This window comes from Balaenoptera ricei, chromosome X (genome assembly GCF_028023285.1).
Source record: "Balaenoptera ricei isolate mBalRic1 chromosome X, mBalRic1.hap2, whole genome shotgun sequence".
Lineage (NCBI taxonomy): Eukaryota > Metazoa > Chordata > Mammalia > Artiodactyla > Balaenopteridae > Balaenoptera > Balaenoptera ricei.
The window spans coordinates 98,648,370-98,792,548 of record NC_082660.1 but is presented as its reverse complement, the minus strand read 5'-3'; the positions used below and the strand labels follow the sequence as shown (position 1 = coordinate 98,792,548).

The 144,179-nt window shown below is 40.7% G+C and overlaps 2 protein-coding genes across 5 annotated transcripts; one reads left to right on the top strand and one right to left on the bottom strand.

Annotated features, from left to right (window-relative positions):
- Nucleotides 1-28,829: 28,829 nt before the first annotated feature.
- NXT2 (nuclear transport factor 2 like export factor 2) lies at nt 28,830-35,236 on the bottom strand. 4 transcript variants are annotated; one of them, XM_059910073.1, is made up of 5 exons: nt 34,989-35,236; nt 34,782-34,866; nt 33,724-33,810; nt 31,973-32,117; nt 28,830-31,078 (listed from the first exon to the last, which is right to left on the bottom strand). In XM_059910073.1, exons 2-5 carry the CDS (start codon nt 34,794-34,796, stop codon nt 30,897-30,899), a joined length of 429 nt encoding a protein of 142 aa, XP_059766056.1. In that variant the 5' UTR covers nt 34,797-34,866; nt 34,989-35,236; the 3' UTR covers nt 28,830-30,896. The 4 variants fall into 4 exon arrangements, with proteins under 4 accessions (XP_059766056.1, XP_059766054.1, XP_059766057.1 ...); XM_059910071.1 differs by lacking the exon at nt 34,989-35,236 and having other exon boundaries at nt 34,782-34,949; XM_059910074.1 differs by lacking the exons at nt 34,782-34,866; nt 34,989-35,236 and adding an exon at nt 34,564-34,648.
- Nucleotides 35,237-59,898: 24,662 nt separating this feature from the next.
- On the top strand, nt 59,899-138,529 carry GUCY2F (guanylate cyclase 2F, retinal). Its single transcript, XM_059910455.1, has 19 exons — nt 59,899-59,964; nt 60,146-60,896; nt 70,213-70,514; nt 82,195-82,549; nt 83,933-84,017; nt 87,842-87,938; nt 91,943-92,074; nt 97,329-97,418; nt 108,286-108,462; nt 110,785-110,941; nt 115,889-116,038; nt 119,501-119,649; nt 121,863-122,026; nt 122,826-123,018; nt 126,245-126,419; nt 129,776-129,874; nt 132,919-133,013; nt 138,264-138,352; nt 138,442-138,529. Exons 1-19 carry the CDS (start codon nt 59,899-59,901, stop codon nt 138,527-138,529), a joined length of 3,414 nt encoding a protein of 1,137 aa, XP_059766438.1.
- Nucleotides 138,530-144,179: the final 5,650 nt, after the last annotated feature.

Genomic DNA, 144,179 nt, shown 5'->3' with positions numbered 1-144,179 from the left:
TCACAATCTTGTGGCAGAAATGAAGCATTTTGGTTTGATAGACAAGGGCACGTTTCCCATACAAATGTTCAGTTGTAGCTTGAACTGCATTGGGTCGAATTCAGAGGCGTTCAGCTCAATGCCCAGGGATATATGGCCCCTTCCCCCACCTACTGTAAAATAAAAATTGCATCTTACTATGCTCCATACTCTGCATCTTTTAAAAAAAACAATAACAATGTATAATGAACAGCTCTCCTGGCCGACAGATACAAAGCTAGCACTCATGCGTGATTTCAGCTTTTCAATATTCCTATAACTTACTCAACCATTATGCTTTTGATGGACCTTCAGATTGTTTTCCTTTATTTTGCCACTACCAACTGTAGTGAACATCCTTGGGCATAGGTCTCTGGTCACTTGTAAAAATAACATATTAAGTTACATTTCTGTATGAGGTATTACCAGATCAAAGGTTTGCACATTTACAATTTTTGAGAGTTGCTCTCTGATTACCTTCTAAAACGGTTGTAGCAACACCTTCTTCTACTAAAGATAGGTGTAAGAGAGTTGCTGTTTGCCCATATTCTTGCCAGTACTGAATACCATCAATATTTTAAAATGGTGTCAGTCAGAAGGGTAAAAAAAATGCTATCCCATCATTTATAATATTTTATATCCGTGACAACCTATGAGGTTGGAAACTTCTCATGCTGGGTATCTGTATTTCTACTTCTGTGATTTTGCTTCTTCACAACATTTGCCACAATTTTTAGGTTGTTAGCTTTTTCAATAGAACATTTTAGGGTTATATTATAGGGTTTATATTTATATTATAGTGTTTATGTTTATATTGTAGGGTTATAAATCTGTTCCTTTTATATTATAAGGTTATGAGTATGTTTTCTTTTATTTAATTGCACATATTTTCTCTCAGTGGACATTTTACTGCGTCTTTTGCCCCACAGCAAGTTTTAAATTATGTTGTCAAAATTGTCAATCTTTATGGCTTCTAAGTTTCCTATCTTGCACAAGAAGGCCTCTCCCACCCTGTGGTTCTAAATATATTCTTTTTAATTTTCTTCTAAGGTTTTCGTTTGAAAATTTAAATATTTAATCCATTTGGAATTTATTTTATGAGTGGCACAAGGTAACAGTCTAACAATTTGATCCCAGCTATCTAGCCAAAGGACATTCTTTCTCAGTGAAAAACACTGTCTGCTACTCTTATGTTCAGTTCTAGCCATGTAGGCCTGAGGCAAGTCACAAATGGCCAAAGCTGGGGGCAGTTCCACACAGTTACCACGACAAACACAACATTTCCCATTTATCTTAACTCTTCTGTTTCAATTCTGTGGGAGACCGAGGTCATTCTCACACAGGCTTGGAACAGCCTAGGCTTGATGCTACCTTTTCTACTAAAAGTATTTCTTACAGTATTCACTGGAGTTTGCTAAACAGTCTATCAGATTGAGGTGGTTTCTTTCTAAGTTTGTTTTTTTAAAGGTTTTATTATTATCCATGCCTGCTGAGTTATATCAAATACTTCTTCATTACCTTTTGAAACAATTATATAACGCTCATCTCCTTTAATTTGTGTATGTAATGAATTATATTGATAGATTGCTTAATTTAACCATATTTGCATTCCTCGTATAAACCCTGCTTCATCAGAGTGAACTAGGTTTTTACTACCACTCTGGAATCTATTTGCTAATATTTTATTAAAACATTTTGCATCTATATTCATAAGTAAAAGTGGTCTATAGTTTTTGTTGTATCCTTTCATCACATTTTAAAAAGGTTATGTGGGGGCTTCCCTGGTGGCGCAGTGGTTGAGAATCTGCCTGCCAATGCAGGGGACACAGGTTCGAGCCCTGGTCTGGGAAGATCCCACGTGCCGTGGAGCAACTGGGCCCGTGAGCCACAACTACTGAGCCTGTGCGTCTGGAGCCTGTGCTCCGCAACAAGAGAAGCCCGTGCACTGCGATGAAGAGTGGCCCCCTCTTGCCGCAACTAGAGACAGCCCTCGCACAGAAACGAAGACCCAACACAGCCATAAAATAAATAAATTAATTAATTAAAAAAAAAGGTTATGTGTAGAATACATTGGGGTGCTCTTTATAAATCTGGGTCAGTTTGAGTAACAGAAATGTTTTCTGAAGGTTAGCTAGAACTCAGAAATTTCCTACTTTTTTCCCCTATGATTACTGGTCTGTTCAGATCTCCTGCCACTTCTTGAGTTAATTATGATATTCTATATCTTGCTAGAAATTTGTTCATTTGCTTTAGATTTTCATTGTTGACAAAATTGCTTATAATTTTGTCTTATAAATATGTCAATGTTTTATTTAAGTGGTTATATCTCATTTTTCATTCCTAATAGTACATTTTTTTTAAAGTAAATTTATTTATTTATTGATTGATTTTTGGTTGTGTTGGGTCTTCGTTTCTGTGCAAGGGCTTTCTCTAGTTGTGGCGAGCGGGGGCCACTCTTCATCGCGGTGCGCGGGCCTCTCACTATTGCGGCCTCTCTTGTTGCGGAGCACAGGCTCCAGACGCGCAGGCTCAGCAGTTGTGGCTCACGGGCCCAGCCGCTCCGCGGCATGCGGGATCCTCCCAGACCAGGGCTCAAACCCGTGTCCCCTGCATTGGCAGGCGGATTCTCAACCACTGCACCACCAGGGAAGCCCCCTAATAGTACATTTTAATCTTTACCTTTTTTCTTTTTTAAATTAGGTTGCTAAAGGAAGTGGTTTATTTTATAGGTCTGTTGATTTGGCTTTATTTATCCATTCTCCTTTGTGTCTGTTGGGGATGGATGGGGCTGTGTAGTGGTAGTAGTTTCTACTTCTTTAATTTTAGCTTCTGCCTTGATTAATTCTCTCTTTCCACATTCTTTAAGTTAATGTTATTATTTTTTCTTTAATTTGTAAGTTAAATTCTTCATTTATTTTCATGCTTATTTTTTAATAACAAAAATATTTGAGGCTATAAGTTTTCCTCAAAGTTTAACTCTAGCCACATCTTACAGATTTCCTTTTATGAAGTGTTCTTCTTTAAATAATTTCTAGATAACTTGTAACTTCAATTTTTAAAAAATAATTAATTAATTAATTAATTAATTTAGTTTTGGTTGTGTTGGGTCTTCGTTTCTGTGCGAGGGCTTTCTCTAGTTGCGGCAAGTGGGGGCCACTCTTCATCGCGGTGCGCGGGCCTCTCACTATCGTGGCCTCTCTTGTTGCAGAGCAAAGGCTCCAGATGCGCAGGCTCAGTAGTTGTGGCTCACAGGCTTACTTGCTCCGTGGCATGTGGGATCTTCCCAGACCAGGGCTCGAACCCGTGTCCCCTGCATTAGCAGGCAGATTCTCAACCACTGCGCCACCAGGGAAGCCCCCTGTAACTTCAATTTTGATTTCCAGTTTGATCCAGTGATTGTTCAGAAGAGGATTTCTTCATCTCCAAATATTAAATTTTGGAGTTATCTTTTTTGTGAATTTCTTGTTTTATTTTATTTTAGTCAGAGAATGCAGCATATACATTTCTCCCTTTTGAAATATATTAGACTTTCTTTGTAGCCAAGCACATGACTGATTTTTAGAAATGTTCTATGGATATATATTAAGAATGTGTATTCTTTGTAAGGTTCGATTTTATATTAAATTGAACTGTTGATTGTCTTACTCAGATTCTATATATTCTTGCTTATTTTTTGTCTAATTTATTTGTTAAATATTTAAAGAAGTATATAGATTTTCTCACTATAACTATGGCTTTCTATTAAGTTGTCCTTGTGTTTCCAGTTTTTCTCCTTATGTATTCACTGCTACATTGTTTAGTGCATGAAGTTTATGACATAAATTCTCTGTGTGTCTTTTATCATTAAATGAACATATTCTTGTTCTGTTTAATTCTTTTGGCTTCGAATTTCACTTTATCTGATTTTAATATTGCTTTATTTTTGCTTGCACTCATCTCATACAGTCTTCCTCTTGCTTTATATTTAGTATTTCTTTGTTATTTTTTTTCAGGAGTATTCATTATAAATACCATATCATTGCTTTTTTTAAAAAAAACAAAAACTGAGAGTCCTTTTTATTTTTTTGAGGAAAGAATAATTTAAGTCATCCTCACTTATTGCGATAACAAATATATTTGATCTATTTCTTCTCTCATGGTTTGTATTTATACTTGTTGTTTCTTCATTTCTTCTTTCCTTACTTTAGCTAGATTTATCAAGTTAAAAAAATCTTTCTTTACCCTTTCCCTTTCCCCAAGGAATTTAGAAATTCTCTAAATATAACTCTATTTTGCTAGTGGTTACATTCTTATTTTAACAATCATATTTAAGCTATTTTTCCCTTTAGATATATCAACATTTAATAATAAACATGTTCTCCTCACTCTGCCACACATTTTACAAAGATCAATGGCTACTGCAAGATGAATTGATTAGAGAGAATTCAACAGGAAGTGAGGAGACCAATTAGGCAGTAATTGCTATAGTTCAGATAAGAAATTTTTCCTTGGAGTGTGTGTGTGTGTGTGTGTGCACGGTATTTTTCATTTCAAGTACTCTTACTTAACACGTACTACACTGTCATATTATCATCATCTTTTATACTTAGCTGTAAGTATTATAACCACTGTTTCTTAGACATTAAATCCCTAAATCTTTACTTATCTTGAAATCTTTGTTTTGATTTCATTCTAATTTGATTAGAGGAATTTCTTCAGTAATTTTTTGTCTTTGAGTGTCTGAGAATGTCTTTTGCCCACACAGATGAACAATATCTTGAATGAGTATAAAATTACTGAACGATAGTCCTCTTCTCTCAGTTGTCTATAGATATTATTCCATCATTTTTTTTTTTTTTTTGCTTTCACTGAGGAAGGTGAGAGCTCTGATTATAGACTGCTTCTTTCCTTGGTAAATACAAAATCAAATGAAAAGAAACCTCTTTGTCTGAAAGCTTGTAAGATTTTTCTTTTTATCTGTGGAATTTGTAAGTGCAGGGATGTTTTCTTCTATCATTTTCTTGATTATCATTTTTATACCTGTTCATTTTTTATATAAGAGGTTTTCTGGATATGTTTCTATCTCTATCTCTATCTCTCTCTTATATTTTCAGTCATAATTTCAATTTTCCTGTGCTTTTGCTCTAATATTGTGGGTTATTTCTCCAGTTCATCCTCTGGAAAACTAATTTTGTTTTCAGCAGCGATCATGTCTCTACTGAAGTTTAAAGTTGGCAATAATTTAATCTTCAGTTACTTTTTTAAATGTCCTCTATTTAAATCTAGTACATATAAATTGTATTTATCATTAGCTTTATAATAAAATCCAATAAAGTTATTAAGACTATAAAGAAAAAATGAAGTGATATTTAGAGAGAGGGACAGAATGAAAAAATAAAGATGCTGACTATTAAATGCAGACTGCAAGTACAAAAGAACTTCCAGTGGGCAGGGAAAAAGAAGTTCTACGCCATAAACTGGAAGGCAAGAAGGATGTGGAACTGGTATCTGTCTCAACCTTGAACCTTTAAGCCAACATGTCATTTTCATGCTTCTGCCATCCTATAGAATGAGCCATGAATGTCCAACAATTTTCCTGGCAAATATTCCACCACTCCCCTTGCTCCAAGATATTCTTTCATTTTTTTTCTGACCTGCTGTTTATTTACAACATGTAACAATCCAGTTAAGAAAATCAATGTCTTATTTATGACCCTGCTCTAGTCCTTGGAACTGGATGTTTGTGTCTTGTCTCACTAGTTCTTAACATTTTTTCTCCCTTTCAAAGACTTGGGCTTGGATTGGACCTACTACTCTCTCTCTCTCTCCTCCTGATATGGGCAACCTGGAAGAGTATACCTGCCTTTGTGACCCCTGGGAACCCAACCTCGGACTCTGGTCTGCCAGCTAGTACCCAAGCCAGTCTACCTTATGAGTGTGAGGAATTCAGGCAGGTTGGACATGATGGGTCTTTAAAGATGGATAGGATATGAGAAGAACAGAAAGATCAAAGAGCTCACCTTAGGATGAGAGTGGTGTGTGCAAGTGTGTGTGTGTGGGCTGCTCAGTGAGTAGCCAGATTTACTGGAATAGAAGGTTTAATATAGAGACAATGTCCAAGAAGGTCCTCTAATGGGAAAGGAGTGGGAGATGGAGGATGAGTCATATGGCTGGAAGGATTCCTTAGGACCAATGCTGGTGGAACAAACTTTCCCCAAGTTGTTGGAGAGTGATGTTGAAGTCAGAGCAGTACACAGAACCAAGGGTCAAGTAGGGAGCTGAGTCTAGTAAGGCAGAGAGGAGATTTGGACCAATTCATCAAAACCAAGGAGCTGAAAGAAGACACTGAGAAAGGGTCAGGGACTGGAGATGCAGGGAGATAAGAGGCTGCTGATTAAGAAAAACCAGGAATAGTCCAGAGAGATTGCTTGTCATAGTCATGGCTAACGTTTAGGTGCCTGCTACAATATGGCACCTACAATATGGACATGCTCACTAAATGAGGGAATGGTGGGTGGGAAGAAAAAAGCCAGATTGTACTGGGTCTTACCGTGCTGGCTTTTTTTTTTTTTTTTGGCTACACCGCACCACTCAGCATGTGGGATCTTAGTTCCCCGACCAAGGATCTAACCCGTGCCCCTTGTGTTGGAAGCACAGAGTCTTAACCACTGAACCACTAGGGAAGTCCCTGTGCTGGATCTTAAAACCATACAAAGAAATTTAGATTTGCAACAGTGAATAATAGGAAGCTATCAATAGATTTTTGAACAGGGAGGTAGTATGATGCAAACAATATTATTATGAACAGTAGTTTGGTAGGATTGAAGGAAGGGAGACTGAAAATGGTTTTGAAGGTCTTTAGGAGGTTCAATTGGGAGATGTTGAGAATTTAGACTTGGGTAGGGGAAAGGAATAGAGAATGACATATCCAGGAGACATTGTGAAGAACCATTAAATAGATGTTTGAATGGATTGGGTGAGAAGAGAGAAGAAGGAGCCATCAAAGGTAAACATGAGATTTTTTAGTTTGGAGAGGCTACCATGGAGAGTGGGGAAGGTTAGGCATGTTGAATTTGAAGCAGTGACTAGATAATTCACTTGGTGGAAAATACTGTTTAGTATTAGACTGTAGGTATTTGGTCATAGAGGACTTAGATGTCAAGCTGCATCAACATAGAAACGATCATTGAAATCATAACTGTGGATGAAGGGAGAAGAATGGAGAAGGAGGGATGTAACAGCAGATGGCTGAGCATTGGACATACATTCACATTTTGTGAAAGAGAAGAGGAAAAAGAGACATTGAAGGAGAAATAAAAGACAGGAGCAATCAGAAAAACTGAAGGATGAGATATTTAAGCAAAAGGAGGTGGTTGATGGTTTCCATTATTACAGGGGGTATGGAGATCAATGGTCAGCCAAGGAGAGTGATAATATTTAAAGACTTTGAATTTGGCTAGAGCAGTGATTCTCAAACTTGAGCATGCAGCAGAATCACCTGGAGGTTTTGTTAAAGAGATTGCTGGGTCCCACCCCAGGGTTTCCGATTCAGTATGGTCTGCAGTGGGGCCCAATAATTTGCATTTCTACCTAGTTCCCAGGTGATGCCAATGCTGCTGGCCTGGGAATCAAACTTTGAGAACTGTAGGGCTAGAAGAGCGATTCTCACCTTTTCGTTTATTCATTTCTGTCCTGACACATCTGAGTGTTATGACATAATCCTATGATAGCAATGGCTCACAAAGGCAGGGATTCTCACCTAGGGCTGGGAACCAGTGTATCTGGTTTTAAAAAGCACTCCCCCATGCTCTCAGATAATCTGAACCCCCTTCACTTGGGGAGAATTGTTGAGCTGATACATGGCATTAATAATTTCCAAAAACAAAAAACAACATTGGAACCATACCCAAACAGATCATTCTTTCATTGATGATGCAGAAGGCCCTTAAGAATCTGGTCTGCTTCGGGATACAGCTGCATGTGGGTGGTGGTTCCTTCTGTTTTCTGGCCCTCAAGCTGAGTCTCTAGGTACCACCGGTGGGGGGAGTAGGGGAAATGGACCTTACTGTCTCTCCAGCTGGATCGCCATCCACAGGTGGATAATCCTTGAAACCCTGTCGCCCACAGTCGTTTGCAGGTAGGTACTCCTTGCTACCCCACAGTCCACAGTGAGGGTGCTGTCAATATCCATGGAGGGGAGTAAGCAGCTATTTCCCTCTTTGGCTCCCTCTTCTGCTGCCACATTTGCCTTTCTCTAAAGTATACCATATACCTTGAACCCTGAAGGAGGTTTAAGCAGTTCTCAGAGCTCAGGTGATTGATCCAAAGTCATAACAAGTTGAGGATGAGGGCAGGCATTATGCCCTTAGCCTAGCTACCTCAATCCTTTACAAAGGTACAAGGCCTCACTGCCTTGGTCCTTGGCGGCATCACATGCAGAAGCTCCCCAGGCCTCCAGAGGATGGCCTTCCTTCACTGATTTACCCCTTTCTTCATCCCCTCCTTAAGTCCTCTCCCTTTTACCCTTTTCTTCCCCCATGTCCCTACCTCCCCTTTTCCGGGAACATGCCCCACCCCTCCCTACAGAAGTGATCATGTCCCATGTCTCTGCTGCCTCCGGTGTTTGTTGCATGTCAACGACTTTCCTCCCTTGCCCAATTTCTGCTGAATTTGCAAAGGGGAGGGGTAAGCTCAAATCTACCAGATTTAATTAAAAAGTTTTTTTCTTCACATGATAGTTGAACAAGTCAAGTGATATAGAGGTGTGTAAAGAAAAATATAGACCTCTTTATCCATCCCCATCACCAATCACACCCCCTAAAGTAGCCAGTGTTAAGAGTTTGGTGTATGTCCTTTCACACCTTTCTCTACATTCTTACAAATGTGTATGTGTGCATGTGTTTGTTTTCCCCACGGTAGGTCAAATATTTAAATGAGATTTTACCCTATACATTGCTCTGCAACTTACCCCTCCAAACAGTATGTCAACTCATTGTCTTTTGATTGTGTGAGTGGTGGGGTTGAATGAACTCTAATGTGTGGGGAGGAAGCCTTCCACTCTAGACTGTGGATTCTACAAGGATGAATTTCCTTCTTGACAACCCATCCCCTAATCTTGTTTGCAAGAGAGATTCATATTTCTCCTTTTAACATAACATAACTTATTTCTTGTGATCCAGTAACCATGGCCTCATAGTGTATTCACCTGACCTCTCCCTTCCAGCTGCCTAATGGTCAGATGATTATTACAATATATCACCTTGACAGCTGCTTCCCCCCATTCCTGGCTGCCCCCAGGCTGGACTTTATATGTTGGCAGTCATCCTTGTTTTTCCCTACCACATACTGTGTGCCCTTCCAATGCTCAGCTATCTTAGACAGACTCAGGATGCCCAGTTTCCGCAGCTGGACCCAATCTCCGGTCCTTGACTCCTGGCATCACACCTGTATATCAAGTGCTTTATTTGTCTTGCTAGGTTATTCTGGGCCACCTTATGCTTCAGCTCCATTGCATATCTGTTAAGCCTGTTTCCTTCTTCACCCTGCCCCCTTTCCCGAAGCTGAGGTCAGTGGACAGCTGGGGCTCCTGTGCAAATATGAGTGAAGGGGGAGTAAAGCTGGTGGAGTCCTTCCTGGTGTCATCCGTGGGCATTGCCAGGAAAGACACATGTTGGATTCATTGCTTCCTTTGCTCAGGGCACAACATCCCCACACGTTTAGTAAAGTTCTGTAACGGTGAGGTCCATTTTCCCCTGATGCAGACTGGATCAAATTCTGCACCCCCCCAACTCCCACACAGGTACAGATTCTTCCTCTCCACTCCATTAGGTGCCCCTAAGGTCCCCTTAGGTCTTAAAGTGGTCCTGGTAGATAGGACATGCACTTTACAGTGTTAGATCGAAGATTTGCAGCAACTCTCTTTACTAACTTTCCCAGTTTCTGGAACTTGCATTCAGTCTTCTTTCTCTGCCTTCTTCTGTTCCGGCCCCTGCCCACTTTATCTTTCAAACTAAACACTCTCTGTCACTTCACATCACCTTTTTATTTTATTTTATTTAACATCTTTATTGGAGTACAATTGCTTTACAATGGTGTGTTAGTTTCTGCTTTATAACAAAGTGAATCAGCTATACATATACATGTATCCCCATATCTCCTCCCTCTTGCGTCTCCCTCCCACCCTCCCTATCCCACCCCTCTAGGTGGTCACAAAGCACCGAGCTGTGCTATGCGGCTGCTTCCCACTAGCTGTCTATTTTACATTTGGTAGTGTATATATGTCCATGCCACTCTCTCACTTCGTCCCAGCTTACCCTTCCCCCTCCCAGTGTCCTCAAGTCCATTCACTACGTCTGCGTCTTTATTCCTGTCCTGCCCCTAGGGAGATGGACCTAGAGTCTGTCATACAGAGTGAAGTAAGTCAGAAAGAGAAAAACAAATACCGTATGCTAACACATATATATGGAATCTAAAAAAAAAAAATGGTTATTCACATCACTTCTTGATGGCCAGGTGTGGAAGCTTCTCTGATGAGCTAATTGGCTTATTCAAGTAAGAGCCCAAGTCACGGAAAAGCTGGTGGTTTCCTACCCTCACCCACTTCCACGAGGGCAGTGGTTCTGGTGATACTGCTCCTCCTAGGGGGCAATTGAGAGATCTGTAGGGGCGTTTTTGGTTCTCACAATGGTTGTGGGACATTATTAGCATTAAATGGATGAGGGCTGAGGATGCTTAACTCTAGTCATGCTCAGCACATTCCCACACAGCAGAGCATTGTCCCATAAGACTTTCAAACGTTCTGCTGGAGAATCAAGTGGGTGCAAAACCTGATTATAATTATCGAGTCCAGAATCTAACACGATGTGAAATACAAACACAAAGGAGCTTTTAAACGCCTTCGATATATACTGAATTTTCCAAGGCTGTTACTACTACACAAATTGAGAGAAAACTGTGCTTTGTTTTCTTTGGAACTTTGTGAAGAATTATTTGCCATTTTGGAAAACCACAACACTGATCAGTTATGATATTTGAGTTGACAATACCATAAATCTTTATCAGTCTGGTGTTGTGGTCATTGTTGCTTCAACATAAAGGTGTAAACAACTGAATACTTCAATATTTCCTCTGTGATATCATAACCAAGTATGTACATACTGAAATAGGAATTATTCCTCACACTTAATTTTCCTCTATCTCTTTAAGTATACTACGTGTGTACTAAAATATACATATATGTGTATTAAAATTCATAACAATATAATAAATACCCATTAATTCACCACCCAACTAAAAATTTAACATTATTAATAATTAATATCTATATATACCATCCCACTCTTTCCCTAGACCCAGAGATAACCAGTATCCTGAATTCTATGTTTTCCTTACTCTTGCTTTAAAGAATAGTTTTATTACATATTTATGCATGCCTAAAGAATTTTTTTAGGTATATAAATCACATCCTCCTGTATATAGTCTTTTTCTTGGACTTTCTTTCGTCCTGAACATAATGCTACTAAGATCCATCTGTATTATTTAGCGTAACTATTTCATTCACTTCTTCCTCAATAATTTGTAGTGCCACCTCTCTCATATATTACACTTCCATTTACGTGTGGGTCTATTTTTGAACCCCCATTTAGTTCCATTGGTCAATTGGAACAGTAGCATATTGTCTTAATTACTATAGCTTTTTAATAAGTCTCAATATTTGTCCAAGCAAATCTCCCCACCTTATTCTGCTTCTCTAGAAGTTGTTTTGGCTATTTTTGGTACTTTGTTATACAAATTTGAGAATCAGTTGCCAAATTCAGTGAAAACTTCTGTTGGAATTTTGATTGGAATTTCATTGAATCTAGAGATTAATTTGGGAGGAATTGTTATCTTTATGATTATTGAGTGTGACTAGTTATGAACGTGGTACATATCTTTGTTTATTTAGAGCTTCTTCCATGTCTTTTTATAAAGTTGTATAATATTCTTGATTAGGTCTTGCAATCTTTTGTTAAACTTAATTCCAAGTGCCTTATAGTTTTCATTGCTATTGTAAATGTTATTTTTTATTAGAAAAATTTCTAACCCTTTGTTGCTAATATAGAGATGCAGATGATTTTTGAATATTGATCTTATAGTAGGTCACTTTGCTAAATCTCTTATCATTTATAATCACTTGTAGATTTGTAAGAAGATGATTGTATTAATCTACAAATAATGATGTCTTAGTTTCTTCCTTTTCAGAAAGGAGGAAAATACACTGTTAATTTTCATACACTGTTAATTCCATACACTGTTAATTTGTTTTTCTTGTTTCACTTCACAGACTTAGTCCTCCAGTGCAGTATTGAATAGAAACAGTGATGGGGGCATCAGGGCCAAGCTCTGTTGGTTGTTAGTAAAAGTCTAACAACTGACTCTTTAAGGGAAGAAAAGCACTGGTTTGTTGCATTTTCCAGGTTTTATGATGTAAATACTCCTGCCATGGTTGATTTCAAGTTACCAAAGTGACATCACTGAACATGGAGTTGGGAGGAGATGAGCACAATTGGCTCTCCTGAGCCAAACTGACGTTATCACTGGATCTAGCTCTTCTCACACTGCTGGGTCCTTGGGCTGACTTGTTGGGACAAGCAATGGGGTTTATGGTAGATGATGCCAGAGGAGGAAAGCTCAGGATTCGTATGAGGGTTTAAAAAGTTTCTGGGGAAGAGGATTGAATTATGGGGAGTAAAAGACAGCCTCTGGCTGCTCAGGGTGGAGAGTGCTGAGAAAGGCATGGTAAGTTCTTGACCCTCTTACAGAGAGAGGAGAAACATGTGATAAGGTTAGAGAACTGTTACCATTTTTCTGTGGAGATTTGGAGAGGGGGACTGTGGGATGGAATCACGTGAGCAGGTGAGGATCAAAACAGTGCCAGGGAACAGAGTACAGCAGGGTCTGCCAGCCAACCTGGGGCTCATGAAGAGGACTTGGAGTACGTGCTTCCCTCCATTTTTCTGTTTTTGTCATCCAACTGGGAAGGTAGAGAGGGATGTGGAGTGTGGGAAGGGGGAACGCTGAAAATTTTGAGAGAAAAAAAAGGTAGGATTGCGAGAACTTTGAGCGCTGCACCCATTCCTCGTAGGCCAGGCAGGACTAATGGTAGAGTGGTACTTTAAGGTGTTGGCAGCTGCATGGAAAAGAAATAGATTCACTAAAAAAATGATGCAGGTGAACTTGTTTACAGAACAGAAACAGACCCACAGACTTAGAGGGTGGGCTTGTGGTTGACAAGGGGGAAAGGTGGGGTGGGGGAGGGATAAATTAGGAGTTTGGGATTAACATATACACATTACTATATGTAAAATAGATAATTAACAAGGACTTACAGTATAGCACAGGGAACTCTACTCAACACTCTGTAATAACCTATATGGGAAAAGAATCTGAAAAAGAATAGATACAGTATATGAATATAACTAAATCACTTTGCTGTACACCTGAAACTAACATAACAGTGTGAATCAACTATGCTCCAATATAAAATAAAAAAATGCAAAAAGAATTAGATTCAGAAAAATCTTCATGAGATTTGGAAAGTCAGGAGGTAATGCCTGGAAGCTCATCATTTTGCCATCTCCCCTGTGCACTGCCCACCCCCCGGCAAAGAAGTAAGGGGATGTATATGTTAGCAAATTGCATGTAGCAGGAGAGGGAATGCTTCCCTAAAGCTGGAAAAATATTAATGAATGTTTAGAGTGGTCTGGGAATAAATAGGCTTGGGGCTCTCAGGCTGGAGCTAGCTGGGTTCCAAGAAATAATCGACTCAATTCTTCTGGTGCAGTCCAACTTCTTCCCACCAGATTTCTCACCTTGCAACTTCAGTCTTTCTCCATAAGGCTAGTGGGACTACAGGTGAAGATGCTTCCTCCAGACCAATTAAATCAGAATCTTCGAGAAGGGGCCTGCCACTGACGTATTTTAAAAGCTCTACGGATGATACTAATGTGCAGCCAGGGTTGAGAACTACTGATGCAGTGAAATGGTGGAAAGTTTATGCCAAGATGAACTCTTATAGAGTGAGTCTCAAATAGCTATTATATTTTGGTTATTTTATGAAGAGTATCTGGCTCATGGTCACTTAGAAGACCAGACAGGGTTAGGTCTTGTAGTCTGGGTGCAGAGTTTCCCATACCTAGCGTAAATTGTGGGGAGCCTGGAGTTCCTGAAGATCAAGGGAGAAGGCAAAGGTGGGGAGTATGGGACACAGGGAGGTGGGGCATCAGTGAAGTGGTGGGTACTGATGTGTTCAGACCCAGCAGGTCTGATTTTAATACACGAGTTCATTGGAACCAACTCTTGTCTCTTTCAGGTATGGACTAGGTATGGTTTAGCAACTGACCAGGGGCAGTATCTTCTAGTCTCTTCACTCCTGCCAAGGGTGCTAAGGCAACCATCACATAGAAAGCAGGACATACCAGGGGAAAGTCTCTGACAAATCTCATCAAAGGCTACGTGGAGAAAGGAGCCCAGGAACAAAGTTGAGAGAATTATAAATGTGGAGATTCCTCTATTGTGCTAAGGACTGAAAAGAGGTTGAAAGGGAAGCAAAGCACTAAGAGGAAAAATTAGTTTGTCATAAGTGGCATATGCGATGTGTGAAAAGAGAGTAGCCCTGGACAACATCCCAGATGATTTGATATTTTAGCGAACATTCTAGGACGATGACCGTCATACATCAGAAACATATTAGAGAACTTTTTATTAATGCTTTATATCTGTATGTATTAATTAGGGATCTCAGCCTCTAGCTATGATGGAACATTTTGTTGCAGAACAACACATGAGAGGAACTTGGAAAAGCCATCTATTTGAAGACATAAAGAGCTGCCAGAAAGGCAGAACTTGAGAATCTGAGATCTTGGAGAGAAGGAGACCACAGGGAGGTAAGCCACTGCTTTAACTCTTAGGGAGTTTGTTGACTCAGTGCGGGCAAGAAATTTAGAATCTGGACCTTGTTCTCTGTCAAAAAGCAGAAAAAGCAGCGGAGATTTCAGAAACCTCATGGAGCTGAGGAGATAAAAATTGATTTGGAGCTGCCAAGGGACCAATATCCCAGACTGAGGTGAAGCACATCTTAGCCTGTCACTCAGTGCTTTTTTGACTCAAGATATTTGCCAAATTCCTGAGCTGCAGAGGCCAAGAAGCTAAGGAATTAAGTAGAAAGCCACTGAAATGTAGACTGGAGTTTTCAGAAGTTCCATGATACTGAAGCGGAAACCATTTAAGTTCAGTATTTGCCAAGGAGGGAGAGCCATAGTAGACCCTTCAAGCTCTAAGTTACTAAAGGGCTACACCATACAAATGAGAGGGAACCAGGGGAAGACTGAGCCTTGCAAACACTGAGACTCAGCCTCAAGTCAGCTTAGTCCCTGATTGAGTTAACATGAGTTATGTCCTCCCACAGCGACTATTAGAGGAGAGGGTGACCCTCTCTAGAGAAAGATAGCATAATTATGTATACAACTTTTCATATACAATTTCCAGGATTTGAATAAGAAATCAGCAGGTATACTGAGAAACAGGACCAAAAGGAAAAAGAAGACAATAGAAACAGACTCAGTGACCCAGACATGGGAGTTGTCTGACATGGACTTTGAAAATAAGTGTGATTACTATGTCTAAGAAAACAGGTGACAATGTGGAGAGCATCACCAGAGAACTAGGATCCACAAAGAAGAATCACATGGCTATTCTAGAACTAAAAAATACAATATATAAAAACAAGAAATCAATTGATGGGTTAATAGCAGATTGGACACAGAGGAGATGAATGAACTTAAGGATCAGATCAGTTGAAATACTCAGGTTGAAATTTGGAAAGCAGAAAGAAAAGGATTGAAAAATATAGAACATGGTGAAGAAGTGTAACACATGTGTAGTTGAAGTCCCAGGAGGGGGTGGGGGGAGAGGAACTGATGCAAAAGCAATATTTGAAGAGATAATGATTGAGAATTTTCCAAAACTGTTTGAAGATATAAAACCACAGACTCAAGAGCACTACAAACACCAAGTATACATAGAAAGCCACACTTAGATACATCATATTCAAATTTCTGAAAATGAAACTAAAGAGAAAATCTTAAAACCAGCCAGAGGGGAAAAAAAGAGACATTATGTTCAAAGGAGCAATAAGTTATTAGCTGACTTCTCAACAGAAATAATGAAAGCCAGAAGACAAAGTGCTGGCTGTAGTACTGAAAGAAAATAACTGCCAATCTTGACTTCTATACATGGTAAAAATATATTCAAAAATGAAGGCAAAATGAAGACTTTTCCAAACAAACAAAACCTGAGAGAACTTGTTGCAAGCAGAGCCACACTAAAAGAAATAAAAGCCATTCTTTGGTAGAAGCAAAATGATCCCAAATGAAACCATAGGAATGCAGGAAGGAATGAATAGCAGTGGAAAGGATAAATCTAAATAAACAGCAACTTATCAAACAATAAAAATAATATCTTGTAGAATTCAAAATAATATGTAGAAATAACTTAAGTACATGATGACAATAACAAAGTCAGAGGAATGGGAAATGGAGGTAAAATGTTCTAATACCCAGCTTCCATCTCATAATCTAAGATGGCTTCTCCAGCTCTTACCATCGTATCCATATGTTCCTTCCCTTTAAAGGTATTTCTCAGAAGCTTACAGTATCACCTCTGCTTTTACTCCAGTCACATGACCTCAACTTAGCTGCAAGGGAAGTTGGGAAATGTAGTTTTCAGCTGGGAAGCCAAGTACCTAGCTAAAACTTGAGGTTTCTATTATTTAAATAAGTGAAGAGTATATATTGGGGATCAACTATCAGTTTCTGCCATGTTACACTGGGGTCTGTGTACAACTGATTTGCAGAGGCGTAAAGATTTCAGGTTGTGGGCAGACTGCAAGCAAGCATATATGATGCCAGTGGACCAACTAGTCAATGACTGATTTAGACTTTTTCGGATTCTAATATGCCCTTTATATTACACGCAGATACTATCTTGGAAAGACTATGATAACAGTGTCAGCCATGAATTAATCCTAAACTGATCATTGTTCCATTGGATGGGGATGGAGGATTGGCACAGAGATCAGTGGGTAGTGTTAGAGCAATAGTCAGTGGTGGGAGGAAAAGAAGGAGCCTTGCTGGTGGGGAAGATATGCGTTTACTCCCCAGACATAAGAGTTCTTCTCGTGGGAATGAGAAGAACTATCACTAATGGATGGTCCATTTGTAGGGTACTATACCATCCCTTAGATGGATAATGGAAGTAGATATTATAGCCTAAGAAAGAAAGCCCCAGAGTGCTGAGGGAAGTGTTTTGGGGGATGGAGAAATGCTAGAACTAATTAAGGGGTTGCTGTTTGAACCAAAATGATCAAGAATATCCAAGAAAAAGTTGACAAGTAGACTGGATGCAATCGGTGGAAAATGTTGCTCACCAAGGAGCCCATTCAGGAGGGATCCAGAGGATCCTAGGCAACACGCTGGTGGAATCCCTACTCCTCATACTAGCAAGAGAGATGACACCAGCTTCACTCACTATTTCTTTACATTCAGGGGGAAGCCCAAATTGCCTTGTTTCAGAAGGAGCTAGATGTGAGGTGAGGGCCTCACGTGTAGGCAGCTACCTTGAAAGGTAGGTTCTAAGTTGCAGATTGCGATGGCCCTGGCAGTCCAACATAACACCGGGAGCCAGAGAAAGCACTCTGACACATCCCTCCTCTGAGTCAAGGAGAACAGGGCCAATTACTTGCTTAAATGAAGAGAGAAGGGAAATAAGGAAAACAGGGAGAAAATAAAAATATAAGTTCCTATCTCAAAAAAAATTTATCCTTCTACAGAGCTTAAAGAGGGAGGTATAAATGGAACTGACCACCCTAAACACAAGAGACAACTTCAGGATGAAATGAGAGGGGAGGTGGTAAAAAATGAAGACAAGTGGGAGATAAAGAGGAGGGACTTCTAGGGGCCATGTGTTGTGAACATGGTGCTGGCCAGAAGGCAGCTTAATGAAAGCACCAAAGTAAAGTATCTCATCATCCTCTGGGATCTGAGGGTATTCAAGCCTCTGAGGAAGAGCAGAATCTTCACAGTCATGAACTGAGCACTCTGGCAGGAGTGTTGTTATGGAGTGCAACAGCAGGGTCACATGAGTTAACACATATGTAACCACAAAGTGTGATATTTCTTATCAAGAAAGAAACAGGGTAGTATGATCGTGAATACTTGGGGGGCATACTTTAGCCAGAGTGGTCAGCGAAGTCCTCTCTGAGGGGGTGCCAATTTTAGCTAAGCTCTGAACTTTGAGAAGTCAACCCATTCAGATTGCGGGCTGAAGGGTTTAAGAAGAGGGTGGAGAAAATGCAAAGGCCCTGAGGAAGGAATGAGCTTGGCATATTCAAGGAAGAGCAATAAGGCCAGCAGCTGTAGCAGAGTAAAAGGGAGAGTGGTAGGAGGATAATTACGGAAAGACAGGTTGGGGCCAGATCTTGCAGGGCCTTGCAGGCCATGGCAAAGAATTTGGATTTTATTATAAGGGCAACAGGAAGTCACCCCCCCCCACCAATGGTTTTGTGGGGGAAGTAATATAATCTGATTTTCTGTTCCAGAAGATCACTCTGGCTGCTGTGTGTAGAGTGGACTCTAGTGAGGCAAGAGTAGAAGCAAGAATACCACTCTAGAAGATACTGAAACGGGTCAGGCAAGAGATGGTGGCATGGTGGCTTGGTCTAGGGTGAAGGCTGTGGAAACTGAGTAAAGTACAGTTGATTCCCATTATTCATAATAGTTATGTTCTACAAAGTTGCTATGAACACTGCATTAATAAAGACTGAACTCTTGCTCCTAAAGGAAATGCAGGGTTAGGTTCCGGCAAGCCTTTGGTCATAACATTTTTGTCAACTGATGAATACATAACTTTGTGTGTGTTTTGTTTAAAGAGACCTCGTTTAACATATATTATATTATTGGTTCATTCACATTGAACTCATGGCCAACAGCACATGAGTTATAGCTCATGGCAGAACAAAGCTTACGTAACACTGTATTTTCTCTGAAAGGCACATCACAGCCTTCGTGCACTTAGCAACACTAGAAAGCACTTCAGCACTACACTTGGGGGCCAGTTCAAACAGAAATTATCAGCAAAAAGCACAGAAATGTGGCACTAAAATAGACCATGAAAAGGACATTTGTCTACAGAATGAGAACTTAAAAAAGGAAGGCAGAGCATTGCCTTGTTTGACCTCAGCTGGGAATGTGCACATTGATTGAACTACAGTTTCACCATTCTATGCTAGTATTTTAAAAAATATTTTATTTATTTTAGTTATTTATTTTTTTGGCTGTGTCGGATCTCAGTTGAGGCATGCAGGGTCTTTCCTTGTGGCACATGCTCTTCGTTGTGGTGCACGGGCTTCTCTCTAGTTGTGGCATGCGGGTTTTCTCTCTCTAGTTGTGGTGAATGGCTTCTGTAGTTTGTGGCACATGGGCTCTCTCATTGAGGCACACGAGCTCAGTAGTTGTGGCGAGCGGGTTTAGTTGCCCTGCGGCATGTGAGATCTTAGCTCCCTGACCAGGGATCGAACTCGTGTCCCCTGCATTGGAAGGCAGATTCTTTACTACTGGACCACCAGGGAAGTCCCCGTTCTATGCTAGTATTAAGTTGGGGGTTACAAATGCATTTTAGCAAGTAGGCAAATCCACAAATATGAAATCTGTGAATAGTGAGGATCAGCTACATATGTTTCTGAGATACATTCTATAGAGCAGCGGTCCCCAACCTTTTTGGTTCCAGGGACCGGTTTTGTGGAAGACAATTTTTCCACAGACCGGAGGCAGGGGATGGTTTTGGAATTATTCAAGCACATTACATCTATTGTGCACTTTATTTCTATTATTATTACATTGTAATATATAATGAAATAATTATACTACTCACCATAATGCAGAATCAGTGGGAGCCCTGAGCTTGTTTTCCTGCAACTAGATGGTCCCATCTGGAGGTGATACGAGACAGTGAGACCTGAAGTGTGTTGCTTATGTCCGGTCTACTCTGTAAGATGCAGCTTAATTGTCACTTGCCACTCACTGATAGGGTTTTGATATGAGTCTGCAAACAACTGATTTATTATGGTCTCTGTGCAAACCTCTCTGCTAATGATGATCGGTATTTGCAGCCACTCCCCAGCGCTAGCATCACCGCCTCAGCTCCACCTCGGATCATCAGGCATTAGATTCTCATAAGGAGCACACAACCTAGATCCCTCACACGTGCAGTTCACAGTAGGGTTCGCGCTCCTATGAGAATCTAATGCCGCCGCTGATCTGACAGGAGGTGGAGCTTAGGTGGTAATGCGAGCGATGGGGAGTGGCTGTAAATACAGATGAAGCTTCGCTCACTCGCCCACCGCTCACCTCCTGCTGTGTGGCCCAGTTCCTAACAGGCCACGGACCGGTATCGGTCTGTGGCCCGGGGGTTGGGGATGCCTGTTATAGAGGGAAACTGATGGGACTTCATGGTGGATTGAATGTAGGAAGTGAGAGTGGTGTCAAGGTGGACTCCTAGGTTTCTGAATGAGCAACTAAGCCAACAGTGGTACCATGCACAGGGGAGGGGCAGGTTTGTAAGGAGATGGTGAGTTTAATTTTGAACATGATAAGTTAGATATCGTGATTATCCACCCAAGAAGGGATGCCAATCAGACAATTCAATATATGAGACTGGAGCTCAGAGGACAGGTGTAAGGGAAAGACAGGTACTTGGGAGTGGATAGCATATATTATGCTAATGAAACATCTGCCCTTCCTCTGTCCAGAGTTGTATTCCAAAGCTTTTCAGCATCGTCGGAGAATGAAGGAAAACTGGTGCCTTTGCTTCCTAATCATTTGGTTTCTAACCTAACTTCAGAAAAAAGTGGTGGTGGGTGAAGATAGCTCACTTCTCCCCAGGGCACAGATTGTCAGGAAGGTCCATTATGGGAATCATGAACTCAGTGCTTGCTGCCCAGTTATGTCTTTGATCCTTACATGCATTCTCCTAAAATAGGAATACAAAAATAGATCTCTACCTTACAGCATATACCTAGTGAAAACAGTTTTAAAAAATCAGATGAATCTAAACTTTATAAAAGCCCAAGGAAAACAGATATCCCCAAACCTATATAAGCACTTGAAGAAAATATGGGAGGCTACATTTATAATTTGGGGGTAGGGAATATTGTCTTAAGTATGAACATCAGAAGTTAAAAAAGAAAAGAGGGGCTTCCCTGGTGGTGCAGTGGTTGAGAATCTGCCTGCCAATGCAGGGGACACGGGTTCGAGCCCTGGTCTGGGAAGATCCCACATGCCGCGGAGCAACTAGGCCCGTGAGCCACAACTGCTGAGCCTGCGCGTCTGGAGCCTGTGCTCCGCAACAGGAGAGGCCGCGATAGTGAGAGGCCCATGCACCGTGATGAAGAGTGGCCCCCACTTGCTGCAACTGGAGAAAGCCCTCGCACAGAAAAGAAGACCCAACACAGCCAAAAATAAATAAATAAATAAATAAATAAATAAATAAATAAATAAATAAATTAATTAATTAAAAAAAAAGAAAAGAGTACCATGTTTGACCAGATAAAGAACATAAAACGTCCGCATGGCCAAAGGTATAAACAAAGTAAAAAGGTAAGTGACAGAAAGGAGAAAACATTTGTCACGCATGTAACAAAGGGTTAATATCCACTTTCTCTAAAGGACTCCTATAAAAATCAACAAGAAAAAGAAAAAAAAACTTCAGTGGAAAAACAGGCAAAGGACATGAAGTGGCAGTTCACAGATCAAGCACTATAAATCGTCATACTCACTAATGCTTAACCTTGACTGTTCATTTATTGAACAACTGTTTAGTGAGAAGCTACTACATGCAAAGCACTGTAATAGCTTCTGGAGATTCAGCAGTGAACAAAATATACAAAGTCTCTGCCTTCTTGGAACTTACGTTCCAATGAGTGGAGTCAAAGAGTAAAAACTGAGATATATAATGTATCAGTGGTGAAAAATGCCCTGAAACAAAATTAAGTGGTGAAGGGTGATAGAGAGTGATGTGGGAAGTGCTTTTTTAGAAAAGATGGTGTGATGGTTAATTTTATATGTCAACTTTACTAGGCCATGTGGTGCCCTTATATTTGGTCAAACATTATTCTGGGTGTGTATGTGAAGGTCTTTTGGATGAGATTAACATTTGAACTGGTAGACTAGTAGACCAGATTGCCCTCCCTACTGTAGGTGGGCATCATCCAATCAGTTGAAGGCCTGAATAAGACAAAAACGTTGAGTGAGAGGGAACTCCTCCTGCCTGACTCTTTGAGCTGGACATTGGCCTTTTCCTGCATTTGAACTCAAACTGAAATGTTGGCTCTTCTAGGGTCTTGAGCCTGCTGGCCTTTGGACTGGAACTTATACCATGAGCTCTCCTGGTTCTCAGACTTTCTGATTTGGACTGGAACGATACCGTTGGCTCTCCTGGGGCTCCAGCTTGCCTACTGCAGACCTTGGGACTTCTCAGCCTCCATAATTGTGTAAGCCAATTCCTTATGTTCTCTCGATAGATAAATAGATAAATGGATAGGTAGATAAATAGATGGATAGATAGATACTAACAATGCTATCTGGGCCATACACTCCCAATCCCCAGCCTTCTCCTCCCCACCCTCTATCTCCCTGCCTCTGCATTCTAGGCCTGGGCAGCCTAAGTATCTCTCCATCTCCTCTTCAACTCCAACCCTCACAAGGCCAAATGTGATTGGCCAGGACCCCAAGCCTTCTGCCCAAGTGGCTACAGAGCCTCTCCCACCACAGGCTGGGTGTGGGGCTTTACAATGAGTCCTCGTCTCCTTCTTTTTCCCCCTTGCCTGTGGAAGTTTCCATGGCAACGGTCAAGCAGGCTACTAGGATATTTGCCTGAGAAGCCACCAGACACTCACTCTCAAGATTGATCAGTGCTTCAGTTCGGCAAAGGAGAGGCAACAAAACTCCCTGGGTCAGATTGGGTTCTCTAAGAAGCAGATGCTGAGAGGGTGTTAGGAATAAAAGAGGTTTATTGGGGGTTAACACTTGTGAAAGATAAAGAGGGAGGAAACAGCGTTGGGCAGGGAAGTCTCCAGACATTGATATGTATCTGACCCTCGTGAGAGGAAAGAAGGAAAAAAGCAGAGTTGGGCAGGCCTGTGATGTGGATCTGAAAGTCTCGGCCAATCTAGGGGAGAGCTGCAGAGGAAAGATAGTCCATTAGAGAAGTTCTGCAAAGGGTTGAAATGGCCAGGCTTTAGCAACCTTGCTGTGTTCGGTCATTGGCTAGAGGCTGCCCCAGAAGAGCATGGCCTCAGCTCAAATACTGCACCAGATACTGCAGGCACTGTAGCTGGGGTCTGTCAGGTAACTGTCTTCCTCACAGCTGAAAGGCAAATTCTCTTTTTTTTTAAAATAAATTTATTTATTATTATTATTATTTTATTTTTGGCCGCGTTGGGTCTTCGTTGCTGCACGTGGGCTTTCTCTAGTAGCAGCAAGCGGGGGCTACTCTTCGTTGCTGTGCGTGGGCTTCTCATTGCAGTGGCTTCTCTTGTTGCAGAGCACTGGCTCTAGGCGCGCGGGCTTCAGTAGTTGTGGCTCACGGGCTCTAGAGCGCAGGCTCAATAGTTGTGGCGCACAGGCTTAGTTGCTCCACGGTATGTGGGATCTTCCCGGGCCAGGGCTCGAACCCACGTGCCCTGCACTGGCAGGCGGATTCTAAACCACTGCGCCACCAGGGAAATCCCGGGAAATTCTTTCTTGAAGGGTGAATTGAGACACGTCCCTAGCTGCCACAACCTCTAACCTTTTCTAACCACCAAGAAAACAGCCAGCATGGTCCTATCTAGGCAGATCAGCCTAGATAATTTGAGGTAACACCTTGTGACACTTCCAAGACAGGGCTTGCAACCTGGACTGGTTTCCTCTACCTTACAAGGAGTGGGGGTGAAAGGGGGTCCCATCTTGTACTGCTGTATTTTCCTCTCCAGATATTAGCCCAAGCTTCACCCTCAATTGAGATATATATAGTGAATATGCTTCTCCATGTTTACCTTTGGCTCTAGGAGCCTTCCATCCAGGAGGTAAGGAATAAGATGTTGACAAGACGTATGATGAGTGGGCCATATATACACCGAGTGTATGGGCAGCTAAGTCTCCCTCAGGCTTGGCTCTAAGAATGTACAACACAGCAATTATAGCAATCGCTACCGTTGGTGAAGTGCCTGTAATTCTGATATCATGATGGTTAAGAATCATAAAGGCCTGGTTTTGAGTCTGTCTTTGCCACTGAGTGGCCTTGGACAAGTGACTATCTCTCCAAGCTTCAATTTCCTCATTTGCGAAATGGTCATGACAATAATACTTATCTCATAAGGCTAATTTGAGGTCAAATGAGATAATAATGCATGTGAGGTGCTCAGCATAGCTGGACACATTTAAGTGCTTAATGATGGTCGGCTATATTATTACTGTGTACCAGGCACAATACAGCTGTATCTAATTCGGGTCTCACAATAACCTTGCAATGTAAGTATTATTATCTCCCTTTTATAGATGAGGAAGCGGAGGCTCTGGTGGAGGATTAGAAACTTGCTGAAGGATCACACAACTAGCAATTGGCAAGTCTGCAATTCACCTCCGGGTCTCTTTGACTCTAGAGTCCAGACCCATTAGCTCACACCAAACTACCTTCTAGAGTTTTCTTTGGCTACTGCCAAAGGGCCTCTGCAGTCTCATAAGCAGCATGGGGCAGAAATGGGGTTTGGGAGTGTTCTCAGCCCACTGACAACTAGGTGAGAGAGCAGTAGTGGAATGAAAACCATTTATCACAGTGAACAGGAGTCAAAAAAACATATAATCAGTAAGCTATTTGGGTGGCTGTATGCGGGGTTAATTTATATTCCATGATAAATGATATATATGAGTTCGACTTCTGCAAAGTATAGTTTGAGGGGCACCAGAAGTCCCTCTGATCTTCAAATCAAACTTCTCCCATCCCTCACACACAAAATATATGTCTGAAGAGTCAAGATTAGTAAGCCATTCCTTTGAGTGATGGTATTGTTCCAGCTGCTTCCAGACAAAATACAACCCCAAGAGACAAAAGCCAAACATCTCCATGGTGCGTTTATGAGTTAACAAACTTAACTTGAAAGCGGAGGGTGGGGACTGTGAGAATGGTTCTTAGGGCAAGTAGTTTGGATGGGATGGGAAGGGGGATTTGAGGGGATGGCAGGATTGGGCCAGAGTTTGAAACTGCGGGGATCTTGGGAAGCATAACAACGTAGGGCCCCAGAAGATTGGGAGAAAGGGGCACATGGAAGAAGGAGGCCCCCCATTACTAGTTTTGCCACTGGTCTCCCAGGGATTTGTAAGTATATATATGTGTGTGTGTGTGTGTGTGTGTGTGTGTGTGCGTGTGTGTGTGTGTGTGTGTGTATACACACACATATACATATGTATATATGTATATTTTAGCTGCAGTTCTCATTCTAAGATGTAAGGGCTTCCTTAACTGCCGTGCAGTGATTATAAATTTCCTATCCAAGGGAGGCTGAATTTTCTGGTTTCTCTCTCCCACTTCCTCCCCTTTTACTGTCAGTTGTTTGGAAGGCAAAATTTATCCAACTGCCCCTCCACCTCCCCCCAGCTAATTTCTCTTCTGGTCCCTTCTCCCGGGCTTGCCTTTTGCACAAGCCACATCCAGAGCCAATGAATGAGGTTGGACCTGGACCACTGGGAGTCTTGGGTGCCACTGATGGACAGATGAGCTTAGTAGAGAAATCGTTCCCAAAGGCACTTTCAGAATTGACACAAAACGGTGGGGAAAAGAGCAGGCTGGCCACGTCAGGCAGCTCGGGGCTCCGAGGCGGACTGCAGCACCTGCACTTGGTAAATGTTGCAGATTCCTCTTGCTGATATCCTGCCCTTGAGTAAGAGAACTGGAATCAATAATGTTCAGGCCCATTTTTTTCCCTTTACAGAAAGACCTCTCAAAAATACATCTGTGAATTGCTATCCTTTTTTTTTTAATACCCTGAATCTCCTTTTACAGTTTTGTTTTTTTTTTATTAAAGCCATCTATATCTGTATCGATCTAATCTTAGGCTTTTTGTGGAGCTGGTTAAGTCCTGCAAAGGCAGTGGCGAGATTTAAAATGAGTGTCTGGTTGTGGACAGCAGTCTGGATCAATTGATTTTAACCTAAAAGAAACAGAATTTCGGGAGAGGGAGAAGCCAATCGCTCAGCAAAAAAAAAAAAAAAAAAAAAAAAATAGAACCATTGTATTTGTGTAGCACTTAGCACTTTTCAAAATATTCTCCCATTTGTTGTCTTATTTGATCCTCACAACCTCCTGGTGGGCCAGATGGGGCAAATCTCCATTCAACAGCAGAAGACAGAGGCCCAGAGTGCGTGACTCACCTAGGGTCACAAAGCAACATCAGGGACACAACAGCCTTAGAATACAGGTCTCCTTTGGGACCAGGACCAGGATTTACACCTTAGAGCCCACCATAGCCTTTTTTTTTTTTTTTTTTTTGGCCACGCTGTGCGGCTTGCTGAAGCTTGGTTCCCCGACCAGGGATTGAACCCATGCCCTCGGCAGTGAAAGCTCGGAGTCTTAACCACTGGACCGCCAGGGGATTCCCTACCGGGAGGGTTGAATACAGATGTTTGGGGTGTCCAAGGAGGGAGGGAAAGAGAAAAAAACATATGAAATTCACTTAAAATAGGCTAAAATACAGTGCACGTGGTATGAAACCATGTTCAAAAATGGTTCTGCTGGAATGCCTTCTCAGTTCTCTGCTTGCACATCTGAAAGAGGGCAGCCTCCTTCCTGTTTCAACTTCATTGCCACACATCCTATTCCCAGATTCTGCCTAAAGACTAGCCTAAACAGTCGCTTTCTTAGCTTTGAACTTCGGGTACAAGATAAGGAATGGGAGGAAAACAGGGCTGCCCTTCATGGTCCTCCACAAATACGACATGCCTGAGAGGAATTTTTTGATCTTTTCTAAGCCAAGGTGACATCACTGACACGACACTACTTTTTAGAAGCTGACCCTACCCGCCCCACCCACTAGAATGTGATGGTGAAAATATTATGCTTCCTCTATTTTCATGCTTTCCAAACTGCTGGTACAATCTATTAGGAAGCTGTAAAAATCAATTCAGCAGGCTATGAACAGCATTTTTAAAAATTAATAAAATGAAGTAGAAAATGGTAGAAACACATTGCAAGTAGTAAGCATGAGTTTTATTTTTGATATATGATTTTTATTAGTTTGTTATAGGTACATGTATTTGTATACTGGGCTGCGACATTTTATGCTTCTTACTGTGGGTTAGAGCAAAACTTTGAAAACCACTGATCTAGAGGGTATATATACTTCAACCCCAGATGTAGTCTGTATCCTAAGACCCTCCATCTGACACATTATTCCAACAATATTCTACAGTTTTTTAGTGCTTCTCTAGGAAGCAAGACTGATGTATAGAGCCCACTGATAGTCACCGAGCAATTTTTTGTACAGAAAGATGCATTTGACAAAGAAGGGCAAATATTTAATAGAATACAGCAGAGTTTGGTAGCAAGTGTTTTGATGAAATATTTTTATTGTAGAGACAACTGTTAAGTAAAAAAGCTAAATATGCCCTACCATCTCCCCCTAAATATGTAAGGTTATGTTAAAGCACATCCATGCTTATCTTTTCTATCCTATATTAAATCATATTATAACAAAAATCAGCAAATGAAGTCCTCTGCTAACAAATTTCCTACATTAGTAATTTCGGGCATGTCAATCCAGCAACATTCCAGAAAAAAGAACTCACGGTACCTTCTTGGCTTTTATTTGACTTCTTGCTCCTTTCCCAAACACTGCATTTACCCTTTAACCTCATTGGGAGTATCTTTTTAGACACACTACATACATTACTAGGAAATTTCCAAAAACTAGGAAAATGCTGATTCCAATTCACCAAAGCACTTACATGCTTAAATAAGGTCTGCAGCTCTTCCAGCCTTATGAGCTAGACATGAAATGCAAATAACTTGGGGACAGAGTTTGTCATGAGTCATTAGCCTCTTAAGCTTACAGTCTTTTACTTCCACTAATGCCTACAAATTTACACGTCAGTAGATTCCTAACCATTTTTATCTAGGCAAAATTCATTACTGTATTTCATCAATCTAAGATGCCATCAATTGTAAGACTCATCAGTATTTTACGTACCACTGAGAAAAGAAAAAAAGGCCAATTAAAGTATGCTTTAGCATCAGTTTAAAATACACCAATTTCAGGGATATTAAATTGTGAAAAATACATGCCTCATTGAAGAGATGAAATACAGGAGCTGATTTTAAAGGCTGTTGCCTCTTCTCACTCCTCAAGTGTCTGTTGACATATTTTTAATGTAGAATTAAAGTTAATGGGACCATTTTTTTTTCTGAAAATGAACTTTTGGTTTCACTGCCTTCTGGATATAGTATTTTGGCTAGTTTTTCAAGGTTAAAATTTCCAACATTTTACCAAAAACGTCGCTGTTACTTCAAACAAACAGGTGATCTCAGAAATGTGAATATTTGGTAGGAAAAGAGGAAGAACGAGGTAGACTAGAGAAAAGACAAAGTCCAAGTTGTCAACCATTGTTTTCAACATTCTAACTTAAAATTTTTCTTAAAACGTTATATTGTAAAAAGGAACAACCAACTGTTCTGGAGCCTTAAAAAAATCAAGAGACCTTAAACCAGGCTTGAGAAAACTCTTACAGGGCAAATTTTATTTTAATTTTTTCAAGTTACAAAAATATGTCCATGTCAAAAATACAGTCTAGTCCATATAACAGTAGTTCCAGCCATTTAAAAGTTATATAGAGTTTGGAAAAAGCAATTAATTTACAAGTCTTAAAACAGTGAATTCATTAACAGTATACAACCACTCAATTCAGTTATTGCTTGTTATACGCAGCTTTTACTTGAAACTGTTCCTCTTAAGGGAAAGGACAACATTTGGGCAATCTGACTGTTGCTGCTAAAGCTGTGGTTTTAAAAAGCCAATACAAAATTAGAATAAACTTACTCTGAGTAGAATATAATGTGTAAGTTTTAGTCAGTACTAAAAGAGGGTAGGAAGGTGTGGTCTAAATTTTAGTTTCATCCCCTTCTCCTACTTAATTCTATTTTGCTAATATACCAGAAATGTAATGTGTAGTTTGAGACAAGAGTAAATGAATCACCAATTTTCAAATTAAATGACAAGGAACATTAACTTTGAGTTGCAATGTAGAAACAAAGCTGGCACACCTAGTGTAAAAACATGAAAACAATAAATTCAAGAAGGGAGAAACATTTAAAGCTTAACCAAAACCCAAAGCTAGATTTCTTTCTCTTTAGATGTTGAGACATAAAATAAATCAATTGGTTCTTTTGAAGTTTATGGGCTTATGAAGATCTGCTGTTCTCTGTTTTCTCTAAAAAGACAAAGTGTTAGACACATAACAGGAACATGTTTTATAACAGATCTATCTGCTCAATGCCATATGAAAGAATAAATCATGAGATTAAATAATTTTAACTTTAAGTAGTTAAAAGACCATGCAGTTGACAGTGTAAACACAGAGAACAAATCACTCACTTTGGGGGTGGGTAGTACATAGGAGACTTTTGGCCTGAAGTTTACATGGAAGACTTAGAAGTTAAGGGTCCCAAAGAGGGAGTAATGGCTTTGTTTCCAACTTTCCTGTCACACCCTGTTGCAGGGTCAGGCTTATTGCTGACATTTTACCCCCATAAATTCTTGAATAAACTGAGACATATACTAGTGATGAGTATGAGGTGAACTGGAAAAACCTTTAAAAATAATTCTTAGAACAAAAGTGGCCTTCATGACCATTTGGTTAGGATACTTATTACTTTAATGACTCAAATCCTAAAATTAGGCTACATTTTTAGGAGGTAGAAAACAAGTACCAAAAGTGTACCATTTGGCCACCCCGCCTTGCTTTTGGCCAACCTCGGATCTCTACACTTCTCACTACTCATTCTCCCATTAAAGCTCTTAGTACTACTACGATTCACTATCTAAAGTTACAGACCTAGAGCTGCCAAGAAAAAGCTTTCTTAAGAAGTTTTGCTTTTAAGCCACTGAGTGTTATCTAACACTCAGGTATCAATCGAGAACATTTTACGCCTCTCTAGTAGATTAATTCACTTAAGAAAACATGGCAACATAAAAAAAAAACACCTACATTACTTAACATAAAAAGACTACTGAACATCTCTACATGCCATTCTAGTATGTCAGAGTAGTTATGTAAACCTAAATTAGTAATGTGTTCACTGAACTGATTTGAAAAAGCCTCATATTTAAACTGCATTACCAGTGTTTACCAAAAATAGGTACATGCTGTACTACAAAATTAACCTAATAACAAAAGAAACACTCCACTTCCTCCCAGAGAGTTACATTATGCTGATATCCCATAGACAGTACTATAAAAGGAGTTCATTTTTGCAATACACTGGGCTCACAGTGAGTATATTAGTACAGAGACCATGGGTTTAATGTTACTGTAAGAATGTCATTAGTGAAACGTATATAAGGCATGTAGAAAACTAACATTAAAGCTCATTAAAGCTCTTAAGGGCAATGATCTAAACTGGCAGCTGCTAGAAAAGGTGCTGCTAGTAATAAAAAATATTAAAGAAATTTAGTTTCAGCACATACTAGTTTTTAGTGCTTCTACAATGCAATGAACTATTTCTTATAAGTTTCTACTGCTGGAACTAATGGACCAGAAGAGAATGGACTTTTGCCCCCTTTAACTACTAGCCCAATCTTGAAAACGGAAGCAGTCGCTTGCAATCTTCCACACGGTATTGTTAGGAGTAGACTGAGCGGTCAGCAGGAAGCTCTGGTTGAAGTAGTGTTGTCTGTTTCCATCAAACTTCACAGTTCCACTGGTCACCACGAGAACTGTAGTCTGGGCCTGAGTAGCTTGCTCTTCACCCACACAAAAAAAGAGAAGAGGTTGGATGCTCTCTCTAAGTAAGCAGATTTTCAGGTTTAAACTACACTGCCTAAAATTTAACACTAAAAAAAGTTTCATAAACTTTCTTTACTTTGCACATTATCTTGAGCATGTGCACCCAAAGCCAGAAAACTCAATAATCATTTCAAAGATACTAACATTATTTTCAGTCCAGAAAGATTTTGGGTGCTCTAAAGTTTAAAAATAAAAAGCTTATATCTAGAATAGGACCATTTGGTTGCTGTATTTATTAATATTTCATTGGGTTTCTAAAAGAGTTTTGTCGTATTTTGCTTCTTAAGCTTTCTTTTCAAGAACCATAAAGGAAAAAAATAATCACACTCAACTACTACTTAAGATGCTTAGGACCCCACCTAGAGGTTAATCTCAGAAACTGCATCAATCTACTACCTTGAATCAAATTCTGCCTTGCCCAAAGTCATCCTTTCACATAACAGAGTGAATTTCTGTGAAATTTTAATAGGTTGTAAGATAATAAAACACATTAATCAGAGATAAGGTATAATTTTTCTCTGGAGACATTTCAAGGTACAGAAGGCAACAATTTACTTAGGGAAAATAGTCGTTCCTCTCCATTAACAAAAATCATATTAAGGCTCAATTTGTCACATGACTTTTACTAAGCCATAATCACTCAATCCACCAAAACCTACTAGTGGTCCTCTGGAGAGAGATACATCTAAAGGAAGACCAAAAGTTTGATTTGACAGCTAAATTCTTCATATTTAATTTGCTCAAAAAAGTAATTATTTCTACCACTGAAAGTCGCTAGCTGCTTTTGGTGTTAAAGTTTACTGCTCACTAAAGGAAAACAAAGGAAGTATCTTAAAAGACCATGATCTTACCATGAACTGGCTGGCAATCTAGCATGTTGACCTGAAACTCACTAGAAGGCAATGTGTCAAAAAAATTAGCTAGGGCTTCCAGCCCTGTTACAACATTTCCATTCCATATTAAAGTGGCCTTGTCCAGATACAGCCTGGTCAGTGCCTAAAAAGAAAGAAAAAAGAAAAAAAAAAGGAAAGTTTTTTGTTTCTGGGTAAGTATTTTATAGAAATGGCTTGAAAGGTTACAGGTAGTATCTAAACATTTTTATTGTTCTTCCTCCATCTCTCCTTCCCTTGCCCCCTTCTCATGGGAAGACAGTGTCAACAAGGTATGTGCCTTATAACGTTGGCCTTAAATAGACATTATCCTGCTTTTAATAAACTAGGCAGCTAGCTAAATACTTTTTTTTCATATTTCACTTTAGCCACACTGAGAAAACTGTATCAAACTGGAAGAGAGTTTTTTTTTTAAGTTTTGCTCTCTGTATTAAAATAAATTAAATGATCACAGGTTTCAAGCCCATGCAGCCCCGAACTAGCTTTAATCTCCCTCCCTTTTCTAATTCTGTGAATTAACAAACTTGTCAATCAGGCCCTACCTGTACACTTCAATCGTAGTGTTTATATACATGTGAGTTACTTAATGTTTGAACCATTTAATGTTGTATGTGTTAGGAAGCATTCGTTCCTTTTACCACTATGGAAATAGCATATTTAGTTCAAAAGAATCAGGAGTACTTGCTAAAGCAGAGTCTTGGATAAGTCAAGTAAGTTAAAGCTCAAATAAGGCAGAATTCAAGAGTTAATGTTTTAGTCCCAGCAGTCAGTCACAGGAATTTAGTGTGTCACAGGACACATTTGCTTAGCTCTAAAATTTAACTTGGATTAAAGGGCCAACACACATCTGGACTCTGGAAATGAACTATGTTTCCTTTTTTTTTGGGGGGGGGCTACTTTGTCTTTGAAGGCACCAAGGCACAATAAACGTCCATTGTTACATCGCTTGCCCCTGTCCCTTGTCATCAAACGTCAGTATCAAGAACTTTTTAATCTTCTACCTCAACAAAATAGTTTTTAGAGATACTAACTTCTGTACCTACAGCGTAGACAAAGTTCTCTAAAACATAATCTTATTCCGATAAGAGACCTAGGCAAGACTCTCGAGCACATACTGAAATAGTTACTTAGAAGATATGGCTCAGGGATAAATCACAATGAAAAAAGCTGATGAAGTCAGAACTTGCTCTGCTGAAGACTAAAAGTATCCAAGCCATGCAGATTCTGTTTGTGAGTGCCAGCTACAGCTGTGTGCTTTAATTGAAAATTATCAATTAATATATGAATTTAAAGGGGCAAATCAGGGAACAGTCCCTGTAATGCAGACCCCCTTCACTAGCATTAATACTATTTTAACCATATTGGTTATACAATGGAAGGAAGAAAATGTAACATATTTCAGTAAATATACGTTGGGTCCCATGATAAGTGCAGTAGTTAAATTAATTCCCATTTACCACCCTAAAAATAAAATGAGGTTAAGAGAGGTTAGCAACTTGCCCAAGGTCACAGAGCTTGGCAAACACAAAGCTGGGGTATGATTCCAGAGTCCACATTTCCATAATGCCATACCAACCCTTCCTTAAGCAATGTGCTTTTAAAGAACAGAGCAATCACTTATGCAAGTCAGATGAATGGCTGGCTCAGGAAAAAAAAAAAAGAAGAAAGAAAGAACTGGTATTTAATAAAGAGTAGTAGTCTATAACACTCACCCGTCTTCTTTTGTCCATTGTCTCATAGTAAATATTGACAAATTCCTCAGCAGCTTTGCATGCCTGATCTACATAAGTTTTAAAATCCTACAAGAAAAATTTCATTAAAGTGTACATTACCACCCCTCCAACCCCTCACAAACACAAAATCACCAACAAAAGCTGATGATTTATTTCAATCACTTTGTAGCTCCATACACAGTCCACATTCTTCCACATAAATTTGGACATTTTTAAGGTTAGGGCTCAAGTTTCCAATTTTCATTATTTTTAAGGACGTTATCTTTAGAACATATTCATCCTTGATTAGTCAATTTCACTTTTTTTCTTACCTTAAATATAAATTTATAATCTTTGCTTGGCAACTGGTACTTTAGGCTTCCAGTATTTTACAAAACATTCACCTTAATAAAAATTATGCGGTCTTAACCTTAAAAAAAAAAAAAAAAGACGGGGCGGGGGGCGGGCGCGGATTGCCATTGAATAAATTAGGAAACAAGCGAGAAGTTATTCGAAAGTAGTTGAATGGGAAAAAAAGTTGGGTAAGTTCAATGAACTTGTTTGAAAAGCTAGGTACTTAGGAAACGTCCTCACATTACGTAAAAATTCACCGGCGTTTGTAAAGGATTTTAAAACCGAAGCAAAGAAATGCTGTTGCGGTTTTCTCCTTCAGGAAGATTAAGTACTTTCTTCCCCAGCCATTTACCAGCCCAGCCTATTACTTGAATTAAGAACTAGTTTCGTTTTCTGTCTCAGGCAACTGCAAGTTATTTAGATCGAGAAAAGATTACAAGCCATAAGCAACAGACCCCAACATTCCGGACTCTCGCTAGTTCCCACCTCAGGGTCCTTTCCAGGCTCGGAAAAGCGACTGCACGGCCCTGGAGGTGGGGGTTCGGGGGGATTGTAGGGGCTGCAGAGAGCGGGCCCCGCCCCCGGCGCCTGGCGGGCCGGACCCTGATTCGCCGCTTGCCCACGTGACCAGCAGCCAGCCCGCCCCAGAACCCCTCCCCTCAGCCGCCCGCGGCCGGGCACCCTGCCGCGGCCGGGGCACTCACCATGGGCATGGCCATCGGGCAGCAGAAAAAAGGCTTTTCCGGCACTGACGACTTCGCTACGCTCTGTCGCGCCCTGCTCCCTTGGCTGCGGGATGATCAAATAGTTAGGAAGACAGAGAAACCCGCCAAACCCACAGAATTCTCTGCCCGCCCATTCTCTCCCGGAAGCAACTCGGTCCGCTGTTAAAAGCACCCCGATGTACCAACCTTAAGTCCAATTCTCTTCAGTTCCGACCGTACCCTCCCATCCGCCTTACGTATTCACTCATTTGATATTCATTAACTTAGTTTGGAAGAAAAAAACACTCCGCTTTTGTAGCTGGACAATTTTAACAAAAGCATCCATTTCTCCAACGTGCCCAAGGACTGCAAAAAAAGACCTATTTAAGGCGTCCAGTGGGGAGACTTCTTTGCTCCAGGAGGTGGGGCCAGCGAGGAACGCTAGGAGACCTGCCTGACCTGTAGCTAACCGGAAAAAAAGGGTGGAGCTTGGGGGAAAGCGTGCAACCGTACTGCGCATGACTGGCAGACAAACGGCTTACAGTCCTGGAAACTTCTGGAAAAATCTTCACCGAATTAAACCCCAGCATCTCAGTAGTAGTCCTAAAATCATTCACTATTTTGATTTGGCACTATTCTGTGGAAAAGGTTCGTTTAGTTCTATTCTGAAAGGTCTTGCAGACCTCAAATGAAGATTAGTCTCTAGGGCCATTCACCACCTTCCACGACGCACCCTCGAAAGATATTTAAAACTTTACCGAGTGGTGACCGCAAGCAAGGTACTTTTCTAAGCATTTGAACCCCGTCCCGTATTCACTTCTTACAATAACGCTATGAGGTAATCATCTCTGTTATACAGTTAAGACACAGAGTGATTAAGTAACCTGCTGAGGGTCACAAACTAACTGGGATTCAAGCTCAAGCAATTTAACTACCGCTACAACCGGACGCCACTCCCCAGCGTCCTTCAAAACCGCTCATCTCAAAGTCCCCAACAAATCCCATATCTCGAGGGCTTTATTACCCGTGGCTGGTGTGTGGCTCCTCAGAAACATGATCACTCCTTTCCTGGAGTCCTCCTCTGTCTTCTTGAGGCTGGTCCCTCATGAATTTTCTCATACTTGAAACTGAAGTTTCTCCGGCCTCTCCTCCGCTTCGTCCGGTTCTAACGGCCGCAACTTCCCAGCATGCCCTACGTGCCGCTCTGCGCCCCTTTTACTTGCGTCACTTCCGGTGGTGTCTCCCGCTTAAAACCTCACTCCTCTGAGGCGGTCTCAGTCGCTACTTGTTTGCTACTGAGTTTCAATACATCGCCGGCACCGCCCTCCACCTCTTCTCTGGGCTCCAATTCAAAGTATTGAATTTCCCTAAGCCTGAACACTGGAACGCACTACAGGCTTCTCAAACTCGGGGAGTCCAAAATTTAAACGCATTATTTCCCCTGCACTTCCAATCTTCTGTATTCTTTCAGCCATCTATGCTTGAATTCTTGGAATATTTTTTTTGGTGTCTTCCCCCCACATCATCATAATTCATTCCTTCATTCAACAAAGATTTATTGAAAGCATACTATGGGCCAGGCATTGTGCAAGGTTCTGGATATACAGTGGTGAGCAAAATAGACAGGATCTATACCCTCATGAAGCTCACAATGTAATTGGGAGTCATAGACAATAAACAAAACAGTGAATTACAGAGGAGTTCCAAGCAACTTGCCCAATTCTGCCCATTCTTTAAAGAAATTCTCTCTCTCACTCCCCTCTTTCTCTCTCTCCTCTATACACAAACTTTGACTTTGATTGCTCTATTCTCATTTTTCCAAAATTCTCCTAATCTTCTAAATACCTATCTTGGTCTGGTCTCAGTTTACCCTTCCAGACTTCTCTCCCATTATTCACCAACACTGGCAAAGTTAATTGCTGTTAAACTACTGTTTACCAAAAGTGACTCATGTTTACTGCTTTATAGGTGATTGCCTTTCTTGATTGAGAGCTTAGAATGTGTCTGGATTTATTATGATTTCATTCAATCCTCACAGCCCCTGGAGAGGGAAATATTATCTACATTTTTAAGAATTTAAACTGAAGTTCACAGAGGTTAAGTAAGTTGGCCAAGATGACGCAGCTAGTGGAGCTGGGATTTTAACTCACAACTGTCTGATCCCGGAATCTTTGTTCTTAGACACTTTGCTATTCATGCATTTGCTTATACTATGCTTATTTTGGAATGTTTATTCCTTCCATTTACAACTGCCTTTCAGGAACCAGGGCAGGTACAGCCTCCTCCATGAAGCCTTCCCTCATTTCATGTCCCCAGAACCCCAGAAGATGTGACCTGTCCTTTGGCTATGAGGAGTGGCTATTGGTGTGGGGCAATAGTGCTGGGGACTAGAGGAGCGTTGGTAGTACTGAAAAGGGACAACTGAGCTAGAGGTAAAGGGAAGGCTTAGAGTTTTGCACTGAATGTTTGCACAGAATTTTGTGCACTTTTATCGATGTGCTACAAGGATGGGAGGTTGGGTAAACTGATAACATGAAACCAAGCAGGACTCTGAGGGGCTTTCCTGGGGACAGAACATCCTATGTCTCCTGCCTCTTGTTTGTAGAAAAGCTTTAGCATCCTAGGCCTTCCCTGAGTTATTTTTTAAAAAATATTTATTTATTTATTTATTTATTTGGCCGCATCAGGTCTTAGTTGCAGCACGTGGGCTTCTCTCTAGTTGTGGCATGTAGGTTTTCTCACTCTAGTTGTGGTGTGTGGGCTCCAGGGCACGTGGGCTCTGTAGTTGTGGTACATGGGCTCCAGAGCGCATGGGCTCTGTAGTCTGCGGCAGGCAGGCTCTCTCGTTGAGGTGTGCGAGCTCACTCTTTGTGGCGCATGGGCTTAGTTGCCCTGCAGCATGTGGGATCTTAGTTCCCCGACCAGGGATCGAATCTGCGTCCCCTGCATTGGAAGGCGGATTCTTTACCACTGGACCACCAGGGAAGTCCCCCTTCCCTGTGTTCTAAAGAGCAAATTTAATCAGAGAAGTAAAGAAACAAAGGAAAACAGTCAAATAAGACAAAATAGTAAGAATGTAGCCATAAAACAAAGTCAAAGACCTTTAGTTCCCCCTTAGGGGCTATAGATAATATCCTGAGTTGTTTTGCAGATACTAAAACCCCCATCAGGTAGAAGAAGTTAACTGCTGACCACCAACATGTAGACCCCAGACCAGTTGGAACCAGAAGTTTGATGATGTTGGTGTTGACTTCCAAAACACCACCGAGTTACCTCACCACCAACCAATCAGAAGAACGTCCATGAGATGATCAGGCACCCTGAGACCCTCTCCCTGACCTTGCCTTTAAAAACCCTTCCCTGAAAGCTATCGGGCAGTTCAGGTCTTTTGAGCATGAGCTACCCATTCCTGCTTGACCCTGCAGTAAACACTGTACTTTCATTCACCACAACCTGGTGTCAGTAGATTGACTTTGCTGCATGTCAGGCAAATGGACCCATGTTTGGTTTGGTAACAAACACAAAACGCACTGTTGGGCTCTGGTTGGTCAGAGCAATGAATTTAAACCATATGAAAACTATGTTTGGGGGGACAAATGGGAACCAGGTGAATAAGACACAGAATTGGTCTTCACTAAATAACTGCACATGTGCAAAAAGTGGGGAGAGTGATTAGGAAAGGTGTGAAAGGGCTTTTCTTGGAACATAGAATGGCATCTTGGTTAAGTAAATTGTTGTTGGCACCAGTTGGGTTTAGATCCTGGCCATGCCACTGAGCAGCTCTGTGACCTTGGCCAAATTACTTAACCTCAGTCTCCCAATCTATAAAATGGAAATAATAATATTAATACATATTTCATAACATTGTTGTGAGAATTAGATGAGTCAGTGCCTGGTGTACAGTCCCTGCTTGAGGAATATTATTTTCCTACCCACGGCAGAGATCATGCAGCCAGCCCCCTATTTGAGAGTACGGAGTTGGGACAGATTAGATACATTTTGGTGTGTTGAGAGGCATCAGTACAGTTCAGGAGATGGTTGGGGGGTCTGGAATAGCAGACTGTAGGAGCAATAAATTGGGTTGATTAGGATGGCTGTGGCTATTCTGTACAGCCATTTCTCCTGGTCAAGTGTAGACCTAATGGAAATAAACCTCTTTGGAGTTACCAATATCCCTATCTCAACCTTCGCCTTGCTCTTGACTTGAGAAGGACTAGTCTAGACCAATCAGGGAAGTGATCTGAGCAGTCAGTCTCTTCTTGTCAGGTCTCTAACTGGCAACCAGACTGTTCACATTAAGTCTCCTGCTCTACCGACTAAGTTAGCCAGGTACCTTTGGCCTGTTCACATTAAATAGTGCTTTTAAAAACAACTTTATCGAGATACAATGCATATCGACCATTTAAGGTGTAGAATTTGGTGGCTTTTAGTATATTCACAGAATTGTACAAGCATTGCCATGAAATTTTAGAACACTTTCAATGCCCTGAAAAGAAATCACTTTCCCATTAGCAGTCATTTCCCATTCCTCTTTCACCCTAGCTCCTGGCACCACCAATGTACTTTTTACTTCAATAGATTTGCCTATTCTGGACATTTCGTATAAATGGAATCATACAATATTTGGTTCTTTGTGTCTCAGCATAATGTTTTCAAAGTTCATCCATGTTGTAGCATGTATCAGTACTCTATTCCTTTTTTTTTTAACATCTTTATTGGAGTATAATTGCTTTACAATGGTGTGTTAGTTTCTGCTTTATAACAAAGTGAATCAGTTATACATATACATATGTTCCCATATCTCTTCCCTCTTGCATCTCCCTCCCTCCCACCCTCCCCATCCCACCCCTCTAGGTGGTCACAAAGCACAAAGCTGATCTCCCTGTGCTATGCGGTTGCTTCTCACTAGCTATCTATTTTACGTTTGGTAGTGTATATCTGTCCATGCCATTCCTTTTAATTGCAGAATAATATTCCACTGTTTGGCTATAACACATTTTATTTATTCATTAATCCGTTAGTGGGCATTTGGGTGGTTTCCATTTTTTGGATATTATGAATAATTCTTCCATAAACATTTTGTGTGGACATGTTTTCAATTCTCTTGGGTATATACCTAGGAGTGGACTTTCTGGATCATATTGTAATTTATATGTTAGAAAACTAAATTCAACTGAGTAAAATTTTGAAGATCTTGCTGTCTTTATTCAATTCATGAATTGTGCAGCATCCAATCTAGCAGATAGAAACAAATTCCGAAGAGCTATATGAAATGAAAGACTTTTATAGTCGGAAGGGAGCAGGAATAAGGAAGTTATACTAGGCCGAAAAACGAGTTGGTTATTGCAAGGTTACTTTCCTTTAGGGGATGGTAGAGGTCTATCAGGCAGATTACCTAACTAGTGATGATCAAGTGATTCTTGATTGATTGGTATAATATTCCATTTTTGGGAGAGCCCAAACTGTAATTAAGTCTTGGTCTGGTGACATGAGGCTTAACATAAGCAACTCCATTTTGGTCCTGTTGTCTCATTTTTAAACATATGTTTAACGTTTTAAGGAACTGCCAGATTGTTTTCCACAGTGGCTGAATCATTTTACAATCCCGCCAGCAACTCATGAGGGTTCCAATTTCTCCACATCCTCACCAACACTTGTTATTGTCTATCTTTTTAATTATAGACATCCTAGTGAGTTCGAAGTGGTATCTCACTGTGGTTTTGATTTGCATCTCCCTGACGCCTAATGATGTTGAGCATCTTTTCATGAGCTTATTGGTCATTAGTATATCTTCTTTGGAATCTGTACATTCAGATCCTTTGTCTATTTTAAAAATTAGGTTATTTGTCTTTTTATTATTGACTTTTAAATATCTTTATGTATTCTAGATACAAGTCCCTGATCATATATACGATTTGCAAGTATTTTTTTCTCATTCTGTGGATTATCTTTTCACTACTGTGGAGCTGTAGAGAGGGGTATGGGAATAGGTGAGTAGGTCAAGTTATAACACTACAAACCCTGCTGTCTTTATGGATGTTCAGCAGGTTTTCTTGAATAAGTATTCCTCAGATATTGCAAGTGTTTGCTTAATTTCTAGAGTTCTGAAAAATTAATTTTGACAATTTTTGCTAGTGTTTTTATTGCTTTTATGGAGGGGTGGACTTACAGAGGTCTTCACTCTGCCATTCCAGAAACCCTGCCTAGATAGCCCTTATGCGTATCTTTTTGAAGACATTAATAATAAATAATAAATAAATAAATAATAAAAAGTCTGCCTTTATTTATATATTTATATTCTTTACAAGATGTTAAGTTCCTGTGGCTAACCTTATGTGTTTTTCATACATTAAACACTCACTCAGGGCTTCCCTGGTGGCACAGTGGTTGAGAGTCTGCCTGCTAATGCAGAGGACGTGGGTTCGAGCCCTGGTCTGGGAAGATCCCACATGCCACGGAGCAACTAGGCCCGTGAGCCACAACTGCTGAGCCTGCGTGTCTGGAGCCTGTTCTCCGCAACAAGAGAGGCCGCGATAGTGAGAGGCCCGTGCACCGCAATGAAGAGTGGCCCCCGCTTGCCACAACTAGAGAAAGCCCTCGCACAGAAACGAAGACCCAACACAGCCAAAATAAATAAATAAATAAATAAATAAACCTTATTAAAAAAAAAAAAACACTCACTCATACCACTGGTATTGAGTAAAAACCTTCCATGTAGTAGGTGGTAAAAAGTGAATGACCAAATGAAATTTCATCCTTTTTTATCCCCATTCTGAATCCATTCTGAAGGAAGTGAAGATGTGACCTAATTTCTTATAAAGGGAACTTTTTCTTCCTGTCATGATAGAAGTGAGAGAATAATCCATTTTCACCTCATTACTTTTCAGTTGCCTCCTTTATGAGATAGTCACAAGTCTTATCTTCAGGAGAGAACAAGTCTTTCAACTCTGCTGAAAACTTCTTTTTCTTCAAGTCATTATTTTCAGAAGCAAAACGTACAATAAGGCTTTTGTATTGGTTGAGCTCTCAGGTTTTGGGAAGTCCCACTATCATTCTGGTTCAATCAGTCTGAAAATTTCTTAGAAAAATGTGAATTATCATTGTCAAGACATCATAATGTAAGCTTCAGACAGGGGCATACGTTTAATTAACAAGATGAGAAACTAAGATCTGCAAGTTTTCTTATCTTACTTGGCTCTATCTGAGAAGTGTCCTTCATACTAAACACCTATGTTTTTTTTCTTACCTTCTCCCTCCCATCTAGTTCCAACATTTTTTCTGCTCCCATGTATTCAGTAAAAATAAACAAAACAAAAAGTTCTCCCCCTGCCGCAGAAAAAAGGAAAGGAAAGAAAATGTTGCTAGGGGCTTAATGTAGTCACTCAATTTTTCTCTATTCTTTTTACCTTAAGTATATGTTTTCCTGATATCAACATAGATCTACAAAAATTTTTGTTAGTATTTGCTTGACAAAACTTTTTCTCATCATTTTCTTTTCAACCTTTTGAGTCCTTATGTTGAGGTGTGTCTTTTGTAAATTGCATATAGCTGGATTTTTTTCTTTTGGCTTGATAATCTGTCTTTTAAAATGATGTATAATTTACCTACAGTAATGTTCATGAAGTTTAAGTGTACTGCTTAATGGATTTTACAAAAGTATCCGCCCATATAACTAACCACTAGCTACATAAAAACAGAATATTTCCAGTGTCCCAGAAGGCTCCTTTCTGTCCCCTCTCAGTCAATATTCCCCAAAGGTAACCACTGTAATGACTTTCATGATTATAGATCATTTTTTCAGTTATTTAACTTCATATAAATTGATTTATATAGCATGTACTCTTTAACATCTGGCTTCTTTCACTCAACATTAATGTGAGAGCATCCAAGTTCTTGCATTTTAGCAGTAGTTCATTCGTTATTTATAACAACTTCAAAATGGAAACAACACAAATGTCAATCAATGGGAGAATGGACAAGTAAACTGATCTGAGGGGAAAAGAGTTCAGTATTTCATCATTAAATAATACGTTAGCTTTTTAAAAATGCCCCTGATTTAGAGAAGTCCCTTTCTATTCCTAGTTTGGTGTGCATGGTTTTTTTTCTTAAAATAATGATCAGGTGTTGAGTTTTATCAAATACCTGTCCTGCAAGTATTGGTAGCTTTCTCCTTTATTCAGTCAATATAATAAATTGCATTGGTTGACTTTCAAATACTTAAGCAAGATTCATTATTGAGATACACCTCACTTAGTCATGATTCATTTCATACATTGCTGGATTCCTTTTGTTAATATTTTGTTTAGGATTTTTGCATCTATCTTCATGACAGATATTGGCCTGCATTTTTCCTTTCTTGTTGTATCCTTGTTAGGTTTTGGTATCAGTGTTCTGCTGGCCTCATTAAATACAACTGCTTTGGCTTTCTCTTTTGGTGTTTGCATTGTATATATTCCCACCCTTTTTACTTTTAACTTTTCTTTATCTGTTATTTAATCTGAGTCTCTTTTAAGCAGCATGTAGTTGCATTTTTTCTATAAAAGAAAAAGCAGTCTGATAATCTTTGTATTTTAATTGAAGTGTTTAGTCTATTTACATTTAAAGTAATTATTGAAGATAGTTGGGCTTATAGCTACCATCATACTATTTGTTTTTTATTTGTCCTATCCTTTTTTTTTTAAATTTAATTTTATTTATTTATTTATTTTTGGCTGTGTTGGGTCTTCGTTTCTGTGCGAGGGCTTTCTCTAGTTGTGGCAAGTGGGGGCCGCTCCTCATCGTGGTGCACGGGCCTCTCACTGTCGCGGCCTCTCTTGTTGCGGAGCACAGGCTCCAGACGAGCAGGCTCAGTAGTTGTGGCTCACGGGCCCAGTTGCTCCGCGGCATGTGGGATCTTCCCAGACCAGGGCTCGAACCCGTGTCCCCTGCACTGGCAGGCAGATTCTCAACCACTGTGCCACCAGGGAAGCCCCTGTTCTATCTATTCTTTATTTAGTTTTTCTTTCTTGCCTTTTTATTATTAAAATATTTTTATTACCCTATTTTATCCTTTATTACTTTTTAGTTGTATATTCTTTTATAATTCCTTTCGTGGTTACCCTGCAGGTTATAATGTGCATCCTTGACTTATTCCAGTCCATCTTAAATTAGTATTTTTACCATCTGCTGAACATGTAAGAACCATATAACAGTTTCACTCCATTTATTGACCTCTCATCCTTTGTGCTATCTTTGTTATATATTTCATTTCTATGTATGTAAAAACCCTATGTGAGTTAATTTTTACGTTATGTATATTTTATCACAATACAAAACTCCCTACAGGACATTATTATCATTGTTTTAAACAGTTCGTGCTCTTTGCACCTTCCTGAAGTTTCATGCTTCCATCTGTGATCATTTTCGTTCCACCTGAAGTGTCTCCTTTCATATTTCTTGTAGTGTGCATCTGCTGGCAAAAAATCAACTTTTATTTGAAAATCTCTCTTTTTTATTGAGGTGAAATTCTTTTAACATAAAATTAACCATTTAAAAGTGAGCAGTATGGTCACTAGTGTTAACAATACTGTATTATATTCTTAAAAGTTGCTATGAGAGGAGAGCTTTAATGTTTTCACCACCAGCACCACCACAACAAAATACTAATTACATGAAGTAAAGGATGTGTTAGCTAACCTTATTGTGGTAAACATTTCACAATATACACCTGTATCGAGTCATCACATTGTACACTGTAAACTTATGCAGTGTAATATGTCAATATATCTCAATAAAGCTGAGGGGAAAAGTGAACAATTCAGTGGCGTTTAGTATATTCACGATGTTGTGCAACCACCACTTCTATCAGATTTCAAAACATTTTCATCACTCCCAAAAGAAACCTTGTACCCATTAAGTAGTTACTCCTAATTTCCCCCTGTTCCCAGCCCCAAGTAACCACCAATCTGCTTTCTGTCTCTATGGATTTACCTATTCTGGATATTTCGTATAAATAAAATCATATAATATTATACAAGACTTTTTGTGTCTGACTTCTTTCACTCAGTATAATGTTTCTGAGGTTCATCCATGTTGTAGCTCTGCTTTTGCTGCATCCCATAAGTTTTGGTATGTTTTGTTTCAACCATATGTGCATCCCGTATTTAAGGAGTGTAGCATATAAGGTCCTGCTTGTATTGTTTGCTTGTCAACATCTCCAAGCACTTTTAAAAATATGTATTTTGTGTAATTTTTATAATTATTTCCATTGGGAAAGTTAGTCTGCTAAAAGCTACTCCCTTACTGCTGTAATTGGAAGTCTTTTTTCCCATCCAGCTTTTGACTTCAACTGAAGAGGTTAGTCTATTATGTTCATTATGGCTACTGATATATTTGGATTTAATTATACATCCTAACCTCTTACCTTGATATTTCTCATTGTCCTGCTACTCTTGTTTCTCTTCCACTACCTTACTTCTTGCTTCCATTTGGATTGATATTTTAAAATGTGTCTGTTTATCTCAACTACTTTTTCTTTTTCTATTTGGAAGTTTTGTGCTATGTTTTTATTCTTTTAGTGGTTACCTAGAAATGTTAACAAGCATATTTAATAAAGTTTAAAGTAAATCAATGTATTTTCCATTCTCCCAAACAATGCAAGGACCACAGAACACTTTAACTCAGATTGCCCTGTTCTGACTTATAGGTATTTATTGACCAGAGTTTTTGTTCTATATTTTGACCCTATAAATTAGACATTATTATTGTTTCATGCATTCAATGTTTATTTTGGCTTACTCATATATTTACCACTTTCTAAATTTATTAGATCAAAGGGAAGGAAATGTAAGTTTGGTCAAGGCAAATACATTGACAGAGGTGTACTCTCCCAGGATTCAGGATTGAATGTGATGGGACTCAAGTACTTGAGACTGACACACAATGGGAGAAAGGAGGACTATTTTTGGAACCCAGATGATTCACTGAGTTTTTATTACACTCCTTTGCCCAATTATATTGGACAAATGGAAACTGAAGCAACCCAATAATATAGATAATACCATAACGAACTCATATCCTATAGACAAAAAGAACTTGGTTTTCCCATGAATTTAAGAACCTGGTCTAGCCTGGATGCTGGCAGAGGGAAAGGGGAATATAGAATGGGTGGTGGAAGAAGGCAGCTTTGATTATTACCTTAAGCAAACTACAAAAAACAGAGATTGCAGCTGCTATGTTTTATGTTACTTTTTTTAACCCTATTTTGATCCCCACTACCTTATGTGAAGAGCAGTAGTGGTGACCATTGTTTTAGGTTTCAGGTGGAAATTTGACTGGATTCACATCACCCTGTGGTCATACAGTAGCTGGTGGGACTTTGTCTGATCCTGTGCTTGTGAAACAAAATCTTCACCTAGATGAAGGATGATGAGTGGATACTGGGGGGCATGAGGAGTGGACTATGTTGGATAGCTTCCACTTGCTCCTCCAGATCCACTCCTCTACTTTTCTTCACTCTGCTCTAATCCCTGGGAGGCTGACCTTTATGGATTACATCAACAGGATCCCTGTCCTTTAGTTAATTTCTAGTTAGATATGTCCATTGGAAGTCCATGGCAGGATACCATAAAGAGATGGAGGAGTGAGGTTAGGCTATTTATTACTCCCAGCTCCTTCATGTAGGATCACCTAGAGCTGGTTCTTTCAATCTACCAAAGGTCACAATTCTTTTCAGAGTGGTCCTTCTACATGAATCTTTTTGAGTTCTGGTAATCACTTCCCTCATTCCTTCCAACCTAGGGGTTTTAACAGCTCCAACATATAATGTTATCCCTTGTGGTTTTGCTACACCCTTGCCTATATCTTTGTAAACAATCCCTTTATTAAACCCTCCTTGAATTTTCCTATTTTGAATGTGTCATCCATTTCGTATTGGGACCCTAATATGTCCCTTCTCCTTGTTTCCTCCCTCTCTCTGTCTTGTCCTTTCCTTCTCCAATTCCCTTAATTGTAGATATTTACTATAATTTCAGCTATTTCCTGTAAGCAGATGACACCCAAATCTACAGCTCAGTGTCATCCAGGCCTCAATCTCAAAGTCATATCTGACTCACAACTCTGTCCCACTCCTACCTCCACTGCTACCAAATCAGTTGCTGTTACATCTATTTTACCTCTTAAATGTTTCTTCCATCCACTCTCCCCTCCCTAGTCTCCTGGCTATTATAGTGTGCAGCATGGTGACGAAGAGCATGGACATTGGCCTCAGTCAGACCTGGGTTTGAATTCTATATCTGCCACTTTCCTGGATGAGTTCATTCCCTCATTCAGTAAATATTTACTTTGTGCCAGGTACTGTTCTAGACCCTAGGGATTCAGCAATGAACAAGACTAACTCCTGCTTTCCTGAAGCTTACATTCCAGTGGGGGAGGCAGATTATAAATACATGAACAAAACAATAAAAAAAAATAATTTCAGATTGTACCCTGATGAAAACAAAACAGGGTAATGGAAAATAAGTGTCATAGGAGGAAGAAATCTTAGAGTCATAAGGGAAGTGTGGCTAGAAAAGAGAAGAGGCTCTTGGACTAAGCTCTGGGGCATGCCAAGATTTGGAGGTTTGCAAAAAGAAGAGCAAATGTGTTTATGGTCTTTACTAAATGCCAGGCATTGTCCTAAGTGCATTATGTACAGTAATCCATTCAATCCTTGCCAGAACCCTAGAGGGTATCATTTTGATCTCACCATCATTTTACTAAAAAGCAAAAAAAAAAAAAGGCCATGAAGAACCTAGTGGCAAGACGGGAATAAAGACACAGACCTACTAGAGAATGGACTTGAGGATATGGGGAGGGGGTGGGGTGAGATGTGACAGGATAAGAGAGTGTCATGGACATATATACACTACCAAATGTAAAATAGATAACTAGTGGGAAGCAGCCGCATAGCACAGGGAGATCAGCTCGGTGCTTTGTGACCACCTAGAGGGGTGGGATGGGGAGGGTGGGAGGGAGGGAGATGCATGAGGGAAGAGAAATGGGAACATATTGTATATGTATAACTGATTCACTTTGTTATAAAGCAGAAGCTAACACACCATTGTAAGGCAATTATACTTCAATAAAGATGTTTAAAAAAAAATTAACTTTTTATTGAGGTATAATTGACGTGCAACTTTCTGTTAGTTTCAGGTGTACAACAAAATGATATGATATTTGTATATATTGAGAAATGATCACCACAATAATTCTAGTTAACATCCATCACCTCATATAGTTACATAATTTTTTTTCTTGTATTGAGAACTTTTAAGCTTTACTCTCCAGAGTGAAGTAAGTCAGAAAGAGAAAAACAAATACCATATGCTAACACATATATATGGAATCTAAAAAAAAAAAGAAAAAAGGTCATGAAGAACCTAGGGGCAAGACGGGAATAAAGACACAGACCTACTAGAGAATGGACTTGAGGATACAGGGAGGGGGAAGGGTAAGCTGGGCGAGAGAGTGGCATGGACATATATACACTACCAAACGTAAAATAGATAGCTAGTGGGAAGCAGCCGCATAGCACAGGGAGATCAGCTAGGTGCTTTGTGACCACCCAGAGGGGTGGGATAGGGAGGGTGGGAGGGAGGGAGATGCAAGAGGGAAGAGATATGGGGACATATGTATATGTATAACTGATTCACTTTGTTATAAAGCAGAAACTAACACACCATTGTAAAGCAATTATACTCCAATAAAGATCTTAAAAAAAAAAAAAAAAGGAGCTTACAAAATTGTGTGTGTGGTTTGATTGTGATTTTTAGAAAAAAATACAGTATTCATTAAAACCAAAATTTTTCTGATTTTTACTGTTCTGCATTTTCTAAAATATGTTTACAAGTCATGCAACACTTTAATTAAAAAAAAAAAAATTGAGGAGTTTGAGAATACTTGTATAATAGTGACATCCTGTGGCTATGTGTGGGTTCATTAGTCTCAGCTTTAATTTCAGTTTGGGACCTGGCTACTAGAGGGCAGCACTGGGCTTCCTTCTGGTCAAGATTTCTGGGCTGAATGTGGCCGAAAACTAGGTCAGGAGTCTACCCTTCCTCTCAAAACTGGAGAAAAATAAACCCATTTATAATGTCATTTTTGGCAATTGTACTTAAATATAGTTTAATGTAATTTTATCATATTTAAAAATATTATTCTGGGAAGGGTCTGTAAGCTTCACAAAATTGCCAGGAGTCCACAGCAAGAAAAAGGTCACTACTGCCTTTATCTGGCATATTCCAGACAGGCCGCTGCACCAGCTGGGTCCTGGAGAGAAGACCACAAGAAGCGGAGCTGCCACTGACTCATAAAGAAACAGATAGATGGATAAATAAATAGATAAATGAAACACCCTCTAATAGCTTCTCTGTATCCTGGAGCAATATAGCAAAGTTATTAAGCTCCCAGCCCTGGAGACATGCTACCTGAATTTGAGGCCTGACTCCACCATTTCCTAGCTATGTGATCTTGGCCAAGTCACATAACTTCTCTGGACTTATCTTTTTCTCCATCTCTGAAGTGAGGATAAGAATTGTCTCCCACATCTTAGGGTTCTGAGAGAAATAAATGAAATAATACACTTATAGTGTTAGTTGGGGGGTGCTTAATAAGTGGTAATTATTATATTGCCTGCTACCCAAAGCTAGCCTTCCTTTAAGAACCAATATGTATCTTGTTGAGCATCATAAGCAGAGAGAACTTTGTTATTGCTACTGAATTCACAAAAGAACTTTCAGTGGGTTAGGGTTTATATGAAACATTTAAAGAGAGGTGGAAAATTGCACTTCAGAGCTTGCACTGGAATCAGGCAGATCTGGCTTTGAATCTGGCTTAAGCCTGCAAGGTACCTGCTCTGTCTAAGCCTGATTTGTCAAAGATGGAGAAAATAATATTACATGCGTCATAGAGTTTTTGTGATGACTGAAACGAGAGAGTGCCTTTCATGCTTGTAGCACAGTGACTGGCATGTAGAGCTCACAGCAATTGTTAAATTTTATTTTCCTCCTCATCTTCAGCAGGGTTATATGTGACATGGCAGCCCTTGTGGCAAAATGTGGACGTTTGTCTAACATCCTTTCTTGTAGTTTTCCTCTCCCACTCTCTGTCATCTTCCCCCACCTCCCTTGTTCCCTAGGTTCTCACGTGACTTCCTGACTGCAAGGAGCTACTTGTCCAAGCCTTGTTCTGGATGATTAACTAGGAACACACCATTCTGGACCTATTTTTATAGCCCAGGCCCCAGCCCCACAGAATTATTCATCCTGTGCCTCAGTCTCAAAAAGAATACATAGATCCCAGGCTAATGTCATGGAAATCCTTTCCCACTTTCCCATGATGTATATAATTGGGGGTTTCCTGTAGTGTTTAGTAGTAAAAAAAAAAAAAAAATTAAATATTAAAGGGCTGTGTTTCTGTCTTTGCAGCTAAAGTTAAGAGGGAACCTGGACACATGTGTCTGGCTTCACAATCAGTCTTGTGGGGAGAGAGGGTGCCATTTTGGATCCTTGTTCCATGGCTCCTTAGGAAGTAAAGATCATCCAGAGATGCTTGAATTCTATAAATTGTTAGGCTTCGATATAGGGAGCATAGAATGGGAACTGATATAAGTTTCAATAAAATCCAGTAGAATCCCACTAATATTCTCCAACAAGACCCCTGAGGGACAATATTTAACCAGACAGTGTAGCTGATGTTTCTGACACAGCGATTCTAATAGGTCCATAGGAATGATCCCTAAGATTGTACTCGTGAATGAACTTAAGGTTTTTGTAAATGTTTAGACTCACAAGGAACCCTAGTGGTTTTGAATCATTATCATTTATCATCTACACTGTCACTGAGGTCTAGAGATCCAATGAGTATTTTTGAGCCTATGGATAAATCCAATGGTCCCACCCTACAATTTCTTTTTTTTTTTAAATTAATTAATTTATTTATTTTTGGCTGAGTTGGGTCTTCATTGCTGCGCGCGGGCCCTCTCTAGTTGTGGCGAGCGGGGGCCACTCCTCGCCGCGGTGCGCGGGCCCCTCACCGCGGTGGCCTCTCCTGCCGCAGAGCACGGACTCCAGGCACACAGGCTTCAGCAGTTGCAGCACTTGGGCCCAGTAGTTGTGGCTCGCGGGCTCTAGAGCACAGGCTTAGTAGTTGTGCATGGGCTTAGTTGCTCCGCAGCATGTGGGATCCTCCCGGAGCAGGGCTCGAACCCGTGTCCCCGGCATTGGCAGGTGGATTCTCAACCACTGCGCCACCAAGGAAGCCCTACAATTTCTTTTAAGAGGCAGTCGTTAAGGACCTTGACTCTAAAGCTAGATCATTTGTTTTCACAATCTGGCTCCACCACATACTAGTTGTGTATCCTTGGGCAAGTTACTTGACCTTTCTCTGCCTCCGTTTCCTCATCTATAAAATGTGGATGATAATAATACAAATCCTATAGGACTATTGTGATGATTCAACGATTTAGTACATGTAAAGCCCACAGAGAAATGACTAACACAGAGTGAACCTTCAATAACTGTTAGCTATAATTATTAACATAGAGAGAGACAAGTGTTTGTGGAACTCAATAAAAAAATATCACTTTAGAAGTTTTATTTATATGTTAATTCCCAGCTACTCCTACCTATAAATTTGGAATCTCATGTCTCTTCAGGATTTTGGAGCATTCCTTGAATGTGGCCCCTTGAGCATCCTAGCCCTTATCAGAACTCTCCTGTGAAGAATCTGCTGTCCCCATAGGTAGAGAAGGCTAGAGGACCCTCACTTGCATGAATATTTCTATCACGTCACCTAACATTCCACAACTGGAGATTGTTTCGTTTGGGTAGTCACCAGGATTTCCTGGACCCCCTGTTAAAATGCAAGCAGCCTTGGACGTATAGCACAAGAGAAACATTAGTGAAATGTGGCAAGGATAAGAATGGGCTTTGTTGGAGCCAAATGACCTTGGGTTTGAATTCTGACTCCACCACTTATTTAGAATCAGACTGTCTGGGCTTAAATTCTGGCTCCACTGATTAGTGGCTGTGTGACTTTGGGTCAGTCACTTTAACCTCTCTTTACTTCTGCAATTCAAACAGTATCCACCTTATGGGATCATTGTGCAGATTAAAGGAGATATAGGGATTCCAAGAATGCCTACCACATCATCAGTACTCAATAAATATTATTATTGCCTAACTTATCTGAGTCTTGGTATCCTCATTTACAAAATGGGGGGAATAATAGCTACTTTCATGGTTGTTGTGAATATAAAATGAGATAATGTACATGTAAAAATGCCTACCATACTAAAAAAAGGCAGCCAAATAATGACCATTGGAAAGAACAGGTGGAGAAACAAGAACTCTCGTATACTGATGGTGGGAATGTAAAATGGTACCGCCTCTTTGGAAAACAGTTTGACAATTCCTCAAAAAACTAAACATAGAGTTATCACATGTCCCAGCAATTCCACGTTTAGGTATATACCCCAAAGAATTGAAAATGTATGTCCACACAAAAACTTGTACACAATGTCCATAGAAGCATTATTCATAATAGCTAAAAAGTGGAAATTACCCAAATGTCTATCCATTCATAAATGAATGAACAAAATGTGATATATGCAATAAAGCAGAAAATTATTCAGCCATAAAAAGGAATGAAGTAGTGATGCATGCTACAAGATACATGACCTTTGAAAACATTGTGCTAAGTCACAGATGACTACGTATTGTACATGGACATTTATATGAAATGTCCAGAATAGGCAAATCCATAGAGACAGAAAGTAGATTGGTGGATGACAAGGGCTGGGAGGAGGGGAAGAATAGGGAAATGACAGCTAAATGGATACAAGATTTCTTTGTGGCAGGTCATAAAAATGCTCTGGAATTGGATAGTAGCGATGGTTATACAACCTTGTGATTACATATATCAAAGCCCACCAAATTGTACACTTTAAAAGAGTGAATTTTATGGTATGTGAATTATGTCTCAATAAAGCTGTTAGCTTTTTAAATGTCTGCCATATGGTAGCCATAATTTAACAGAAATCATTTTTAGCCACCAACCCCTCAGCTCTCACCTTAGGAATACAGAACAGGTCCCTGAATGAATGACGCTCGCGACAAAGAGGATTGCTAAGGGGAAGGGGATAGATTTAAAGTATGGGCGTGTGTGCAGAGTTGGGGGGAGGGAGATGAGGGTCTCTCTTGGAAGGAAAGGCAGTGAAGGCATTTAAGGAGAACAGAAGGAGACAAACTTCACCTACTTCGAATTTTGCAGGGAGTCAGCCTGGATCATCTTTCATATCCTGGACTGGAATCACAACTGATGAATGTTCTGGCATTTAAAGCCGTCCTGGGAAAAGGGTGATGTGTGATTATTGGACAGAAGAGAAAAAGGAAGAACACAGAGGCAAAATCCGAGGGTATGTGAGTCCAACTTTGAAAGGTAGAAGTAGGCAGTAGTCCGTGGAGGATGCATTTATCCAGAGGACTCTTGTTTGTTAATCTCTGGGTCAATGCATTTAGGTCAGCACTAACTCTGCTACAGGTGGGATCAATTTAAAGGATTAGAAGTGTCTCTCTAAATCCTAATCCTGGTCTTGGGCCGGGGATGCTGAAGAATGATTTTAAAAAAGGTTTACTCTCCCTCTCAATTATTTACCCCATTAATGGAATTTATCAACAGACTGGAGTCCTTGGCAGGATTATGAACGCATAGAGGATGCCCTGAAATGGACACACGGGTAGCCATGCCAGAGATTTGCATGCGCAGACGGTAAATTGAAGACATTTGAGCGGTGAATTACACGGTGAGTAGTTGACAGCTCTTGTTTATTAGAAAGATTGTAGTGGGGAAAAAACATAGCCCACTTGGGAGCTCAATCTTCTGACTGAGATATATCAGTTTTACTACAATATGTGGCGGGAAAAAAAGAAACAAAATAAAAAATGAAAGAGAGAAAGAAAGAATGAGAGAAAGGGGGAAAAAAGAGCTTTCAAGGCACTTTAAATAAAGATCTGGGCTCAAAGGCTCTCATCCAAGCTTTCATTTAGTTTCCCTCGTGATTCTTTTTTATTTCATCCTGATGTTGTCTTACACAAGCTGTTAACTTGATTCAGGCTGTAACTGCAAAGATCTATCATCCATAGAAGTCCTCAGCTTGACAAGCTAGGATAAGGAACCATTTTCCTCAGAGCTATTTGTCATAGTCTTTCTTTGTACATGTTTAAAGAACAGTCGTTTCCCTTGTGAAATCAGGCTTCGCATCACATTGTGAAAGCTACCTGAAATAAAATGATGCATCCCTATGCTTCTTTCCATGGAAGCCCGATTCCATGCAGGTGTTCAGACCTGAGTTACCTAGGCAACGGCCCCAGAAGAGCTGTGGGTCAGTAGTATTCTATTTTCAAAATTTCATATCTTCAAACTTTTAGTTATGTCCACATTTCCCATTAATCCCAAAGAAGGCTTCAGCAGGCTTGTTGCGAAGACAGTGTCTTTTACACAAGAGCTTTATAATTTTGTTTTTAAACCCAAATCAGCAGGAAAAAAGAAGGCTTAGGGCATCCTCTCTCCCCCCTCCCTCCCTCCCTCACTCTCCCTTCCTTTTTCCCTTCCTTCTTTCCTCCCTCCCTCCCTTCCTTCCTTCCTTCCTTCCTCCCTTCCTCCCTTCGTCTTCCTCTCTTCTCTGTCTCCTTACTTCTTTTTTCAGACTAAGTTTCCTTCTGCAAAATCCTGGGATCAGGAATCAAGACTACATTTTAGAGCAACACAGAACTTTCTGGTTCTCAAGGGAGTCCTAGCAGAGTTAGAAACACCACCCAATGCATGAAATAGAGCCCAGGAAGAATGGAGAGACAAATCTTCAGCTTGGGAGTTGTTTAACAAAGGGCAACAACAACCTAGACAAATAGCAAGAGGTACTCTCTGACATGTGGCTTGAGGAAGGACCCATGTTGTAAATGTGTAAGCTTGAAAAATGCTACACAAAAGGAGCAAAATTTGAATTTGAATTTTTTATTATGATAAGAACACTTAACATGAGATTTGCCCTCTTAACAAATTTTTAAGTGCAAAATACAATATTGTTAACTATAGGCACTCTGTTGTACAGTAAATCTCTAGATCTTTTTCAGCTTGCTGAACTAAAACTCTATGCTCATTGAACTTGCCATTTCCCTCTCTCCATAGCCCTCAGCAGCCACTATTCTATTCTCTGCTTCAATGCATTTGACTACGTTAGACATCTCATATAAGCAGAATTACACAATATTTGTCCTGGCTTTTTCACTTAGCATAATATCCTCCAGGTTCATCCATGTAATTGCATATGGCAGGATTTTCTTCTTTTCAAAGGCTTAATAATATTCCATTTTATGTATATACCACATTTTCTTTGCCATTCATCCATCGACGGACATTTATGTTGTTTCTATATCTTGGCTATCGTGAATAATGCTGCAATGAACATGGGAGTGCAGATATCTCTTTGAGAGCCTGATTTCAATTCTTTTAGATATGTATATCCAGAAGTTGGATTACTAGATTATATGGTAGTTCTATTCTTAATGTTTCGAGGAATGTCCATACTGTTTTCCATAGCTGCTACACCATTTTACATTCCCGTTAACAGTGTGCAAGGCCTAAAACAAAAGCCTGTTCAAGAACTTAGTAATAAAACCTTTCACTTGTGTTCCATGTCTCCTCTTCACTATTTATTCAACAAACACTTGCTGAGTACCTATTATGTTTCAGGCACTGTGCAGGGCCCTGGAGATACCATGGTGAGCATAAGCAAGCAGGGAACTTACACATTTGACTTTACATATGAGCCATGTAGGTGGATATTATTGCTCTCTTCCTCCTGATGTACATAGTTTCTTTTCCTGGTAAGATTTCTTGGCAAGGCCCTATAGTCCCCCACTTTTTATTTTGTAGCTACAGGCCTAGCACAGACCAGGTTCTCAATGTATCCTTGCTCATAATGATAAGATAGTGAATGGTTGTAGGAATCCAGATTTTCAGTATAGTATAACTACAGCATGGGGGTGGCACTTCACATTGTAGGTACTTGATAGAGGATTCTAGACCAAAATTTAAAATGATCAGGAACTGGATCTGCCACATGGAAGTAAGTGCAAACCACTCCAGCAAAATCTAATTAGAACAGCAGAGCCTACGGAATGTTGAATGAATTCAGAAAGCAGTTTCATAGCACAGAGGTTTAGAAAAGTCACTGCTTGGAAGAAGTACAGAACCCCAGGATCAACGTGCGTCAGAGAAGAAAGGGACTTGAAGATCCTCTAGTTCAGCTGAGGGAGAAAAAAGAGAGACCTAGAAGGGGGAACAATATCTTCAGTGTCACATGGTGAGTCAGTGGCAGATCTGGGTTCAAGATCCAGGCCTTCCCATTCCCAAAGCAGTCCTCTTTCCAAACAGCAAGGAAGAACTAGTATTTACTGAAGGACAACTGCGTGCTCAGCCTTCTATCTTATTTAATCCCTTACCTCAAAAGCGTTAAATTAAATTTACCTCCATCTTGCACATGAAGCAGTTAAGAAGCAGAACTAACGTGCCAAAGGTCGTACTCCCAAGACTTCTGCTCTCAAAGACTAGGATTAGCTTCATATAGAGTACAATGTGATTGGAGGCCCGCACCCCCAGTTGTGCAATACTGCACCCTCAGTGAGGGGTCCCCAGGTTTGGCTGGAACACTGGTGGCAAATTTCTTCTAGTTGGATAATAAATTTCTGTTTGCTCCTCCTAGTTTACTCCATCCCTCCCCCTCATTACTTAATTTATTATTTCATGGGGAACAAAGGGATTTTTAAAAAACCACCAATGAATCATTCAAGCTCTATCTGGGTAGCATAGAAGGTATAATAAGGATGGTCTCAGTGACTTCATAGATTAGGGGCTGTTGGCAGGCAGTGCTTGATCAACTGGGATACAAATCCCCATCCTGCTACTATGTGCCTTCAGGCAAATTACTTACCCTTTCTGAGCCTCAGTTTCATCATCTGTAAATGAGGGTAATAATAGTATCTACCTCAAAGGGCTGCGACGAGTCGATTTTATTTATTTATTTATATTTATTTATTTTACTTAGTTATTACTATCATTAGTTTCTTTTATTTTATTTTTTATTGAAATATAGTTGACTGACAGTGTTGTACCAATGTCTGCTGTACAGCAAAGTGACTCAGTTATACACATATAGATATTCTTTTTTTTATATTCTTTTCCATTATGGTTTACCATAGGAGACTGAATATAGTTCCCTGTGCTATACAGTAGGACCTTGTTGTTTATCCATCCTATATATAATAGCTTTCATCTACTAATCCCAAACTCCCAGTCCTTCCCTCCCCCATCCCCCTCCCCCTCGGCAACCACAAGTCTGTTCTCTATGTCTGTGAGTCTGTTTCTGTTTTGCAGATAGGTTCATTGGTGCCATATTTTAGATTCCACATATAAGTGATATCATATGGTATTTGTCTTTTTCTTTCTGACTTACTTCGCTTAGTATGACAACCTCTAGTTGCATCCATGTTGCTGCAGATGGCATTATTTTGTTCTTTTTTTATGGCTGAGTAGTGCTCCATTTTAACCTGTGTACAAATGATGGGGCATACTATTGTGGTACATCTGGCAGACCCAGCAGATGTGCCCCTGACTGGTTTCTTGAAGAGTCAGGCTTTCTCATAAAATTAGGGGTGAAAGTCAAGGTGATAACCAACAGACCCGGCCCAGACAGAATTATTGCTGGCAAGCCCAGTCACACAAGAGCCAATTATTAACCCTGAAGAGAGCCATGCCATTATTTTGATCTTTGGTTGGAATTAAAAATTCACTAAGGATTTTCCTCATTAATATCTCCCCCAAGCAGTTAATTCTTCTTATTATATCTAGTGAGGTTATTCTTGGCCTTGGAGCAACTTTAGTGTTTTATTAATTCATTTCACAAACATTTATCTGGTACCTACTATGTGTTGGCTAGGCATTAGTGCGATGAAGAAGATCCTTAGGAAACCCCAGTACAGTGGGCTCTGTTCCCCATAGAGAGTTGCCCTCGTTACCTACCCCTTGTAGTTGAAAGTATGAGGTCCTGTAAATACAGAGATAGCAAACAGTTCGGTAGCTTTGTCACAACACAGACCAGAAATAGGGACAGTTTATAAATCAGAGGAACGCCTTTCCTAATGGGTATAAGTATGAGGCACAGGTGGAAAAACAATGAACTCAACCTGGGGGTGTTAATTAAGGCTGCACGGAGGAGGGAACACTTTATTTGGGTCTTGAAGGTAGAGTTCATCAGGAGAATCTGGAAGTGGAGTAGGGGAGGAAGGAGGAGGACATTCCAGGCAGAAGGAACGGCACTTTCCAAATCCTATGCTTGGCAGACTATGTGACATATGTCTATAGAACTGCAAAAAATTTACTATAGCATCAGATGAGAACAGGGAGATGGGGGGTATAGAGAAAGACAAGGGCCAAGTGGAGAAAGGCTTTGCATGCATCATCTTGAAAGAGCCCTCCACATTTACTGACTCCACTTCATTCATCCCCATTCATTTTTGACTCATTGTGGGTCCTTCCACTTGCAGCCTTACTCTCTGAATCCAAATCTAATGGACAGAGACCTTTCTATATTTAGCTCACCTGACTTCTCAAAGGAGTGTGAGATGTGATAAACAATCTTCATCCTCAAAGTGTCATCTTCCTTGTGTTGTAAGATACCACTGTCTCCTGGATTTTGCTGTTTCTCTGGACTTTTCATGGAAGTTTTCATTATAACCTCCTTTCTCTCTGCCTGACCTTTAATTGTTGTGGGTTTTCAGGATTTTGTCCTCTGACTTTTTTCTCTACTTTGCAACTCTCTTTTGTTGATCTTATACACTGCCATGTCTTCAATTACCCTCTATCAATTGATTACATTCAAATTTATATCTCTGGCTCAGCTTTCTGTTACAAGATCCAGTATGTCAAATTGTCAACTGGATCTTGCTACTTGGATATTCTACAGACATCATCAGTTCAACGTGTCTAATAGAATACTTTATATTTCCCACCCCTTCCTTTAGTGTTCCCTATCTCAGAGACATATCATTTTCTAACCAGTTGCCTAGCCCAAAATCATCTTGGAGTCCTCCTTTTTCCCCCTTACCTTCTACATCTTGTCAGTCACTAAGTTATTATTGGCTTTACTTTCTTAATCTCTTTGATGTTTTTAATCTTGGTGGAATTCATCTCCATTCTTCTACGTCTTTACTACCACTCTCTTGGTCTGCCATCATTTCTCATATGGATTACTACAACAGCCTCCAAACTGGCCTCCCTGCCTCCAGTCTTGTCCCCTTTCAACCCATTCTCCACACTGCTACTTGAGTAATCTTTAGAAAATGAAAATCTTATTATATCATTTCTCTGCTTAAAACTATTATCTACAGGATTAAATCTAAAAACTTATGAATGGCATATAGGACTCTTGGTGACCTGGCCCCTGCCTTGGTTGACATCACAGACCCGAGCAAAACAAATGCCTTGGAACTGTGAGAATCTAATATATCCTTTTCCTTTTATAACCTCTGGGCCTTACTGTATATCGTTCCTTCTGCCTAGAAGGCTCTTAGCAACAACCCCCTTGCAACCCCATTCACCTGGCTAACTTTTCTTTCAATACTTAACTCAGAGAGACGTCCCTCCTCCTCCCTCTTCTCCTCCCCTGAAATTTGGGTTTGGGTGATCCTCTCTGTTTTCCTCTGTCTGGGCTACTTCAATCATAGCACTTCTTACTCTGCTTTGCCATTATCTATTTACATCTGTGCCTGTCCCCAAGAGGGCAGTGTGGTGGAGAAAAATGGACATATTTGAAACTATAATAATGATAAAAATATCACAAATATAAAGTTAATGACCTGCCAAACCCTGTTAAAAGTGTTTGCTGTATGTTAATCCATGTAATCCTTACAACACTGTGAGATGAGCAACTATTACTGAAGTTGAATCAACAGTACTTGGTGATGGATTGAATGAGGGACAGAGAAGAAGGAAGAGTCTCAGCTGACTACCAGGTTTCTGACCAGAGCAAGTAGATGAAGGGTAGATGGAGGCGCCGTCTCCTGAGATAAGGATTACAGGAAATAGAGGAAGAGGAGAAGTTTTGGTCAGGGTAGGGGAGAGAAACTTTTAGTTAGGGACTGCCATTCCTTGGCCATTCTTTCATAACTGTTATTTCCAGAAGTTTCAGGAATAATGTGAGTAATATACCTTTTCTTCTGATTGACAGGAATTTGGAAACAACAGTATCCATCTCGGGACAGCTGCCTCACCTTCCAGTATTTCTTCATTAGCCTGCTGGAAGCAGGACGGCTCTGTTCTTGGGACCCTGGCCTTTCTCTCACCTTATGCTCTGGTTTTCGGCTCCCGGAAGACAGCGAGGGCACCATGGCCTTGCATCCTTCAAGCTCCTGTGGTGTTTGTGCCTCCTGGCCCTTACGTCCCTCCCACAGCAGGTATGGGCAACCCCCTACAAGATAGGGGTGGTGGGCCCTTGGACTTGTGATCCGTTGTTCTCAAAGGCCCTGCCAGAGGTTGCCGCTCGGTTAGCCATTGAGCGGATCAACAAGGACCCATCGTTTGACCTGGGTTACTCTTTTGAATACGTGATTCTCAATGAAGACTGCCAGGCTTCCAGGGCTCTATCCAGTTTCATTTCCCACCACCAGATGGCCTCAGGATTTATTGGACCGGCCAACCCTGGCTACTGTGAGGCAGCCTCACTCCTGGGAAACAGCTGGGACAAAGGGATTTTCTCTTGGGCCTGTGTGAATTATGAATTAGACAATAAAAATAGCCACCCGACCTTTTCTCGGACACTCCCTTCTCCCATCCGGGTGCTGGTAACCATCATGAAATATTTCCAGTGGGCTCACGCTGGAGTCATTTCCTCAGATGAAGACATTTGGGTGCATACAGCCCATCGAGTTGCAAGTGCTCTTCGGAGCCGCGGCCTATCTGTAGGGGTCGTCCTGACCACAGGACAAGACAGCCAAAGCATCCAGAAAGCTCTACAGCGGATTCGCCGGGCAGACAGAATTCTCAGTGAGTGCCTTCTCCTGGCTCAGCTTTAGATGTGGCTTCAGTGAAAAGATATGACAATGTCCAAAATTTTCCTATCCTCACACCCTAGGATAGCACATCACTCTCCAGTTCTTCATGCATTTGCGCCCTTTCAATCACACTCGGGCCCCAAGACTATCCTGCTTCAACAGAGCCTATTTTATGAACTGAATAAAAGTACAAAGACCTCTGTGGTTACAATGCCCTTGGGTGCCAGTGCTGGCTCTCAGCACCTGGGGTGGGGGGGAAGATTAGCATCAAGAGCAACTGTGGTCACACACCCTCCATGCCCTTAGGACCCCAGCAGTTTCAGATCAGCCAAGAAGCGGTGTTCTTATAGCTCTATTTTTGTCTGGTCTAGTCACTGAAGGGAGATTTACCTTTGATTCCCTTCTGGGTACTTTCCCTCATAGGTGCCCAGTGCCCTTGTGTCATCACATCTCACTTAGAACCTGTCTTCTCTGGACTCAGAAATGCACACCCACCCCTTCTCACTTTCCACTCCCTGAAAGCAGGGCTTCTCTCTCTGCAGCACACAACGAGCCGATATGGAGGGAACTAGCTGATAAATAAAAGCATATTAAAATGAGAAGCCTGCCTAAGTTGTAACCTTTCCCCTCCCAAGAGAAGTTTTATGTTCAAAGATGATTCTTGCAGAGACCATGAACCAAGTGTAAAGCAAAGGACTGACCCACTGACCCAGGGCGAGTTGGGTGCATTTTGGGAAAGGGGAGGGCTCTTCCTGGCCCTCTTAAATCAGATGGAAGTCTTTTACATATACATACTGCAAGCCTTTGTGACACTTGGTTTTGATTTTTTTTCTATTCTAAGTTTTTAATCTCCACTTTACCTTTTTTCTGGAAAGTAGCAGTGATCTGTGGGAACTACTTGTCAAACTGATTACTTCTAGGATTAGACCTGGTCCCAGTCATTTCCTTAACATAACAATGGACTTGTTAGAGAATGGTCCAGCTTAGGGCTGGCCTATACCCAGAAGCCCATTTTAAGTTTCAAGTGTCTCCAGTATTGGACCTTAATTATGATCATTATGGGAGGATGAGGGCAAGAATTTTTAGTTCCAGGAACTACAGTAGTCTGCTTCCAGCTCCAGTCTACAAGATCCTATAAATGTTAAGCAATCAGTGTGGCTCTGATTACTTCATAATAGAGCTTGATACTTTCAAAGCAGAGCACAGAATTATTTTTAAAGATATAAAACCATTTCCAGGGAGGAATCATGCCAGAAACAGGCTAACATATTTAATATCATAACTTTATAATATGTTACAAATCTTCATGAAGCCCAATGTCTCCTGCAAGTTTACATTCCATGAGTATTTCACATCCCACCCATTCTAAATAGTATACTCTTTGAAATGACATTTTGGCCTCTACCATGAAATGTTAAATAAATCCAGGCCCCGAAGCTCTTTGGGTTGTCAGACTGAGAGAAGTTAGGATTGAGTGTTTACCACCCACAATTCTTTTGAGGCAGGGAGGGAGCAAATGTACAGATTATCGCCGTACTATTAGAGATTCATTCCTTTAGGTCAATGGTTCTTACTCTGGCCGCACACTGGAAATACCTGGACATCTTTTCAAAATGATTGGGGCCAGAGTACCACCTCCAGACATTCTGATGGTCTGTGGTGAGGCCCCAGCAAAGGTATTTTAAAGAGCTTCCCAGGTGCTTGTAAAATGTAGCCAGAGTCAAGAACCACTGCTTCAAGTTCAAGAAAATGTAAATAAATGTTCCCTACTTTAAGTTACCAGACAACTTTTTGTCTTAATATGACTTTGTTTAATCAGATTGCTTTCTGTATAGCAGTGTGGATCAGCTCGCTAAGGGAATGAAAATTTTAAGATGGGGGTGAGGGGGTAGGAGCCTGGAAGCCTAGAGAGGGAGGTATGTGGTTATGCAGCAAAGAAAGACCCTGGGTAGGGAGAAAAGCAGCAGAAAACGCAGTAGGGACTCAGAAAGGGAGATAAAAGGGAGTGAAGACAAAGCTCTCCTCTCCAAGATTTTGCCCCGGGTTTCTGACAAAACATAGCCAGACTCAGGTGAGGCGTGCTGGGACCTCAGCGTCATGAATCAGAACGTGGGTAGGTTGGGGCAGATGCAGGGAAAGTGAGCCATTGGCTGAGCTGCGACCTGAGTGGGACCTCGGGCACCTGAGTGTGCACTGTCCAAAAGCGTGTGTGGTACCCACACTTGGCACAGCTAGTTTTTGGTATCTGAGGGCACTCCAAGAGATGGATGGGATGTGACAGGAGGACTTGCAGAAGGGGAGTGAGTCTTAAAGCAAGATAAGCCTGTTGTCCACTTGATCATCCATTGAGACTAGTGTCCCAACCAATAGGAGCATGAGAAGCAGGATTCAGAGTATGAATTTAAATAAGAGTATCAGGACTTTAGCCGCGAGGCCTAGGGTTCAGGGCACATCTCCAGTCCAATCAGAGAATGGGAGATCTGGTGAGAAACTGAGCTAGAAGTTAATGAGTATGGATTGGGCCAACTGAGCAGTGAGGACGGTTACAATACACCAGATCCGGCATCTACTCGATCAAATCTCTAGCTGATTTTCTAGCCCCTTTCAACTGGTAGGACTGAGCCTGTGAAAGTATTCCTAGCTGTTGACTATTGGGACTGAAAAAGCACTAAGGTTTTTGTGGTGACCTCAGCTGAGAAGGGCTGAGGAAGGCAGTGCCTGGCCTCTTCCTTATTTTGCTGGGTATGAGGCTACTTCTTAACACTGTGGACCCCCAAGTAAACCTTCAGAGAAGGACCTTTTATGATGTACAAAATATAGTGGAAAGGGATCCCTTCCTTTGGAGAGGACTGGCAATATTTGGAAGTAATGGAAATAGCTGGAAGACTGGTTTTGTCTGACCTACTCACGATAACAGTGACCAAAGCCCCATGTGGCAGTGGCAGTGGTGGCGGCAGTGAGAGATAGTGGTGGGGAGGGAGGGTAGAGCTGCTATGCCACTTCTCTTCCTTGTAAATTTATGTTTCCAATTATCACTGGCACATTACTGGAGTCAGAAGGAATGTCTTTCTCAGAAACTGGTCTAGATTTTGCTTACACAACAGCAAGACAATGATAAAATTTAATAGTAAAGATGATCATAACAATAATAATGGTTGTGGGCTCTTGGAAAGGGAAACAGCAGGGGTGTTACTAGAGGCTGCCATTGAGACAATGAAAGCAACCATAATACCACTTTACATGTGAACAGCTCTCTACAGTTTACAAGGTATTTGCATATAGATAATGTCATTTAATCCTCAGGGTTATCCAGGAGCAAGGTATTTTCTTCCAAGTTTTACAACAGCTGTGAATCTCACATAACAAGTAGGTAGGTGTATGCATTATTAACACCAAAGAATGGGGTAAATGAAGTCCCAGAGAAGGGGGGATTCAGGATTCAGCCTCTCCCAGATTGTCAGCTCACTTCCTTTACGCTTCAGAGGCAACTACCAATTATCTTTGTTTCTGACAAAGTCATATAGGAGAGATATTAATCAAGGACAAAGGCCTCAGCTTACAGACAGGGCTGCTGTATGTGGTTTTCCCTGCCCAAGGGAATCTAGCTGAGTGGGCATGAGGGCCACAATTCAGTTCACTCTCTGCTCCTTAAACCATGAGTCCTGTTGGAGATTTGGATCCAATGGCACAAAAGAGCATCACTCACCAGGCAGAGCACCTGGGGGACTGCAATTTCCCAGAAGTTCTTTTGCTAATTCTCACAAAGACTAGCAGGAGGCCCCACTAAAAAGCTCTTTAGAGAACTTTTCAAATGGCTATTTCGAGCCCTCCTCCCTTCTCCTCACCTTTTTGCCTATCAATGCTTGGCTGATTGTGAAATCCTTTCAATTTGGGTTTACAAGGTTGTTGAACCATTTGGGGATTCCTTTAAATCCTTCCAAATTGGGAATGCTTCATTACAGTATGATGTTCGGTAACTAGGACACAGTCAGAATGTCCTTCTCCTGTTCTTCCAAAATCAGATACTTTATTACTACCTCATTGTCAGAGACCTGGCTGGCCTCTTCCATCTATTGAAGATTCTTGACATAAAAAACCCCCAATAATAATAATAGCAATGATAATAGCTAATATTTATTGAGAATTTATTATATGCCAGTCATTTTGCAAGGGTTTTATATGGACCATCTCATTCAATTCTTGCAACCTCCCTGTAAAGTAAGGCCAATTGCTATTTAATGCACTTCACCAATGAGACTTTGGAGGCTGAGAGAGGTTAAATAACTTGCTTAAGGTCACACAGCTAGTGAGTGGGAAAACTAGGATATGTATTCAGGTTGATCTAAAGCAGTGCCTCTCAAACCTAAGCATGATCGGAATCCCCTGGGGGGCTTGTGTCCCTCCTCCAGAGTTTCTGACTCAGGAGGGCTGGGATAGGGTACCAGAATCTGCATTTCTAACCAGTTCAAGGTGGTGCTGATGTTGCTGGTCCAGAGACCATACTTTGAGCATCACTGGTTTAATGAAAGACTTATGCTCTCCTGCCTCCTGTCCACTTGAGGGACGCCCCTAAAGCATACTCACTTGACATCCTGTGTCCCATGGTGTATAATTTAGCCCTTCCATTTTTCTCTCTTAACTTTTGGGCCCACTGATGAAATTCTTTTAAGTGCCTCAAGGTAACAAGTATCGCCCCAGTTTTCCTCCAGTAATAAGAATAGTGATACTGTAATACTATGGCCAAGAGCCTTAGTGCTGATAGGGAATTTGGTACACAGTTTGGTATAGATAAATGTAAGTAAATGTAAATGGTGAAAGGACAACTTGCTCTCTTGAATGGGTCCACTGTCAGTAATGATAGAATTATTGAAGACCCAGCCCAGGAGGAAATCTCTAAACATCTAGGCTTCCTGCGTTTAAGAGCCCTTACCTGCATAGCAGTTTAGGAAAAGCTGAAGAAAACATACGTTGCAAAGTATGGAGAAATATTAAAAACATAAGCTGGGCAGCAATAAAAGTACTTGTAATAACAGTTTTACTGGGTATGAAGAAACACGATCTGATGCAGACAGCATGGCCATTGAATGTAATATGTGTCTGACACCATGCTGAGCTACTTGGACCAGTTTGACACTGGTGGCAGGTAAGTAAGTGGTGGTCTCAGGACTTAAGGCCAAAAATGTGTGCAGTGTCCTCAGTCGATAGAAATAGCCACACATCGTGTACTACAGTGTTCTTAAAGTGTGGTTTGAGGGCCTCCTGTACTGAATCACACTTTGGGCGGTGGTTGGGAAACATGCAGATTCCAGAGCCTCCCACCCTCTTTTTATGTATCCATTTTATAGAGTGCATGGGGGAGAACTGAGGGGAGGAAGGCGTGAATCTACTTGTTTCAGAGTGTGGCCAGATGGGGCTGAATCCTGGGGGAATGTGAGACCTGGGATAAATCACACTGTATGTCCCCCTCCTCCTCTGGCCTGCTTACTCTCCCATCTCTCAACACTTGTTAACACGGAATAGGTTAAAATGAAGGCTGGTGGTAGGAAATGTCACAAAAGGATTAAAATGAAAATTAAGGACAATAGAATGGAGGGTTTCTGTGGATTGGGAGCAGTATTGTGGGCTCACAACATGAATATGACTTCTAAGAACTTCTTCAGCAATAGCTAGTGAAACCATTTTCATCTCACAAGGTGTGAAGCTGGGCTCAGGTTCCTCCACCAAGCGCTCCATAGCCAGTAATCGGGGAGAAATAAAATTTGCTTTTGGAGAAACACAGTTCCTCTACCTCGAGGAAGTATTGGATAGAGTATTTCAATATAGGAAGAGAGGTAGGAATTGAGTGACTTGGGAATTGGCTTCTCCTAGAGTTAGACATTTCCTGCTGCTAGCATTGAGGGTGAAAGAGAGGGTCCTGAGCAGCCTGCTATAGTGGGTACCACAGTATGAAGACATAGCTACTAGACAACTCAAGTGGGGCTCAGGTGGCTCAGAGAAAGTGCTAATATCATATCCTAGTGAGATGGGATCTCAGGAGGATGTATCTCCTGGTCCTTGTTTAGGCTATAGAGTGGCTTGACTGTGAACAATCAGGATGGAAACTTACAAATTAATATTACTCAGTGATCACCTGTTGACCCAGGTCTTGTCAAGGATTTAAGGTTTCTGTCCGCTAATCCTTTCCTGACAACTTACAGGTAAAATCCCATTTTAATGAATGTCATTTTGAGATAATAAAGCTATTTAGTAAAATAATCATGTAGAACAGATGCATCTACAAATCCCTATTGACAAAGCACTCAATCTATTAAATTAAGATGGTGCTGTTTGAATTCAGTATTTATGCTTTCTGTTTTAATCGTGTTCGATGGCAAAGTCTTACCTTGCAAAAAATAGAGTAGCTTGTGATCATTCCCTCTTGAGGCTTCCATTTCATCATCTGTAAAATAATGGGGGGAGTAAGACAGGCTAGATGGTCTCAAAGGGTCTTTCCAGTAATAAAAATTCTGACTCTGCCCAAAATGTCCTCTGTGTGGGCCAATGAAAGGAAAATTAAGGGGAGGGTAAGGTCTTGACAAAACTTCTTTCTGAAATTGTTTCAAACATTCCTTGTTCATTGGGTATATAATATGTACCAGGATACAGAAATAAAATAGTTTTTGACTTCAAGGAACTCATGGTTTCATAGTAGAGGCTGACATAAATAAATAAGGGCAATGAATCTTGTAACTGCCATGACAGAAGACAGTTTAGGGTACAGAGGGGCTCTAAACCAGTGTCACAAGTTGGTACCCTAGTAAAAAGAATGGCAGATGGAGATCGGTGTGCAGGAAGCTTATTGGGAGAATGCTTTCAAGGACAACACCTGTGACGGAGAGGCAGCAGTAGGATTGGAAAAAGAGAAAAATTAAACTGTCATGCAGTCACAACAAAGGTCCCAGGCAGTCCCAGTGGGAGCTCTGGAGCTGGGGTGGCCCTTCAGTATTGTCCAGAATTAAGGAGTGTTGGTCTTTATGCCTCCATATTGACCAGTCATTGGTTACAGGCAGATACAGAGAAAGGGGTGCAATGTGATAATAATTGTTTAATAGCCAGTTTATCGGGGGAGGAGGGGAAAGCCCTGATTTGTAGCATTTGCTAATTTCCATGGTGTTACAACACCCACCATGGCCAATTTCAAGCTACCAACATGACATTTACTAGTTCATAATATCCCTGAAAATTTAACCATAGTCTCTTGTGAACCAGCACAAGCCAGCTCCAACACACTATGGAGGAGATGCAACCTTGGGAGAGGTGGTTCTCCTCAGCTGAGGACAATCCCCTGAGAGGTATTGGCTATTATCTCCAAACATTCCCAGCAGCTAGAAGAATGAATGCTTCATTCCTGAGGGTTGCATCTGACTGGCACACCACAGCGCCCAATACACGTAGTATATGTTAAAATATTTGCTGTATTTCAACCAACACAAAGCACTTAGTTCTATTTAATATTTTCCATCCAGGGAAGTAATTTTAATATTCCTTTAAGTTAATTAAATGAATTTTATCTCTATTGGGTAACCTTGGTCTCATAATCTAATCTCTGTTTTTGTAGAAGATCCCAATACTGACCCGCTTGCCAAAGATACTGTTGGAAGAACTGACCAGCTACCCGAAGCACCTGACTAAACTCAGTGTTTCCCCTCAATGGACATGTTACTGAATTAATTTGACCAAAGTGATTCATGTTTAATGGTGTAGCCAAACTTACAGAGTTAGGGGCCTTGGGTTCTAGTCTCTCTTTCTAAATCCAATCATTGCCTTGTTAGACCTCTCTGTCACTCCATTTTCCCATCATACAATGCGTGATTATGAACAAGGGAGGTTGAATTCCTCGTGTGGCTCAAGAACTAGCTCCAAAGATATCCCTAGAGTATTCAAAGGAATACTTTGTGCATCAGAATACATATAGAGCCTCTCAGGGTAATTATATTGAAGGAGCTAATAATGGTCATTTAAAAATTCAAGTTATGGTGTGTGTGTGTGTGTGTTTGGTATCTAAATCAACTTCATAACTTACTAGGTACACCTTAAAAAATAAAGGGTACCAGCTCTGGCTCAAAGGGGAAATTTTCTGAGGGTATCTAACAAGTGCAAAGAAGGTTTTTGAAAATAGATGAAGCAATACGTAAATACCAAAGACCAGTCATTGAACGTAGTTTAAGCATACTCAGTTCCTGAGATTAAAGGTTCCATGTAAGCATGTATAATTAATATTTACCAAAGGCATTAGGGTCTTTGCCTTTCTTCAAGGAGCTCAGAATACTTGCCAGGCATTATCTAATTAAACTACTCAATGTACCTGTGAAATGCATTGGAATCTACATTTTAAAGATGTGGGCACTGAAGCACAAGTGGGCTTAAACTAAACTCATTTAGCATGCCAAGGGCGAAATTGGATATAAGACTTTCACTCTCATGATCTAGCTGCCATTCTTCAACCGTGGCCTCCACTAATCCACTCTATTCTAGCATAGCCTTGCCAAGCAACATAGTTTCATAAGTCTAGGGAGAATTAAAGTGAGTGCAAAGTAATTCCAGTTATAGGGAAGTTGGATTTTTAAAAATTGAACATATCACCTGTAATATTAGTAGCATTTACAGCGGAGTGTGAGTTAGTGCCATTCATTGTCTATAATGGCTTTGGTAAGGGTGGGAACAGTTGGTCAACATCTGTTGGAATGTATGTCTGTAGGAGGTAGGCAATAAAAAGCAACAGTGGCTATGGGAATATCACCCATCTTCTCCCTCTAGCCTTTTTATTCTTAGGTATAATAATAGCTACCATTTATTGAGCGCTGTGTGCTAAGCCCATTGTATGTATTCCCCCTTCAGTCATCACTACCACCCCAAGAAGTACATATTTACTATCTCCATTTTATGAATGAGGCAGAGAGAGGTTAAATAATTTACCTAAGGGTATACAGCTAGTAACTGGTGATGTTAGGATATAAACCTAGGTTTTCCAACTCCAAAGCCTCTTCATTATGCTACCTCGCACTTGCTATATTTGTTTATTCCAGTCTAGTACTAGGCTATGCAGCCTGTAGACATGTCTGATTTTTCCCTATTGCCTAATCAGCGTCCCTGAAAATACCTCAGCCTCAACTCAGGGTTTCAACATCTTGTTCATCTTAAAGACATAAGATAGATATCATTTAAAAATTGGTTATAATACAATTATTTGTTTCTCCCAATCTGTAGTTTTTGGTACTATATTTTACTAACATATTGCCACCATAACCTCCCTGCTTTGTCGGTTTCAGTAATCATCATGTGTATGCATTCGACCTTGATTGGGGGAGAGACTCAGACGCATCTCTTGGAATGGGCTCACGATCTGAAAATGACTGATGGAACCTATGTCTTTGTTCCCTATGATGCCCTGCTCTACAGTTTACCTTATAAGCATACCCCCTACCAGGTTCTAAGGAACAATCCAAAACTCCGGGAAGCCTATGATGCTGTGTTGACCATTACAGTGGAGTCCCAAGAAAAGACCTTCTATCAAGCCTTTATGGAGGCAGCAGCTAGAGGTGAAATTCCTGAGAAGCTGGAGTCAGATCAAGTAAGTGCAGATTCACAAGTTAATCATGAACAGAAAACCTCAAAAATCAGGAAGGTAAATATTTTTCCTATCAGGTGCCTCTATTCCATAGGAAACTCAGTCAATAGCAGGCAACCACACACAAATTAAAAACACCTTTTGTTTGCAGAAAACATTTATAAAACAAAGATACATTATTGGAGTTTTTTGTTTTTGCTTTTGTTTTTATCTTCAAGCAACCTGCAATGATAACATATACAGCCATGAAGAAGAAATAAAATGTGTTTAAGAACAGGGAAACAAAACTTTAATATATACTAGTGCCGTTCAAGGGGGCATAGTAAAAAGAAATCTTGTTTCTGACCCAAGTTTGGAACCAATTCAACAATAAGAGAGCTGGTATATAGGAAGATATTACCATTATTATTGATAAAGCTGGTACTGGAGAATGCGGCTTCTGTCTATATGCACTTGAGTTTCCCAGTATTGAATCTGAGGGTTGATCAGACTTCTCCATCTAGTTACCAGCATTGCTGGACCCCTATATTTCTGCCCCGTGAGGGCATGCCTTTTGTAAAATGTACAGCCTGAAAGAGCATAGTGGAGCTTACTCCCGAGAGAAAGAAGTTAGGAGGGCTTGGGCTACATCTGTTTAGTTCTCCTTCCCAACTAACCAGCCAGATTAAGTCACTCCTTTGTGGGAAGGAATGAGTAAGGGGTTGAAGAGGTCAGGTGTTTTTTGCTAGTAGAGCTATCTCTATATGAAAGGAATCATTTGGAATGGGGAAGAATTCCTCCCTAATAATATACAAGAAATAATATTTATGTATGTATACATGAATATATGTATAAACATATTTCAGATCAAATCACAGCCATTTGAGGGCTAGTGGAAGGAAAAGCAGTGGGGACAGGATGAAAGCAAGGAAATGAATGGACAAAAATGAAATGGACCAAAAAATGGGCAAAAGACAAAAACAAAGAGGGAAAAATACAAAAGAGACAAGGAATATGAGAGGAAGATGGGAAGGCCAAAGATAGTTAGATTAGAAAAAATACAGAGGGGGTTTTTATAAGTTAGAGGCCAGATGTAGAAGGCAGTCATTTTCAGAATGGCCCATCAATAAGTTTAAAAATTCTAGCATTTGCTAACATATTGTATTAGTTATAATGTTCTGTTATAACTAATACATTAGTTACAATGTATTAGTTATAATGCTCTGGCTGTAACTAAGAGACAGCTCAACACAAAATGGCCCAAGTAATTGTTTTTTTTTCCAAACTGGAAGATATGGGGGCTTTAGGGTCAGTTAATTCAGCTGCTCAGTGATGTTATCAGTGAACCAGGTTCTTTTCATCTTTCCACTTTACAATCATAGCATGCTAGATTGCCCTCATGATCTGGTTCTTCTCCTGGTCCCAAGATGACTGCCACAGTTCCAGACATCATGTCCAAGTGCAACTGTCTACAGACAAAAATGGGGAATGTCCCTCTCTTGTGTCTCTTTTTAAGAGTGAGGAAATCTTGCCCAAATGCTCCTCAAGCAGACTTCTCCCCACACTTTCCTGGTCACAATCGTGTCCCATACGCATACCCAAACTAATAATTTAGAAAGAGGAATGAGACCATCGTGACTGACCCTATGGCTGCTGGAAAAGTGTGCAAAAAATTGAGATTCCATTAGCAGGGAAGAAGGCTATCAGGTAGGCTGGTGGTTGTGCCTAACACTCACATTCTCCATGATCTTCTCCTTTTTGTATACTATTTATTCCTTTATCCTGTGCACTGCCTCTCTACCTGAATAAATGATTCAGATGAAACTTAGGTTTTCTTAATCTCTTTCTGTCCTGAGTATTGATAGCAAAGATTTTGCAGATCCTTGTCCTAATAAAAAAAAAGTGACCAGCAGAGATACTAACAGTGTTGGATTTAAACTTTATTGCCACAGATATGTTTGTAAAAAATCTTTCTTTTAGGAGACACACACATGTTTAATTGAAAACAATTCATTGATTTGGTCAAGAAAGGCAAGAATCCCTCAAACTGCTAAGAATGATTGCTCAAACCAGTTGTTTGGTGTATTTATAGGCAAGCAATCATATGGTGAATTTTTGTACTTTTTATCCAATGACATGGCATCACATAGTTACAAGACTAAGTCATCTTTTTACTTTAATCACAGGATTGAGGGAAATAGAAAGGTGTGTGTGTGTGTGTGTGTGTGTGTGTGTGTGTGTGTGTGTGTGTGTGTGTATCATATGTATGAGCAGATATTTTGATACAAAAAATTCAGACCTTCTACTCTTAATGTTTGATCCAATCTCTTTGAGCTTGTGGAAAACATACGGTAATTAAGGTAAAAAAAGACGCCATTAGTGTGGTTGCTAGGCAACCTGTACTCTACTTTAGACAAGGAAATAGAGAGAGTGAAAACAAAGACTCTAAAGCTTATTAAAAAAAAAAAAAGCTTTTTTGGATACATTTCCACCCCCACTTTGCAGGTGCCTTGGCTTTACTTTCATAACCAAAGAATGATAGAAGAGTGAGACAATTATTTTCACATCTCTGATAAACAAAACCCCCTTTTTTCCTAAGTTACCTTGCTAAAAGGTATTTTTGAAGGGAGCTAGTATAGCAGAAAGAACATATGATAATAAGTTAGACAGGTTTAAATCTCAGCTCTCACTCTTACTAGCTGCGTGTCCTTGGGCACATTACTTAGATTTTTGAGTCTCAATTTTACCATCTGTAAAGTGGGTTAGTGATCTACAGCTTCTAGGATTATTGTGAAAATTAAACAAAGTAATATGTGTGAAGTGACTAGCAGAGTGCCTGGCTTATAGCTACTTCCTTTCCACCTTTTCTTTTTGGGGCCAGGATGACCTTATTGGTTGATGGTGACCTAGCATCTAAGTTACAGTCTGACCTGAACTTCCTACTCTCTTGAAGTTTTATGATTACTGGCACAGAATCGTTCAATAGTTCCAGCTTTCAAAATTATCTCACTTTCAGAATTCCAAATGGTATTTTCTCAGATCAAATTATGTAGCTCAATGTTTGCTTATCCCTTGGCTCCTGTGGTTTTTTCCTATTCAGTCAACAGATCAACAACTATTTATTAAGCACCTGCCACGTGCCATGCACTATGCTGAACTTCAGATAGAACAGTAAACAAGACAGGATTTTTGTCAGTAGTGTGTTGGAGCCAGTTCATAAAAGCCAATTGTGTGCCTCTTTGCCAAACACTGTGTTCAGTGGCATCATGTTGGTAGCTTGAATCAGGCATTGAGAGTATTTACACCACAGAAATTGGTAAATGCTACAAATAAGAGTCTTTTTCCCTTTTCATAGAGCTGTTGCCAACATTTACTAGCATATCACTTGTTCCTGCTCTTATGGGGCTTAAATTCTAATGAAAGAGAGATTGTAAATGAGTAAACAAATGTATGAGAAAGATGGCTGTATTTCTCCCTTGCCCAATAACTTCCAGTGGAATTGAAATTTCTATATATAGGCTATATTGCTTATAGAAGTGGTTTGCATCCTCTTTTAGTTTATATACTTGCCTATTCAAAAATTATAAAAAACAAAAAACTATCAAAGTGATGCATGCACACGATTTTAAAAGTCAAGAAATGCTAAAACGTTTTGTATCAACAACAAAGCAGTTCCTAGGCCTTCTTCCCACTCTTCATCAGGAACAACCACTTTCATGTCTTTTAGTTCTTTATTGTGGTATTTATATTTCTAAATACCATACTGCTACTGGTTTCTTGATTACTCAGTTTTGGACATTATTTGTTGACTTCCCATTATAGTTGAGGATTGTTAGCACTTATATACTTCCTTACCCTCCTTCAGACCCTCAATATAGTTATGTCACAATTTTTAGTTAAATTCATATTTTGTGTTTTTAACATTATACCTGTCTAAATATCATTCATAGATGATCCATGTGGTATACTATGGTAATAATTCATTTCAAGTATAACTTTTGATTTTTACTGGAGTTAATAATTACTTTATTTTTTAATTTGTTTACCTGAATTTGGATTTCTAAGTCTTTCTGTACTGTCTGATAAAGCTGTAGAATCCTCTCAAAACAATTTTATACACAGTAAAATCTGTTAAATCCCTATCAATTTCATTTGTTTATCCTGAGGCTCTCTGTCCTCCTATTCCAATCTAAACTTGTTGTTTCCTAAGGCTGCTATACAGCTGTTATGGTAGGATCTCTCTTTTCATCACCCTGGAAATTTGCTTTCTCTTTCTTCTGTGCCAGATTCACTATTCATGACTCTCATGACTCCCATTTTCTTGTTTACTCTCTCATTTTCGTTGAGCGCATCCTTTAGTAGCTTCTGAAAAAGGTATACTGGAGGTAAACTTTTGAAATTTTGCACTGAGAGTCTTTATTCTAGCTTCATTATTGATTGATAGTTTGATTAAATATATAAATCTAGGTTAAAAATTATTTTCTGTTAGCACTTTGAAGACATGGCACATTGTCTTCTTATTTCCACCATAGGTGTTGAGAACTCCATCGTCATTCTTATTCCTGATCCTTTGAAGCAACCTGTTTTCACTCCTCCTTATCTCCCCTGGAAACTTTTAAGGTTAACTCTTTATTCCTGAAGTAATGAAATTTCATGATTATGTCTGGGTCTTTGACATGTATTATGCTGTATATTTGGTGGGACCTTTCAATCTAGAAGCTCATTCTGCCTAGAAAACTTTCTTATGTTATTTTTTTTGATAATTTCCTCAACAACATTGTCTTTGCTCTTTCTGAAAATATTATTAGTTGGATATAAGATTGCCTGGGTTGATATTTTAATTGTATTATTAGTTCTCTTGTATCACCCATATCTTTGTTTTTAGCTTTTCTTCCTGGAAGAATTCCTCAATTTTGTGTTCTGACTCTTTTACTGACTAAAAAAAATTTTTTGCTATCATATTTTTAATTTCCAAGAATTGATTCTTATTGTTTGATTATTCTATTTTTATAGCATCCTGTTTTTGAATATGGTATTTTCTTATATTTCTCTGAAGATATTCATTATAATTTCTTTGAAGTTTTCTCCTGCTCTTTGTGTTTTCCTCAGTTCCTAATTTTTCATGCTTCTTTGTTTTGGTCTTTCTATTTAATCTTGGAAGTTATCCTTAAATGTCTGATGATCCTGGCTATCTGTATGTTTTTGAGAGTGAAGCTTTAAAAGGAGGATTTGAAAGTGTATGTACATGGTGGTTATGTTGACCTGTAGGCTTCAGTATAGGGCAACTGGCTTGCGAGCTGTTGTTTTTTTTTTTTTTTCCCAATACCTGTAGATCTTGCCTCTTGAGCTAGTCACTTTCTTCAGAGAAGAGTGTTTCAATCTCCTTCCTGGGAGTTGTAATCCTGGTTGTCACTATTCTAGGAGCCATGTTGGGGAAAGTAGGCTGGGATTCTCATCATTAAGTATGAAGACTTTAACTTCATCACTCTTTTTTTATGGCCCACCTCACTCTCACTGTCATTTGGGTCAAGTGTCCCAGCTCTGGAGCTGTTCTGAATCAGTTTAACCTGTTTCCTGCAGAGATCTGGTTCTCCTTCGTAGAAGTGGGATGGCAGAAGTCTAACTGTTCCTTACACAGACATTCAAAGCTATCCCTTTTTTCGTGCTCTGCCTAACCTCCACTTCTGTACATAGCGCCTCTAATTCCTAAGCCTTCCCAGGATTCACAGGGAGCAAATCTGCTTGTTGCTTACCAATATTCCCCTCTTCAGATACTTAGATTTAATCACCCTCCACTCTGCTAAATCAGTTACCACTCCTGTAGCAGCTTTCTATCTTCATATTCTGTGGTCAAGATTATACTTGTCTTCTAGTGCCGTTAGATATGGAGGTTTATTGTTTCTGTTTCTTGTTTTCCTTGTTGTTTGGGAGTGATGTTTGAGAGGAGGAAGAGGGTGAAGGAAAAAAATCTTGATTTTGCTATCTTTAATCGGGAAGTCATGAAAGGAAAAAAAGAAGTTACAAAAGGTATATATGATATTCTTTTATTGGTGGGTTTAATGACAGTCCATGAATTAACTTAGCATTTATTTATTAAGCTCAGATATAACATGGTAGTTAAGAGCATGGGCTCTGAAGACAGACTGCTGTAAATTTACTTCAGCTCTCTGTATCTTCTTTTCATTATTTTTAGGTTGGGAACAATAATAGTACCTACCTCATAGAGTTGTTGTGAGGATTAAATAAGTTAATACACATAAAGAGCTTGCCTGACACCTAATGATTCCTCAATAAATGTTTTTCATTATTATTGTTAATATTGTTATTTTTATTATTAAGATGTCCTAAACACTCTGTTGGTGATATAATGGAAAACAAAATAGAAGCAAGATCTTTCCTCCAGTGAAGGGGAACAGTTTTACCATATCAGGGTGCTAAGGACACTGGGTCCAAAACTGGGACTCTATTACATATTTGTGACAAATTCAAGACTGAGACAAGGGTCTTGAACACTAACTTCCATGATGATATTACCAGAGCCCTGTGTTCCTCTTCTTAAATGCAAACAATAGCAGCTATCATGTAGTCAGTGATTATTCTACACCAGGTAGTTTACATAAATGATTCCATTGAATCCTCAGACCAAGCCTACAAATTAGGTATTATCAACTCCATTTTATGGATGATGAAACTGAGGCTCAAGGTAACTTGTCCAAGGTCATACAGCTGGCAAGTGGCAGAGCTGGGATTCCAACCCAAGTCTACTACCTGGAGTAATATAACCTGACCATTTAACCACACATTAGCCTTTTAAAAAAATTACCTCGTGTCCCATGTCTAGTGCTTTACTCAAAGTAACATTGCTAAGTGACTAATACTTTGATTTGAATGGGTATTTGATTTGAATGGGTATTTGATTTGAATGGATTGTTTTCCTCTGATATAGGAGGTGATAGGGCTTTATGAGGACCTGTGAAAAGAGAAAAATAAATCAGAATGGAGAGATTGCGGGGGTGGGTGGGACATCAGTGAAAAACTTCCTAATTTGGTCTCAGCATGATTGGGCAAGGATTATCACTTTGTACCTTTATATTTTGGCACAAAAAGACTTCTGAAATAAGGTTTTAGTTCCTGCATTCTTCTCTTTCATTGTATTCCCAATGCTTGTTTTCAATGAAATTCTATTGGCTACAAATGCATATTGCTAGAACACACATTTTGGATATTTTTTCCAAATGTGGCCTTCTTTGGCTAAGCAAAAGAAATCCTCTGGATTTCTCAGCCAGCCCGGGGGACCTTAAGCTCCTACACCTATTGTTTTCCATTACCATAAATATGGGTGCTTGGCAGGGGGATGCTAGGCCGAAGGCGATGTGGTTAGGACTGGAACATTCCAGGATGGGGCCCACTAGACATGTTGTCAGAAAAGCTTGCCTGCAGCTTACAGTGGCTACAATTGTCTTTGTACTGCATTCTATATAAAATAAGGGTGTTATCTTCATGAGTATCATATCAAACAGATTAGGCTATTAGACATTTTTTGGCTAAGTCCAAGGGTTGAGATCATGCGTTATTGGAGGTACCACCTTTAATAACAAGAATTCAATTACCCTTTGGCTTCTTGGTCTCTGTATGCACCTGGCTTTTTGTTCAAAGGTGATGTTGCCATTTTGTCCTTCAACTGGTGCTTTCCAAGCCAGGTGTTTTAATGTATACTTCTAAGGACAAAATTCTTTGGAAACCCGTTTTGTGTCTTTTAAGCACAGTAAATCGGAACTGACGATAGTCAACTTGACGACACCATGAACCATTAAACTGAACAAATTCAAATATCACTTGCTCCTGACCCAGACCTTGTTCTCTTGAATACAAGCTCCAAAAAAGCCTAGGGTAGAGCTAGCTAAAGTCACTGAGTAACAATGAAAGATAAGTTTCAATTATCATTCATTTATTCACAGTTCATTCATTCATTCAGGCTCAGGTCTATACAGCACTCCAAACCAATAGACTGAGTCATCAGTGGTTTCACCATTCTGGCCTGTGATAGAACAAGGCCATCTGCCTGACAGAAGGTCTTGCCAATCCTGTCTTGCTTCTTTAGAACTATAGACAGAAGCCAAGACAGAGGGTTGTAAAGAGTGTCCTTACTTTCCTTGTCCCATCCCCTATCTCTTCTTTTTCTCATTATTTGCAGCAGTTGCAACTACAGAGCTTTTGTTACCAACGCTAACAGAGTATGCTTTTGGCTTATGGGAAGGGGCAATTACCATTGCTGAAAGGCACAGCAGGTAAAACGGCAACACAAACCAGCTAGAACACAAATCTAAGGCCTCACAGCGAGAGTGGGGCATAGTGACAGCCCCTCTTTTGCAACCAAATGCTGTTGCTACAGCTATGTTCTTTCCTAGCTTCAAGTTCCCCTACCATACTTTTGTGGCTCTGCGTGTATGTGTGTGTGTATGTGTGTGTGTGTACACATGCATGTGTGTGTATGTGTGTGGTATGTGGTAGAGGCTGGAGAACCCTGAAGAACAAGCTTCAGCTTTCGTTCATCTTGGGGAGTTGCTGTCAGTCAGCTCTAACAGGGGTCAATCCGAGAGCACCAAGGGCAGCATAGGCTGGTCAGCTGAAAACTCTGTGCGATGGGTCAGCTCAGAGGTGAGGATGATGTTTTTAAGAGTTTAAATCTTTGCTTTTGGTTGTAGGTTAGATGCAGTCCCTTTCCCAGAAGGCTCTGTGCCTTTCAAAACAGAATACTAGCATTCTCCCTGCTCTCAGGGTCTTGCTGCCCTGTGGTATTTTACTCATTTGTTTTACTAGTATTGATTTTATACTCTACCTTCCGGCCTTCACTTATTGTCATAACTTACCAAAGCCCCAGAAAACAGGCAGACTCTTGCAGCAATCCTAAATACCATTAAATGGATCATCTGAGAATGTCAGGAGGGGGAGTTAGTAAAAACCTCAGTGTGTGCTAGGCAACTAACTGTGGATGCCTTGGTGGCAGCACATGTCATCCATTCACCATGCCTATGTCTATAGTGTGTGTTAAAGCAGGGTGAAGGGAGATCATTGGAATAAAACTCAGGAGACTGAGATGTTGATTTCTGCTCTGCTATTAGATGCTCTGTTACTGGGGCAAGGTCTTTGGCCTGAACAACTGGAAGAATGGAGTAGCTTTTAACAAAAATGGGAAAGACTCATAAATGGAGCATGAAGGTTTGGGGTAAAGATCAGGAGTTTGATTTTGGATACACTGAAACTTAATATTTAAGTAGAGATACCAAGTAAGCAGTTGACTATATGACTCTGGAATTTAGGAAACAGGTCTTAACTGGAAGTGTAAACCTGACATTTATGGCATAGAGTGGTACTGAAAGCCATGAGAGCAGAAGAGATCACCAAGGGAGTGAGTGTAGATAGAGAAGAGGACCAAGGACTGAGCTGTGCGGCATGCCAATGTTAAAAGATCAGAGAAATTAAGAAGAAACTATAAACAAGCCAAACAAAAAAGTCTGCAAGCTAAGTTTGCTCCCTGGACTAGATCAAGATTTGGGAAGTTTCACAGGAGCTTAGAACTAGAAGAGACCACAGAGAACATCTATTTCAATCAAGAATGCTAAAATAAACTAAGAACCAAGAGACTTGGGTTCTAGTCCTGATTTTATGCCTAGGTGAGTGACCATGACCATTGCAGGACATCTGATCCTGTCCCAAATATCCATAAGACATTTGGTCCACACCAAAAAGTCCTTGATATTTGGTCTTGACCAAAACGTCCATCAACATTTGGTCCATAAGACATTTGGTCCATGCCTAAAGGTCCTTGATATTTGGTCCTCTCCAAAACCATTTGGCATGGACCAAATATGCTCCTGGACATTTTGGGTAGGACCAAACTTCCAGGACCTTTTGGTGTGGACCAAATGTCTTATGGACATTTTGGATAGGACTAAATATGACCAGATCTCAAGGACATTTTGGCATGGACCAAAATCTTATGACTATCTTGGACAGGACCAAGTGTTTGCTAATCGACCTTGACAAATCACTTAACTCCTTTGGGTCTCTCTTTCATATCTAGGAAGTAAGATAGCTAGACCAGATGACTCCCAAGGTTTAGACATTCATGATTCTATATCCTCATTTTAGAGAGTAAGAAACTGAAGTCCAGAGAGAGGGAATAAGTAACTCGCCCAACATACTGGCATTAGGAAAAGACCCCAGGCCAGTGTGTCTTCTTCTATACTGTTGGTCTTGAACCCTGTATGAATATTAGAATCCCTGGGGAGCTTTTCATAATACTGATTATTGGGTTCCTAACCTAAAGTGTCTCATTTTGCTGGCTGGGTTGTGTTTGGCATTAGTATTTTTGACATTCCTCAGGTAGTTCTAATGTGCAGCCAGGGTTGAAAACCCTCTGCTCTACATTTACAAGGCATGGCAGTGTTTTGCTAGCTGCTACACCACTCTGCATCTTGACTTGTATTTCTAGCACAAAAATGATTCACTCAATTTTAAACCCTTTTATTCAGATGCAGATTGTTACAGGAGGATAGCTTTCTAGACCTTGTGAAACTGAAGTAGCAAGTATCAGCTTTCCCTGAAGCTTAGTAAAATGGCATGACCATAGCTTTCTTGAACTCCATCCTAGAAGTGAAATGTTGTGAAAAGCCACGAAGCCATGGCCAGTGTGGGAGGAAGCATGGAGGGATCATTTGCTCTTCTTCCCCACCTTTTTGGAAAAAGGATACAAGATTTGTTCCAAAAATAAACTTACAAGGTTAATGAGCAGGGTATCAGACACAGGACACAAATGCTGTTGCTTTTACCATATTTATATGAGAAGAAGAGTCATGCTGTCCATTGTAGCAGCCTTGATGCTTTACAGTGGCTTCTCACCAAAGCTTTGCCACTTTGCACAGCAACAGATTATGGGGTTCTTGATTAAAACCTACTTTCTCCATACACAAAAACATTTGGCTCTGTATTTGTGGGTGTGTGTGTCAGTGTGCATGTCTGCATGTGTATGAGTTGGGGTATATGTTTAAAACTGTTTTCTAGTGTTCACTTTCTCTGGGGAGCACGTGTCTAGGAGAATAGCCATTTTGAACTTGTTCACTTTCTCTGGGGAGCACGTGTCTAGGAGAATAGCCATTTTGAACTTGTTCACTTTCTCTGGGGAGCACGTGTCTAGGAGAATAGCCATTTTGAACTAAGTCGGGACACAGACCTGGACTGTGGAGACACATTATTTATAGTCTTACCACATACACCTACCACTCTAGTAGTGTCAAGCAAATGATTTTACCATGCATAATGCACTAGTAATTAACCTGGTAAATTTCCTTTGCGTGCCTCTTGTCTATTTCATACTTTTTCTTTTTAGTGCCCTTTATAACTCTAAATCACTATCTTAGTTTAGGAGCATAAAAATATATTGTGTATGACTTGGTTTGCTCATAAAATTGTCATATTTGATGTATTTAAAGATGTGAAGGCCTGGGGGAGAAAAACAGAAAAATTCAGGGGAGAAACCAAGCAAGTCCTGAGAAACAATTGTTTTTTTTTTTCTTCCTCTGGGTCTTCATAGCTCACCTCCACTCAGACGTGCAGCCCTTAATAATGAACACAGGCTTGGAATACACTCTGAGATTGCTCTAGGGTGACTAGGGCTCAGGATAATTGTAATTTTTAAAAATAGGTTTCACCGTTGTTTGGAACCATCTACAATTCAATTTACTTTATCGCACAAGCCATGAATAATGCTATGAAAGAAAATGGACGGGCCAGTGCTGCCAGTCTGGTTCAGCATTCCAGAAACATGCAGTTCAATGGATTCAACCAGTTGATAAGGACAGATTCAAATGGAAATGGGATTTCAGACTATGTAATCCTGGACACCAACTGGAAAGAATGGGAACTCCACAGTACTTACACTGTGGACATGGAAACAGAGATGCTACGATTCAGAGAGACCCCAATTCACTTCCCTGGTGGCAGGCCCCCTCAAGCAGATGCAAAATGCTGGTTTGCAGAAGGGAAGATCTGCCAAGGAGGTAAGGAATGGAAAATCAATGGTAGTCAATTTGGCTCAGCTTGGGTTACAGGGAACCTCTTAGGAGAAGGCATATTTTAATATTGGGACACTCATAGAATCAATCATTTGCATTTAGGTGACATAAACATCTTGGCACTCTACATAGTTAATTTAAAATAATAAGGACCATGATAGGTACTTTGTAGCCTTGAATAACCATCCACAATTTAAAAGCCCCCCCCTACCTGTTTTTAAAAGGATCCCACTCCCAAAGAGGTTTTTCTAATAAGAGGAAGGCATGATGCTTTTTCTTGGTCTTTTGTAGGCTGTGATCTGTGACTGTTCCCCCTGCTAGAAAATTCACCTGTCCTTCCCTTGATGTATCCAAATCCTTTCAATCAGGTTGCACCACAGAAATACCATTTTCCACCCTCTCCTCTCTGAACTCCCGTTGAACTAAAAGTCTGTACCTCACAGCTTAGCACAAAATTGCTTTTCAGTTGTTTCTTGTGTATTGATTGTGTCCCTTCCTCCCAAATGGACTGCTCCTTGAGGGCAGGGACCAGAGCTAATAATTCTTATACCCTCCAACCAACCAACACTGTTGGCATCCCATGAATACTTGCATTTGATTGACTGATGGAACCCCTCTAGTTTGTGGAAGAGGGGAAACTCCATCCAATCTCTGAGAGCCAGAGGGGAAATTTGGAAGGATCTATACTATTCCTATGCAAGTGTACCCCACACCCTTCTAAAACCAAATGCATCTATTTGAAATAGACTTCAACTTCTACTTTGTTTTAGCGTGACATACCCAGCTACCTCTTTACTTGCCTCATCATATATTTCCCTCTGAAATCTTAGTAATCTATCCAAAGACGTAGATTTTACAGAGGACAATTTACATCCTAGTGAAAACACTAATTATTAAAACCAGACTGACCCTTGAAGGACAAGTGTTACGTTTTTCACCTATAACTCACGAGGTCTATGGGCTCAGGTGAATTAAAAAGGTCTTTTATTTTATGAAGCCAACATAATACCCTTCGCAGGTGAGATAACATATTTATTCTCAAGAACTCTATTGCTGTCCAACTTAAATTAAAGTACTCAAAGTTTTCCATTCGTGGACTTTTTTTCTCCAAGGAAACACCCAGGTCAGCCTTAATTCATGTGATTTGTTGTTGTCAGAGTGGTGAGTGGTTTTGCTTCAGAACAGTGAAATTGCTTTCTGTGTCCATAAAGTCAACAAGACAGACTGTGCTGGAGAAAAATAGAATTAAGTTAGGTAGATGTAGCTTGATTTTAGAGTCACCAGAAAGCACGAGGAGTTGCTCAGTGGTGCCCTTTATTCACAGCCTCTTTCTGATGCCATTCTTCCCCCTCCTCTTCCTCTCTGCAGGCATCGACCCTGCCTTCCCTGTGATGGTCTGCCTTGCCTTGCTTATAGCCCTGCTGTCTATTAATGGATTTGCTTACTTTATAAGGTACATTTTTTTTTCTTTTTGTATATAAAAACACAAGCCCATTATAGCCTTGTTAATATTGATTTCTGGGAAGTCATGTTTCAGTACAATTGCCTCATTACATGACCCACTGATTTTCTTTTTTCCGTAGTGATTTACCATCCCTAGCGGCCCCATTTAGAGTGAAGTGTTTTCATGATGCCAAGAATAACTTCCTCAGCTGTGTTGTCAGTGTTGTCGCCTGTGAGCAGATCTGGCTCTCAACACTATCGTGAAATAAGAGAACTAGTACTTTAGGGCCTGCCTACTCCCTAGCTGTGCTCCCTTTTCCACTGGCAGAGTCTCCTATAACCACTTCCTTCCTCAAATGGTATGGAGTGGTAGGTATGGACTGGGATATTTTAACAAGTTCCAGGAATTAGGCAGACTTTGGCTAGAACCTAAGATTTGGGAATAATGGTATTAATTCACAGGACCGTAGCAGGGATTAAATAAACTGAAGCAAGTATTGTACCTAGAACAATACCTGACTCACAGTAGGTGCTCAAGAAACAGTAAATCTCATCTCCTTCCCAAGCACGTGGGACTCTCCTGCTGATTGTTGGGAGCCCAGGATCCTCACTTTGACAGTAATCTCTCTTGCCCAGGGTATCATATTCCAGGTTTTTACTGTCCTTTTTCCTTGGACAAAAGCTATCCTAGATGATCATCAACATCATCAAGTCCTTGTTTTTCTCCCTCAGATCATTTAATACATGACCAACTACTCTGATGAACTAATTCAGGATCAGGGATAAATGGCTGAAGATGGCTTAATATGACACCCCTTTCTTATAATCTTTGCATTTTAACACTTGGATCCTCCCCACATTAGGATGATTTGGGAAAAATGAAAAATGAAATCAGCCATACCCCTCCCACTTTACCCTTTCCACCCTGCAAACCACACCTTTGTTATCTCTTTGTGGGTGGTCCTAACAACAATATGATAAGAACTTGGTAGGGAATGGAGTGGAGCTATTTTGGAAAATTCCAAGAAAAAACATGTCTAGGGTGTATTAAGTAGCTGTGTAAATTTGGACAAGACACTAAATCTCTCTTGGCCAGAATTTTCTCATTTGTAAAATGAAGGAATTGGATTAGATGATCTTTAAGAGCCCTTCCAGCTCTGATGTTCTAATGAGTCTGCAAAATCCTGGATTGAAACTATAACAGGTGTTACTCTTAGTGTTAGAATGTTAGCATCGCTGTGAAAAACCACTATTATCCATCTCCCCAGTATTAGAAACTTGATAAAGCCACACAAAATAGTAGGTAGCTTATGCATTGTTAAAGCACACTTGATAAAGACAATAGTGTAGTTCAAAGGAAGTTTTTCTTTCAATTTCTATGACTGTGACATATCTCTGCTCAGAACAGAAATTTAATGTCTTTAGCTGCTGCCAAAGAATAAAGTATTTAATTAACATCATGAGATACTTAGTGAAAATAAATGCCCTCCAATCAAAATCTTCCCCCTCTAGGGAGATTTGAAGAGTAATAGGCTCTGGCTCCGCAATGCCAAAAGATGCCATGGCAGGGTGGAAAATGGAGTCACTTAGCTGTTTATTTGTCAATTCCCCCCCCCCCCCCACTCTCCCCCAAATGACTGATCTCACTGGTCTTTCTCATGGAATTGACTGGTTTTTTGGGCTTAGAGTGAGCCCAACCTGCAATTCTCAGGAAGGGAAGGAAAAAAAGAAAACAAAGTCATGGGGGGGGGGGTTTGTTTGGATCTTGTGGGCTGAAGGGCAAAGAAGACTGGAGAGGAAAATGATTGGAGAGGAAAATGAGTTTGAGACAATTGGTACTTCAAGTGGTCACAGAAAACTCAGAGATGGGAGAGAGGCACATCATTTCCCAGAGTCACTTGGGCCTTGGTTCTTCAGTTAACAAAGCACAAAAGATGCCCTCTCTCTGCTGCCTTCCTCCCTCTCTCTGCCCACCACGGCTGCAATCAGAAGAGCTGAGCGGCTGATGAGTTTCTGTAATAGATGGTGATTACTTGCAGGAGAGTGGCTCTCTGTCCCTTCCTTTTCTCTGTGTTTTGATTGTTTAAGTTTTTTTTTCTTCCGAAAGAAAGACGTGCAAAGAACCCAACCACCCCAAAACAAAGGATTCTTTGAACTCCTCCTTTCTCCCTACTCTGAACCAGATTGCCTCGCCTTTCTATAAAGCTCTCCCGTGCTTTGTAATACTAATGATGATAATGAAAATAATGAGCTCTTATACTTTCATAGTGCTTCGTGCTTTTCGGAGCACTTTCACATATATTATCTCATTTGATTTTCAAAACAACTCTATAAAGCGAGTAATGCAAGGACTATTATCTGGCTAGATAGATGAGGACACTGGGGCATGAAGAGGTTAAATTATTTATCCAAGGTAATCTGGCTAATTAATGACAGAATCTGCACTACACCCCAGGTCTCTGGATTGAGAGTCCAGTTTTTTTTCTACTAGAGTGTATTCTGTAGCATGATTATTTTTACAGGTGTGCCTGTTTTAAGACAATTCACTGCACATATGAAATAGATAAGTTAGGGAGTGATGCTTTACTTTGCCAAAAGATTCATGTGCTCTACCCAAGAATTCACTACAGGGCTCTTTTAATTTTCTCTGCAGGGCAGCAGCTCCCACAGTGATAAGGGACATATTTGTTGGCAGACAATTAGAAACACATTAATTGTTTGTTTACAAATCAGTAGAATCACTGAGAAAAACTGTCTGGGTTGCTGGTACTTAAAGCTACAGTGACACTGTAGACTTCTTAGAGCAACTTGACAAAGCATTTTCATTCAGTGGTTGTTTTCCCCATTCTGGCTGTCGGCTTTAATACATTCCACAGGGTGACCATTAAGGGGTTATGGAAAAAGTGAAGCCAAACTGTAGCTATCAGAGCCCCCAAGACAAAACAGAACAAAACAACCACACGGACTAATCCAAGGTTCCCTTCAGGTCCTCAGGTTGCTCAGTTAGCTCAACTGAGGACCCACCTGGCTGTGTGGGTAGACATCATAAACTCCTATGTGTCTAGTAATTGATTTGTAAGAAATAATTGCATTCACCGCAAATTAATGGGCATGTTTGGAGAGAATCAGGTTTAAACTGTGAGACAAGACTCTTTAAACAAGAGACCAATTCAGTCAAAGGAAAAAAACTCAGTCAGCCCACTTGTTTGGAATCATGTAGACAAAGCAACCAACTGATTGAATTTTTCCACTTTTCAACCTGTTGCTTTGGCAACGTATAGATGCAACTTTGCAAGACAAGTGGTCTTGTGGGCAGAAATCTGGGCCCACAGCCAGACACCAAGGATTCAAGTCCCAGCTCTGCCTCAGGCTATGGGATCTCACATAATTTGCTTAATTTTGTTTTGTTTCTTTAATGTGTTTTTTGTATTTATAAAATGGAGATTAATGATTCTTGGCCTTGGTATTATCAGACTATATACTATGGCATATGACAAAAGGTGTTGAGTTCTTTAAAAGTATTCAGAGGTGTTGTTTTGAATGTACCCTTGATGTGGAATCACTGTTTTATTAGTCTGAGATACCATCCCCATGCAGCACTCTCCCTTTTGATACCTCTTTAATAGCATTTTCACTTTTCTCTTTGTAACATTGCAAGTTATGAGGACCAGGCTTGTTCTCTCTCTTTGCTGTGGATACTGTGGTAAACATCTATGTGTGGTTATTCTCTCAATTATCTTGTATATATTTTTAACTTCTATCATAGGGCAAATTTACCCCTGGTTTGCAAAACATCCCGCCCCCTGTGACCTTCTGATTGTATGCTTGTTTCAGACGTCGTATAAATAAAATCCAGTTGATTAAAGGACCCAACAGAATTCTACTGACTTTGGAGGATGTGACGTTTATCAAACCCCACTTTGGCAGTAAGGTAAGGAACATCCCTTTCTCTTACTGCACGGCCCAAGCTGGTCTCCACACGCCACAAGTGACTATTGGGCACTTGGCATGTAGCTAGCCTGAACTGAGATGTGCTGTAAGAGTAAAATACACGTTGGACTTAGAAGACAGTATAAATGTAAAATATCTCATTAAAATTTTAAAAAATGTTAATGACATGTCAAAATGATAATACTTTAGATATATTGGGTTAAATAAAGTATATTACTAACATTAACCTCACCTGTTTCTTTTTAGGTTTTTTTAATGTGACTACTAGAAAACTTAAAAGTACATATGTGGCTCATGTTACATTTCTATTGGATAGTGCTGTCTTAGTTTTGAGAAAGTGATGCAGCGCACTTTGAACAATAGTGTAGCTTTGACTTCATATAGCCCTTTTTTTGTACATTTGGACTCAACATGTGATTCCTAGTTCCTCAAGGGTGGAGGTACATCTTTTTTGTTTTAATGTTAGCCCATAGCACCTGATGTGGTGCTGATAGTGTAATAGGTGCTCTTAAAAGTGGTGAATGAATCAACTAGTGAAAGAAAGTTAAGTGTCACCAGGGGTTCTCTTCTGATTGTGATTGTGTTGTAATTGGCTAGTTTCACTGAGTGCCTGCCACTATGTCCTGGCCTTGGGCTAGGCTTTGTAAGAGATGGCATGTAGTCCCTGCCTTCATGGAGATTACAGTCAAGTCAGAGAGACAAATCATACCATACAAGTCAGTAGATGCCATATTGCACAGAGGACACTAGAAATATGGTAGAACTTAAGAGGAGATAGATCAGTGGAGGAAGGCTTCTTAGAGACCCAGCACCGAATCTGGGTCTTAAAGAAGGCGGGAGAGGATTTGTCTAGGTCCCAGGTCACAAACTGGTAACCACTTTTGTCTGACCTTTATGGTTTTAAAAAATTGTAGCCAGAATTTTGGAATTGTGAGATTATACATAAAAACCTGGATTTCCGGATGTTCTTTATAGGTTGGAAGATCTATCAACTTTGGGCATCATTGTGGCAACTGGCTGAAACTCTTCAGTAGTCACCATTTTCGGAAGAATTTGCAAAAACGGTGTCTGCAGTTTGACACATTTCCCATCACTCTCTATTGTCTTATACTCAACTTATTTCATCAATTTATATTACCTGCCTCACCCCTATAGGCCTCCTAGGCAGAGAAAACAGCACAAACAAGAGCTTGGAAAAGAAAATATGTAGGGAAGAGTTTTGTCCAATGCAGCTAGTAGTAGGAGACTGTGCCTCTTTGTGCCCAGTATATGTGGTCAAAATAAGACATTAGTCTTTGCAAATTCTAGTATGGTGGTGGCAGGGTGTACGGAGAGGATTCCCACACCTCACATTGTTCTTATGTGCTATTTACTTTTGCTACACCAGCATACCAGATCTGAGAATTAATTATCTCTGTGACAGAACTGATCGCTTGCCTAAATGTGACACTAAAAGGTATGCTTTAACTAGTTGGCTGGGTGAGAGTGGATTTAGATGATAATACCCTGTGCATTTGGAATCAAATGAAAAGTTCAGCTGTTTGCTTTAAGTCTCAATTACAGCCCTAACTCTTACTTGTTTAAATCACCAGATCCTTTTGTAAGGTTGATATCATGTTCCTGGAAATGTATTGCTGAATGCCAAAATGATCACTGTGGCTGAAAGCTACATTCTGCCCTTATGCCATCAAAACTTATTGATGTTAGTCTCTATTTTTGAAGCCACCAGAGGACACTGGAACTCAAGTGGTGGAATTTGTCTGGATTTGTCATATTCAATATAACTAGATGTTTTGGGTCTAAAGTGTCAAAACAATAAACGTAGCTCAATTTTGGACTGAATTAGCCTCTCCTTTTTATAGGCCTTGCAGTAGTCCAGTAAATATAAAACCTCTTCCACCTATGCCTTCTCTCTTTCCTACTGAGACACAAAATATATTTGGGTTTCATACCAGTTCTCACAAAATCACCATAAATAACAGAATAGTGCTACCTTCAGATGAGCAAAGTGCCTAAGGTTTTAAAATCTTGTTCATGATAATAGATCTTTTCTTTCACTTGTGCATAAATTCTGACATAATGAGAGTTAAAAAATACAATCATCACCACTTCTCACCATATGAGTGATAAAAATGAATAGCAACAGGGATAGATAGCCTTACAGGTCTGCTTCTCCTTCTTCTCCTTCTTCTTCTTCTTCTTCTCCTTTTTTCTTTACTATATTGGCCCAGGTGGAAAGGGATGGCATTACCTAGAAGAACATAGCCGTTGGCCTCCAGATCCATTTTGGCACTTGGCTTGTATCATGGGTTCTGATGGAAGAAGATAAGGGGAGCATATATTTTCCTTAACTGCTGTGTAGTCACAAACTTGCAGCTGGCTGTGTCTAATCAGTCAAGAAGCCAAGCCAAGAATTCCATCCAAATGGAATGTCTGAAAGTGTAAACTCTTGGTGAATAAAAAATTAATTCAGTCTAGAAAAATTGGCAGGTCAGTAGAAGTCAGGTCAGGAAAGGAAGTTTTTAGAAGAAAGTGAAGCTGAAGCCCAAATATATGTGGATTTTGGCAGATTCTCTTGCTCTCTCCTTTGCCCTTCATGGAGAGGTTTATATCTCAATATACAGATCTAGGTGCTCCTGCTGAGATATGAAAATAAAGAATGAAAGGGAAGTGGATTCCTCTCTGGCCTTGCTCTGTTGAGGAGAGTTCAGGTTGATGCAAGGGTTATGTGAAGAGTCAAGTTTTCCATCTTGTCTGAATCTTGAGCTGTTGGGACTTCAACACATTAGGAGCTAAGTATAGTTTACTATTGCCTTGGAGCTTTGTGATAGTCTTGTCTTGGTAGAATGAACTGAACTCGGGGCTAAATCAACTGGTGATCTTCAGTTTATCAAAGATTGTTAAGGGCAGAGTGTGTGAAACTGCTTAAGATTAATTTTTATTGGCAAGCAAGAGTGAAACAAAGCATGATGTGGTACAAAGAACACAAGACCGGAAATATAACATCTACATTCCTCTTCCAGTCCCTAAGTCCCTCTCTAGGTCTCTGTTTCTTCATTGTAAAATGAGAGTGTTGGAGTTGGTGGTGGGGAATGGACTAGACAATACCAAATGTAACTGCTAACTCTGAATTGCTATAATTTTAAGAAAGGCATATTTAGAGACGTGGAGAAGGATATGAGGAACTTGTTGACTTATTATTTCTTCATATGAAGTACGTCTGCTGGTTCAGTTGAAGATATTAAGTTCAGTTGAAGATGTTCAATTTTAAAAGTTAACACAGATTGGAGATAACCCTTCCTTTTGTCATTCAACTGTACACTTCCTAGCCCTCTCTTACCAGGCTTATGTGTACTAATTAACAAATAAAGAAATAAAAAATTTGGCCTATTTAAACATCAGACTTATAAATCATGGGCAGATGATCTTCTCACTCTCTACCATCTTATAGCTTTCTGAGATATCTTCTGCCATTAATCTTGCCTGCACAAAAAAGGATGCCATTCAAGATGGTATAACATAAAGAGCTAGGCCTAAGAGCCAGAACAGTGGGATTCTGTCCTAATTTTTCTATTGATTTTTTCAAAATGTTAGATTCTCATCTTTTTCTCATTTTTGTCTATAAAATGAGGGTCCCAAATTAAATTATGACAGGCGTTCTTTCTTGTCCCCCAAAATCCACGGCTCTAATCTTCTCTAGGAGATGGAAATATCTGCAAAGCTTTGCCTTTCTTTTGTGGTATATGGAGGTGAATTGTGGTATACGGAGGTGAAGCACAGAACGAACCCTGGCATAAAAAACTGCTGGGGATAGGAAAAATTAATCAATCTCATGTTTATAGAGCTCAACTCATAGAGTTACTCTCTTAGGAATTAAAGAAGAAAAAAATACCATGTAAGCACAGTGTCTATACCATAGCTCAATGCTCTGTCCTTAATCACGGTAATTTTGTTCATAAACTTTCTTTTCTAATCCTTTCACAGAGAGGAAGTCGTGCCAGTGTAAGCTTCCAGATCACGTCGGAGGTCCAAAGTGGAAGGTCCCCAAGGCTCTCCTTTTCTTCAGGGAGCCTAACTCCAGCTACCTATGAAAACTCCAAAATAGCGATTTATGAGGTAGGATATCCAACAGCTATCTAATCTGCTGCCTTCTTGTGTTTTAAAATGAGGCAGTGACGTAGGACTTACTTAGTCTTTGTGCCAAAATATTGAGGCTTTTGGTAAGTCTTTCCTTTTGATAAGTTTTTTTGTCCATTATCCCCTTACAGACTTGTTTGATTGACATTTTTGACGATGATTTTCCTCGGCAACTAATCTACTTACTTCCAACTTCATTGATCTTTCAACACCATGTATTTACTATGAATGCGGAAAAAAGTTCGTGAGGCCCAAACACTTAACCATGTCACTCATTCCAGAAGACATAGATATAATAATAGAAGAGATGACTTCCTGAGTGAACTGTTTGTGATGGGATGTCTAGAGACATGCTTATATAGAGTAAGGCTTGGGGCAAGCTCTTCCCTTCAGATACTGCTTGTTCTTCCTTTACCTGTTATTCTCTGATATTACTGAAATCTTTAAAAAATTATTCATTTCTTTCCTTTTCTCAGCCTGTACTTCCTCTTGCAGTAAAAGGTTACCTTCTGATGTCTAAAATAGAAATCCTTTTTATTTCACTTAAATTTCTGTCTTTCAAGCTTTAAGAGACCACCCCCAACCCCTTGTTCTAAGATACTGGAATTTGGCAACCAGAACAAATCTTGAATCAGTTGGAGAGACGAACTGTTTCTTCTCAGCAGGAAAGAGTTAAGCAGGGGGTAAAAGGGAAACTAGACTGCCTTTCTGTCCCTCCTAAGTAAGGCCTTCCCAGTATGGTTTCCTTGTTTTGTTTGAAGATACTCCCAAAAGCAGCAAACACTCTCAACTTCAATAGTAACTACAAAGAAAGTCCAAAACAGGCCAGAATGAGTTTTTAGGTTGTCCACCATTGGATTTTCCAAGTGAATGCTCTCCTTCATTGGATAAATAATTTATAACTACATAAAAACGCCAAGATTAGCATGGCATATATTTTCTCAGCGTACCTGAAGTGTGTTGACTTAAATTTGGAGCAGGAAACCTCTGGATCTTGCCTTGAACTTAATTTAATCAAAGAGGAGATTTGATTCAAATGTAAACTTGAGGTATTGGGGAATTGACAGTTCTACTCTCTCAAAGACCAAAGGCAAGATAATCTCAAGATAATCTTCTGAATGTCAAATGGAATGGGGCTGATGGCTTTACAAATATATTGACATCTCTAAGATTCTGAAGTAAATCTCAATACCTAAGGCAGTCTCTTGGTTTTTCATCTGTAAATTGAGGGGTTGAACTAAATTCTTAATCTTGGCTGTTCATTAGAATCTCTGTGGGAAACGAAAAAATACCTATGCCCAGGCATAGTAACTCTGATTCATTTGGTATGGGGTGGGCCCAGGCATTGGTATTCTTTTAAAAGTTCCCCTATATGTGCAGCCAGGGTTGAGAATTGCTGAACTAAGAGTAAGGCCTCTTCTGGCTCAGATATGCTATGATTCTCTGATTCTGCAGAAGAATTTATGTGTTTAATTGTGGTATGTTTTATTTGGTGGAGCTGGAAGGTGATAGTGTAGAATTAAGAAGGGAGAAAATAAACATCTGTATGTAATTGGCCTTTAAGAATTTGTCAGATATTTCCTCATTTTGGAAGGAAGCAGACAGTTGAGTTAGTTCCCATAATGACTGTTGTTGGTCAGTCAGATCATGGGTGTTTCTGAATTGTGTGGGCCAAAGGGGGACTTTATCTGCACAAAAGGAAGGTGTTAGTGAGAATAATATCACACCATGAGGTCAAGATTAGGCTGATGGCAGGGTGCAAAGGAAGACAGTTGAAGCTAGAAAACTGCCTAGCTAGAGCTAAAGAGGACTCCAGGAGAGAGCGGTAGTCAATCGAATCAACAGACCAAACAAAGAGGTCCAGTGTGCCTTCTGAAACAGCCCTCTATTAGGAGTGTTTTAAAGATTCATTATCTAGTTTCTGTTTAGAATAAACCGAATTTTCATAAGAATTTTTACTGGAAGGTGTGGAAGTTCCAGACAATGTGCCTGGAGTAGCAGATACCTAATAACAAAGGACAGGCTTCTTTAGGACATGCCATAACATTGTATACACTGACACAGATTCACACTTTGATGGGACACACAGATGCATAGCCTTCGGAACTGTACAGGAAAATCAGCCCTTATCTCAGAGATACTCTGTGAGATGTAAAAGGAAAGCCAGCTGAGCAGACTGCTGGGGAGAAAGAGCTATGACTGGCTGATGCAATGGGGATGTGTCAGGATCTGTTCTAATAGCCACAGTCTAGGGGAGAGGGGTGAGGTGGGCAGTAGTGCAACCCTGACACACTCAGAGAGAACCCACTGACCTGATCCTCCCTCTTTATTCTCTGACTCCTTCTGTCTCTCAACCTCTCCCTGTGCTTTTCTCTTTGTCTCATTTCTGTCTCTCCCCCCCACACCCTCCCCATTCATCTGTCTTTTCCAGAGCCTTTTTTTCTATCTTCCCACCTTCTATATCCCGTATAGCTCTCTCTCCACTCCTCTCCTTTGCACCAACCATCTTTTCTCTCTCATCACAGAATCGGATCATCAAAGCTGAAAAGGACCTTAGAAATCATCTAAGTCGTCCAGCTCTATCAGTGAGGAAACTGAGGCTCAGGCCAATGAGGTAGCTACCCTAAGACCACCCCTGAATTTGAGGCAAAGCCAGGTCTAGGACTTAATTCTCTTGACTCTTAGCTAATACAACATGGCCTTAGTGCAAAACTGATGGACTTTAAATTACTTCTAAAAACTTTAGTGGATAGAGTTTGATGTTTCTTCCTCTTAATTAAAAAGTGAATGATGAGTGAAATATTTTATCATTCTTTCTCTTAAAAGAAAAAACAAAACAAATAGTGCATGCTCGGTAAAGATAAAACCTGCCCATATCCTCCCTTTTCCTCGTTACTCATAAAGTAGGATACACACAGACTTAATAAACATTTGCTTATAAAGTTCATGAGAATTGTTTAAATCTTTAAACAAACACACACAAATCCCCCAAACCAAAGAAAGCCCATGGGAGGAAAGAGCAACAAAGTGGAAGATGGAAGACCTTGGCTCTGTTACTACCTAACCTTCTGACCTTGGACAAGTCATTTAATCTCTTCAGGCTTCAATTTCTTTAAATATGAAGCCCTCAAATTTGGTGATTTGGGAGGAAATAAAGCTCTGCTTAACTACTTGTAAAAGTTAATAAGCAAGAGAGAAAAAGCGGACCCATATCTGCAATAGGGCGGATTCCAGGAAGAAGGTATTAGGCACTGGCTATAGGCAGAGCCAGGGCTGCCAGTACTGATATTCAGGCTGTACATGGCACAAGGGAACCACTTCTAAGACGGTACTATTCACATTGTAGACATATAGTAACTTATACGAGAGTGGTGCAGGAGTGAGCAAAGAGATTCTGGCCTCTCAGCCTAGTTCTGGAATGAGGTGGCGGACCTGACAAAGAGGCCTTACCTGGCAGGCAGGGCTTGGTGGTCCGCAGAATACTGAAGCTGCTAGTGCAGTGTTTTCCCTGGTGTCTGGAGGATGTATGAGTCAACGAGAGTGTGGTACCTGCACAGATATATACAGCTGCCCAACATCACAGGGCTGCCACAGGCTGCAAAATAATATTCTCACATTATTTTTTTACTTGAGGGAAAGCACCCTTTGCTAATTAGCACAAAGGTACCATAGAGGCTAACGGTGACCGTGGTCCAAGTAATATAATTGCAAAGGTGCCGGGAAGGCTTTACTATACACACATCAGTGTATAACCCACACGTGGGCTGACTTTGTAAATTCCCAGTTAGAGTTTATTCTTTCAGATTAAACCTCAGCCTTTGATCCCTCTAAAGGGCAAAATCCTTTAGATTTTGTGGGGCCTTACAATGGGCCTTTCTAACCAGTTCCTAAGTGACTATGATGTAACTGGTCTAGGGTCACACTCAGGGAATTGCTGGGCAAGAGACCAGGAAAGCTGCCTTTGGTACTTTGACCATTCTGCTACAGGCAGGCACTGGTCCTGGACTTCCTTTCTGAATTTTGTGGGCGTGAGCCTGGCTGGCACAGTTTTGTTCAGCTGCTGAAGCCCTCTAGAAGCCATTTCCTAGTTAAAGGGTTTTGAGCTCCTTGGCCAGAAGATACCCTCTAACACACATCTGAGCGAGTAACTCAGATGCCTGCAGCTCCCGTTATTAGCCTTTGCCTCCGGCTGGTCTCCAGATGTAGTGCCACAGCTGGATATATTCCATAATAAGAGAGTGGCTACACTCTCTTATTCTCGGAATTTGACTGTACAGAGCTCTCTGCTTTATTATCTCTACTTGATGACAAATTGGTGCAGCCTGAAATGGAATCTCCAGGCTATAGGTAATAGACGTGAAAGCACTTTGAAGAGGAGAGAGCGCTGTGCAAATGTAAGGCATTATTATTATTATCACAGAGAAAAAGGAATCTATGTATTGCTTTTTTCAGATTTGGGTTGGACAGAAACTAAACAGGGCTTGGTGACTGATGAATCCTTGAGGCTATGCACGTAGAAGAAAATTATCTATCAGGCACTGGTGTTAAAGTGAAGACAGTAAAATAATTGTTGTTTTTGACTTGACAGCAGCCTTAGAAATAGCTGTTTTGTGCTTAAAAAGTCAGAAATAGACTTCTGAAAGAGTCTAGATTACTCTATTACTATGGTAGTACATTTGTACATCCAAATAAAAAATGGTTAATCGATGTTTAAGCCAATCAGTTTATGATTAAAGCATAACAGGCCCCCAAAATGGCCTGTCCCACAGGAGAAAAATGGATCAAGGTAAATGCAGGAAACATTTGCTGCACTACATCTCCTGCCCTACATCTCTCGACATAGACGCCTCAAGGCAGTGAGAATTGCAACCACTAACCATCACCATTAATCGCAGGAAACCTGGTGCTACATCACTTAGCTATGAATGAGTGAAATGACCCAGCACTTTCTGCAGTTAGTTAAGGAAGTCGTTGCAGAGAGCAGTATCATTCCTTTTCTGGCATCTGCATCCCTGCAATTGTTTCCCTGCTTTAGTTAATTGGAATTTTAAACTTTAACTTCTCTGTGTGACCTCCTTTTTAGCTCCGAATACAGAATGTCCATGGGGTGGAGGGTGAGAGGAGGAACAACGCTTGTTTCGGTTGATGGTCTAAACTCTTCATGTGGAAGGGACATTGCTCTAAAGCTGCTGGCAACTAAGGCTCACCAACAATCTTTACCTTTTCTTTCTAGGGTGATTGGGTGTGGCTGAAAAAGTTCCCCTCTGGAGATTTTGGAGACGTTAAATCCATCAAATCAAGTGCAAGTGATATGTTTGAAATGGTATGAGAAACCCTCTCTTATATATATTCCCACCGAAACCACCAATCCTTTCTCCAAAGTAACTAATACCAGCTGTTAGGAAGATCCTTTAACAGATCAGTGCAGGGAAACTATAGGGTGGCTACTGACTGATTATGACCGTATGATGCAATGGCAAAAGTATGGGCTCTGGAGTCAGAAAGACATGAAGGATTCACTTCTCAGCGCTACCACTTAAGAGATACATTAACTTGGGAAAGTCACCTAAACTCCCTGAGCTTTACTCTCCTTATTTGTAAAAGGAGTATATTAATGTCTACCTCCCAGGGTTGAGATAATACATGTAAAGCACCTTGCACGTTTCCTGACATATACCTTCTTTGTAAAATGGTAGGTATCTGAATATTATTAAGTACATATCCCATAATCATTCAAAATCTCCGTTTGCCAGGCCTGGAAAAGTTATCTGGTAATTTCTATTTACATAAGAAAATTGGTGATTTCCCAATCCCACCAATTATATTAAAAAAGTCCTTGGATAGTTTGTTTAAGGAAGCAGTCTGTACATAAGGCAGAGGTGATGATGTTTCCTCTCAAACCATTTAAAATTGGCTCCTCCTTGAACTTTGAGTTCATAAAAGATTTATGGAGACTGTCTCTGGTTCCTTCAGACTCATGAAAGTGGGATTTCTAGAAGATAATGATATATTTCTTCACATTTATGAATCAGGCAAGTTCAAATCAATCCAATAGGTTTAAATGAGACACCTGCTACATCCAGACTGCTGTACAAGTGAGAAAACAAGGGAAATGGGGAAATGGAAGAGGTGCAGCCCATGAGGGACCCAATGTGCCCCATGGATCAGAATGAGATGTTATGATTTGGTATTTTCCTTACATGTGGTTTTGATGCCTGGAGCTGAAGGAAAAATAATGAGAGATGAATCCAGAAGGGGGACTAAGGTCAGAGCTAGAATAAGCAGTTCCACACTGGTTTGATGATCTGGGATGCTAAACAGAGAGCTAGATCCAAAGTATGGAGCCAAACAAGGCCAAACCTGGGGGAGCTGATAAACTAGAAGTATGGAAATAAGAAGACCCAAGGTAGAGTGTGTCCATGATACCTTTTTGTGGGTAATTTAAAATTTTGACGTAATTTCAAACTTGCAGCAAAGCTGCAAGAATAATTCAAGGAACTGCTGTATATCCTACCCAGATTCAGCAATTGTTTACATTTTGCCTAGTGCTTTTCATTCTCTATTTATAAATTTATGTACAGTCGGCCTTCAGAATCCATGTGTTCCGCACCCTTTGATTTAACCAACCTCAGACTGGTTGAATCCGCAGGTGCAGAACCCACGGATACGGAGGGCCCACTGTACTATTTTATTTTATTTTTGTTTTTTTTAAGTTGACAAGTATTTATTACATTGTTTGATAACAACCAATATTATGTGTTAACTATCATTTTTTTAAAGGATAAAATCATGATGCTCGCACAAATACAAAATGAATACATGTCAAAGGTTTTGTTTAAATCATTATATGTATAAGGGAATCAGGAAGATATTACAACCACTTCAAGGGAGAATTCAAGGGAAGTACTGCTGTATCATTTTATATAAGGGACTTCAGCGTCCAGGGATTTTGGTATCCTCAGGGGTTTGGAATCAATCCCCAGTGGATACTGAGGGATGACTATATATTCTTTTTTTCTCAACCATTTGAGAGTAAGGTGTAGACATCATGCCATTTTACCTCTAAATACTTCAGTGTTTATTTCCTAAAAACAAAGACATTCTTGTATATAACTATGGTATAATCATCAAAATCAGAAAATTTAGCATTGATACAGTAATATTATCTAAACTACTGCTCATATTTTAATTTTATCATTAGTCATAATACATTATAGCTAATTTTTCCCTGGGCCAGTTTCCAATGCAAGTTCACACATTGTAGTTGGTTGTCATGTCTTTTTAGTTGCCTTTAATCTGAAACAGAGCCTCAGCTTTTTGTTGCTGTAGTTTTTCTTTATCTTGACATTATTTGAAGAATGCAGGTGAGTTATTTTGTAGATGGTCCCTCAATTTGGGTTTTTTCCATGTTCTTCATGGTTGGATTTAGTTTATGCATCTTCAGCCAGAATGCTACGAAAGTGATGCAGTGTTCTTTTCAGTGCTTTGTATTAGGAAGCACATAACGTTGATTGTCCCATTTTTAGTGATATTAACTCTTATCGCTTGGTTTAGGTGGTGTCTACCAGATTTTGCCACTGTAGAGCTACTGTTATTTTTTTCCTCATTGTAATTAATACATAATTTGTAGAGAGATACTTTGAGTCTGTATAAATATCCTGTTTTTCTAATCAAATTTTTACCTACTAATTTTAGCATCCATTGATGATTCTCTAACTCTAGCATTCTTTCTATGTTTATTTGTTGGCTCTGTATTGTAAGAAGGAGCCTTACCTTCTCTACTGTTTATTTATTTATTCATACATTTATACCAGTGGTTTTAATTTTATTTTATTTTTTTATTTTTTTTTAATTTTATTCAATTATCTATCATTTATATCTATCTATCATCCATCTAATACCTCCAATTGTAATTGAATACCACAGAGTTCATTCTATCCTTTCCCTTTCCATATTTGTAACTCCTTTCTCCAGCCAGTTAGAAAACTGGCTCCCATTATCCTCATGACATCTTTTTGTGTCCCCTTACTAACTTGTGTTACTATGTCAGGTGCAGATAGTAACTCAATTCTAGGGTGAAGGCCAATTTTCCAGAATTTACCATGTGAAAGGCCCTAATTCCTTTCTAGTACTTTTCTGAAGCAGGAAGTGGATCTGACGATGCTATCACTGTGAGTGCAGCACTGCTTTGACTCCTATGTGCCTTCATAATTTTAAAATTTTGGGACTGAGTATCAGGGGTCAGACTGGAAAACACATCTTGGTGAGCCAGCTATAGAAGGGAGTCGTGTACAGTCAGATAGATATTCCTTAAAGGGAAACAGCTGGAGTCAGAAGGCCAAAGGACTGATGACTTCCAACATCTTTTAGGGTCCCAACTTCTGCAAAGGTGTATGCAGGAAAATCAGGCTGTATGTATCTCCCAGTCTCATGTTCTTTCCCATCATCTGGAACTGAGTGGCATACTGCCTGTACCTTCTAATACCTTGGCTATTTAGTTCCTTGCCATATAATCTCTAATCATCTTCTCTTCCATTTCACTTTGGCCATCCACTACTATCGTTATACCTTGGGGTTTGTCATTATCTATAATTGCTACTGAAAATGCTTCACTTCCAAAATCATAGATTCAAACATCACACTCTCTGACTATAGCCTTCTCTTCTTTCAACTGTGCCTATATTTTACATCGGGTCTTCCTGTCTACTGCCCTCTACTTTCTCCCATCCCACAAGCCCTTCTTTTATCTTCTTTCATGCCCACCTTAGATTTCATAATTGACCGTTTGAACACATTCTTATTTCTGTCTTTTTGGACACACTTATAAAACTCATATTCAGGATGACCCTAACTCTTAACTTTCTTTGTGCCTGCATCTGAACAGCTGAGTATTATGGCAGAAAGTCGTGCAACAAGGTATATTGTTTCCATCTTAAAATGTCCCTTAAAATTGTCCTTTAAGTCCATTATAATACTTCATTAGTTAATTCACTTTCTACAACCTGTATTTCAGAGCTTCTCCATTTTCCTTAAAAGTCCAATGATCTCTTCCTCTATTCTTACTGTTACCATCCTGGTCCAAGCCACCATCATCACCCACTAGAGCTACTGCAATTGTCTGTTTTTTTTTTTTTTTTTTTAAAGAGACAGTTTAGTTTTTAGAGCAGTTTTAGGTTCACAGCAAAATTGAGCCTCCCCCATTATCAACATCCTGAGCCAGAGTGGTACATTTGTTATAATCCATGAGCACACGTTGACACATCATTATCACCCAAAGTCCATAGCTTACATTAGGGTTCAGAGGGTAGTACATCCTATGCATTTTGACAAATGCATAATGATGTATCTACCATTATAGTAACATACAGAATAGTTTCAATGCCCTAAAAATCCTCTATGCTCTGCTTAGTCACACCTTCCTCCCCCTAAACCCTGGCAACCACTGGCAATTGTCTTTACACATATCCACTTTTACCACTGTCAAATCTTTTCTCCACATTGCAATCTGAATCAAAATCAAACCTGATCTTGTCAGTTCTCTGCTTGAATCTCTTTAATTAGATTCCTATTGTTCTTCTCTTTGTGTGGAGATTTTAAATTACAGATCCAATTTCTTGAATAGGTATTGGACTATTCAAACTTTCTATTTCTTCTTATACCTGTTTCAGTAAGTTATGACTTAAAAGGAAGTTGTCCATTCCATATATGTTGTTGAACTTACTGGCATAAAGTTGTACATAATATGCTCATGCAATCTTTTAAGTAGCCTTAGGATCTGTAGTGATGCTCCCATTTTCATTTCTGATATTGATAATTTCTGTTTTCTCTTTCTTGATCAGTTTTGCTGGAAGATTATCAATTTTATTAATCCTTTCCAGAAATCAACTTTTGGCTTTGTTGATTTTTCTCTATTGTATGTCTGCTTTCTATTTCATTGATTTGTATTCTGATTCTTTCTTTCCTTCTAATTTGTTGTTCTTTTTCTAGTTTTTTGAGCTGGAAGTTTTTATAGTTGATTTTAACCTTTCTTAGTTTCCAATACAGTCACTTAAAGCTAGAAAACTCCCTTTAAGTACTGCTTCAGCCACATCCTGGAAGTTTTTCTTTTCTTTTAAAAAACTTTTATTATGGAAAATAACAAACACATACAAAATAAACAGAATGATATAAACAAACTCCATATGCCTGTCACCCAACTTCAACAATTATCAACATTCTACCATTATTATTTCATCTCTACCTCCACCCACTTCTCACATCTCTAACTTGGTTATTATTGTTGTTGTTGTTATTTTGCAGTTCTGTATTTCTGAGGTACAATTACACGCATTGAAATGCTCATATCATAGATATATAATTTTGATGAAGAGATATGCCCATATAATCTAGTCTTCTATTATGATATAGAATAGGGGTTGGCAAAGTTTTTACATCCTGGCCTGTTTTTTACATCCTGGGAGCTAAGAATGTTTTTTACATTTTTTAAGGGTTGTAAAAAAAGAAAACAAAGATTATGCAACAGAAACTATACATGATTGGCAAAGCCTAAAGTATTTACTATATGTACAGAAGAGGATTGCTGACCCCTGATATAAAACATTTCTTTCTCTCAAGAAAGTTCCCTTGTGTTCATTAGTAAATTATTGCGCCCTCCCCCCCGCCCCCCACCAACCAAAGAAAACCACTGTTCTGGGTTTTTGGTCTATCTTGCATTAATTTTGCTTATCCTATAACCTCATACAAGTGGAATCATACAGCATACTGACTGATTCATTGGTGTTATCGTGTGTATAAATAGCTTGTTCTTTTCATTGCTGAGTAGTAGTCAATTGCATGAATATAGCACAATGTAATTATCTATTTTCCTGCTGATGGGCATTTAGGCTGGTTCCAATTTTGGCTATTGTGAATAAAACTGATATGAATATGCTTTTTATGTCTTTTTATGGACACATATTTTAATTTCTCTTGGGTAAATACCTAAGAGTGGAATTTCTATGTTAAAATATAGTATATGTTTAACTTTATAAGACACTATCAAACCTTTCCTATTTTAATTTCCTACATGCAAATTATGAGAGCTCCCTTTACATCATCACCAATGATGTAGTCTTGTCAGTCTTTTTGGTTTTAGTATTCTAGTGGGTTTCTATGGGTATCTCATTGTGTTTTTTAAATTTTAAATTATGACAAAATGACAGAAATTACCATCTCTAAGTGTTGAGTATATTCACATTTTTTGGCAACGGATTGTCACAGCTTTTCTCTTGCAAAGCTGAAACTCTGTACCCATTAAACAAAACTCTCCTTTTCCCTGCTCACCCTCAATGCCTGATAACCACTATTCTATTTTCTGTTTCTATGAATTTGACTACTTTAGATACCTCTTTTTGTCACTGGCTTATTTCACTTAGTATAATGTCTCATTGTGTTTCGAAAAGACATTTTTTATTTATGTATAATTTGATGAATGAATTATCTGTTCAGTGAATTTTGATAATTGCATATATTGCATATATCTGTGTAACCACTCCCCAAAACAAGATACAGAATATGTCTATTACTCCAGAAAGTTCTCTTGTTTCCCTTCTCAGTCATTTCTTTTATCCCAGAGGCAATCATTGTTCTGATATCTATCATCATGAATTAATATTTTTTCTGTTCTTGGATTTCATATAAGTGGAATGATAGACTATATACTCTTTTGTGCCTGACTTTCTTCTCTCAACATAGTATTTTTAAGATTAAATCCACGTTTTTACAGGTATCAGTAGCAGTTCATTAAAAAAAATTTCTGAGTAGTATTTCATTTTATGAATATATCACAATTTGTTTATAATTTTCCTGTTGATGAACATTTGGCTGGGTTTCCTGTTTTTTGGCATTATGAATAAGACAACTATAAATATTTGTTTAATTATGAAAAAACACATAACATAAAATTTACCATCTTTATTTTTAAATGTACAATTCAGCAGTGTTAAATATACTTGCATTGTTGTTAAACACATCGCCAGAACTTTTTCAATTTGCAAATATAAAACTCTGTACCCATTAAATAGCAGCTCACTTTTTTCCCCTCCCCCTATTCTGGGTTAACCACCATTCTACCTTCTGTTTCCATGAATATGACTACTTTAGACACCTTATATAAATGGAATAATATAGTATTTGTCTTTTTGTGACTGGCATATTTCACTTAGCATAATGTCTTCAAGGTCCATCCATGTGGTAAAGTGTGAATAGATTTCTTTCCTTTTAAAGGCTGAGTAATATTCCATTTTATGTTATTCATTCATTTCTTGATGGACATTTGGGTTGCTATGTATATGGGTGTGCAAATATCTCTCTGAGATCCTGCTTTCAATTCTTTGGATATATACGCAGGATTGGAACTTCTGGATCATATTGTAGTTCTATTTTTAATTTTTTGAGGAACCTCCATACTGTTTTCCATAGCAGTTGCATCATTTTACAATCCTACCAACAGTACACAAGAGTTCTAATTTCTCCACATCCTTGCCAACACTTGTTATTATCTGTTTTTTTTTAAATTCATAGTAACCACCCTAATGGGTGGGAGATGATATCATATTGTAATTTTGATTTGCATTTCTCTGATGATTAGTATGTTGAGTATTTCTTCATAGGCAACTATAAACATTTTTGTCCAAGTATTGATATTTTTGTGAACATATATTTTCACTTCTCTTCGGTAAATGCTTAAGAATAGACAAACTGAGTCATAGAGTAGATGTACGTATAACTTTATATGAAACATCCAAACAGGTCTCCAAATTGGTTACAATATTTTACACTCCTGTCAGAAATGTACAAACGTTCCAGTTGCTTTAAATTCTCAGCAACATTTGTCTTTTTGATATTTGCCTTTCTATGGTGTATAAAATGTTATCTTATTGTGGTTTTAATTTGCATTTTCTTGATGACTAATGTTATTGAGCATCTTTTCATGTGTTTATAATTCATTTGTATATCTTCTTTTGTGAATTGTCTGTTCACGTTTTTGCCCATTTAAAAAAATTGAGAGTTTTGCCTTTTAATTGTTGAAATGTAGACGTTCTTTATATAACCTTCCTTTGGTCAGATATACGTTTTACAATATTTTTTCTCAGTCTGTGGCTTGTTTATTTAATGGTTTTGATGAGCAAAATTTTTAATTTTGAGGAAATCCAATTTATGATTTTATTTTGTGGCTCGAAAATCTTTGCCAATTCCAAGATTTTAGATTTAGGATTATGATCCATTTTGAATTAGTTTTTGTGTATGGACTGAGATAGTGGTCATGGTTAAATTTTTTTTCCATAGCGATATCCAGTGTTCCAGTAACAATTATTTTAAAAAGGCTTTCCTTTCTCCACTTAATTAACTTTTCAACTTGGAGAAAAATTAACTGGCTATATATGTGTGGGTATATTTTTAGACTCTCTACTCTATTTCACTAACTCATTAGTGTACCCTACTGCCAATATCACACTATCTTGATTATCACAGCCCCAGAGTAACTCCTATAGTTAAGTGGTGTAAGCTCCCGCAAATTGTTCTTTTTCAAGATTGTTTTGGATAGGGTAGTTCATTTTAATTTTCAATAAGTTCTTGAATAAACTTGTCCATTACTTCAATAAAGCCTTCTGGAATTTTTCATAGGGGGTTATATGAATTTATAAATCAATTTAGGGAAAATGGACATCTTAACAATACTGAATCTTCCAGTCCATTAATGTGGTATAGATCTTCATTTATTTAAGTTTTCTTTAACTTTTCTCATCAATGTTTTGATGCTATTATACAATATTGAGTAGAAATGGTGAAGGAAGACATCCTTGTCTTGCTCTTGACTCTAGAGGAAAAGAATTTAATGTTTTACTATTGGGTTTGATGTTACCTGAAGGTTTTTTCACACATGTCCCTTTGACTTCTGATTTTCTGTGCATTTTTTTAAATCATGAAGAGGTTTTTGTATATTCCCTGACTGCCTGCAAAAGTTTATCTTTAGATTTTAGGAGTTTAATTATGATGTGTCTAGGTGTAGTTGTCTTCATCTTACCTGACCTCTCTAGTATTTATCACATTTTCCTGAAATTCCTTCTGGCATTTATCTCACTTCCCTGAAACTCTTCCTGTGGTGTTCATAATGTTGTTCTAAATAAGCCTTTCTCCACTTCTCTAGCCTCATTTCTAAGTCTTTACGCAGGATGTTCTTCCTTTCCCCATCTTTTAAATGTTGATATCCCCCCCCTTTTCTTTTTATTTTATATGCTTCCCTTGGGTTATCTCATCCACTCCCATTAATTTCATCTACCATTTACATGTTTACAATTCCCAAGTCTATTTATCTAGAACACACTATCTCCTTGGAATAGTTCCACCTTGATGTTCCACAGGCACCTCATTCTTAATATGTCTCAAACTGAATTAATCAGCTGTCCCCATCACCCAAAATTTGCTTTCCCACTGTCTTAGGTCAGATTCTCTAAAAGCTGAGCCTGAGATGGAGATTCTTGTTCAAATTACTCATTGAGAGAATGCTCTCAAGAGAAAAGGAGTGAGGATGCAGGATAAGGCAGAAGTAAAAGCTCGGCAAGTATGTGATCTCAGCTTGAGACTAGCTTCAGTATGATTTTATGGGAGAAATACTGGAGCACAAGTTATACCATGAGTTCCACTTTGAGGTGAGGGAGTTGAACTTTTGTACCTTTCCCAGTCAGTCAATCATTAGCTGAGGTCTGTGGGTGGGCCCTAACCTTTCAAGTAAGATAGCTCCCCTTTGGCTTAGCCTCTAGGACAATTTTCCAGAGAATGGAGCAACTGTGAGTTATCAGCCAACAGTTACAGCAGCTACAGGATGCACTGTAAAGGGGATATGGGTGGGGCACCAACATATCCACTACTAAAACATCCCTGAATTTCTTATATTGATGTATATCACTGCCATCTACCCAGGAATCCAAGTAGAAATCTAGAAGCAATAATGGAGCCCTTTTCTCTCTCATCCCCCATTAAAAAGTAATAATAATAGATAACAATTATTGAGTGACCGTAATATTAATTTCAAATTCTATAGCACGGTTCTCAAAGCTGCACAGGATGTGACTCCTGTCTATCTCTCCAGCCTTTTATAAATTTATTTATTTATTTATTTTTGGCTGCGTTGGGTCTTCATTGCTGCACACGGGCTTTCTTTAGTTGTGTCGAGCGGGGGCTACTCTTTGTTGCGGTGCACAGACTTCTCACTGCGGTGGCTTCTCTTGTTCCAGAGCACAGGCTCTAGGTGCACGGGTTTCAGTAGTTGTGGCACGTGGGCTCAATAGTTGTGGCACATGGGCTCTAGAGCGCAGGCTTAGTAGTTGTGGCGCACAGGCTTAGTTGCTCCACAGCATGTGGAATCTTCCCGGACCAGGGCTCGAACCCGTGTCTCCTGCATTGGCAGGCGGATTCTTAACCACTGCGCCACCAGGGAAGCCTATCTCTCCAGACTTGTATCTCATATTCTTTCCTTTGCACTGTGTTCTGGCCACCCGAAACCTGTTGCAATTTCCTCAGCATAACATGCTCTCACTCTCAACCCCTCCCACCGTGTCACCTTCACATGGTCAGCTCTTACTCGCGCTTCATGATGGTCTAGACATTACCTCCTTAGGGAAGCCAGATCTCCCAGGCTGAATTAGGTACTTACCATCTGAACTCTACCAGCATACCGTTCTCCCATAAGAAACCATTTCACAGGGAAATACAGCTGTCAGTTTGTTTGTCTATCACCCTTCTTTGAATGTGAGCTCTTTCAAGATATTGATTTCATTTTATTTATCTCTATATCACTAGCATGCAGTCCAATGCCTTGGACATTGTTGAGACACACTAAATGCTTCTCACATTAGTGGAAAAAATGAATGGATACAAAGGTAAAATGTAGTCAAAATTCGAAGTGTTTCTTCTGAAACAAATTTTGTAAGCTTTGGCCTGATGTTTATGTAAGCTATTTATTTTAATAGATGCTGCATAGATGAATATTCACGGAAAGACAATCTATTCCACCTCTTACTGTACTAACCTCTTTAGTATTCCTGGGTCACTGAGCTCCACTCCACAGTGTCCCTAAAGAATCAGGAAGAAGGCCCCAGCTCCAGTTGAGACAGAACAGCTGTGACTCTCTTGTCTCTCTCTGTTTCCAGATGAAGGACCTACATCATGAGAATATTAACCCTTTAGTGGGCTTCTTCTATGATTCGGGGATGTTTGCCATTGTGACAGAATTCTGTTCCCGAAGGAGCCTGGAAGACATACTGACAAATCAGGATGTGAAACTAGATTGGATGTTTAAATCATCACTCCTGCTGGATCTCATCAAGGTTAATGGAAAGACTGAAAAGCCAAGGTTTTCCCTGTAGATTAGAACTTCAATATTTTGGGATGTTTCACTTTCCTTGGGTCATTGTGATGCTCTCACTCCTCCACCTTCCTTCCCTGTGTCTGCCCTCACTTCTTCTCATAGCCCCTTTGTCCATATGTTATAAGGTCCTGATACAGAAAGAATTTGCTTGCTCCTCACCTGCCCCCCCCACCCCGTTTGAGGGCCAGATTTGTCTTTACTTCCTATAGCTATTGAGCACTCTTCTGCCTTAAGCAATCTTTTCTTCCATCCCATTTCTCTGCCTTCTGGTTGTGGGAAAGTGCGCATTCCCAGGCTCTTAGGTTCTGCTTAGCCCCATCTCCTGGCTTTCACGTTCTAAAAGGTGGTTCAGTCTAGAACTAGGTGATGGGTCTTTGCATAGGTCTATACCATAGGTATAGATGTGGAACTCAGCATGACCAGAAAGCCAAAAGACCATCGGTTCTATCAGGCAGCACCTCCATTCTCAGAGGCAAGGACTATTAACAGCCAACGGGGTTCACAGATGGGTCCTTGGATGGGCTTCAGTGGAGTCCATGAACTCCCTAGAGTGATATGAAAATTGTGTCTATGTGCACTTGTAGTGGGCTGATTTGGATAGCAAATAGTCATTGAGCTTCCTGTATATTAATCACAGTCTTGACCCTTGTATTGTGGCCTAACTCTTTTCAAGGTAGCTTTATAGACATTATCTCATTCCAATTTTCCATAAAAGAAGTGTGATTATCCTCCTTTTACAGAGGCTCAGAGAAACTAAATGAGGTTTTTGTTATATAGTGTCTACCACACATAGTAGATACTCAATAAACATTTACCAGCTGGCTATTAAGTGGCAGAGCTAATAATAGAATCTGAATCTCCTAATTCCTATTCTAACACTCTTTCCACTCACTCTGTAAGCAAAGTCCCATGAGTTAAGAGAGAGTCCTCTAAATGAGTCCTCTCAGACCCGTGATGAATGAAACCCAAGCATTAGACAGCTAGGGAGAAATCTCCCCCACTATAGACTCTGCTTGGAAGTACTGGGGACTACAGAATTTCCTAGGGTGCAAGATGTAAAGCATACAAATACAAAGGGGTGTCAGGCTGCAAAATAGAGCCAGATACTTAAAAGGACTCAGCATAAACAGTCCCGAGATGACTGCACTAGAAAATGGATGTATTTATATGTGAATGATTAAACCCATCTGGTAAAGTCCTGGTAGATCACATTTGAATGTCATACAAGGTTGCCAAGCAAACTGTAGCAGTCAGTATCAGCTTTCTTGCTTTCAGCTTTCTTTTTTATTGTCTATTTTTAATTAAAAAATATATAAAAAATAAATTGTATATATTTTATATAATTTTAATATATTTTATATAAATTATAAAAATAAGACATTTCTAGTTATAAAAATAATGCATTCAATTAAGTTTAGAAATCAAGTGATATAAATATATTGGGAAAATACTGACAATTATTCAATCCTCCTTCATATCTTCCCCCCAAATTAATCACTGTTGACAATTTGGTGATTAGCCTTGCAATTCAGTTTTTGTGTATTTACATACATTATAGATTTTGTTTGTTGTTTAAAATACATACTGTCACATAGTTCTGCAACTTACTCCTTTTCACTTACTTTATGGCTTAGATATGGTTCCCTATCAGTACATACAAATCGATCTTATTATTTTTAATTGTTGCAGAATATTCCATAGGTTGGATGTACCACAATTTGGACATCCCTTCTTCATAGATATTTATTATACATCCAATTATATAATATAAAGCAGAGTTGCAAGGAGCATTCTTGTGTATGTGCACATGTTCAAGCATTTCTTTGGAGAAGTAGTATCCCTAGGTCACAGGGTACGCATACTTTAAATTTTGATAGCTATTTCCAAATTACCCACCCAAAAGGCTGTACCAATTTCCATTCCTGCCAGTAGTAGATGAGAGTTTGGCTAGACCTTTTGGGGGAATATCAGAATTTTCAAATTCTTGGCAATTTTATATGTATAGATCTGTCCTGTGTTTGAAATGTCAATAAATCTTCCAATAACACACAGTTCTTTATGCCCACAAGATATGATTCTTCATCAAAACGTACAATTTTAGCGCTAGAAGGGACCTGGAAACGATTCTTGTTGTCAAAGTTTTGCTTTGCCTGTGTGTAAGAGAAAAAGGCTGAATTCTAGATCATAATAGCTCATGCCATTAACAATCTCAGAAAGTGGCTCTAAAAGCACAAAATAGTTAAATAAGTTGCTAAATAAATCCTGTTTGTATCATCTGCAGGGCATGAAGTACTTACATCACAGAGAGTTTGCTCATGGGAGGCTGAAGTCTCGGAACTGTGTGGTAGATGGGCGTTTTGTACTCAAAGTGACAGATTATGGCTTTAATGACATCTTGGAAAGGCTAAGACTCTCCCAAGAGGAACCTTCTGCGGAAGGTAAGCGATGTATTGTACCCTTCTGATGCACACAAGGTGACTCCAAAGTTCAAATGAGAACATGCCCTGAATTAAAGCCTCAGGCTGATTCAACTCCCCACTTTTGTTGAAAAGCAGCCTCATTTCCAAGCCAAAGGAGTTGAATGAAGTCTGCAGGCTGTAATCTCAGCGCAGCCAAGCCTTCTGAACAAAGCCAGTGCAATAATGTTGAGTTCCTGCTGTGGCAGGATTAGGTTATATTGTGTGGAGACCCCAGGTGTCCCTGGAGGAACTTGCTGAGCGCTAGGCACACAGTAGGTGCTCAATAAATACTTGTCAGATTGAATGGAAGGTAATTTGGTGGCTGGACTCCCACAAAGCCCATTCTGGAATGGGATGTCACTAGAGCCTACCCTCACTCACTGTCTCTGTCAGAGAGAAAGAAGCAAGGAGAGGGGGTCGCCAGCAAGTAAATGCTCTGTGGGTTGTGTGGGATGGCTTCAGACCGAACTATGGCCTTCTAGTAAATCAGTAGGCATGCCTGTAATGTCCACTTTGTGTTTTTGTCTTCTATTTAGTGCACCCGTGGCAACACCAAACAATGCCTGTAGAGGTCATAACAGATCAAAGAAATAGAAATCTGAGATGGGACTTGGGAGTGGGTGATTGAGAACTATGAGGGAATGAATTGATGGAAGGGAGGGAGGAAGAAAGAGAAAGAGTAAGAAGGAGAGAAAATGAATAAGGTTAAATACATATAGGAAATTTGCACATTAAAAGTTTTAACCGGTGTTGCAAGGGGGAAGAAGAGAAATGACACAAAAACACAGAGAAACAGACAACCCGGAAGAGACACAGAGAGGGAGAGATGCAAAATGACAACATATACTGATATTCTTAAAATGATCTTTGGTGTAATAAGTTTAAAATTGCTGACTTTATAGGAGAAATGAAGAGTGGAGGACACAGAGAGACACATGCACGGATAGAGACACAGTCCAGTCAGTCATCAGTGGCATCATCTTTGAGCTTTACAAAGCTAGTGGAATACGAAATTTTAGGGAGTCGTCTGGTCCAACTTGCTCATTTAACAGATGAGACACCTGAGTCTCAAGATTCGCCCAAATCGTGCAGCTACTTAGCAGCAAGCAGTTCCAGGAATTCAGTTCAGATCTTCTGAAGACTAGCTCCTACACCCAGCTAAATTAAAACATTTAATGACAATTTCCTCTTTCTCTGCCCATCCATGCTTTGAAGGACTTGAAGCTCCCGGTAATCACAATAGAAACATGTGCTATTGTCTTCCTCTGTGTCTCTGTTTCTCTGTCTCTCTCTCTCCGTCTCTGTCTCTCTCTTCCTCTATTTCTCCCTGTGGACCTGTTCTTGTTGACGACTTAGTCGTATGGTTATTATTTGGCTAATCCCAATTTGAAAGCTTGGAGTAGTTGCCTGGTGTTAGCGCTAGGATGTTGGGACGACAGCTGTAGAGTGGGAAGTACTTAGCTTCCTGTCAAAATTACTCATCTATCAAAGATAAAACACAATGTCCAGCTTCCCAGAATTCCATTGAATTCACAGGTTGGCTACTTTCAAACTTAAGAAACGCTGGTTTTAGAGTGAGGAAAGGATAGCTGCAGTGGGTGTTTTTTATTTTTATGTTATTTTATTTTATTTTTTGGTGGACTGTGTCTGTCTCTTTCCCTGTTTCTCCCTCTTCACGTTTCATTCCATTCTCCAAATTGCAAGGGCAATCTGGATGCTCAATCCATTCTTCGCACACTGCAGCCAGAGGGAGTTTCCTAAACTGCAAATCTGATCATGTTACAACTGTGCCAAAATTCATTGAATGGCTTCCCATGGCTCTTAGGATAAAGTTCAAACTCTCTTACGTGGCTTACAAGCCCTTCATGGTCTGGGCCGTGAGGACCTCTTGTGCTTAATCACTCCCTCCTCTGTCTCTATGCTCCAGCAATGCTGACTGCCTTCCACTTGTTTATTTGCACCAGGCTCTCTCTTACTTCCAGAACTTCACACATGCTGTGCCCATTGCTTGGGACACTCTTCCCTTCCTACTCTGTTACCCACTCATCTGAGTCTGGCTAAATTCTCCTCCTCCCACAGGGCTCAACTTAAATACCACTGATTCAAGAGACTTTCCATGACCCCTTAGGCTTGGCTAAATTCTCCTCTTTATGATCCTTTAAGGCTTTGAACTTTGTTGTAATACCACATTTTGTTGGTATTACATGTTTAATTAGCTGTCTTCTCTCCCTCCCCAAACTGTAAGTTTTGTGAAGGTGAGAAACCGGTTTGCCTCCCTCGGTGCCTTTCACAATACTTGGTGGAGTAAATGTTTGTTGAATCAATGAATGGATGAAATAAAATAAAATAAAATAAACAAATTTGCTGCTCCCTACCTTAGATGACAGGGCTAATAGAATCTTATAATTGGAAGGCCCTTGGAGATCATCTGGCTCAATTTCCATTTTACGGATGGGGAAACTGAGGTTCAGAAAGGTGAGCTGATTAGTGACCGAGTTGAGATTGTGAATCCAGGTCTCCTGACTTCCACCCTGTGTTCTCTTGTACCACACCACACTGGCTCTCCAAGGTTGATTTTATCACCATAGCAGGGCTCAAGAGTTAGTAGTAGCTCCAGCAAACACAAAACAAGCCAAAGTGATTTTTCTAGGTTTTTTTTTTTTTTCCTGAGAGTTCAAGTCTAATGGTAGGTAGTGGCTCTTACTTGGCTCTGGAGTGGGAATGGGAAATGGGGGCAGGTTGTAAGTGTATTCATTACTGCCCACTCCCAATTACATAAGTATAGTGCAGATAAAGCCTCATTTTAGCCATTAACAACATACATGTAAGTGCTCTCTGAAAATACTATTTGGTAGTGATTGTATTTAATAACCCAGCTTTTTACCAGAGAGTCATGTCCTCTTTTCCCTTCTTGTGCTTTTTTTTTTTTTCCTTCTTGTGCTTTTAAATGTGCAGGGAGAGAGGACGCCAGGAAGAAGCAGCTGCATACCATTTTCCCTCCCCCTAAAACCGTATGCCTGAAATCCCATGGTCAGAAACGTATTCCCTTGACTAAAGTATTACTCAATCTTTTTGGCTTTATTTGCAAATGTCAGTTCTCCTAGGCGAGGAGATAGAAGGGCAAAACCACTATAGTGAGTGTATCAGAGACTCTCACAGGGGTGGTGGGGCAGGCGAGTTGGGGGACAAAGGCTGGGGATACCCTCACCCTCAGGAGGCACTCTTTTCCAGCCTCCCTATCTGGACATCAACCTGCTGTTTACTCCACCTCTCTCCCCTCGGAAGAGCGTATCGAGCCTATCCCCAGCCCTGCCCCTTCCCTGTCCATTGTAGCCTACCTATGTATCTCGTTCCCCATCCTGCTGCTGTCGCCCCTGCCCCCATTCAGGGCCCTTTCACCTCGCCTCTGGCTCTTACTGTAATAACTTCCTAGCCGGTCTCCCTGCTTCCAGCCTCTCTCCTTCTTCAATCCAGTTTGTGCAGGTTGCCAGATTAATCTTCCCGAACACGGCTTTCATCAAATCCCTCTCCAGCTCCAGCACCCCTACTGCCTTTTGTATTCGCTCCAAATGCCTTCATTTGGCTCTCAGGGCCTCTCACCTTCTGCCCTCATTCTTCCAGCCACCCTCCCTCCCCCACTTCATCAACCCCATTTCTCATTTCTCATTATTCCTTAACAGAGCCCTTCTCTTCAGCCAAGCTAATCTGCTTACCAGCACCCCCATCCGCAATTTGCTCCTTTCTACCTCTTGTTCTTTTGCACATACTGTTCTTTCTCCCTGCAAAGCCCTTACCCTGTCGTCGGCTCTAGGAAACTGCATCCTTGACCTTCTTAACAAACTCCTTTAAGATTTAACTTTTCCGGGAAGCCTTCCTGGATTAATTTGATCAGCTCAGTGTTTTTGTTAGCTTGAACCTCATGGAATTGCCAATATTGAACCATTTTTGATCTACAGAAATGGAATTTCATATGGTTCAATATGAAGCATTCCCTCCAACTTTTGACTACTCAATTTATATTATTAACTGGTATTTCTTTATATATTGCTTAAGGGGCCCTCGCCCCAAATTTCTCAGTCTCTGCCATAACTCTCTGAAAGCAGAAATAATATCTTTTTTTCCCCTGTTGGGGTCTGAAATGCAGCAGAGCACACAGTGGGTGCTCAATATTGGCTTTTAATAGATTCATTTCCTTACACTATATAGTGGCCCTCATCACTGTCTCTGTTGTATTGCAGTTAGGGGTACACGTGTGTGTCTTGCCCACTGGTCTGTGAACTCTGCAAGGGCAAAGGCAAGGTCTAATTCATCTCTGACACTGCCCCTGTCCCTAGCACAGTGCCTGGTACATAGTAAATCCTCAATAAATATTTGCAGAACTGAGTTGAGGGAATTGCTGCACCCTTTTGCTCTGCAGGGAACAGAGGAGACTTGGGGATCCTCTAATCCTCTTAGATAAGACCTGGAGAAAGCAACTTGTGACTCCTCGAGCCCCAGCACAGTCAAATTATCAGACACATATAGATCTCGGCACACAGCAAATCCATGGCAACCAGTCAGGCAGTGCACTCGCCTTTCCCTGGAAGCCTGCCAACTGCTACTTGCAGACTCAAGAGAGCAAGAAAGTCAGCACCTGATAGTTTTTTTTTTATTTCGAGCTTCTCTGCCCTTCCCCACACCTCCGCTCTGTCTGCCTGCGTGGTCCTGGTGTGGGGAAAGTAGTATGCTTTCTCTGAGAGTAATTCCTTAGATTCATAAATTCAGACTCCAGGGGGAGGGGGGGGGGCGCGGAGGCACTAGCTTGCCAGTCTGTCTTAATAAAAATATAAAGCAGTCAATGAAACAGCACCCTTGGAGCCCTCGAGGGCATTGCAAATGCTGTCAGTTAATCCTCTCTGTATTCATTACACAATGCTTTCTTTTCAGAGTTGCTGTGGATGGCCCCTGAACTGTTGAGAGCCCCGAGGGGCAGCAGGTTACGTTCTTTTGCAGGAGACGTCTATAGCTTTGCCATCATCATGCAAGAAGTGATGGTCCGGGGCACCCCATTCTGCATGATGGATCTGCCTGCCAAAGGTAAGCGGGAGGTGAGGAAAGGGTACCAGGAGCCCACCATGACCCAGATCATCAGGCCAACCCAGGCTGCTGCGATTTGCCAGAAGAGTGAACACGATTCCGTGTTTGTGCTAATTGCCGGCTGGTCTGCAAGCAGCCCTTGTTGTGTGCAGGTGGGACTTGGAGCCAGACAGCTTTAGGCATTTGGAAGAAATAACCCTCACCCAAGAAGCTGGTCCTTTTCCAAACTGTGACATAAGCCAAGGGCCTACAGGGCTTATGTTAGTCCTTTTTTTTAGCAGCCCCCTACTACTCCTTTGAGACACCCCCTGCCAGATATTTCAGTGCCCCCTCAATGATGCTCCTGGATGTCAAAGTCCTCCCATTCTTTCCCTGTGACACGCCATAGTCTTTCATCCTTATCTCCCATCAGAATCTTTGGCGACCAGGCAAAATTTGAGGGGAAGCAGGATGTTTACGTATTCTAAAAGTATGAAATCACTAGATATTTACTAATTACAAATGGAAAAAGAGTGAGTTTATTAGTGGAGGATCCTGCAGACACCACCTTAACCAAGTGATCAAGGTACATCAACATCATGTACCCCTGCCATGATGCACTGAGAAGGTCTCAATACCACCCTGGTGGTATTCTTGACCCAAAATGCATAACCTCAATCTAACCATGAGAAAACATCAGACACACCCCAGCTGAGAGGCATTCTGCAAAATAACTGGCCAGTACTCATCAGAAGTGTCAAAGTCCTGAAAGACGGAGAAGGAATGAGGAACCATCACAGATTGGAGGAGACTGAGACATAACAATTAAGTACGATATGGGATCTTGAATTGGATTGTGAAACAGAGAAAGGACATTAGGGGGAAACTGATGAAATTCAAATAAAGACTCTAGATTAGTAATAGTATTGTACCAATATTAGCTTCCTTTGTACTGCAGTTTTATAAGTTGCTAACATTCGGGGACATCCCTGGTGGTCCAGTGGTTAAGACTCCGCGCTTCCACTGCAAGGGGGCGCGGGTTCAGTCCCTGGTCGGGGAATTAAGATTCCACATGCCACGTGGCATGGCCAAAAAAGAAAAAAATAATAAGTTGCTAACATTAGGGGGAAACCGAGTGAAGGATATATAGGCAATTATTGTACTATTTTTACAACTTTTCTGGAAGTCTAAATTTATTTCGAAATAAAAGATTTAAAAAATGCAAAATCAAACCAAATCAAACCTAAAATACTTAGTTGTCTTTTGCCCCACTCGGAGTTTTAGTTCACTCCTCTACTTAAAACCCCCCAACAGTTCCTCATCACAAGTTAAATGAAGCCCAGTCTCCCCACATGAGGTACAAGGCCCTTCACAATCTGGTCCCTAGCCACCTCTCTAGGCTTATCTTCTGCCACTCCCCATACTCCAGCTAAGCCATGTGACTGGCAGTGCTCTGAAATCACCACAGTCTCTCCCACCTCTGTGCCCCCACATGTGTTGCCCCTGCCTTCTCCCCACCTTGCCTCATCCAACTCATGTCACCTCCACTGGGAAACCTTCTCTGACCTTTTCAGCGTGGGTCAGGTGTCCCCTCTGTGCTCTCCTGTGCATATATCTGCTAGAGCACATATATTGCTGGTCATTGTTTATCTTCCCAATTGAACTGTGAGCTCCTCGAGGACATGAATCATGCTGGGCCTAAGCAGAGAGGTGACCTATGTCACTCGCTGGTGTTCTGAGAAAGGGACTCCCTCTACCAGAGAGTTGGATGGGGCAGTTGCACTCCAAGGGGTCGACTTCCATGGAATCTATTGCACTGGGGGCAGGGTGAGAGATGTGATGGAGAAACCATTACTGGTATGGGCCAACCTGGGTTAACAGAGCAGAAGGTGTGGTGTCACAAGGAGCTGAGAAGTCAGAGGCAACAACTGAAATTCTTTCATGGAGGCAAGGGGACACTTATAATGGTATAAAGCAGTACTGTTGGAGTGTTACAGCCAAGGCAGGGGTGGGAAAGGCACACTGGTGGTGCAAGCAAGGTTTGGTTCATGATGAGGATATTAAAGTCAAGGGTGTGGAGAGGGGGCTAGGGATAAGAAATGGGCTGAAGCAACTATACACCAGTAAAAAATTGATAAATAATAAAGCTATTCTGAGAAATGTGGAACATTAAATTTGAAAATGGAAGCTCCAACTTCCATGTGCAGTAAAATCTTTCTTCAACCGAAAAAAAAAAAAAAAGAAATAAGCTGAAGAGATAGTCAGGGCTTGGATTTTATCCTGTGGGTAATAAAAATCCATGAAGGGATTTTAAGCAAAAAAGTGACATGGCCAAATCCATGTTTTCAGAATGGTTTGTTGAAGGCGAGGCTGGAAGCAGAGAGACCATGCAAAGTGCTCAGCCCATAGTCTGCTACACAGTTAATGTTCCACTGAAAGTGGGGTTCAAGTACCAGCAGTCAGAAGGATCCCAATGAGGCCCTGAACTATTTACCGGAGTTTTTTTTTTTTTAATTTATTTTTAATTTATTTTTGGCTATGTTCGGTCCTCATTGTTGTGCGCGGGTTTTCTCTAGTTGCGGCGAGTGGGGGCTACTCTTCATTGCGGTGCACGGGCTTCTCATTGCGGTGGCTTCTCTTGTTGCGGAGCGCGGGCTCTAGGCATGCGGGCTTCAGTAGTTGTGGCTCGTGGGCTCTAGAGTGCAGGCTCAGTAGTTGTGGAGCACGGGCTTAGTTGCTCCACGGCATGTGGGATCTTCCCAGACCAGGGATCGAACCCATGTGCCCTGTGTTGGCAGGTGGATTCTTAACCACTGCACCACCAGGGAAGTCCCTTTACTGGAGTTCTTAATTCCCTTACCTTAGGTGCCAGGCAGGACCCATAGCCTGGAGCTGGGCTGGACCTGGGTCTTCAGCGGGGGCTAATTGGGTCTACTGTAGGGATTGAGAGGCTTAGATGATTTGGGGGTGGGTGAAAGGAGCCAGATCATTGAAACAATGGATAAACAACAAAGTCCTAATATATAGCACAGGGAACTATATTAAATATCCTGTAATAAACCATAATTAAAAAGAATATGAAAAAGAATACATATATGTATATATATATACATATATATATATATATATGTATATATATATATATAAACTGAATCATTTTGCCATACACCAGAAATTAACACATTGTAAATCAACTATACTTCAATGAAAACATAAATAATATCTAGCAGAAGCAGAATAAAGGTGTGATTAAATGATACCAATAGCTCAATTGATTAGTTTCTCAGTCCTTCCTCAATTGATTGATGTAGCTTTTGTTCAGATACAGTTTATATTCAGGCCACCTAAGGAGAAAGCAAAAGACATGGCCTTTTTGTAATTTCTCCTGACCAACGCTATTCTTGGCTAAAACTCAATTATCTTTGCCAAATCTTGGTGCTTTCCCCACAGTCTGTAGACCTTTTTCTTCTTGCTTCTGGACAGAAATCATAGAAAGACTTAAGAAGCCTCCTCCTGTCTACAGACCAGTGGTTCCTCCTGAGCACGCCCCTCCAGAATGTCTCCAGCTGATGAAGCAGTGCTGGGCTGAGGCTGCAGAACAGCGACCAACTTTCGATGAAATATTTAACCAGGTAAGGACTCCGTGAATCTTAACACTCACAGCCCAGAAGCCTACCTAAAATGAAGTCCTTGGGTTCTCATCATACTGTGGAATTGGCTATTTGAAGGCCTTTGGTGCTGGAGCATCCCCAGCACATCCTCCAAGAGCACAAGGATAGGTTTTTGTGCTCTTTATCTGAACCTCTGTTCCAGACCATCCACAATCCGATCTAACTAACCTTTCAAAGATGGAGTTGAACCACTAGGCACTTGCAAGACAATGGCATTGAGGCCATTAGAAGATGGAATAGATGGATCCTGGACTAGATGGGGATCCTCGTAGAGCCCCCTTTGCTTTGGAAATTCCAGAGAACTCTGATGAGTATCCCATTTAAGTGAAGCCAGATTGTTTTTGGAGGGTCAGGGAAAATATGGGGTGTTTGAAACGGTGTTCCAGATGGAAGGAAGTGCAAATGCGGAGTACAAAAGCAGGGGATTCCTTAGGTTTCTAGGGAACGACTTGAGGCAATGGAGTGCACGAAAAGTGATAAGCTCTCTCCTTAAGATACTGAGTTTCTAAAGAGGTTGACGCTTTCCCTAGAGTTGGGGATTAAAAGGGGAAAATGAGGAGCAGACAGAGAGAGCCCTGCTAAGGGAGCCCTGCTAGGGTGTGGTTCCTCTGTTGGAGCATGCTGTTGAGGGATTTGTTCAAACTACAGGATACCGAAGCTCAGGGTGCTCTCTGGGAGAGCCAGTGCTGTGTCAGCTCTGGCGGAGAGGCTTTTGAGCCTGGCTAGGGTACAGCACTGCGATGCTTTGTGAGTGGCAGGTATCTGAGGCGGAAAAAAGAAAGACTTGGACTGAAAGCCTGAGGGGCCCTGAATATGAAGTCATCCGTGTCCCCAGGTAACAATGCCTCCATTAGCCCGGCTGAGTTTTTTGAGGACACTCAAACAGGTATTCAATAGTATGGAAAAGGCAAAGGGCCATGAAGGTCAAATTTCTGAAAACTTACCATGAGGCAGGAGAAAAAGCATTTGCCCTGGTGTTGATGCTAGAGATGTTATTTCAGAAGGCAGCGGGGAAGCCGGTGATAGATAGAAGGAGTGCACATCATACGACCTTCAAACAAGATTGCTTGGAGCTGCCCTCACTGAAATGCTTCAGTGGAAGTTTGGACTGTCTGAAAGACAAGGGTAGCCTCCCAACTCCCTGCAGCTAATAAAACTGAAATGGGAAGAGGAAGAGAGGGAGGCTCCCTGGGTTAGGCAAGAGGGGGAGCCCAAAGCATCTGAGCTGGCTACTGAGATTACCTGTAGGACCTTGGTGGACACGTAGATGTGGACCAGGCTCAGAAGGAAACTCCTAGTGTTAGCCTTGGGGCATTGAGTGCTACACAGAGCACGTGTGGCTCAGCTGTATAAAAGGGTTCATCGGGACAGATTCCTAGGCATGTGCTGAGCAAAATTACCACCAGTCTTCCCTTGTTGTCAACCCAGCATTTTGCATGCTGAATACAGCAATAAGGAGGGGTTACCCCTCGTGATTCCAACGCTATGCCAAGCTCCTTGTCTCTGTAAATGAACAGGGTCCCAGGAGGGCTTATTGAAAATCTGTGGCATGCAGCCACCTCTAAAGGACCAGGGGCAAGACCAGTTGAATTTTTACATGACCCTGACTGACATGAAGGCCAAGTGCTAGGAGACACCATTATTCTTGGACCCCATGGTAAGAAATAGGGGTAGATCTTACCATGTCGATCTTGGGTCATATTTAAGAGGTCAAAGAACCTCCCACTGTCCAAGAACTGGCAACATGGTAGCGTTAGAAGATAAGGATGATTTTATAGGTTGATGATCTAGAAGAGTAACAGAGCACTCCCTGCCCTCTTCCCCTGACCCCACTCACAACTGGCCTGAGCTCAAGACCAAATCCTGCTGCCTTTGAAGTGGCTAACTATTCATGTGCTAGCATCTCAGAACTGAAGGATCCTGCCTGGAGAGCACCTTTGCTTAGACTTGAAAGAACCAGAAGGGTAGGGGAAGAACTACTCAGGGAAAAAGAGCCCTGTGAGTGGGCCAGGGTGACAATAAGGGTGGGTAGTGACTTTTCCTATTTATACTTGGGTTCACCTCTCCTGCCTTTTCATTTTAGAGGAAGGGATTTATGATAAGGGGGTCCTGTTCCATCATCTCTAAGTTTAAGAAGTAAGAATTCCTTGGCTCCTCTTTCTGTTTACTTCCAGTTTAAAACTTTCAATAAAGGGAAGAAGACTAATATTATTGACTCTATGCTTCGGATGCTGGAGCAATATTCTAGCAACCTGGAAGATTTGATCCGGGAGCGGACTGAAGAGCTGGAAATTGAAAAACAGAAAACGGAAAAGCTTCTAACACAGATGCTACCACCGTATGTGTGAACACCTGAGGAGTGTGAATGCTTGTAACAATGTGTTCTATTAAAAATAGAAAAAAATTTCCCATCAACTAACTGCTCCCTCCCCCTGTCCTGTACACTCTCCACTCCCAGTAGGTTTGAGTCACACCTTCAAATCAAAGAAGAATTGGAAAGCCAAGGGAGCAGAGCACACTTCCTAATTTTCCACTGCTTGTGGGTCATGCTAGTCATTTAAGTTTTTGATGCCTCGGTTTTTCTATGTGTCACTTCATGACTTTGCCTGGAAGTTGACCGATTAAAAGGAGGCAGTTTTTTTAGCTCCTAGAGGAAAGTAGCAGGGTTGTTTTTCTACGCTTTTCCTTCCTTAGGTGAAAGCCTTATGTGTTGCTACAATTTCCAAAATTTCCAAGGCACCTTATCATGTTGTAACATGATCTTCTAGGAGATAATTGGGGAAACTAGTCTCATGCAAAGGCAGCTGCCTGGGAACATTTCCCCCTCAGGTGGGGTAGAGTTGGTGTGGGGGGGTACTGAGGAAGGATAGAGAGTTGAAAAAAACTCCACAAAGGTACAGATCAGGGCTCTCTGCTCAATGCTGCATTCCAGCACCTGGTACAGTGCCTGGCACATGGTAAGCACTCAATATCTATTTGTAAAATAAATGAAAGAATGAGTGTTTGCATCCAGGTGACATTTTCTTCCTTATCACTTACTTGGTAGTGATTTTTGGAGAAGTTGTGTTCTAGCAGATGTTTTGTGTGGCCTGGAGGGAGACCTGTGTCCTCTGAGGAACAGCTGTGTCTGTTTTCAGATCAGTTGCTGAATCCCTCAAGAAGGGCTGCACGGTTGAACCTGAGGGCTTTGACTTGGTCACCTTGTACTTCAGCGACATTGTGGGCTTCACCACCATCTCAGCCATGAGTGAGCCCATCGAGGTGGTGGATCTTCTCAATGACCTGTACACACTCTTTGATGCCATCATTGGCAGTCATGATGTCTACAAGGTACGTTACTTAGCAGAGCAATATATTCCAGAGAGAAATTTTGATATGAGGCTCACCTATGTGTACTCCAAAATGGAAGGAAGGATGCAATTGTATTGAATGCTGTTATTTAGGAATTAAAATGTAAATAGTACACTACTTCCATTGGTCTCCCATTGGAAATGAAGGCCAAATAGAATGCATAGAATTTCACACTTTCCAAAACAACAATCTCAACCTGGCAAGAGATTGCCGGTCAGATTTCTTTTGAGCTATTTTCCAGAACTGGGACTAAGAAGAGGTTGGGGCCAAAAAGTATTATTGCACTTCAGTGTCCAAGTACCCACAGTGCAGACACGGAAGGGGATACAGAAAGTACTGGTGTCTGGCCCATAGTTGATAACTATGACAGAGTTCATCCTGGTAAAGTTTGTGTACATCTAATACATGCTGTTAAAACTTGTTTTCCTCCTTTAGGTAGCGTTTTTATACAGGAGGGAACTCTGGCATTATACATGTCAAAGAGCTATTGGACCTGAGGCTCTCTGGGATTGCTATAGGGTAACCTAAAGCCCACCTAGTGGTCTGAGGTCTTGGGAAGTGATTAATTGTGAGGTTGCAACCCACTGCTTCCACTTCCCCCCACCCCTCCAGCCTGTCAATTTCCACTCTTCCTTTCAAAGGTTGCAGAAGATGAGTACAGAACAGATGACTACATTCACTCATTTCAGTGCCATGCTTCTTTACCCTTGATTGTATGTGTCGTCCTGTCTCTAGGCAGAAAATGACTAAAAATCTCATAGCTACACAGGAACATTTCCACGTCTGCAACATGGTTACTAGTTTATTGATGGAGAAAGATGCCCCAGGCATCCCACAGTTTAGACAGCTCCTCTGTCCCAGGAACCCAAGTAGAGCTGGAGAATGAGTAGCTCCATTCATTGGATCCTTCACAGTAGTCTGAAATGTTCCAACTCTCAAATCACACACAGGGCAGTGTGTTTATCTCAGATTAGACAGGGCCCTTTCAGGTCAAGTAGAGAGCCTCGGGGCTAGGCCAAGCTGCCTAAATAGGGCTCAGAAACAGACATCATACCTGTCAATCAGCAGGAGCTGCAAACTAATCAAGAAGCACACATGGAAACCACGGTGGAGGAAAAATCCATGGAATCAGACTACCTGTCTTAACTTGTTGAACTCGAGCAGCCTGAAGAGAAAAACAAATCACTGAAAGCTAATTCAGTTGAAACTAAAATCAAAGATGACTCGGTGTGGGCAGTAACACAGCCTCTGGTTTAATCAATCCAGCTGATACTGTTCAGACAATTGTTGGGGGTCTTGGGAATGAGGTTGTTAGGTATTTTGATACTTCACGGCTGCAGTAAGAAGCTAGTGGGCTGTTTTCAGGACAGAGTAGGGCTATATACATCCAAAAATGGAATCTAAGTTTTCAGTCATTTTTAATAAAAACAACACAGTGCAAAGGAAATAAAAATTGAACCAGCAGCGAGTTACTAAAACCGTTTGTGTTTTCATTTTCCTTACCTGTAAAATTGGAATCACCTCCCCTGGCACTTGATAATCTGAAATGGAAGTAAGAAGGCTGCTACAAAATTATGAAGTTAGTGATTGGTTTTCAGTTTCAGTTCTCCTACTACCACTCCATCTCAGCCAGACCCCTTTCTATACCTCCTCTTCCCTTTCTGTGTCCTTATGCTGGTTTATACAACCCACAATTCCCCACAGCAGTCTCACACCAAGGCCAAGCAGTGGCCGTGCTCCGTGCCTTTCTAACTTTCTCATCCATATTCCTGGGGGCTCCTGGATGACCGACCCATTAAAGCTGAAGCGTCAACCACCAGTCAATGATAACGGCCAGCCAGTGAGTTTCTCCCTCCCATATAGTATTTGCATTGTACTGTTGCCTTCCTCCGTGCAGGTAGGCATGCTTATCTGAGAGCAGGGATCCTTTTCTCAAATTGCACCAGGTATAGGAGGCCCTGAGTGGAAGCATCCTGAGGTACAAAGTACCATAGGTGCAAAGGATCACTGTTATTGGCTACATAGGAAGTCATGATGAGGGGCCTATTGCCAATTAGGAAATTTTCTCTGGAGCTGAGTCATAGGCACAATCCTATGACTTGTTTCAAGACACGTCAGTTTGACGATGATGATGTGGTGATAATGATGGCGGTGGTGCTAATGGCTTGCACTTATTGTCCACCAGACAGGTTTTAAGTGCTTTGACGTATATTATTTAGTACTTAGAAAATTCTAGGAGGTAGGTGCTGTCATTATCCCTATTTTACAGGTAAGGATACTGAAGCACAGAGAGGTTAAATTACGTGACTAAAGCCACACAGGTTGTAAATGGTGCATCTGCAATTCTAAACGAGGCTGTATGACTTCAGAATTTCATGCTCTTAACTATGGCACTCTGTGAGTTCAGTTCTTTAGGAGAACATAGATTTAAACTGGATCCAAACTTGTACTAGCAGAGTCTGACAGGCACATTTCATAGAAGTCCCCTCAGCTTACTTATCTTTTGGATTTACTTGAAAAGTTTCACCTTGCTAATCACCTAAAAGAGTGAGTACACTTCTGTGGGGAAGATGAGGAGCACAGATTCATTCGCCTTTATTTACAGGTGTCCAGCTCTAACTGCCCCTGCAAAGCAGTTGAGGGCTAGTATTGCTGCATCTTTGAGAGGTAACACTAGGACAGGAGGAGGGAGCTGGTGGGAAAAGACTGAGTTCTCACACACAAGGAGACTGCAAAACTAACTCCATCATATTAGCGAGGCAAAGCAGAAGGAACAGAATCTTTCACCTCCTTCCTTTCCTTTTCCCTATACTTTCCTTAAGGCTGTTCTAGCTTATTGACCCGAAATCACCTAGAGAAATGCTTGCTGGGAAAGCACCTTCTCCTAGGATGAATTATTTGGAGCCTGATAATTCTCTAGGGTCAGACAGGAACCTGAGAAGTAGCTGCAGAATCTACAGGTATGGGACCGGGACATCAGTATTTTTTTAAGTGACGCTCCTTAAGTGATTCTAATGCACAGGCAGGCCTGTGAAGCACTGACAGCCTCTCTCTGGCTTCCTCACTTTACAAGAAGAACACTTGGCCTCCATCATACCCTTTAAGCTCTGTGAAAACACACACACACACACACACACACACACACACACACACTCACACACACACACGTTATTTACTTGCTAATTCTATTTCCCCTGATTTCCAGGTAGAGACCATTGGAGACGCTTACATGGTGGCCTCAGGCCTCCCAAAGAGGAATGGCATGAGGCATGCAGCCGAGATTGCAAACATGTCCCTAGATATCCTCAGCTCCGTGGGTACCTTCAAGATGCGGCACATGCCAGAGGTGCCAGTCCGGATTCGAATAGGCCTGCACTCAGGTAACAACCAGCAGCTAAAGCAAGAGAAGACATTCCCATGCACCTCAAGGGAAGGCTAGAAACGGGAGGAAGAGGGTAGCTCTCCCCTGATTATTGGCAGCTGGATTATCCAGGTGTCTAGTGCTACATCATTCCTTTATGTCTCCCCAAGTTTACGCTCTTCCCAGCACCTGCCCTACCCCAGTGGGCAGCAGCCCTTGTTCTAGGTACCAAACCCTTCCAGTCTACCTTTCTTGTTAGAGCCAACAGTTCCATGTTTGACTATGATACAAGACCAACCTGCACATGTGGTATTTAGGATAATTCCTTTAATTCGTTAAAATCTCAACTCCTGGAGTATTTTTCTCCCACACGCCTCTTCACTTGCTTGAACGTCTTCAGGACTCCCCTTCACTGTACCCTTTCCACCTATCTTCACATTCACAGGTATCTTCACAGGTCTCTCACCTACTAGCCTCTTGCTCCCCTCTTTACTCCCCTCCTCTTTATCTTTGCTTTGTTCTTCTAGGTTCCTTTTCTTCTCCCATCATTTTCATCCCTTTCCTACCAAATGTTGTAGAAGAATGATTGACATTTATCATGCCATTTCTTCACTATCCATTGCCTCTTTAGCCCCTTTGCAATCTGGCTTTAGCCCTTACCACTTTTCCCAGTCCTAGTCTGCCCTTATCTCTGCAGCATTTGATATTCTTGACGATTCTCCCTCAGTTGGCTTTTATGACCTGCTCGTCACTCTCTGAATTCTTCTTCTCCATTTCATTTACTGGCTCTCTTAGCAATCCCTGCTCTCTAACTGCTCCCACATTTTCTGCAAAGCTCTGAGCTGTGATCGCCTTGCTCTCTGTATGTCCTGACCTCGAATTCATTTCTCAACCCACTCCAACCTGGCTTCCATTTCTACCATTGTCTGATAATCTCTTCTGTCTTTATCTGTCCCTTAAATATTGATATGCCTCAGGTTTCTGTCTTTCATCCACTGTTTCTCTCCCCTTATATGCTCTTCTGCATCATCTCATCCATGTCTATGGTTTAACTACCACTTGTGTGCTGATGACTTCCAACTCTACAACTTCAGCACCGGTCTTCTCCCTTAAGCTTCAGCCCTATATATCAGACTTTCTACTGACATTTCCACTTGAATGTTCCACACAGACCTCAGACTCAACAGATCCAAAACAGAGTGATTTTCTTCCCACATAATCAGCTTCCTCTTCCTGTACTTATTTTCTATTTCAGTTGGTGTCACCACCATTCACCTAGTTATTCCAGTTAGTCTTGAGTGTCACCCTCCTTGACTCCTCCCTCACCCTGACCTTCACCATTCAACCAATGACTAAGTCTTAAATGTTTTACCTTTTCAGTATTTCTTGATTCTGTCTTTCTCTTCTTGACTCTCACTACTTAACTCTAGGCCACCAGCATCTCTTGCCTGGATCACTGCAATAGCATCTTCTTGCTTCCACTCTTGCTTCTTTCTATCCATCCTTCTCATAGTCATCACCGTATCTGTGTTTGCTTGCCTGTCCTTCCATTAGACTGTAAGCTCCTTGATGGCAGGAACCAGATCTTACTCATTTTTGTATCCTGAATGCTTAGCACATAGCAGGTTTTCAGTATTTTTCTTTTAAAGAAAAGCCTTCCTCTCCCATTTGTGCTTCAGTTTCACATCAACAACCCCCCTCAGCACATCTCTTCTTGGATGATTCACCATTACTTCAAATTCTGCATATCTAAAGCTTCAAGTCATCTTTTCCCACAAACCAGTGTAAGCTCATAAGCCCATGCCAATTTCCTCATGGTTGTCAATCAGACAGTCAACACTTCTCCTTTGATAATGTCTCTCTTTTATCACTCCTTTTTGCCCTCCGTCCATCATCACCTCCTTTCCAGTACTTACAACCTTGTGCTTGAATTACTGCTATTACACTTAACAGTTTTCCCTGGTTTTACTTTCTCCCCTTTCGACGCGTTCTATACACTGACCTGAGAAAAAAAAAAGAAAAAGGATTTTCATCATGTAATTCCCTGCTCAAAATTCTCTAATGATTCAAGGTCCGCCATCTTGTACAACCCAATAGCCAAACTTGTCTCTAGTTTCTCCTTAGGCACCTGAACTAAGCAGACTGCTTTCTCTAAGAGCTTCCCAAAATTCCATGCTCAGTCCCAACCACAAACCTTTGATTTATGTCCCTTTTCTCCTACTCAAATCCTACCCCCCATCAAGATCCAAATCAAATCTTGCCTTCTCCATTGGGCCATTTTTGACTGAACCAGGTCTTAATAAGCAACCCCTCCCCCATTTTCTAAACTATTAGAGCACTTTTGCCCGTGCCATTTATCTTGCCTCAGCCATACATTGTCTTGGGTTTTTGCTTAATTGCTTCCAGTTTGGTAGTCTCTTCTCTTCAATTAGATTATAAACTCCTGGAGAACTGAGACCATGTGCTACACTTTTCATTCCCCTTGGTGCCTAGCTCAGGGCTTAATGAATGCTTCTTAATGGGTGAGAAATGAATTAAAATGAGAAACATAACTTTTATTTACTTTTATTCTTAAAAATTAATGTTCAGAAAGAACTTTTTGAAGCAAAAACACTTAATTATTTTCTCTAATTCAGGAAACAGCAAAAAGATAATGCTGAACACTTTTCACATAGAAACAGAACAGAGACCAGAAAGGTGAAGGTAGAGAAATGTCTAGATCATCTTGAACTAGGTTTTCAGTATGGTTGCTGAGATTTTTTCAAGTAATGTTCACTCTCTGAACACTTAACATGATCGTATTAAAATGTAAGAACAAAAACCATTCTAAGGGCAAATAGAAAATATTCTCAGATTATCTTTATATACTACTCTTCCATGCACCTAACACAAATGGTTGAATGTCAACTCTACTTCTTTTCAGATTTTCCAACTGTCTTAGCAATAATTCTCTTTATAGACACAATTTGGGAGACAGCCCTATGAGATCCCTCCTTCCAACCCTAAGGCACAAGAAAGAGTCACATTTTTTCCCTTGCAACAAACATGTTTGGATCCTGAATCCCTGCCCAGGCTTTTCTGATTGGGTTTAATGCTTATTTGTCCCTGTTGACAGATATAAGCATCTTGGGTGTAACTGTTACTTGGAACAAAGGTATAAATCAGAAGGGTAATCATTTCTTCATCGTTATAAATTTGCTTTCTGGTAGGGCAAAGAGTTCATTACTCACTCTAAGACTTCCTTCAGATGCCCAGAGCTATTTAGTGGCAACTTTATTCTTTTACGCAGCTGCATTCCTTCCCTTGGCAGTGTTTCTCTATTAGCATTGGATGCATACCTGTTGACTATACTCCCAATTGCCTGCTACTCTACAGGGCCGGTTGCTGCTGGAGTGGTGGGCCTCACCATGCCCAGATACTGCTTATTTGGAGACACTGTGAACACAGCTTCTCGGATGGAATCAACAGGGTTACGTGAGTACTTCTAGAGGGATGGATGGGATGGTAACCTCCTGTTACTGACAAAGTGATTCTTCCTCAAGAGAGGGGAAAGAGGGACTTCCCTGGTGGTCCAGTGATTAAGACTCCGCGCTCCCAATGCAGGGGGCCCAGGTTCGATCCCTGGTCAGGGAACTAGATCCCACATGCCGCAACTAAAGATCCCACATGCCGCAACTAAAAACCGCCCAAGCCACAACTAAGACCCGGCACAGCCAAATAAAAATAAATAAATAAATAAATAAATATTTTCTTAAAAAAGAGAGGGGAAAGAGAGCAGAGAGATGTTTTAATGTTTCAAAGAAAAATCAAAGATAACTTGAGAAGATGAAGATTTAACACACATTATTTTGGTCTCTAATGGCAAACCAGCAGGGGGTGATGTTGGATTGAACATGATGTTGTTCTAGACGTGAAGCTGTAGCTAGGTGACGCTGAAACAGCCAGACAATTTGATCAAAACAACTCAAAAAAATCCTTTGGGTAAAGGAACAAATTGGCCAACCCGGTGGGTTTGGGAGCGTCATATTGAAAAAGGAAATAGGTAAGGGACTGACATTTTTCAGTTTTTCAGCTAGTTTGTGGAGACACACCCAGACCCAGCTGTCTCCCAGCCAGCTGCTGTTTGCTGCTCTAGTCCTCTTTTTGAACTCATTACGACCCCAGGAGTTCTGGCTTCATCAAATAGCGCCCTCAAGTTTAGCTAGCAATAATCCCTCAATCTAAGGAGCTTGGAATTCTGAAATAATTAATTTCAACTTGCCTGTATATAAAACTCTTAGCTTCTACCAAAACAGGCATGGTATCAAAGATACCATTTCTCCCTACTTCTTTGAGAAGAAAACTGTACAAACCATTATGTCATTTGTGCACTGCTGGCAACTCTTCCTTGGTTATTTCCTGCTACTATTAAGGCAATGTCAGAATCAAAATGTGCTTTACCTATATTATGGTTGAGCAAAGCGATTCGTTCAAGCTAGTATAAAAAAAGCATCAAGAACCACAATAGATTCTATATATAGTTTTCATGGATTTTACATTTAAAAAAACCCACTTAAGCCCTTAGCAGCCCTGGCTCTGGCAGCTACTAAGCAAGACAAGCTCTTCCCAAACTTCAGCAATATACGTAAACAAGTCCCTGATGATGGTGGCCTATATCACAGTAGGTGGTGCCCTGTCTGACCCCCCTCCTCATCACTCATGTGTGGAAACAGCCTTGCACAATGGCTCCAGTCTTAGTCAATCTAGCCTGTGCAGCCATGATTAAGGAGGCAGCATGGAACTTCTTAGAAGCTGTTGTCAGAATAAATTTTCTGACATCTGGGAAAGTCTTCGAACTCCACAGATATGGCAGAGGCCATGGAAGGAGTCATCCAGGAACTGCTGCACGCATATAACTTTGCTCTGGATAGTGCAACCCAAGATGAAGTGAAATTGATCATGGAAACGCAATGCAGATTTGGCACCGTACTCTGGACTGCTGTAAGCTTGTAGAACACTGAAGTCATATTCTGGTCTTCACCAGGGAAACCCACTCCACACATGTCACGTTGGAAATACAGAGTTGAGAGCAGAAAGTGAATTTTCAGATTCGGGCAGCACCTTGTCCAGTGATCGGCTAGGAAGGAGAAAATGGAGTGAATCATGCACAGCAGTGTGTGACTGAAACACGACATTAAGCGCCACTCCTGAGTGAAGATCTGTAAAGAGGTAGACTAACTTCATGTTGGATGTGAGACTAGGACGTGTCATAGGTCTATTTTTTTTTAAAAATCAATTTCATCAATACCTCCTCTATGCTCAGTTGAATCTACTGATTCTGGGGCGGAAGTGACTAGTAACCCAGCCCTGGAGTGACCTTCCTTGCCACACAACTGGACGGTGGTTGGAATGAGCCATCTCTCCGTATTGAGCTGTGCGTTCCCCATCAGTAGGATTATTCTACTGAAATGTTCCCTCACAACAAGATGCTAGTGGAATGTCACACATAGGGCTGGCTAGGGACACACTAGGTGAATTTTAAGGATGGGACAAGCTTTTTGGAGCAGAGGTTTTGGGTGACCATGAGGTAGTGAGGAAGATACAAACAATACTGAGCTGTCAAGAGAAGGAAAGTCATTGTAGAACACAGCAGAAATTTCTTGCAGTTCTTTTCAGCCATGACTTGCTACTCAGATTCTAAAAGAGTTACTTTCTCAAGTGTGTGTGAGACTGTCTTGGACTTTTATTGAACACAACTTGAACAAGGTCTTACTTCACAGGATGACAGTTTTCAGGACAGCTAAGGACCCTACCTCAGTTCAATGATTGTTCTTCACCAAAGAATTACACTTAATTTCTAAAAAGAAGTTTTAGTCATAGTTCCTCATATAAAGCTCTCATCCCAAGTTGGGATTATTAGTTGGAAAATAATCCATTCATGTGTGTACACACATGAGGCACACACCCAAAGGACAGCTATAGATGTAGTCACCACAGAGTGTTGGCAGAGGTCTTGGGACATTTCTCACTGATGTTTTATTTTAAGTTCAGCAATATTGAAAGACAGTTGGATGGATGTATATGGAAGAGACACCCTTTTGCCTCTTAAGTAGGATGTGCAAACCTTGGGGGTTCAGTCCCGGCAGCAGCCTGTGAGAGTGGCTGCTGAAGCTTAACTTCCCTCAGAGGAGGTCACGCTTCAGCTGAGAGCAAAGTAGTGGTTGCTTTTTTCTTCATCTCAAACCTCAAGTTGAATGAACACCTTTCTACTGCATGGTCTTTCATCTGAGATAGTGTCTAGGAGGCTGATAGGTGCTACAGCTAATGTTTTATTTGGTGTTTGGCCTGGTGAGGAAGGCCATCCATCTCCCTCCCCTCCTCCTGTGAAACTCTAACTAAAGCTCTCTCTCTCTCTCTCCCTCTCAGGGACTTTGTTTAGGGTCTAGTTCATTTAGAAGTGGGGGCATTTATTACATTAATATTTTTCTCACTGATTTTACCTGAAAAGATCCAAAGTCATGCCTCTCTTGCTTTTACAGCTTATCGCATTCACGTCAGTCACAGCACGGTGATAATTCTTCGAACCCTGAGTGAAGGCTATGAAGTGGAGCTTCGAGGAAGGACAGAGCTCAAGGTATAATGTCCTTTTGTTTTTTGAGTCAAACCACTTGGACACACCTGCTCCTGGAGAGGTCATGGTCTGCTGAAAGAGTTTACCTGGGTGTCTGACTATAATTTGGGCAGAATTTCCAGCTCCATTTCTGGTTCCCAAAAGACTGTTCCTTTTTGCCTCACTTTTCATTCCTTTAAAATATGGCTACAGTGAGAAGGATCGTTAAAATCCCTCTGCATTTTTCTGACTAGGAGTTGCATTTTTCTCTCTTAAAAAATTGCCCAGAATTTGGCATTTCAGTGAGCGGCACTATTATTTACATTTTCTAACTTCCATTTCATTTAGTATGTGGCAGTGCTACAGTATTGGGGAGTTTGGGTTTTCTGTCCATCTGCTTGGTGGCTCTCCTTTCTGATTTTTCATCCACAACACTGACCCCCTGTTTACAGAGAGGCTTTATGTCTTTCCCCAAGGACCAGTCAGTTCTGATGAAAGACAAACATTTTATAGTGCCTTTTCTCTGTTAAGACTATCACTTGATCTGGGATTCAGGATTATAGTAATATTCCTTTTTCTTTTTTCACCATTTCCACTGGATTCTTTTCATCTTCCTCTGGGTACCCCAGGGCCCCTGGTTGTCCCAGCTGTAAGAGACTCTAGAGATTGGATAATTTAACTCCATTTTCAGATGAAGAGCCAAGGCCCAAAAAGGTGAAGTAATTTGATTAGGGTCATATAGTCAGTTGATAGCAGAGTCAAGCCATAACCCAGGAAGCCTGACTTCCCATTCAGTAGTCTTTCTATGATACCATTGTCCATGAAAATTATTTCCTCAGTGATTATTCTTGGGCAAAGCAAAATCCGGGCACTGAATGATGCACAATTTGTTTCTGTCATTTGCATGCCTACCCCAAATAGTGGCAATTTACATATAAAAGGATTTCAGAAGTCAAAGATTGGAAGGCCTGGTTCTAGTTGATCAATTAATTCCCTTTATGGCTAGTCCTAGTTTGTCCCTTCCAATAGATCCTTAATATCTTCTAGCAGGGGAGATGGGTCACTTATTAGGGGACAGAGGTTTCTTTCCCACCTCTGCAGAGAACGCAAAGATAGGATGTGGGTGACGATATTACTTAGGCAATGAATCAAATCACCCAAGGCGTTTGTGATCCCTCTATATATTTGGTCATTTCTCAGCAGAAGAGGACAAAGGTGGCTTGGTTTCCTGAAACACTTGCCTGCCTGTATTACTAGACACAGATTCCCGCATTTAAGAGAGAATTTAAGAGCTGAAGAGGTGCCACTTTTGAAACTGAAAAGGAAAAATATACCCCCATCCCCATGGTTTTTATTACCCCCCAAATACCAGTCAAGAGCAATCACATCTTTGGGTGGTTCACATACAAAAGCAGGACTACTTCAAAAGGGCCCTCTGCAACTTCACAGTTTCCCTTACCCCAGGGAATTTGGGGGAAGAGGCTGGGAGAGGCTTCCCCTAAGGCCATGTCAGGCCTTGGTTATTGGGGTGGCAGGGGCCTCCTGAGGAAGAGAGATTGAGAGGGAGATACTGAGAGAGAAGAACAGAGGGTGCCCCAGGGGAAAGGAAAGGCCAATGAAAAGAAGGATAAGGATAGGAAGTAAGACCCACAGAAAGGAAGGGAGAGGAGGGGAGATCTTTTCTGTCTCTGTACCTCTACCTCCCCGCCAGAGGCAGGTGTTGGCTATTACCTAGTAGGGACTTGGGGACAGAAGATTCCTTGTCCTTTGAGGGCATGCAATATATCCCCAATAAGACCACATCACCAGCACACTTTAGAAATTCTGATTCAACATTTCCATCACCCCCCGCCCCCTCCTCCCCCATCCAAACTGCTGCTGGAAAGCAAGAATCGCTCTAGTGCCTGGGTCAGAAGGACTACATTTGATGGCCAGCCAGGTGTGATTTCAAAGCTGATGGCCAAAAACATCCTCTCCTTCCAGCTGGCTGAGGCTTAAAATTCCTCCATCAGAGCCTCTTCTCTTCAGCTCAAGGCTTGGATCCAGTAACAACAACACTCTTCCCCCCTCTACCCCCCATCCCATTTCCTTCACTGGAGTGATGACGCTTTAAGTTGTTTCTTTTAGTGGGATCAAAGATGTGGATTGGATTGGCTGAGAGAGGAGAACACAGAGAAGTTGAGTAATTGGGTGGGAGGGGGGTACAAAGAAAGAGACCAAAATGAGGAAGTTTAGAGGAGGACACATTTGGAGACAAGAAGCTCATACTCTCTGGGAAGCTGTTCCCCTGCCCACTCCAACCTCCTCTTGTACTATACTGGCACAGAATCATCAGTGCTTAACTGGCCATTTCTGCTTTTTTCAATATTTTTCTCCTAATGGCCTGGCGATAAGTCGTCTCATTACCTCTTCTCTTACATGAATGAGTCTTGTTTCAGTTACTGTTTTCCTAACAAGTTTGAAGCTCCTTGCTGAGACTTTGTATATATCTAGGTTTATCACATATATCAGGGCCTTTTAGGTAGGTTGACATTGTGAAAAGATTTTCCCAAATGGTTGTTCTTAGCTGGTTTCTGTTGTCCTTGCCAGAGGTGGACATTTACACACCAGCAACTGAGCTAAGAAGTAATGAGTTGGATTGACAGAGTCATGAAGGTCAGAAGGTCTGGTCTGTAATTCTTGTCCCATCAATGACTCAATGTGTGACATTGGACAAGTAACTTCATCTTCTCTGTGCTTCCATTTCTCAACATGGAGGCCTCTTCTGACCTGTGATTATCAGGAAGATCATTAATCACAAGCTTTAAAATTCCCTGCAGTTGCTTTTTGGCCTCTAGACCTGCCCCTTGACTCCAGTGTGTTGGAAAAGCTTTATGGTGTAGAGGGAAGAACACTTAAAATTTGGAGTCTAAGATGTTAACTAGACTTCTTGTTGTGATCATTTCACAATATATACAAATATCGAATCATTATGTTGTACACATGAAACTAATATAATGTTGTATGTCAATTCTACCTCAATAAAATATAGCAAAGTCATAGTAAAAAATAAATAAATAAAATTTGTAGTCTAGTAGGGTTGGGTTCAAGTCCCAGCTATGCCTGCTTATTGACAAGTCACTTTATCACCATAAACCTCAGGGACCCCATTTGCAGAATGAGGTTAATAATAAACCTACTTTCCACGGTTTTTGTGAGGATTAAATAAGACAGGAGGTGCCAAAGTATCTTAAAAGTGTCAGGCCAAAGTAAGGTGCTATTATTTGGGAGGTCTCTGGGACTGCCTAGGGATTGATACTGAGTCAGAGAGTTCGCTTTAGGCTTCAGTTGTTGCATACTTGTTCCCCCCCACCCCACCTTCAGCAGACTTTTGAAAGTAAGGTGGGTAAACAGAGAGCTAGGATTCTAAGAATTCTCCTGGATGGGCTCCAAAACCTCAGAGAACCCCTGGAGCTCCCCAGCATACTCTTTGATTTGGAAGCTTGCCTGAGTCCATAACACTTCCATCCTATTTTGCAACCATTAGTTTTGGCATGCCAGTATGTCCCAGGACTCACCAAAAGATCTAGACAATCCTGGCATCTGCAAATCTCCCTTGGGGATTGGCATGCGGTCCTGATAGCCCCTAGAGCTCAAGAGAAACAGTCAACTATGGCTGGGGGTCGGGGTCAAGTTTTGAGAGTATGTTTTACCAAAATGAGGTCCAATGACACCTTGAGTATTCCAAGTACTCAAGGAATGAGAGTGCCAGTTAATGGAACAGTCTATTTACTGAGCACCTGTTCTGTACGAGACACTGTACTAGGTTCTGTAAGGAAAACAAAGAGCTGAGGAGGCAGAAAGGTTGGGCTTCTGTTTAGGGCCCAAGACATGGCCTGATAATTGTTTTTATTTAATTACACTGTGAGCTCCTTAAGGACAGAGCCATCTCTGTATTCCCAGCCCTGACACAACAAGGGTGGAATAAATGTAAGAATGAGTGATGGGAGCATATTTTCAAGTTGCTCACTTCTTCTGAAAACAGAGTGGCCCCAAACAGTCCAATTATTTGAGGTTTAGGTTTACGGTGGGTTGGTTGCCTGTTCATGGAGGTTGGGCTGTTGTGGTATTCTCTTCCTACTTGCCTCATGGAGGGCTCGTTCAGAGCCTTGAACCAAATATTTGCGAAATGCTTTGTGATTCTCCAATTAAATGTGCTAATTATTATTATGGTTGTTGTCGTGATTGTTAAGGGATGGATATATGTGATGTAAAATAGAGAATAATGGATTTGATATTTAAAGGGGGCAAACCTAATTGGAATTTCTAAGTTAAACTATTTAGAACTGTTCCAAATGAGATCTGCCGAGAGTGAGACCATATTTCAGATTAATGAGTTGGAAACACATCCCATTACTTTTCTCAGTCTTAGTAAACACATTTTTTCCTTACGGATTGGGGAAAATGAGAGGACAGAGAAAAGAGAATTGAAAGGAGGAGAGAGAACCACATTGTTGAGGAGGGTTGATTGGAAAGAGGGGAGGACAGGGCAGAGGCAGAAAATTTGGCTCTTCTGAGGTCATCACTCAGGCTCTGGGGCAATGAGCTTGAGTTTACATTCCCTTCTTCTTCTCAGACCTGTGGTTCTTGACAGTCAACTAATGGGGCTGTAGGTGGAGGCCTCCCTGGGGTGTCTCTCTGTAAGACTCCCTTGGCAGGAAGAAAAGAACATTGCAGAAATGCAGACTTCTCAAAGCAGTCAGGATGCCCTGGGCTTAAGATCAAAGTTGCATGGCGTGCTTTCCATTTCTATTCCCTTTTTGGGTTTTGTGAGGGCCATTGGATGGTGGAGTGTTGGGGATGGAGGTGGACTCTGAACGTATGTACTCTAGATACAAAAGACAATGGGTTGCCTAATTCCAAAAGATCATGGCAAAAATGACAAACGGAATCTTTGGTTGAACGTACAGATGTTTGGTTGCTATGAAGCGAAACATCCACGTATTCCCAAATATGGAGCTGCGTGGCAGCGGGTAGACAAAACATCTGGATGACAGCTTGAAATGCTGTTCGCTCTTCATCTGGCCGCTGTGGCAGCTTATGGAGCTTGTCTGAGCCTTAGGTATATACGGCAAAGAAGCCGTGTAGGAAGGAAGACTCCAGGGAGTGGTGATAAGGGGAAAGCAGAGGCAGTTTCTGAGCCAAACGGAATATTTGCACCCTATTGACCAGAAGGACTTCTTTAGGAAAACTGGTTATAGCACGTTTAAGATTTTCCGTATTTTCTATAATAAGGGCAAAGGCACAGAAGAGACATTCTGGCTGGTTGGAAAAAAAGGCTTCACGAAGCCCCTTCCCGTGCCTCCACCAGTGGGCAAAGATGGGTAAGTGGAGATCACACTTAGCATCTTCCCATGCCCCTCTCTGCCACACTCTCTTCGTTAACTATTTTTGCGTCTCTCCTGCCCCGCAGGCAAGTGGGCCATGGCCTGCAACCAGTGGAGATCGCAGCCTTCCAAAGAAGAAAAGCAGAAAAGCAGCTGGTGAGAAACAAGCCGTAAGGTAATGGCCAGCAGGAAAACAGAGCCCAGGAACTGGCCAAATATTCAAAGCTGGGGCTCCCTTTGGCATGGGTGCCAGTCTCAGCCTACATTCTGTTGGCAGAGTGTGATGGAGTTGGTGAATTTCCAAGCTCCACTGAGTTGTGCAAAAACCTTGTGGGGAGGCCTATTGCAGAGCAAGCTGCATCTGAGGGAGGTCAGCTGCCCCGGCCTTAGAGAGATCTTCGCCTCCTCACTGATAACGTATTTGAATGTTAATGAGGCTGGCCTTGTTATCCAGTTATCAGGCAGGTGCACCCATCTGTCTCATTGTCGAGCACTTGGGCCTCACGGTGAGCCACCTCTGGTCTTTAGAGACTCACCTCTATTTAAGCCGCACAGCAATATTGCAACGACCCCCTTTTCCCAGGATCTATTGGCAAGATCACCTTCGAGGGGATGCTTATGTCATTTCCTCTGCAGGCCCCGCCCAATTGCTTCTGAGGTTGGTATTGCCAACCAAAATAAGACTGGCAACTCCTTGACTGCCTGGCTTGAATTCAGGACAATTTCCCTCATCCCTCCTCCCCTACTAGAAGGGTATCATTCCGAAGCAGCAACAACAGCCTAATTATCAAGAATTCTCCCCATGTATTTATCTCTGAGGAATCCATTGCTTTATTGGGCTCCTGGCAGTATCTCTTCTCTTCTTTATCTTGCTTTCTTATTCTCTCTTTCATGGAGACACTGACCCTCAGGCCCATTGCTCTCTCCACATATCCCTGGAAATCACACGATTCTAAAGTAAACATTAGGGCATCTCCACACACTCCTGCTCCCTTGTCTTTTTAACATTTTCCAGAATAATCACAATTCCAACAGCAGCTACCAAAGGCATCCACATTCTTCCTATATTTCCACTAGCCTTTGTTGACTTTGTCAGCTCTCGATGACTGCTTTTCTCCTAAGAAAACCCAATGCATCCTCATTTCTGTGACTATCACAGGTACCCTCTATGTGTCATAACATTTATGCTTCAGAAAGCTTCTGTACTGAACATGTGGCCCCCTGCACCACCCTCTGCCACCCTGCCACCTGGGACCTGGCTCTGTTCTTTCCTCCTAACCAATACAAGCAGATAATCAACTGGGACACACATTCATCCAATCTCCAAGACATTCTTTCCTGTGGGGAAGGAAACACCCAAGACACACAGCACACAGTCAGTCTCTGTCTCTGCCTCTGTCTCTCTCTCACAGCAGGAAAGGGTTTGGAAGCTCTTGAAGGGTTTTCCCTCTGGCAGGGCGGCACAGGCACTGGGGGTACCTCACAAGAACCTATCCATTCCTAAGAATGTGTTGGAGTTTGCAGCAGAAAACACTGCAGCTGACTCACCGTCATTGGCTGTGTGTTTGGTAGCGCTTTCCCAGCACTGGAGATGGATATAGCTGAGGCCATTTACACTCACTCATCTGGATCCCCTTGATAGAGGACAAGATTCCGTGGGCTGTGCATCTGTGAAACAGATTGAAGCCAATTGGCCCCAAAGTGGATTTGACCTCTGATCCTGGCCTCATCAGCACTTGTGCTTTAACCAGCGTGTTAATTGACCACAATGGCCTTGGCAGGCTGTACAAATCACAAAAGTCCTCAAAAAGAGCCCCCTTAACAAATTTCAGAAAGCTTGACCTAAATCCAAGAGCTCCCAGACATCTCACTTACCTTTCATTAAATGTCCTATGTTGATGCCACCGACTAACACCACCTATTCCAGAATGTTTCCAACTTTCTATGAATTTTCAGGCTGACTCTTAGTGAGATAGACTCAACTTCTAAAATACCCACAAGATCTAGGAATGCCTCACACGCACTGCTGCTACCAAGAGAGCCATTGAGGAGACACTTGAAACCTTGAGAGAGCATTGTGGTGTCAGACAGGGAGGAAGGAAAGATGCTGTGAAAGGGGGTATAGCTTTGGCGAAGTGACTGCAGGGCTTGCCTTTCAGGCTGCGCCCTGCTGTCTACCTAGTAGCTCCTTCCTCCTGTCCTCCAATATCTACCGCTCCCTAAAACTTCCTAGAGGTTGTCACTTTCCCTTAAATTTCACCAACTGGGGTTCATTTGGGGTTGACAAGCCTCCTCTTCCAACCATAGGTATACATTTTGGAGGGTAAGGGGCAATTCATCACTAATATCATAATGAAGGTGAACTGAGCTAGATGCTCAGGAAGACTGGGAAGTTTCATTTTCATCAGGACTAGGAGAAATGAAGAAGTTGGCCGTTTTGAAGAATGAAGGATTATAGTGGAAGGCTTGGGACAAGACACGAGCAATGGATCCCTAGGAGATGTGTGAAGGGTGAAACAAGTATGAGGGTGGAAAAGTCAGTTTAGATTCCTCTACTTTAAAACTTTTGCTTTGGGTTTTCCTTGGACCCAAAGAATGGGAAGAAAGAATGCTTTTCCTTGTGCTCTCAGGACCTAGGACCTCAGCCAGAGCGCTGATATAACTCTGCTTCATGTGGGTTAAATCAGCCTTTGCGTACTGGCCTAGAAACCTGACCACCGCATATGTAACACAGTTTCTCTGCAGCAAGGCATTCCAAACTCCAAGTCATTGACTTATAAATGTTTAGGACACATCTCATTAGTAAGTTGAGAATTACCTATGTATTAATGTGCCTCCTCTTTTTTTGTTAAATCTGTAAAAACCTTGTAAATAGCAACATTATGCAATTGTAAGTATGGAATCCTGACAAATGTAATAATGTTTATTTGTTCAACGACCCAGGAAAGTTTAGCAATTTGCAAACTGCTGGTGGAGTAGCATGATGTTGCAGGGCTTGGAATCATTCATATTGAAATCCTGTGAAAGGCCTAGGATGGAGAAGGTATACTTACTGTTTTCTCTTTCTCCCACCCAGGAACAAAGGGCTCCAAGATTGACATCTTCTCTTGGTGAGGCAATGGAAAAGCTCACTCCTGTTCAACAAATTGTTCTGCCTGGGCAAGAAATTAGCGAATGACTATACCTCTGAGGATGATGACCAATGTCGAGGGTTATTCAAGCCTAATTCCACTGTAAGGGGGCCCCTGGGAAGTAACTTTAATAAGCTTCGCTCACTACACAGCTATCACCAAAAGGCCATTTGAATGTATACTACCATGGATGTGAACCCTAAGGAAGGGCAGAGAACCACCTCCAAGTTTAGTCATTCTAAAAGAGCAGACCCTATTTGGACTAAGATAAGAAGCTCTCTATTTTCACAGAAAAAAAAAAGTAGGAGGCACTTTGTTTTCTTTTTCATTTCGTTTGAATCTCTAGAAAGTATTTAATGAGCACAATTTATAACTCAGATACTGTGAGATTAGTGCCAGGAAAAAACATCTTCCAGCAAACATACATCTGAATCCCAGTGCACTGTGACCTCAGTTGGCTGGAATGCATAGGGAAGAGGAAGGGGGAGAAGAGTCTGGTTAACTGTGTTGTTTGGATAACTGAGGGCTAAGAAGAAGTTCCTTTGTTTTCTGATTGCTTATTACTCAAAAGCTTTCCAAAACTGTCATGGTCTCTTTTCTTGTCTGAGTAAGGAGAATCTAGGCAACACAGTTGAATTGTCCTTGCTAGGTGAGTATCTCACTGGGCCTCAGGGTCACAATCGGAACATGACGGAAGAGATGTAAGAGATATTGTTAGGGTAAAAGATATAGCGGTCGTAGATTGACTCGAGCAATTCCCTTGCAGTTTGGTACTTTCCCTCCCTTCCCCTGTCCACCCTGCCTTTCAAGCCCCTACCCCTGCCCTTAAACTAAATCCCTTTGAACATTTGCTTTTACTTTATTCTTTTAGTTTTCCTACTTTCAAGGGGTTATTGGCAGTGGATTGCCACAGTCACATGGACCGAAGCAATAAGGCTTAAGTCACAGGCATGTTTAAAATAGTTAAGCAAGCTTTTCCTCTCTTTTATTATAAAAAATAATCTCTTTATTAAAACAGCTGAACCCAAACATATCAGCCAGTAAAGCAGTTAATTCTTTTAGAACAAGCCTTTTTAAAGAAAGAAATGCCTAAGGTATAATTTGATACCTTTCTCACTAATATTTAATTTTTCCATTATCAGCTCACCCTGAATCTGAGCTTAGAGTCACAAGCTCTTCCCAGCATTTTTCCCTCAATCTTCAGTCAAAGCGCCCTTGGACTACTCTCTTCACAGAAGCTCACTTCTCTCAGCCTCAGGGTGGTCTATTTACTATACTAAAGCTGTTCAAGAGGATGCAGAAAAGGCTCAAGTTGCCTTTCAATCTCCTCGAACTGAGTTTCTAATCCCTTTTTCTAGACATGGCAGTGGAGGAGGAGACATGAAATATCATCTTCTACTGGTGGCCAGGTTCAGTCAAAAGCTGAACTTTTAAGACTTCTAGAAAGAGGCAAAGCCTGAGGGATGTTTCAAAGAAAGGTACCAACTTAAAACATGACTTTACTTCTCCTAGAGGAGGTGGTACTGCCCTCTTATATGAATATGGAAGGATTTTGGGGGGGCAAGGTAGGGGGAATGAGGCTGCAGCTGTAGGTGCCATGGATTAGGATTCTCCCAGACATCGTGTAGTGCTTTAACCCCAGGGACTGTCTAGCCCCTGGGCTGGCCCTGTAAAGTGACCACTGACCAGCCAAAGTCTTTTAGTGAGCCATTAAGATCCACTGAGTGTGATGGCTAGCTCTGTATCGAATCCTACCCCCTAGTTCCCTCTTTGGTATTTCTCTAGTCTAGCATGCCAACCAAGCCTACCTTGTCTGGCCTGCTAGTCCTGTCTTGGTCATGATCACATCTTCCTTTGCTTGATTCTATCATGAACCTCTATCTAAAATCATCCATCCTTTCTTGGATTCTTTTCCATTAAGGCCTTCTGCGTTGACCAAAACTAAGCTTTCTTCAATTTGCCTTAGTGTTTTAATTATTTATGGAGAAGAAAAACACTCTCTACTTTCATGTACCATTTGATTTATTTAGTGGAGTATAGCCCGATTCTTATATTTCTCTACTCATCTGTCACTAATAACACAGGAGCTTGAGTTGGTGGTTAAGAGGGACCAAAATGATTTTTTCAAAATGATGTTTTCCTAAGTAAACTATATTCTTTGTGCAAAACAAAATATTTAGAAAACAATTTAAACAAGGTTTTCAAACAGCTATTTAAATCAGTTTCACCACATCCCTTATATCTGCTTGTTTTCTTGTGATTTGCCTCTACTCAAAATGGATTACTGGAAAAAGAAAGCCAAATGCTGATGAACTTCAAGTTGGGTTCTGCTTACTTGAGGTTTGACTGTACTCTACAAACGTAATGTAACAGAATGGTCATCCCATGGGGGATTATTTAAATCTCTTTAGATTTTTTTTCCTTACTGATCTCAACAGCAATACATGTTCATTGTAGAAAATTTAGAAAACACAGAAAGGCACAAAGGAAATTGAAATCGCTCAAAATCCCTTTAGATCATTTATTCTATTTTATCCTTCCTGTTTGGGCTCACTTCATAGATTATTGCATGTTATTATAACATCCATCCAGCCAAAGAATACCTGAAGTCAGCCTGATTCTCAAATTAGTCCACTTTACTTTTATTTTATTTTATTGCTGGCAGTGTTACTCATATTTCTGGTGGCGGAGGC

Excerpts from the sequence above, each read along its gene's own strand:
- GUCY2F (XM_059910455.1), top strand. The coding sequence starts at position 59,899 with ATGGAGGCGCCGTCTCCTGAGATAAGGATTACAGGAAATAGAGGAAGA. Across the intron at positions 60,897-70,212 it reads CCGGGCAGACAGAATTCTCA|TAATCATCATGTGTATGCAT; the intron begins GTGAGTGCCTTC and ends TGTCGGTTTCAG. Across the intron at positions 87,939-91,942 it reads AACCCCACTTTGGCAGTAAG|AGAGGAAGTCGTGCCAGTGT; the intron begins GTAAGGAACATC and ends ATCCTTTCACAG.
- NXT2 (XM_059910073.1), bottom strand. Across the intron at positions 32,118-33,723 it reads CAATGGACAAAAGAAGACGG|GCACTGACCAGGCTGTATCT; the intron begins GTGAGTGTTATA and ends CTTTCTTTTTAG. Across the intron at positions 31,079-31,972 it reads AGATTGCCAGCCAGTTCATG|AGCAAGCTACTCAGGCCCAG; the intron begins GTAAGATCATGG and ends GTGTGGGTGAAG.